The 144,179-nt window shown below is 36.2% G+C and overlaps 2 protein-coding genes and 1 pseudogene across 4 annotated transcripts; all 3 read right to left on the bottom strand.

Annotated features, from left to right (window-relative positions):
- Positions 1-13,893: 13,893 nt before the first annotated feature.
- Positions 13,894-16,031, bottom strand: LOC149784278 (L-xylulose reductase pseudogene; annotated as a pseudogene). The gene is made up of 2 exons (XR_016414124.1): positions 15,903-16,031; positions 13,894-14,832 (listed from the first exon to the last, which is right to left on the bottom strand). The product of XR_016414124.1 is annotated as an L-xylulose reductase pseudogene (transcript).
- Positions 16,032-17,094: 1,063 nt separating this feature from the next.
- LOC149784277 (uncharacterized) lies at positions 17,095-19,170 on the bottom strand. The gene is made up of 3 exons (XM_089933330.1): positions 19,085-19,170; positions 18,185-18,332; positions 17,095-17,744 (listed from the first exon to the last, which is right to left on the bottom strand). The coding sequence occupies exons 1-3, from the start codon at positions 19,115-19,117 to the stop codon at positions 17,599-17,601; spliced, it is 327 nt and encodes a 108-aa protein (XP_089789456.1). The 5' UTR covers positions 19,118-19,170; the 3' UTR covers positions 17,095-17,598.
- A 40,024-nt stretch (positions 19,171-59,194) lies between these two features.
- LOC149784276 (DNA repair protein Ku80-like) lies at positions 59,195-134,255 on the bottom strand. 2 transcript variants are annotated; one of them, XM_089932300.1, is made up of 21 exons: positions 134,156-134,255; positions 132,640-132,753; positions 129,501-129,684; positions 122,032-122,080; positions 119,096-119,221; positions 113,243-113,398; positions 109,844-109,955; positions 108,320-108,455; positions 101,683-101,792; positions 99,910-99,972; positions 97,282-97,419; positions 95,300-95,408; positions 93,253-93,313; positions 85,753-85,828; positions 81,875-82,068; positions 80,284-80,380; positions 79,747-79,819; positions 74,787-74,899; positions 68,732-68,828; positions 67,099-67,232; positions 59,195-62,405 (listed from the first exon to the last, which is right to left on the bottom strand). In XM_089932300.1, exons 1-21 carry the CDS (start codon positions 134,168-134,170, stop codon positions 62,391-62,393), a joined length of 2,172 nt encoding a protein of 723 aa, XP_089788426.1. In that variant the 5' UTR covers positions 134,171-134,255; the 3' UTR covers positions 59,195-62,390. The 2 variants fall into 2 exon arrangements, with proteins under 2 accessions (XP_089788426.1, XP_089788427.1); XM_089932301.1 differs by having other exon boundaries at positions 59,195-62,390.
- Positions 134,256-144,179: the final 9,924 nt, after the last annotated feature.

Below are 144,179 nucleotides of genomic sequence, written 5' to 3'. Positions count from 1 at the left end.
TGATTGTTTATCTACATGTTCTGAGTTTACAGCTATGGACCCAGATGCAGATATTGCCTTTGGAAGAGATCCACTTGTTTCATCTATGGCCACTGGGACTTGTTCTCCACTAGAAGTTGGTGAAATTCTCTCATACTTTACCCTAACTGACTTGTTTTGAACAAATATATATTTTCTCTTGGCTGGCTTTCGATCCCATGAGAACACCATTTTCCTTCATAAAAAAAGACACAAACATTTTTATCTACTGTTAAATGGATTCAATGACAAATATTTGCATTTAATGCAACGCCATGAAATAATGTTTCCACTATAAAAAAGCACAAACCATTCCAAAATTGTGGCACTAACAAATAAAATGGATTTATTAAAGTGATAAAAACGAAGAATAATTACGTCAAAAAAAACAGTTCTTTTTCAGGAGTTGTATTCACACCTGCTCACAACTGACTTAAACACAACGCTCTCGCTATTGCATCTTGTCTAAACCAATATTGAGCAACCTGCTACAACAAAATTCAGCTTTGCTAAACTGTTCCTATAAATAAGGCTTTGCACATTTACAATTCTCCAGATACAGGGTAATTTGTCAAAGCATTTATTTTTCATTGTACAAATCAACATCACGGAAAATGAATTATCAGGCAATCTCTATCAAAGATAATTACTTCTTCCATTTGATACAAATTACTTTTGTTATAATTACTTCAGTAACAGACAACACAATAAATCCAAGACCAAAATCTATCATAAGTTTGGGAATGAAGCCATACTCACGATCTACATAACAGGAACAAAGGAAAATTGAATGACCCACAGCTTCCGCAACCGGATGTTTTAGTTTTAAAAATCGCGCACATGCGCAACAGAGAAAATATTCCAACAACATTGTTAAGGCTTGGTAGCGACATAACGTATACTGCATCGTACGAAAATATACGTTGTTGAGGGTTGAAGGCCTTAACAATATCAACAATTCCAGGCTTGTAGGCTGTAATAATGGACGTATCGGGTGAATTAATGTAGCTGGCATTATCATACGTTGGTAATTTCGCCCCTCCACTCCACATTCATCAAGTGATTTGTGCTCTTATTACCAGTTTGAACAAAAATTAAAACAATTAGTCACGTTCAATGTCATTACGTTGGCAGTATAACTTTTATTAGCATATATTTAATTTAATGTCATAATACTCGTAATGAGCCAGATTTAGCAGACACCAGCAACACAAGCGGCAACGAACGCCTTGGTAATAATAACAAGAAAAGAAAAGAAGAGAACGAGGCAGTTTGCTCAGAAATAAAACTCGCGATTAGGTTGTAGGTTCATGTTCATTTTAAGCCAACGGAAAAAAAAATAACTAGGTTTTAGCTTTGAACAACCTTTTAGATCAGGAACACCTGCCTCATTATCATATCGTCTAGACATGGTAATATTCATACACTGAATCATAGAGTAAGGACGCAGTAGCAGTAAAGATAGAAACTATTATACTGAACCTGATATTTAAAGATACAAGGGTCGCCAAAACAAGTGCGTTGCTCGAAAAATATGATGAAAGCTTAACATTCCTCATATGGCTCTGTGGCACGGTGATTTCAAATTTTGCATTCCTGATATGACATTATGACACAGAGGTTTCAAATTTTACCGAGTCATGGTGATTCACGAAAGATCAAATTAACTGTATAACTCCTGACCAGTCGAATGCATTTTATGAATAATGTAAAGTACATAATGCCTTTGAGCTAAAACTTTAAGTCACCGTCACTTGAGTATTTAAGGGACCAACAAATGATTTTTGGGTCGGTACGGCTGAGATATTTTGAAAAAATCTTTACGGGGAACAAGAAGAAAGATTCCAACCCTGGGATAGCTCGAACAGTATTCTTGCTTCGATTTCAGTAAGAAATTAATTTAGTAATAAAGCTGATGCACACAAAATAGTGTAATGTTTAGAGGTCAATTACCATGCATCGTATTTTATCTGGAAGTGTTTTGGAATCTGATATGAAAGTGCAAGTACTAACCAGAGATTTTCTAAATGCATGCGCAAGAGTAGTATATATTCTCACTACGTAAGTATAATAAACGTTGGATCTCACTAGCGAACCAATAAACAACACTTCTGTTAGTCTGGCTTGATGTGAATGTTTCCTTTATTTCTATGGACGTCACGAAACCCGGTCGTTCTCGGCTTTATGATTCTTAAAAGCACAAGTGCATATCATTTCCTCCAATCAACCAACAGCCAAACACTGATGAGATCCTATTTTCAGACTGGCATAGTCTCTCTTGCCTTATAATTGCATGACCCATCAGCAAACCTTTCCAAGGCTCTAGAATATCATCGTGTGACTTACTAAACAAATTAATATGAAAATTAGTCAAATCAATCTATTGATCTGGTGGTTACTTCCAAGTAAGGATAGTGTCATGTGAACGTATGCTAGAGGTACATAACAAACAAGAGTTTAATGCAACCATATAACACATATTTTCAAGGACCTCAAGACATATGTCGATCTCATCTGAAGGATTCCTTTTTTGTGTCCTTCTGGATCAAGCTGCAGCTTGGACAGTGACATAATAAAGACTCCTGAATACAGTTGTCATAATTGCCATGAGCCGCACATAAAGTATTAGTGTGAATTTGTGTCTTTTGCTAATACGCAACGCAAACAAATTTACACAATTCACATTCTTCATTTTTCTATTTATTTTTATTTTGCTCGTCCTTTAATACTTTTAGTGTTCCTTTTTATGTCTTTGAAAGCAATCACTAAAGTCGACAACTTGGACACAAAGACACATTTTCTGGACAAAGGTGACTTTTAGCTATTTCTTGAAACCAGATGTCCACCGGTGATGCACATTATCAACAATTAACAAGCAATGTTCTGTTTTTGGAATGGAGATGTTGCTTATAGCAGGCTGGAATGAACAATGCTAGCTTGGAAGGAAATTAATGAGCTGATTATTTATTTCTGCAAAGCAAGGTCTGGAAGTTAAGCAACCATTACTCTTAGGAATCTTGTGATAATAGTAATAACGTCAAAATTTGTTTGATGATGATAATCGTTAATGTAGTTTCCAACCCGGAAATCTCATTGAAGCACGAGAATGTATGAAAGACTGGAGCATATATTCTCAATGTATAGCGAGGTTTAATCAAATACTGAAACTTTTTCCACTTAGAAGCAACACACACATACTCTTTGGAAATATCTGCTACCTGCAAAATTATTTCTTCTTTTTTCTATTATTTTAGTTGTCTCCCATAGTCTTTTCAATTGTACAGTAAAGTTCTGCGCTGACCAAGTTCCAGTCATTACGACAGCACAGGCTAAATACACATTATTTTGATGGTTGTTAATTTAAACGATACTTCATTTGATACTGCGAAATTGCTACACGATAAAACATTGCGCCGACCGCTACCTTTGTTGGTGAATGTGTAACAGGCCAAGACTGGCTTTTCCTATCGATCATATCAATATCTTTGTTGGATCTTTGGCGTGTTCAATTGGTTCTCAGAGTTTGGACTAATTTGATTGTGCAGGTGACGACTTCAATCAGTAGTGAAAATGAATAGTCCCAAACGCTAAAGATCTTGAGCTTGGCGTTGTAGCTTCAATTCCTTTATTACTGTGGATATTTTTTTTTTCTCTGCTGCAACGTGAGACGTGAACTCTTTTAATTCGATTGTGTAACTTTAAGCCGTCACTCTAAATTTTCTGCAACAGGCATATTGTGTTGCCCAGGTTCATGCACACATCCATGTATTATATACATGAAACATCACACACCCCATGAAACAAACACAGTGTTGCCAGGTCCATGCACACATCCATGCATTATATACTTAAAAATCACACATCCCATGAAGCAAACACAGTGTTGCCAGGTCCATGCACACATCCATGCATTATATACTTAAAAATCACACACCCCATGAAGCAAACACAGTGTTGCCAGGTTCATGCACACATCCATGCATTATATACATCAAAAATCACACATCCCATGAAGCAAACACAGTGTTGCCAGGTCCATGCACACATCCGTGCATTATATGCATCAAAATTCACACATCCCATGAAGCAAACACAGTGTTGCCAGGTCCATGCACACATCCGTGCATTATATACATCAAAAATCACACATCCCATGAAGCAAACACAGTGTTGCCAGGTCCATGCACACATCCATGCATTATAACATAAAACATCACACACCCCATGAAGTAAATACAGTGTTGCCAGGTCCATGAACACATCCATACATTGTATACATCAAAAATCACACATCCCATGAAGCAAACACAGTGTTGCAAAGTTCATGCACACATGCATGCATTTGCTGTTATCTACCATATGACTACTATAAGTCACAATGCTGAAATTGTGTAGTTTTAGATCTTTTGAGGAAACGTAGTGTACAGGTTAAGCCTTAATTTCTAATTTATTCTAACTCCAATGATTATAACTTTATTGAGTGTCATGCAATTTGATTGGATTGAAACTATTGTTGTAAGTTCTCCTCGATACACGGAAGGTACTTAAAGAAATTAGATTAAAAGGCCACAGGTCACGTTTTGTACACCGCTGTCGGAGATACAAACAGCTTTTGACAGAACTAGCGTTTCCATTAGAGTCTGTGCGTAGTGTACATATCCTTTCCATTAGAGATTAATCTACGTTACAGAGCATTTCCATTTGAGTTTGTTATATTGTACAATGCATTTCCATTAAAGTCTGTTATTCTGAACAATGCATTACTATTAGAGTTTGTTATATGTACATAGCATTTCCATTAGAGTTTGTTACACTGTACATAGTATTTCCATTAGAGATTGTTATACATAGCATATCCATTAAAGTTTGTTATGCAGTACAGAGAAGCTAAAGGAGAGGGGGTCCACCATTTAATATTGCATGGTCACAAATTTAATGATTGAACTATTTTGTATAGCAAAAACGTGTAATTAGGTCAATTATTGTTTTCCAAAAATACGATGCATCATATTTTGGTCTAAATGGTTACTATGGAGCGTTGGAAATGCATATTGATGAGATTATACCTAAGACAAAATAATAGGGGATTGCTATTTATTAATTTCTCTTAAATTATTTAATTTATGTATTGATTGAAAACATTTATGACTTTATTAATTAAAATGTTATCAACAATTACTGCTGCATATAAATAACTGGCAGGAAAATGTTTAAAAATCAAGTACAGTCTTATATTATATGGTAGCATACTATATGATGGAGAAGTCGACTATAATAATTCTTCGTTATCTAACGTATCATTACTAGTCACAATGCTAAAAGTTGGTATTTTTAGATCTTTGCAGTAGAGGTATTGTGCAGGTTACCATTAATTTATAATTTATTATTACTCCAATAATTATGAGTTGACCGAGTGTCCTGCAGGTTGATTTGATTTAAACGGTCAAGTGATGCTGATCTAAACGTTTGATACATCGGTAAATTGTTGCCACTTTCTTCGGTTCCCTATCAGTTTCAAGTGAACGTTAGGTGAAACACTGTCTATATCAACAACGTATACCATAAAAAAACAAGCTCTCCATTCCACTCAACACCACACTCCCCTACTGACCACAGGACAAAATTTACAGACCCAGCTACTAAATTAGAACCTCAAACAACATAAAACTGCTGTCATTCCTGCATTTCAAATTTCATCTTTGTATACACAAAGCATGACTGTACCAGCTATTCTACATTAGTAAAGTACTGCGTGTTTGCTTGAATATGTTTCACCAGCTGTTATTAAAAGCATAGTCTTATGGCGTGTGAGCATCTGACATGCTAAGTAATGTACCTCTACCTCCACTTGAGGAAAATGAGTATATATAAGTCTTAGTCTGACTGACAGACCCGTATTTTTTTAAATATAACTTATGAGATACGATATATTGTTATTTTTATTTTAGGACTATTAAGCAATGGTATGTAATCCATAGAAACACAAGGGCTAGCAACACTGAAGTGGGATACTATAGCGACAATGGGACTTCGGTGTTAAACTAGGTGAGTTGTACCCTGGCGACAAGTGGAATTTAACATGGGGTATTTTAACATGGATGGGACTATAGAGCGACAAAAAATTATTTGGACTGTCTGGCGAGAAAATAAAATGGAACAGGAGTGACGTCACGGTACTGGGCATTGGCAACAATGTGCCAAGGGGCTGACCTGAACGCGCGCTACCCTAGGTAGAGAAAAATACAGTAGAGACATAGACATATCAAACATACATAAACTGATGAATATCAATCTATCACACTTAAATTATAAAATCGACTACAATTCTTTTTAGGCAAGATAGCAAATCATTTCGAGGCAATGGAGTGGCCCTGAAATGGGTCGCTTTTCTTTTGTTAACACCATTCCGTTAACATAGAAAGCACCTCATAGGTCTCCTTCTCTTCCTCAAACGTCTCCTCACTTCTGGACCGTAGATGAAGACTCTCTGAAGACAGCCTTGTCTCTCTACATAGAGCCTTCGTTTCCAAACGCTCGTATCGGTGATCCGGATGATTGTCCATGATGATCTGACATACATGGGTAAGTCCGTACGGAACAGCATCGACGATACGAGGGTATGTGATCCAACGTTAGTCCACATCTTGTGCATATAACAACGGAAGGGAATGAAATAAACCGCGGTTATTTATAGTATAAGAGCGGATAAAAAAGGATTGAATTTTTTCACCAATCCCAATGGGCTTTACAAAATGCAGTCACAGTGCTGAGTCTGTCTTCCAATCCGAAGAGAGCTGCCTGTGACGTCACATTACCTATATAGATGTCCTAGCGTGGAGACAAAATGCGTTGGCATAGCAGTGGCTAAAAAAATCAGCACAGTCCTACTTGCAGAAAAGGTCGATTTTAACTGGGATTTAGTGGATTTTCTCTCTTCTTCGCAAGAATTTGTTCCGGTACCAGCACCTTAGCCACCTTGTCCTTCCTTACCACACTCTGAGGATTTTAAACAGAGACAGAAGAAGAATTGGATAAATGTTTTCAGCAGCAAAAAGAAGCAGAACAACCTTTTCTCCTTCAACAGCAACAGCGCGAAGAAGCAGAGGAAAAAAGAAAGAAACGACTGGAAGAAGAAGAAACAGCAGCAGAGACGTAACAAAGCCTAGGAGAGAAGGAGGACAGTGAAAGTCAAACTGTGACGTTAATCTTAGACATTTTGGCAGCGTTAAGGAGCCTGAAACAAATGTATCATATTTCTTTAATACGAACCAAGAGGAAACGACCTTCCCTAGCAAAACAGCCCAATGCTTTTACTACACATGAAATACCAGACCTAGTGATTTCTACCAAATCATCGACAGGAGCAAGTCTAAAAGTAGGCCCTGGCCGTGGCAAAGGCTTAAGGCAGTTAAAGCTGATTTCCCTCCGTTCCTTAGGTTGTATTTTTAAAAATCAAACATCTACCGGACCTTTTCAGGGCCACCCACTTCTCTAGAAGAAAGATAGTATTCATTTTGCCAAAATCGATTAAGACTCAAAATCACTTTTTTTGCCCCATGATGTACCTGTGTGAGTGCGTCAGTGTAGGTCATAATTCTAAAATATCGAAACAAAGAGACACACACGTTTTCTTTATTGTCTATTCTGGTACAAATTTTACAATCCAGTTCACAAGACAACACTTTAGGAACTTCATAGACTTCTTTATTGTTTTTGTTTACTCTCTGTGTTTTGAATTTCTTCACTTTCATAGGCTTTTCTGTTGGTTCGAGGCAAACATTTCAAAAAGGGAAAATACATTCACGTCTATTATCATGATGAACATTTCGACGTCATTACTAATATTACCAAATTCTTGGGATATGGTTATTATTGCCAGTAATGTGTCTATAGCTATAATAATCGAAAACAACACAATAATTGTGGATTGAAATGTGAGGGATGTTTGACCTGTCAAACCTGTCTCGACAAAGGACAAGAACGAGTTCATTGCCCAACTTGTCAGTGTCACGAAATTGTGTATGAGCTATATCAATTTGTATATGTTGTCAAAAATGTACTCGGGTTTCGTTGCCGCGTACAGCGTCACCCGAGGGTGGTATATTTTTTCGGCTCTAGTTACTTCGAAATGCTGAGCGAAACTCAGACCATGCTGCACGTGCAAATTGCCTGCAGCGGAAAACCTAAGTACCTTGCTGCGCATATCTCTCACAGCTAGTGTACATATAGAGCAAATTCTCTATAACCAAATTACATTACGATGAGTCTTGTCAGAAAGCTTACCCCTTTGCGGGAGCAAATCTCCAGCTGTAGAGGTAATGAAATTTAAGTATTCTTTATTACTATTCGGTTTATGACAGAATTGTTTCATACTTTAGATGTTTTAGAATTTATTCTAAATTCTACATAGTCAATACCTAAAGTTATACAACGCCATATTATAAATACTATAGTCTGGTTCTAGTTAGCTATTTGTTGTAACTGAACAGATAAATTCAATTTAATTATACGCTGCATGCATTGAACGATTAATGTAATGAGTAACGAATTCATGTGCGCGGATGCGCAACATATATCAATGCAGAAGTACTTAATCGTGTCATGTGTACTACACGGTTTAGTTGTTATAATTTTAGCTGCCTTATACATGCTGCCTATATGGTTTGATGTGGAGTCACGTAACTGTGTGGTTTCGTGTGACGTATACGCTGTGTGGTGACGTTGGTCCGCAAGGGTGTACCGGTTTTCTCAATGCGAGGGACGAGGGCTTGGCGACCATCGGGTCTGTGATTGATGTGAGGGCTCTCGAAGGATTCTTCAACAGACTGAGAGGAGCGGACCGTGCGTGGGCGCTTCTCTGGCCATTGACTAGAGCGAGTGGAACGGGAGTTACATCTTGGACGTCAAATGGGCGCCACGATAGTTATATGTATTATGTGTTCCAGGTTGTTATTTTCACTATTGCTCTCTGAGCAAATTTACTTGCATTTCAAGATCGTTATATGAACGATACATTCAAATTTACTGCATTTCAATAGCGTTATATGAACGATACATTCAAATTTACTTGTATTTCAATATCGTTATATGAACGATACATTCAAATGTACATGCTTTGCAATATCGTTTTATGAACGATACATTCAAGACTGTTTTTATTGGGGTGTAGATCATATACTTTTATTTTGTTGATCGGTGATAGGACTTAATTCACGTTTGTTTGAAATTCCATTTGTTAAATTCCTGTTTGAGTTTTTTTCGTTGAGTTACTTGTTGTTGGTAGTTCCATGTTAGGAACTTTATAATTTTCCTTATCTTTTTTGTTTATAATGGTGTCAGATTTGTTAATATTTAATTTGCGTTTATAAATAAACGTTTATAAACGGTGTTGCTTTTGGTGTCTTCCTTAATCCAGTCCCAACCCGGCTTCATCTTGTGATAGTCAGTGCACTTTTGTCGGTCCTACATGTTACCAACATCTGAAGACGCAAGGTTCACAGCGGAAATGTGCTTGCCAGCTCCTGAGATTGTGTCATACTTGTGGACAACGCATATGTACCAATAATGCAAGGCTCGGGTATATTCAGGAGAGAAGTGATATCGAATTTGTCGCAAAATCTACCATTACAAACATGAAGAGGAAGATGACCCGAAAAAAGGCAATTTCATCTTTTTCGATTTCGAACGCATGAAAGAGACTGGCATTCACATTCATAATTTCCTTGTGGCTCAAAGAGCGTGCGAGAAGTGCATCCAATAACCTATCTTTAGTCATTATCCTAATAGCAGCAAGATTCCTGGCGGACGTGAAAACGTATTTCGCTGACCGAACACGCTGACCAATTTCGTCCAACGGATCTTAGACCTCATCTACGAGAGGTGGAATAAAGAGGATGTCGAACATTATTGGGATTGGCATCGCTATGATACGGGGATGGCTCACAATTTCTCGGGATACGATGGACAGTTTCTTCTCACATAATATACTGAATACAGTGCAGAATGTCCTACAGTGACTTTAAACGCAGCCAAAATATTTCCATGCAAGTGGTACAAGTACAGTTTAAAGATTCGATGAGTTACTTACCCATGCCTTTGAGCCGAATGCCTACAACATTTGGAATGACAGAAATGACCAAAGACTTTTTCCGTACCTTTTCAACACCGAAGCCAATCAACACGCCGGGCTTGCGGATCACTACTACGACCCTGAAAACATGCGCACCGAACAACGAGAAGCTGTCTACGCTTTGTACCACACTCGTGTATCGGACTCCTTCGACTTTCATGAATATATGTTAAAGTAGTGTCGAACGGGTGTGGATATTTTAAGGCGTTGTTGTGGAAAATTTCGAGAATTATTCATGCAGCATGGGGGATCGATCCTTGAAAAGAAGCCTGCGCTATTGCCAAAGCGTATTCCTTAGTGTACCGCCAACGATTACTGCCCGAATACTCCCGGCCAGTCATAAATCCTCAAACGACCAGTTCTATCAATACTTGGTAAAAGCCCGATTATGGTTAAATTACTTGTATGACAATGGCGACAAATGGATCCAACACGCTCGCAACGGAGGAGGCGAAAAGACCATTGGAAGGTATTTGGTAGATAGATGAGACTTAGAATACCCCAAGATCGAGTTTAATGAATGCTTATTCCACGGATATTGTACCAGTTTACCCCACAAGCAATTTGGGTTCCTGTGCTACCCTCCATGTCGCACTAAAAATCAGTTTTTACAACGTACCATGGAAGGCTTGTACCAGGCCACTTGACAGCGACGCAGGAAGTTAGAACAGCAAGGATACCAAGTGGTGGAAATGTGGGAACACGAGTACGATCACCGTTTTAAAACCGATACCGAGTTTAAACGTATCGTGGAAAGTTTCAAGTTGGTAGACCCACTCAACTAGAGGGACAGTTTGTATGGAGGACGAATGAATGCCACCTGTTTGCTGTACCACGCCGACGAAAAATAAATGAGAAGAAATCAGATACTTGAACGTGTTTTCGCTGTATCCATACGTGTGCAAATATTCACTTTTCCGCAGGGCACCCGGAATTGCTGACGGTAAACGTCGACCTGGACAACATTCGACAATACGATGGATTGATTAAAGGTAAAATCGTGCATCCCACTGACATATACCATCCCGTTTTACCTCACCACTGCCAAAGAAAACTAATGTTTCTCTTGTGCCGTACTTGTGCCGGAACGTGCAATCAAGACCGCCCTTGTCATCAGACCCAGGAAGAATGCGGAATGATGGGAACGTGGGTCAGCGTGGAATTGTTTAAAGCTCTGGACCTTGGATGACAGTTGTTACACGTGTAAAAACTTTACCACTTTCCCAAGAAAGAAAAATACCCCAAGAGTGGCCAAACCCAGAAAGGCATTTTCGCAGACTACGCGGATGCTTGTTTGAAACTAGAACATGATGCCTGTGATTATCTTTCCTGGTGACACACTCCTGAAGACCAAAATAAATTCAAAGAGAAATACTGGGAACAGGAAAGTATCACTTTAGACCACGTGAAGAAGAAAGAAGGAAGGCGATCGTTTGCTAAAATGATGTAACATTGCTTGTGGGGTAAAATGGCACAACGACCGTGTTTACCCAAGACGAAATATTTATCCGATCCTTACCGCTACTTCCAGATGGTTCACGACAAAAAATCAAGTACATGTAACACGTACACGTCCTTCGTAAGGACTTGATCTTAATCAATTAGGACGAAGACCTGGTTTTTGTAGAAACCGACGAATTTGTAAATGGCATCATTGCGGCCTACGTGACAGCCCATGCTCGCTTAAAATTGTACGAAGTTTTAAAACTATTAGGAGATCGTGTGCTGTATTTTAACACGGACAATTGCATCTACATCAATCGCCTGGGTCAGTGTTTCCTTAAAATCGAAGGAGACCGTTTAGGAGCCTGGACGGACGAGCACCGCGACTACAAGATTCTAAGTTTTGCTGGTGGCGGTCCCAAACATTACGGCTACGAATACTGAGACAAACAAGAAGTGCACAACGAGTGTAAAGTGAAAGGATTGACTCAATTATCGCACCAGTCGAGTGTTTAACTTTGGTGTGCTGAAATTATTCTTTGCGCTTGGACAGGATGGAAATTTTAATGTGACCACTTACGAACCGGACAAGATTGTACCTTTACCCACACACCAAATCTTTAGTCGGCCTTTAGAAAAAGCGTATCAAAACGTGTACCAGAAGCGAATGCGACTTCCCAATCACTTCTTTTTACCTTACGGACAAACTAGTATAAATAAAATTGTTCCGAGACGATATCCACCAACAAGAAGATGACTTCAACACAAAGAATTGATCGAGTGGCACACTGAGAACTCTAAGTTCAAACCATACTAGTATCCTGTCTTCTTGCTTGACTCTTGTGATTGTGCCAGGCGATTGGACATGTTTCAAAATGGCCTACAAATAGGGACCGATTACTTACTGCGAATGTATTAGCTAGAACAGGATTTGTCTACGTGGAACATGAGACTGGATTGGGATACGAAGTATAGTATTTCAGTTGTGGTCTGAAGTTGCGAATGGGTCGATGTATCTATAAATATCCATCTATTCTGGAACATACTTGATGGTCTCGGCACTGTCCTTACCTTTATATGGCCGTTCCACCCATTACACTAAGGTAAATGTATGACGGTACATTAGAGAAGGTAGTACCGTTGTCCTCGAATAAAAAAGGAACACTTCCAAAACTAGACATAAAAAGGAGAGATTTACAAGCTGGAGTCTTCATTACGGCTAGTAGAAAAAGACCGATAGTTCACTGTAACTACCAACACCAAATGAGAAAGATGAATACTTTCAGAGAAGCACAAAACAAGTTCAGACAGGCACGACTCAAGTTCGGTGGTTCTCAAGTGGAGTGTGATGCTGTACCTTGCAATTGCAAGGATGCTGTACGCTGTGACCTCAGCGATTCAGTCTCACATCATGCGAACTTTGCTATTACTGCTACTACCATACCTACAATGGAAAGTGATGATGTGCGTGTCAAACGTGTAGGATGTGAAAGCGAAGCCCACTCTTTACTGGTTTTCATGGTGGATATCATATCCTCCACGTGAAACCATGCGTCTACCACCCACGGATGTCATCCAACCTTGAGCGAACTCATGTGGATTTCACCGTACCCTCATCGAAATGAGTCTGTCAAAGACAAATATTCATTCCTGTGCGTTTGGCCTGATTCCAAACATTCAAAGGGAAATGGCCTAAATATCAAGTGCTTCCTTTGCGGCGTGTCACTTCACGAGTGGGAGCAGAAATATTCGGCTTACCTGGAACATGCTCGATGGTCTCCGCATTGTGACTACCTGCCTTTAATGGGATGACCTCAGAGAGAGAGAGAGAGAGAGAGAGAGAGAGAGAGAGAGAGAGAGAGAGAGAGAGAGAGAGAATTAAGGTGTCTACAAAGTTAACAAGAAAACACGAGCTAAAGTAAAATAATTACTTTTTGTTACAAATATACCATATTTAATTGTGTACAGTTTTCGTTAACACGTGATGGGCTAGTAGGGTTGAGCCAAACTAATTTCCCAACGGCAGGTTCAATTTTCCAGTCGACTTATATTTACTTTGTAAATTCGTGTAACGAACAAACGGCACGGAAACAGGACAAAGGTGACAATGATGGATACAATCTGAATCTAAATAAGATCGTTTGAATCTGATGGTTCCTACAAAACATTGCACTGATGTAAATTAAAGATCCAGTAATTATATTAAGAAGAAGATATTGCAGTGATAATATTAACAACAGTAGTTGTAGTAGTTCCTGTAAAATGTAAGGATAAAAGTGGGTAGATAATGAAAAATGCATACACAAGTACTGCCCATTTATTTCTTCTAACAACGTTTAGATTTTGTTGACAAAACAATTAAACAACACCCACACACGATAAAAATCCAAAGAAAATGTATTAACAGGTATCAAATTAAGTCTTTCCAGATGATGTACAATGGTAGAATATGTGCCCACAGCTCATGCAAATAATATCGGTCTACTTCTTACAATGTCACCATTAATATTTCAGCAAGCCGCCGTCAACCACTAAAGAATGGCCATTCATATAAGAAGACTCCTCGCTCAAGAGGTACAAGATTCCATTCACAACGTCAGGAACTTCTCCTATTCGACGTAAGGGTGTCCGTTCAATCAGCATGCGTTTACCTACCTCACCGAACATATTACCCATGTCAGTATTTACTCCGCCGGGATTGATCCCATTTACTCGGATCCCCTGGGGTCCCAACTCGCAAGCTAGCACTTCCGTCAACATCTGTACTGCTGACTTTGATATACAATACGCACCTGATCTGCCAAATGGTTTGTTAGCCGCCACACTCGCCACGTTAACAAAAGCACCACCACGTTTCTCTGCAATCAACTTTTTCGCCACAACTTGTGCAACGTTTAGATATCCTTTCAGATTGACGTCCAAAAGTAAGCTGATATCTTCTTCACTTACGTCCAAAATGGAACCCATTCTCAACACCCCAGCATTATTCACAAGTAAATCTACAGTTGGAAGACCTTCAATGATTTCTTTCGTGGCTTTCCAATCCCTCAGATTCACTTGAACCGTTGCTATTTCAGGATATTCTTTTTCAAGATTTTGCAGGTTTTCCTCAATGATATCTAAGGCAATGACCTTCGCCCCATGTTTGTGCAGCGCTTCAGCAGTCCCACGTCCAATTCCTCTTCCGGCTCCAGTCACTAGCGCTATCTTGCCTGCAAATCTTGAACTGGATGCCATTTAACCTGCAACAATATAAATCTGAGCTGCACAACAAAAGATTGTAACTGAGGTAATGGTGATCCTCCAAATGCATTGTTATTGTGTGGATTGTGACGATTTAAGTGCTGGGAGAACAGGGCTCTATTGCACTGAGGTCATCCTGCATTTAAGAATGGCTTTGCGTTATATATATATATATATATATATATATATATATATATATATATATATATATATATATATATATATATATATATAATCCCAGTACAAACCGTACCGAAGATCAAAGCTACATGGCACTTGAGGCCATCTGGCACTTAAGACTTGCTTTGTACTATATAAATGGTATATATCCTATTTTAGACCAATATAATTGTTGCTACATAAAACAAAAATTTAACTGATCTGGTCACATCAGGGTTTATAATAACAACCAACGTGACATCTTATGGAAATTTCAGATATACATAAAACTAGTAGAAAATGGCGTTCAATATAATTAAATTACAAGCATAAATAGAACGGTAAAGTATAGTCAAGTAAAATATTCTCGTAACTTGTCACTGCTAAACCATTATTTCACACAAGCATTTGTTAACGGCGTTTTCTCATCTATTTTAGACCTAGTCCAAAAACAAGTTTTCATACACGGAGACGACTGATCCACGTTATAGATCACCATTCTGAAACCGGCGTGCACATCTGTGGAACATTCTTCTTGGAAAGGCTTCAGGTGTCTATCTTAAAGGTGCACGAGTTATCCAACATTGCGCACACACGGGCTGCATCATATGATCTCAATTTTGTCTTTGCAAACTTCGAGATGCTGGAGAACACTTAACTGTAGCAGATGAAACTTTATGTTGGTGATAAAAACAGAATTGTAAATAAGTAGAATTGTATTCCGGTTTAGCATAGGCCATCATTGATTGCATTATGTCTGACTGTTGAAGTAAATTGTTTTATTATTGTTAATAGTCAGCAAAATAACTCATGGAGCTAATGTTACTTATTATGGAATGCATTTCCGACTCGAAATTTTTATGGCTATTATACACCAGTGAAACTGACATTTATACACATACATACTTACAGAATGAAATCTTTTCGTACAGTTTATTTCGCATACGTTTATGTCGTGACTGGTGGAGTCTTTACATATCACACAAGAGATCGTTGCATCCACAAGCGAACTTTATACTCTATAGCGGCCCATTTTATCACTGATACCGATCTGCGTCGATAAGGGTATCTACCTCGTGTACTGTTGAACAGGACATTGTGTAAACGATACAGATTACGGCAAACAAAACCGTAATAACAAATGTTTCCGCAAATTTAGAACACAACTTATGAACAGATCGAAAATATAAATTAGGAATGTAAACATGACACGTAACGTTCATGGATTCCCTCTGCCTTTTCGCTCATTTTAACACCCGTCTCCTTCATCCCATATCTTTTCAGCTGTCTACTCCAGCAACGTAAACGCTGGGGGAGGGCGGGTGGCGAGAGAGAGGGACCTGAACTTAAGGAAGTAACAGGGAGATAGTCAATGACTAACGCACAAAAGAGAGAAGGAAAGAAAGGAGAAAAAAAATATGAGACAAATCTGAGACAGAGAGAGAGACAGAGAAAGTGACATCGGGGAAGACAAATCTGGAAAGATAAAAGGGGTTAGGAGGAAATCAGATAAAGGATATCTCTCTCACAGATATTTAATTGCCCTCTTTCTCTAATTATATATCGTTTATTTCTTTCTAGATAATCTCTGTAGCTCTGTGTTGGTCCGTCGGTCTGTCCTTTTTAATGGATTAGTCTTTATCTCTCTCTCTGTATCTCTCTCAAAAGTATATATACTTCTGAACCATTTACGGCCTATCCGTTTATTTATCTAAATACATATGCATGTATGCTTTTCCTCTTTAGTCTATATATGCATTCTAGCCTTTTCGCATCCACAAATCTTATCATTACACACACACACACACACAGACAGATATATATATATATATATATATATATATATATATATATATATATATATATATATATATATGTGTGTGTGTGTGTGTGTGTGTGTGTGTAGAGACAGACAGACAGACACACAGACACACAGACAGCGATATGCATGTGGTATTAAAGTGTCAACGAAAGATAATAAGAAAACAGGAGCTAAAGCAAAATATAATTATTTTTGGTTACAAATAACCCATATTTAATTTTGTACAATATTTTTATACTCATGATGGGTTAGTAGTGTTGACTCATTTCCCAACGGCAGGTTCAATTTTCCAGTCGACTTATATTTAGTTTTTAAATCCGTGGTTTTAATACAGATAGACTTTATAGGCTTTAACGAACAAATGACACGGAAACAGAAAAGTGTTAGATAAATCTGAAGCTAAATGACATCTTTTCAACCTAAGGGCTCCTACAAATCATTGCAATGATGTCAATTAAAGATCCAATAATAATAATAATAATATTAATAACAATAGCATATTGCCATGCTGATAGCAACAATAACAGTTGTAGTATGTTTTGCAAAATGTGAGGAGAGTAGTGGGTAGATAAAGAGAGAAAATGCATTATATAAGCACTTCCCATTTACTTCTCACAATGTTCAGCTTCTGTCGCAAGTAAAATTAAGCAACAACCATACACGATACAAATCTTTAAAAAGTCTTACATGTATGAAGAAAAGTCTTCATAAATGATATATGATGTTAGGAACTGTGCCCACAGCTCATGCAAATAATATCGGTCTACATCTTAAAATGGCACCATTAATATTTCAGCAAGCCGCCATCAACCACTAAAGAATGGCCGTTCATATAAGAAGACTCATCACTCAATAGGTACAAGATTCCATTCACAACATCTGGATCTTCTATTTGACGTAAGGGTGTCCATTCAGTTATTATGCGTTTACCTTACTCGCCGATCATATTACCAAGGTCGGTATTTATTACTCCGGGATATATCCCATTTACACGGATCCCATAGAGTCCCAGCTCGCACGCCAACACTTCCGTCAACATCTGCACTCCTGACTTCAATATACAATACGCACCTGATCTGTCAAATGGCTTATTAGCGCACGCACTCGCCACATTAACAAAAGTTCAGCTACGTTTCTCTGCAATCAACTTTCTCGCCACAACTTGCGCAACGTTTAATTATCCTTTCAGATTAACGTCCAAATGTAAGCTGATATCTTCCTAACTTACGTCCAAACCCATTCTATACAGACCAGCATTATTGACAAGCAAATCTACCGTTGGAAGGCTGTCATTGATTTTTTTCCGTGGCTTTCCAATCCCACATATTCACTTCAACCGTTTTTATTTCAGGATATTTATTTTTTAAGATTCTGCAGGTTTTCCTCGATGATGTATAAGACGATGACCTTTGCCCCATGTTCCCGAAGCGCTTCAGCAGTTCCACGACCAATTCCTCTTCCGGCTCCAGTCACTAGGACAATCTTGCATCCAAATCTTGCACTGGATGTCATTTCAACCTGTAACACATAAACTTGAGCTGCAAACAAAATATTCTAATTGAGATAATGGTGATACTCCAAATGCATTGCTATCTTGTTGCTTGTGAAGATTTAAGTGCTGGGATAACAGGGCTCTCTTGCACCTGAGATCATCTTGCACTTCAGAATGGCATTGCGTTGTGTGTATATATATATATATATATATATATATATATATATATATATATATATATATATATATATCAAAATCGTACGTAAATCAAGGATACAAGACACATAAGGTCATCTTCCAGTTAAGAATGGCTTTTCGCTATTTGTGTTATATGTCCTATTTTAGACCAGTACAATTCTTGCCACATAAAACAAAAATTTAACTAATCCGGTCACATCAGGGCTTATAATAACAACGCAATTGACATCTTGTGGGAATTTCAGATATTCTTAAAACCAGTAGAAAATGGTTGTTAAATATGTTTAAATTACAAGCATACATAGAACGGTAATCTATGGTATACTCAAGTAAAATATCCTCTCATCTTACCATTGCTAAATCAATATTTCACACATGACAGCGTTTTGTAAGCTGTTTTATACCCAGTTAAAAAAACAAGTGTTCTCATACCCAAACGACAGATCTACGATATATATCACAATTCTGAAACCGGTTTGCACAATGGAGCTAATGTGTCTTATTATGGAATGCATTTCTTGCTCTAAATTTATATGGCTATTATAGACCAATAAAGATGACATCCTATATACACACATACTTGCAGAAGGAAATCCTTTCTTACAGTATACATCGTATGCGTTGATGTCGTGACTGATGGAGTCTTTATTAATGACACAAGTGTTCGTTGTCTCCACAAGTAAACTTTATACATTATAACGATAAGTTTTAACACTGCTACTGTCCTTCGTAGATAAATGTATCTATTGAATATGGCACTGTGTAAACTATTTAGGTCACTGTAGATAAAACCGTAATAACAAATGTTACCGCACATATAGAACACAACTTATGAACAAATAAAGAATATATCTTATGACTGTAAACATGATACATAACTTTCATGGATAGTATGTGATGTGATGTGATTTGGATTTTTAACGTAGCTTTAACAATTTTTCAGTCACATAGCTACGATATCCGCATTGTGGCAGTTTATAGTGATGTCTAGCACCGGGGCATCATGCCGCAGACATGTATCATTGTGTCTCACCCAGTCACATTATCTTGACACCAGGTCGACCAGCCCTAACACTAACCTCTTAATGCTGAGCGCCAAGCGAGGCAGCTGTTAGTACCATTATTTTAAGTTTTTGGTATGACTCGGCCTGGGATCGGACCCACGACCTCCCGCATCCGAGGTGGACGCTCTAACCACTAGACCAAATTGTCCTCTTTTTCTTTTCTTTTATTTTTCGTTTCTCTCTCTCTCTCTCTCTCTCTCTCTGCTGTCTTTTTGCTTTTAGTCGGCAAGCCCTTTTTTAACTGAAAAGTTCACTCTCTGTCTCTTTCTGGATTTACAGTTGCGAAACTGACAACAAGACAATCAAGCAAAGATGGAGGGAGAGAGAGACAGACAGACAGAGACAGACACAGAGAGAGAGAGGGGCACAGAGAAAGGAATGAAAGGGACATTGGCGGTAAACCAAAACATCATGATAATTAATCAGTTTTAAAATAAATTAATATGTTTCAATTACCTACTGTTCCAATGTCCAGCAGCCGGGGGGAGGGTGAACAGACCACATTTTAGAAAGTCCTTTTTTGAAAATATAGCTTCGTACGAAAAATGAAAATACAATTTCAATAACGCTAAACCGAGACCTCTAAGGGGCCGTCCGTTTAGTACGTACGCATGGAAGGGGAGGTGGTTAACCCAAATGCATACGCTTTCGTATGGGGGTCTATTTATAATGTACTTACGCATAGGAAACGGACGGTGGTGGGGGTGAAACCTCGATAATAATTTCTGTAATACGTAACCTGTTCGACTGAACCTCAGTCGGCGTTTGTATTTTAGCGGACACTATACAAACTTGTTAAAGCTACGCAGCTTATTTCTTTGATAGACCCAGGCATTCAACGTCGGTGAACTGTTTTATTAAACACGTTAATAATATTAATCCTTGATCGTTTTTGCTTGCATTAAATACAGGCCCGTCTATAGAATTGGGGGAGGGGGTGCGTCAAAGCGTACGTACGCAGGTGGGGGTGTTTAAAAGTACGAATGTGTACAGGGAGGGGACTTGGTCAAGCTTTGCCAGATTTTTGTGTACGTACTAAATGAATGGCCCCTAACCGACCGAGGTCTCTCTAAACGTGTTAGCTTGACGCTTTATTTCAAATTTATTTACCGATCCCTGGTGTAAAACACCAGTTGGTCCTCACCCTTCCTGCTGCTCTGTAAAACCAAACTGTAAGTGAAATCAAATACATGTTTGCTCCGCGAGCGAAACGAAACGGTCCCTTACATGTCATACATATTTTCCCACGCAAAGTGCGTATATTGCCTGACACTGTGTGAATCAGGCCAAGTTTTAAGTTATGTCTCTCTGGACAGTTTATCTGGTGAATTTTAAAATGAAGATGCAAATAAAAACAAACCTATAATTTTTGTAGAAAGCATGCATGTGAGATTTTGACTGCGGTAATCAGGTTAATTCCTTATACAACTGGTGGCTTTTATACTGAACCAACACTGTCAACAACCCCTCTTTTTTACTTTCATTTTTGACAGCAAAAGAGCTATTTCGAACATTTTCCTGGGACAAAACAGCTAAAAGAATCAGTATGTGCCTCATTCATGAATAAGGTTCATTCACTAGTACTATTAGAAATTAGCATATTTTTCATCACCCCTCACATTTGCAGCCCAAGTTACGCATTTGATATCCAGTGCTAGTCTAACTGTGACAGGCAGTCACCAAACAAAACCCATTTTCAAGCCTAACTCAAAGTAAATATAAACCACATAACATATTTAGCTTCTGTGTGAATTTATAAATGCTAGGCTTATCATAATTAGGTTCATGCCTTCTACCTTAAAAGTCAGGGAGCTGTCAAAATAAGATACTATCCAGTGAGACCTTAAATGCGGTCGACGCTTTTATATGTGTGTCAATAGGGGCGACAACTTCTGCGGCCATAACGAGTGTGTGCCATTTATGTGATTATTTTGTTGTGTTTTTCAGCGTCATGATAAACTTAACAACAAGGTCAAAAACATGCTTACTTCTTCTGTCAGATCGCTAATAGCCAGCTAATTATTTCCTTACCATATCATCTTCATTGCTAGCAATGGTTTCCTGAGGCATCGTGCAGTCTTTGATAACTCATCCTTAGCTGAGACATTCTTTTGACTCTCGATACCGATAGATAAACTTAATTTGACCATTCAATTCGATCATCGGAAATCCAGATATTTGTATCGGAAATAGGTAATCCTTGTGATGAATGAATCGTTATAGCATATCCTAGATTTACCCATCGTTAACGCGCTCTAAACAGCACTCACAAGAACCTAAACAATATTATTTAATACAATTTTTTCTTACTCATTAATTCCAGGAATCTCTACATCAATATTTTGTTTGCGTGTATCTGCTAACAGATAACACAATGGCACAGGTAAATCTGAAAACTTTTCTTTATGTAACAGAAATAATTGATGTTGAAGTGCATCACGGACTATCGTCGCACTTGCAACTGTCAAATCAACAGGCCTCCTAAAATTCCAAACATCATTCATAACAGTCTCTGGGGGACCCGAGTGGCCGAGCGGTCTAAAACGCTCACCGTTCCGGATCACTGCCATCTCACCTCTGTCTGCGTGGGTTCGAGTCCAAGGCTTGGCTAGCGTGGGTACGTGGGAAAGCCTGCGTGTAGCTTCTCGTGGGTTAGTGGTTCTTTTCCTGGGTTTTCCAGGGTTCTTCCTCCACCAGTTATACTGGCCACCATGTATAGCCTATCTGTGCTAAAAAAATGGCGTTAAACCGAGAACAACAACAACAATAACAGTCTCCGGAATTACTTCACGCATTATCTCACAATGAATCATATATTGCTGCAGTCTGATTAACCTTTTAAACTCCTTCAGGGTTTAATCAATAGCTGTATGATCATCAGTTATTTTCTCATAATAATCTACGAACCTTTTCAGCCATTCATGCGGAGATGATACAACAAAGGGTGGTCAATAACCAATCAAGAAACATGTGCAATACCCCATGAATACCGTGCATATCGCGTCGCAGATAATAATCTTAGGAATATATTTCTCACCCATTCGCCCACGAGTCCATTCATCTCCTTTCGATCCAAAAAAAGCTGCGATATGTATGAGATTTAACGCCTCGTTCACTCATTTGAAACAACCACACGTTTACAGGGTCGCTCTAACTGATATTCTTGATAAAATCCAGTAAATCACCGTTATAAAATTTAACAGTTCAATTTCGTGGAAAAATTGTATATGTCCAACGTCCACGCATGAGCGTTATGATCAACGATCTCTATCGGAGCTCCTTTCGATTTATACTTCGTTTCGCACAAAACTTTCCCCTTTAACGTCTATATCGTTTTGGGAATTTTAATTTTTTCCAGCTTAGCTACGTCTTTACGTCTTTGATAGACGCTCCGTTATCTTTAACTGTTTCGACCCACTTATTTTTTGTTTTACGTCGTCAATCCGTAAAAACCATTTCCTCGTTTCACTTTTGTAAAATGCTCTATAACCCGTTCAGGTACACAACTGAAGCGAGAAATTTTCATCGGCAGGAGGTCATCAGTGCTAGGAATATCATTCAGAGGATATATTGCATAAACAACCGCCGACACATGGTATGCTCGCTCATAATATGATTTGTTTATACCCGTCAGTATTCCTGGTTTGGAATTTTTACCTGACTTTACAACATTGCCCGTGTGATGTAATCGAACAGGGTCACGTTTGTCACGAATTATCCAGATGTCGTCAACCGCGGCGGCATCTACCGCTACGATAAATTTATTCTAAAAATATATCTTTGTTCGTCGAGATAATTAATGCTTATCGTTGGTCGCTGATTGGTCATTCTAGCATTAACGTCTTGTCTAATTCTGAATGCTTACCACACATGAGCTTCATCATCGTTGCGAAATTCTCTCTTGGCTTCACTGATACGACCGATTAAAGTCGTATAGCAGCAGAGGGGGCGATCAGACCACTTAACGGAACGGTCACCTTGTGTTTGGACCAAAAAAAATAATGACCCTTCATAGAGGTCAATACCACGTCTACGATTATTGTTTGTCCCCAAAATAATTGTAGACGAACCCCCTCTGCTGCTATAATAATTAAATCATTATGTTATAATAAAATGGTACATCAGGAATCTCATACTGCAAGAATAGCTCGAGAACGATTAGAAGCAATCAAAAAATTTCTTCCTGTTAGAGATTCATTTAGAAAAAATCTACAAGCGCAGCAAGAAGCACAAATTGAGTACGAAGAAGACACTAAAAAACTGTTTAAGCCCGTTACTGCAGCTACTGAGAAAGTTACAACAGTCATTAAGGAAGATCTTCTTCCGGTATGAAAACAAACAGCAGAACAACCGAAAAAATAGCAGCGAGAACTAAAAAAACAAAGAAGATTTTACGAGATCTTCCACCTGACATAGCCAGGGAAATAGCTGCAGCTCAACCTCCACCTGTCGGTGAAGAAATACTTGAAGGTATTGGAAAACTTCGTACTGAAGTCGCCGACGTGAGAAAAAAACATGCATCTGAATCCAAACCAGCAGGAGAAAACTTAGAATTGATTGCAAGATTTAACGAAGGAATTGTTGAAGATATTAGAAATATTGAAAAAGAAAAATTACCTGAAATGATATTATCTGGTATATTTAATAAATCTAGTATTTTAAAAACTGGTCATGAAAAAGTAAATGATGATAATTTTATTAAATGGATATATCGCGTATATTACAACAAAAAACAAGCTAGAGGTCCAGAATACGAAAGTCTTCATGAAGAAGTAAAAAGACTTTATAAAGAGAGAATGAAACAACTAAAACAGGAACAACTCTCTCAGTATCAACTTCATCCACCTCTGCAACGGATGGAACAACAACAATCTTCTTCACCGCAGCAAAAACCTTCACCCATGCAGCGATTATACGCCCGACGAAGTACTATATTGAGTGAACCAATTGAGGAGTTTAAAAAAGAAAGAGAACAGACGTTGGCAGAAAAGGATGACGATGATCCTCCTGGCGCTGTAGGAAGTGGTTTTCTGACTGCATCAGGAGAAAATAATTTTGTTTGTCCTGATAATATCCTCAATGACGTGTCACGGTTAGAAGTTCTTATAGGGGGGAAACGTGCAGGAAATAATTCACCAGAAATAACCAATGAAGCAGCTGATATTTGTCGGCAATTATTTCAAGGTGGTGTCATGGATATTGGCGTTTACCGAGAGCTTATTGATGAGCTCGTTGATGATTAGTCACCGCGATTAGATAAATGGTAAAGAAAATAAGATGATCATACACAATAATCATCGTAAATCCGTATCGGTCAGAGCGGTAAACTCACGATTACCAATCTACATGGTTATTTACGGAGATGGATTTGGTGATGTTATTCAGGGATTATTTACAAGGTTAGCCCCAAAAGCAGCGCCTATTGCAAAACAATTATCGATGAAAGCTATTGATATTGTTCGTGAAAAAGCTCCTGGTGCAATTATCAATGTTGCTGGGAAGGCGTTCTCGGCGATCAAAGATAGACTAGCACGATTAATAAGACGAAAACAACAACCACCAGTAAAAGTGGCAAGTACTGAAATTATGCCCGCAAACGTAAGTAAAATAATAACTCAAGCTGCAAATCAAAAACTAGCAGCGTTAGCAGATCGGGGACTCGGTGAATCGGGAAATAATATTTCAAGTTTAATATCAGGAAGTGGAACTTCCCGAAGTGGAATTTTCCGAACGCGGTAATCAACGTGTTAGACGAAAATAATTATAATAAAATGTTCAAGCGCGTATCCGACACAGCATTTGACATGGAAGCACCTGTCCTTAAAGATGAATCGGTACGTGATTATCAGTTTTATTCTTATGACGCACGAACACCAGATCAACGTGGAAGAATTGAACTACAAGTTCATGACACAAGTAGATATTTTCTACCCGCTGAGGCTTTTATTGAGGTAGAAGGTACAATCATAAAAACGGATAATACTAATTACTTAGATCAAGTAAAAGTTGGTTTCGTCAACAACGGGATCATGGCATTATTTGATAGCGCCACGTATATGATTGATGGAAAAAATATTGAATCGATTGAGAAGGATGTAGACGTTGCTACAACAATAATAGGGCTGGCAAGATATTCTGATGATTATACAAGATCAGCAGGTCCCACAATGATGTTTGTGAAAGATAATTCTAATAACCCTGAAAGCGATCCGTATAATATAAGACGACCAAGAAATTTTGCCAATAACGCGGATGCCGATGTGTGGCCGGTGGTTCATGGTTCTAGTGAAAATTTCAACTTGGGATTTTCAGCGCGTAGAAATATGTTGCTAGGAGACAATAGAAGATTTTCATGTACAATTCCACTATCGCATATTTTTGGATTTTGTAGGAATGTTAAAAAGGTTATTTTTGGAGCTAGACACACGGTTGTTCTTGTAAGAAAGGGTGATGATAATGATGCTCTGCGGAGACCCGCTGGTGATGCTGGTAAAGTAGTATTATCGAAACTTTCACTGTGGATGCCGGTAATGACTCCAACGATCGCAGAAGAACAAAAATTGATTTCTTTCATGGACACAGGTGATAAATCCTTGTTGTCTTGGTTAACAACAAACACAGATAGTATGCAAACTAACGTTAACGGTCAGTTTACATGGCATATAGCATCACAACAAGGTGTTTCTGCACCACGGCATATTTTTATTGCGTTTCAAAACCATAATCGTTTAGGTAATCAAGTTCACTCTCATATGATATTTGATCAACTAGGTCTTACAAATATTTCCTTGCGGATAAACGGACAACAAGAACCAACAGAGAATATACAACTAAATTATGCACTAAATCACATAGGACGTGCATATCATCGTTTGATGTCATTCATGGGACATCAAAATGTAGATACTGGGTTGCAAATATCACAATATGATTTCAGGACGTTGTATCCGATTTATTATTTTTCACTGGAGCATCTTGATCTATCAAAACAATCTGTCGTTGATATACATCTTAAAGCAACATTAAATACAGGTGGTGTTGATTACAGAGCAATCGCGGTTATACTCAGCGATAAAGCCATGTTACTTGAAGGTGGTAGTGGTCGAATGAGAGTCGTTGATGCACCAGTGGAAAATCTTTAATCATTATTTGGAGTGTGGCAAGTATTTATCATACAATGCCATATCATCACGTTAGTGTCAGTCTGACTCCTGGTCAGATTAAAAACCTTCAATCAAATTCAGCAAAATACTGCGGAATGAAAATATCACTAAAGCGAGATCAGATCACGGGTGGTCAAAATAAACTATCATTATCAGAACGTCAACTTACACATTTCAACGGCGCTAAACAATCAAAAACAGGCGTCAAACTTAATCTCTCTGCGGGTGCGGTTAAAGACTCAATTAAAACAGGCGGTATTTTTCCACTTCTCGCGGCTATTCCAGCGTTAATAGCTGGTGCCGCTCCAGCCGTAGCAAAAGCAGCCGCGTTAGGTGCCGTTGGAACAGCTGCTGAAATGGCTCTAAATTCGTCCTAGAAACGTGTTGTGCTAGATGTGACTGCCCGTTATATTCTGTCTTAATTCCAATAGTCCACTGTTTATATTCCTTATAAACTGCATTAAAGCTATATTAGCTGCTCAATCAATTATTTCAGAATATTCTTTCCTGACTCTCTGAATTGATAATGTCTCGAACAGTCATTACAATAACTGCAAATTAATTAAAGGAGAACATGAAGCACATAAGACCACACAATTTTCAATATTCTAACACGCTCTTTGTGAAGATGTGTAATCTAAATGACAAGGTCAGTTAGGGCGGAACATTTAATACATTTTGGAAAGTACCTTTTGTTTCTTTTAAATAGAATGGTCAACTTTTCCAAAACGTTTTATTGTTTCACTTCTTATTCGTAGGTCAAGATTTACATATCAAAATATGTAAGGCGGTGCAGATATCGACTTGAAAGCAAACGAACAGACATATAAACATGACACAAAGAGGAAGCATTCATGCACTTGGTGTGTGTGATGAACATGATTTGACAAGTATTTTTGACGTTGGATGGTCCACCAGTAACGTTTGCGTATGTGACTACTTTCGGAAACATACGGTATCGATGTGGGGGATACGTTCAGAGCTTTATTCTGCCTTAGACACAATGGAATTTGAAATATTTATCATACTTTCGCAGAACATTTGCAACAAAATGACGGTCAGAGTAACTGAGTTAGTGCTAAATCATACCCGAGAACCTTCGATAACAATATCAATAATAACTCTAACATCAAAGTCAACTAATATTGTAAATAAACAAGACTCTACTAAGAAACAATTTGTATTTAGATGTTATATTTGCATACTAGAGCAGAGGCAATTCTAACTCATAACTATCTGACATGACATTTGTATATCATTTACAAAGGTTCATTCATCTAAATGTGTTGACAGAGTAAGATTGATAAAATAAATCAATTTACGGCAAGAACTAGAATACGTTACGGAGGAAAACCCTGATGTATCTCTCTCTCTCTCTCTCTCTCTCTCTCTCTCTCTCTCTCTATATATATATATATATATATATATATATATATATATATATATATATATATATACGTCAAATCAGTTGGTCCTGGACATTTGCATTTTGTCAGATACAACCACATTTTTCAACTATCATATTTTCGATACAAGTGGTTTTCATAACGATCCCTTCTGTACGATATTCGATTTGTAAACATGATAGTTTCGTTGGGACGCAGCAAGGCGGGGTGACATCGGTTTGTTTATGTTCGTAGGAATAACTCTGCATTATCGAATGGTTTGTATTATCTGTCCAATCCAGGGGGTAAGAGCACGTTCCGTTGCAATAATATATATTGACTGATCTCGGGGAATGAACTTTTCTCTGTAATGAATATAAATGTATATGCATAAGTGTATATAACAGTTTTTGCACACTTTGAAATTAATCTTGTCTCAAAGACATAATATACTGATACCAAAATATTATATATTTTCCCTCAAGGTAACTATATTTTGTCGCCACGAGATGTTGCTATCAATATGACATAACACCCTGTAGTATTTACGAATTATTTATATTCATTTCTTCCGTATTATATTTATTTTCAAGATTAAGTGTTACGATCATTTCGGAATTGTAAAGGAGTCTTAAGGCTTAAGAACAATGGTAGCACTATTTTAAACTCTTTTGAGTGCAACGTTGTTAAAGGATAATTATATTATTGTCGTGTGGCAACTTCCTGACCGAGGAGAAAGAACCCATCTTCCATAACGTGCAACGTTAATGTGTATGTTGTAAACGAGTCGATGCAGCGATGTTAAGTTTTATAATATTATCTTGAACTTATTCAGTGCAAATATGATATCAGCTTGATAAGTCGATATTGTTCAATAAATGTCGACCACCTAACATTACATAGCACAAGCTTCAAAACGTGTATCAATCAATTAGTATTTGATTAGTTGTAATAATTGTTATTACGGCATGTAGCTTCCTTTAATAGATGGTATGCACTATTTCGGAACTAGCGTCCAGTTTCTCGAAACTGCATAGCTCATGAACAAAATAACCTAGGCTGATGTAGTTTGTGTTGTTCTTATTCTTAAACTTAGATGTGACAAATATACACTCTGGGTCGTCAGCTCAACTGATAACTCGCCTATGACTCTTGTCAATTGACTGTATGAATTTTTCGATAAATAAAATTATATATTACAAAACTAATCGCAAACGAAAAGTATTGTCATATTGAGCATTTCCCAATTCTAATTCATTGAAAATGATGGTCCAATTGTGTCTACTGCAGTTCTGACTTTCAGGCACCTGTCGAGTTGGTCTTCTACCTAGGAAAGTACAAATTCACTACAATAGTGATGTCTTGTCTAAGAGAAACCAAAATTAATCTAATAAACACAATTATGAATTTAATTATTGATGCGTATTCCACTTCCTTGATGGAAGAAATCTTGCATAAACTCATCAGTCAGTGGATAGGATGGACATCTATTGAAAATTGAATTAATATAATCAGATGCCATACAATGTTTGTGAAGTCTTGAAAGCTCGGCCAATCAGATGCAAAGCAACGTTATTAATTTTCGTCAAATTGGAATTGATGTCATAGTCAACCGTAATCCCGATGAAATGTTTCTATACATCATGTTTGTTCAAATTGCTATCAGAACAACCCACTCCATAGTGAGAAATACCCTCACCCAAGTATCTGTAAGAACTGCTAATAAATAAAATACGTTTCACTTACAAAATAAAGATGTCAATAGGTGTATCGTGTTAACATTTTACCATTTTGATTAAAGTTGTGGCGGAAATGTTCCTAGAGGTATGTAGTTTTGCTGATTGTAAACAGGATCAAGTTCGCAATCTGGGTAAATATTAATTTTAGTTATTTTCAAGTTCCATATGGATGAGCAGCAGAGAGGGCGAACAGACCATATAATTCCGACAAAGAAATAAAACAAACAAAAAATAAAATCTCGTAGAAAGGTCCAGATTTTCACAAATAAACGTTTCCTTGAGATGATTTTATTTTTTGTTGAAACCAACCCCATCAATAAAACCCTAGCTTGAAATGGTAGCTGAAAAATAAAGTACTCTACGTGTTTGTTTATTTTTTTTTTGTTTAATTACTGGACGATCAACGTTGGTAGGCGCCCTCTCTGCTGCTATATTAATTAAAAAATTGTTATGTTAAAAATAATGGTACATCCAGAATCTCATACTGCAAGGATAGCACGAGAACGATTAGAAGCAATTAAAATATTTCTTCCCGTGCGAGATTCATTTAGAAAAAACCTACAAGCACGGCAAGAAGCACGAGTTGAGTACGAAGAGGACACTAAAAAACTGTTTAAGCCCATCACTGCAGCTACTGAGAAAGTTACAACAGTCATCAAAGAGGATCTTCTTCCGGTATCAAAACAAACAGCGGAACAAACCGCAAAAATAGCAATTAGAACTAAACAAACAGAGAAGATTTTACGAGATCTTCCACCTGGCATAGCCAGGGAAATAACTGCGGCTCAACCTCCACCTGTCGGCGAAGAAGTACTTGAAAGTATCGGAAAACTTTATACTGAAGTCGCCGACGTGCAAAAAGAGCATGCACGTAAACCCGAACCAGTAGAAGTAAACGTGGAATTGATTGCAAAATTTAGGGAAGGAGTTGTTGAAGAAATTAGAAATACTAAAGAAGAACAATTACCCGAGGTAATATTAAATAGTATGCTCAATAAATCTAGTATTTTAAACCCCCGTTATGAAAAAGTAACTGATGACAATCTTATTAAATATATATATATCGCGTATATTACAACAAAAAACAAGCTAGAGGTCAAAAATATGAAATTATTGATGAAGAAGTAAAAAGACTTTATGGAGAGAGGCTGAAACAACTAGAACAAGGACAACTCTCCCAGTATCAGCTTCCTCCACCTCTGCAACAAATAGAACAACAACAATATTCTCCACCTCTGCGACAGTCTTCTTTGTCGAAAATTAAAAAGTATATTAAAAAAGCAAGAAGATCCTTATCTAAGAAAGACACAGAAACAATAGACGAAGGAGCTACTGGCAGTGGTCTGGGAGATAATTTTATTTGTCCTAATAATATCATTAATGATGTGTCACGGTTAGAGGTTCTCATAGGAGGAAAACGTGCTGGAAATAATTCACCAGAAATAATTAATGAAGCATCTGATATTTGTCGGCGATTATTTCAAGGTGGTATCATGGATATCGGCGTTTACCGAGCACTTATCGATGAACTTGCTGATGACTAGTTGTTAAATAAATGGTAAATAAAAATAAGATGATCATACATAATAATCATCGCAAACCTGTACAGGTCAGAGCGGTAAACTCACGATTACCAATCTACAAAGCTACTTACGGAGATGAACTTGGTGATGTTATTCAGGGATTATTTACAAGGATAGCTCCAAAAGCAATACCTGTTGCAAAACAATTATCGATGAAAGCTATCGATATTGTTCGTGATAAAGCGCCTGGTGCAATTGCTAATGTTGCTGGTAAGGCGTTCTCGGCGATCAAAGAAAGACTAGCACGATTATTGCGACGAAAACAACAACCACCAGTAAAATTACCAAGTACTGAAATTATGCCAGCAGATGTCAGCAGAATAATAAATCAGGCTGCAAATCAAAAACTAGCGGCGATATCTAAAGAAGCAGAAAAAAATAAAACAGCAAATTTAATAGCAGGAAGCGGTCTTCGTCGACGATGATCATCATTTGAAAAATGGTAACTATAATAAAAATGTTCAAGCGCGAATCAGAAACCAGCATTTGATATCGAGGCATCTGTCCTTAAGTATGAATCTATACGTGATTATCAGTTTTATTCTTATGACGCAAGACAACCAAATCAGCGGGGGAGAATCGAATTACAGGTTCATGATACAAGTAGATATTTCTTGCCCGCTGAGGCGTTTATTGAAGTAGAAGGTAGACTTGTAACGAATGTTGTAGCTAATACGCCATATGCTGCTAATTTGCGTGTTGGTTTTGTCAACAACGGGATTATGGCGTTGTTTGATAGCGCCACATACATGATTGATGGAAAAAATATTGAATCAGTTCAGAAGGATGTTGATGTTGCCACAACAATAATTGGTCTAGCGAGATATTCTGACGACTTTACAAGATCGGCTGGTCCAACAATGATGTTTGCTAAGGATATTACCAACAACGCTGATCATGTTCAGTATACTAAAATACGGACACCAGCAGGTACTGCCGATGCACAACCAGTTGATTTTGAACACGCAGACAGACCAGGTGCTGCTTTTGATATTATAGGAAGCGTCAATACGACTTACAACCTAGGATTTGCAACACGCCGATTAGCGCTGTTAGGAAATGATAGAAATGTTTCGTGTGCAATTCCATTATCTTACATCTTTGGATTTTGCAGAAATGTTAGAAAGGTCATCTTTGGAGCTAAACACACAATTGTGCTCGTAAGAAAAGATGATGATAATGATGCAATCTGGCGAGGTGCTGGTGTTGCTGATGGTAAAGTGAATATATCAAAACTTTCATTGTGGATGCCAGTAATGACTCCATCAATCACTGAGGAACAAAAATTACTCTCTTTTATGGATCAAGGCGGTAAATCATTGCTATCATGGTTAACAGTAACCACAGATGCTATTCAAAGTTCTATTGTTGGTTTATTTACATGGCATATAGCATCACAGCAAGGTGTTTCTGCACCACGACATATTTTTATTGCTCTGCAAGATAATGCTCGGACGAATAATCAAGAACGTTCACATATGATATTTGACAATCTTGAAGTTAATGAAGTTTCCTTACGGATAAATGGACATCAGGAACCAGCTGAAGATATATTGTTAAATTTTGATCAAAATCACGTAGCGCGTGCATATCATCGTTTAATGTCATTCATGGGACGTGATCAAAATATAGATACTGGTTTGCAAATATCACAATTAGATTTTACAGGTTTATATCCGATTTATTATTTTTCGCTAGAACATCTTGATTTATCCAAACAATCTGTCGATGATATACACTTTCGAGCTCGTGTTAATGCCCTGCCACAAATCGCGGTTGGTCCACCGGTTGTTCATGGTCCTTATAGAGCAATCGCGGTCATACTTAGCGATAAAGCCATGTTACTTGAAGGCGGTAGTGGTCGAATGAGGGTCGTTGATGCACCAGCGGAAAATCTTTAATTATTATTTGGAGCGTGGTAAGTATTTATCATAAAATGCCATATCATCACGTTAGTGTCAGTCTGACTCCTGGTCAGATTAAAAACCTTCAATCAAATTCAGCAAAAAACTGTGGAATGAAAATATCACTAAAGCGAGATCAGGTTACGGGTGGTCAAAATAAACTATCATTATCAGAACGCCAACTTAAACATTTCAATGGCGCTAAACAATCAAAAACAGGCTTCAAACTCAATCTCTCTGCGGGTGCGATTAAGGACTCAGTTAAAACCGGTGGTATTTTTCCACTTCTCGCGGCTATACCAGCATTAATAGCTGCTGCCGCGCCAGCCGTAGCAAAAGCAGCCGCGTTAGGTGCTGTTGGAACAGCTGCTGGAATGGCTCTAAAGAAAGTAACAGGGCAAGGATACAAAAAAAAGGGACGCGGCTTAAGATTGCCAGGATCTCGTTGGGGAAAGGGTCTGAGGCTTCCACGTTAGACGCTCCATTATCAAATTTTGATTTACTTGATGCTGTTAAACGATTAAAAAAAAAAAACTTTAGAGGTGTTTTCATGCGAGATCAATTACCAAAACAACCAAACAAACTCGAAACAGGTATTATTAATCTCGATGAACGTTCTGGACCTGGTACTCATTGGGTATCATACGCGGTTGACCCACTTGGAATCGTTTATTTTGATTCATACGGGTTAGCTCCACCAGTTGAATTTATCAAGTATGTCGCACCACTCCACGCAACAACCAGAGTTTGGTATTCAACGTTACCCACACAAACAATGACAGATCCGCCAATATGCGGCCGTGAAGTAATTAATGTACTTAACGCTATATCAAAATCATCCAAACCACCACATAAAGTCGTGCATGATTATACAAGCAACCGATTCGTTGCGCGTAAAGCGTTTTAAACAACAGGTCTTATTATAATGGTTGATATTTATGGAAGATCTTCTTCACGCGTTAAGAGAAAATCCGGCGATGTTGATTTGTCAAAGTACGCGACTAAGGATGACCTCGCTGACGTTATGAACCTGGCTGGAGTTGACCCAGATGAGGTTGTTATTTTTCAAGATCGACATGGTAAACTAAAAACAAGCAATATCAAATGGAATGATATAATTCGACGAGTACTTGGTGCAGTTACGGATAATATTCCTGTGTTTACTGACAGCGGCAAAATCAGGGATTCAAGTATGTCACTTAAAACCATCAGAGATGAAATTGCAAAAAGTGTTGCTAATCGCGTAAAAAATACCGGTGACGTAATGACAGGTGAACTTAGCATGAACGGAAATAAAATAGTAGTTTTAAGAGATCCAACATCCGACGAAGACGCAGCAACAAAAAAATACGTCGACACCGTAGACGGTAAATTATCCACGTTACGGGCCGAGTATGATGTTCACGTAGGCGCTTTTGGAAGATTTCGAAGAAATTTTCAAAAAACCGACGAATCAATAGATAAATTCTTCGGCACTCTGCACGCCATTGACATGAAACTCGTTGATATCAAAACTAACCTAGACACGATTAAACAAACACAGCAAGACATCGTAACGGGGATTCCTGAGATCGTCAATAAAACCAGTCTGATTAAAATCCCAGCCGGAATAACTCCCGGACATATCACAAACATCGTATACACAGTATCATCGGGATTTGCAACATGGTCGCAGCAAAATAATACAATCAAATATACCGCAAGAGTCACTGGCGTGTACAGGTTGTCCGTGTTCAGTGCTGCGCGATTTGAGATCTTCACAAAGTATCCATGGCGTCATTCCACCGACAGGTTTTCCGGGGTTGCATCTGTTATATTAAAAAACGGAACTGAAGAAATATTTATTCTGGAAGCAGCTGATAAGAAATTAACCGCAACATCTTACTGGTGGTGTTTGGAATTTGTAGCTGAAACACCTCAATTGGTTACTGCATAAAAATATATGGACGGTGCACAATACAGGTACAATCAAGCGCGTGAATGGCAGGCGGCGCTAAAAGATCAAGTCGAACAATATACAGTAAAAGTAAAAAAATATCGACGACGATTAGTTATCGTCGACGTGATTGTTTATTCAGTATCCGCTGTTGTTGCTGGAGCTGGAATAATATTATCCACGGTAACAATGATGGCACCAGTAGCTGTGACTATTTCTGTTTGTGCAGCAACAACGATTGCAGGTGTGCTTAATATCATCGCAAAAATAATATGTACTTGCACGAACGAAAAATTATCCTATTACATAATAAAATTACACACAGCGACGGTAGCATACTCGAAATTATCCTCGTTGTTATCAGCAAGTCTCAGTGATGGAATTATATCTGATTTCGAGTTTTCAATGGTAACTAAAATATACGACGAAGGTATTGGTATTAAAGATACAAGTATTAATAATGACGGAATTACTCCAGCAGATCGTGACTAACACAACCCCGCACAAGACAACGATGATCTCGGTAAGCTCGATTAATCCTGAATTTAATATCAATTTTCCAACTGCAATTCACGCTAATGAAATTGCACTAGCGCAATTACGGGTATATTACAGCTGGCCAAATATCAAATCAAAATCATTTAATGGTACACCAGCAAATAATTCGCTCGTATTTGCTAATAAAAACAAACCCGATGGAACACCTGGCTGGGTTGTTGTTGGAATACCCACTGGTAGTTATGAGATCGAGGAGATCAATGATGAATTTCAACGTAGAATAAAATCAATAACAGGAAAGGAAGCAAAATTATCGATTAATATTCATGAGCCGACGCTGTCCTCGACGGTAGAGATATATTCTCCGGATTATGCCGTTGATATTCATCAATCTTCAATCAGATCCGTACTAGGTTGGCCTGATGTTTCCCCGGTACATGAAGGACCACCAGAACCGAAATTAATTGAATTTCTTACTGACGAAGCCAGTTTTATAACAACTCCAGAATACCGAGATTCGTATCCATGGACTGGTAGGGATACTTATTACACCCTGAAAGATGGTAAAAGACATCCTTTACCACCGTTTTCTATCTATGATGTTACAGAAACTTCAGTTGTTGTCGTTTATGAAGGATATCTCAGATTACATGCTAACGAAATTAGAATTGAATACACAACTACATTAACGACACTAGCACAGTTGCTTAAAAACTATATCCTGGAGTATCCTAATGACGATCTAAAACATCAGATCATTGCAACGATACAACATTTAAATCAAATTGTATTAGATCTTAAATATTTTAATCAGAGCATTATTGAGATAGTAAATGCTCATGATTTTATAGATACAGGAGAAAAAAATAGTATCAAACAAGCATATATTGATCATTATACAATAACTGAAGCAGAATTATTAAAATTTACACTACCAGTATTTGAAACCGGCGAATTAAGAAAAACGCTCAAGGATCTTATCACGAAAAGTTTTTCTGAAATACTCGATGCGTGGAGAAAACTAGCCCCATCTCCAACTGTTCTTAGATATAATAATGATCCACTCGGCGGTGGAAGACACGTATCTCCGGGAATCGTTAATATAACATCGACAATCGCGGTTAATCTAGTTTGTGACGTAATAGAAGGCAGTTATCAAATAGATCTTGGAAAATCAAATCAAGCTCAACAAGAATATATTTTATATACATTTACACCACAAGTTCCCCCTGGGGATTTGATCGTGCAAGTACCAACCAATCCTGTTTATTTACGCACGCATAATCAGTATTTGTCACGAATAAATTTCAAACTCACAGACCACCTTAATCGCTTAATTGACCTACGTGGAGAAGAGCTTGTGATAAATTTATATGTGAAGTCGTAGATCTTTGATCAAGAATCTTCGATTCTAAATTAATCCAATAAATATTATATAATGTACCAGCACGTGAGGGTTTTTATACATGACAAAGAAGTACTTGAAAACGCCATCAGAACATGGTTTTCACAAAACACAGAACAATTTAACGTTAATTTAGTTATTGATAAATACGGAAGCGAGGATTTCTTATTAACACAAGAACAGTTAGATGAACTCCGTCGAGAACATATTATCGAGATCATTTGTGACAGAGATCAGATTCTAAATTATTCACACTCCTGTATTAAAGTCGATCAACTTAAAAAAAAAAAAATAAATAAATAAAAATATTGGTGCAAAATATATCTGATGAGGTCACTGTGTTGAAAAATTCATCTTTTTTGAATATTTTATTTTTTTTCTGAAAATTTGATCATTTCACATAAATCTGAGTCATCAACTAACACATCAAATTCAGAATAAATAATAAATCTAAGTACCAACTAGCCCATCAGAGTTATAAATTTGATCATTTTACATAAATAAGAATCTTCGATTCTAAGTACCAACTAACCCATCAGAATTACAAATTTGATTGATTTGCATAACTCTAAGTACCAACTAACCCATCAGAATTACAAATTTGATTGATTTGCATAAATCTAAGTACCAACTAACCCATCAGAATTACAAATTTGATTGATTTGCATAACTCTAAGTACCAACTAACCCATCAGAATTACAAATTTGATTGATTTGCATAAATCTAAGTACCAACTAACCCATCAGAATTATAAATAAATAATAATAATTCAGAAATAAATAATAATTCAGAAATAAATAATAATAATTCAGAAATAAATAATAATAATTCAGAAATAAATCTAAGTACCAACTAGCCCATCAGAGTTATAAATTTGATCATTTTACATAAATAAGAATCTTCGATTCTAAGTACCAACTAGCCCATTCAGAGTTATAAATAAATAATAAATCTGAGTACCAACTAGTCCATCAATTTCAGAAATAAATAACAGTTCAAAATAAATAATAATAAATAATAAATCTGAGTCATCAACTAATACATCAAATTCAGAATAAATAATAAATCTGAGTACCAACTAACCCATCAAAATTACAAATTTGATTGATTTGCATAAATCTGAGTACCAACTAACCCATCAAAATTACAAATTTGATTCATTTGCATAAATCTGAGTACAACTAACCCATCAAAATTACAAATTTGATCGATTTGCATAAATCTGAGTATCAACTAACCCATCAAAATTACAAATTTGATTGATTTGCATAAATCTGAGTATCAACTAACCCATCAAAATTACAAATTTGATTGATTTGCATAAATCTGAGTACCAACTAACCCATCACAATTACAAATTTGATTGATTTGCATAAATCTGAGTACCAACTAACCTATCAGAGTTATAAATTCGATTGATTTGCATAAATCTGAGTACCAACTAACCTATCAGAGTTATAAATTTGATTGATTTGCATAAATCTGAGTACCAACTAACCTATCAGAGTTATAAATTTGATTGATTTGCATAAATCTGAGTACCAACTAACCTATCAGAGTTATAAATTTGATTGATTTGCATAAATCTGAGTCCCAACTAGCCCATCAGAGTTATACATTTGATCATTTTACGTAAATAAATAATAATTCAGAATAAATGAATAATAATTCAGAAATAAATAATAATTCAGAAATAAATAATAATTCAGAATAAATAAATAATAATTCAGAAATAAATAATAATTCAGAAATAAATAAATAATAATTCAGAAAAAATAATAAATCTAAGTACCAGCTAACCCATCAAAATTACAAATTTGATTGATTTGCATGAATCTAAGTACCAACTAACCCATCAAAATTACAAATTTGATTGATTTGCATGAATCTAAGTACCAACTAACCCATCAAAATTACAAATTTGATCATTTCACATAAATCTAAGTACCAACCAACCCATCAGAATTACAAATTTGATTGATTTGCATAAATCTAAGTACCAACTAACCCATCAAAATTACAAAATAAATATAATTTCAGAAAAAATATAATCTCAGAAATAAATATAACCTCAGAAATAAATATAATTTCAGAAATAAATATAATTTCAGAAATAAATATAATTTCAGAAATAAATATAATCTCAGAAATAAATATAATCTGCACGTGGTCAGAGCGAGTTATTTTCACCAGAATTATTACTTTGGATGGGGTTGCTCGCTAACATAATTTTTCTCAATAGTCTTATGCGAGTACTAATTGTTTTCTTTTCCTAATACTCGTGGGATAACAGCGATCTAATTCTTTCTACGGCGGCAGAGAGAGGAATGAATTCCTTCACCTGATTATCCTCTACGGTAGCCTGCGACTGAAACATTGCCGTCTGAATCCGTTTCATGAGCTTGTATTCAGATGATAGTGTGTGTATTCCTTGGCTTTTACGTTCTTGTAAAATCTCAAAATCAGAAACTATTTTTTCAGGATTTAGTTCATTAGATATATTAACTCCGTTTTCCTCCAGTATTTTGATAGCAACAATTTAATCATTGATATTTTCATGGTTCATTATTTAGTATATAAATCTTTAAAATAAAAAAAATTATCCCTAGAACCCCTATCGAGTCTTTAGCGAGTTCGTCGGGATGTTTCAAGGACAACAATGAATGAAGAGCCCCTATCGAGTGTATTAGCGAGCTCAGATTATGAATGAAGAGCCCCTATCGAGTGTATTAGCGAGCTCAGATTATGCATTGGACGGCACAAACATATAACTTAATTAAGGAACTGAATATATACAATGATGAATATATAATGAAATGGATCTATACAATGAATGAAGGACGGCACAAACATATACGCTCAGCAAAATCCCACCCACAATAATTAATCCAGTGGGTGATACGAAAATATGTATCAACCACCAGTCAATATGATGGTTGAATTTTGCTGAGCGGGGGGTTTTTGCCGTTCCCCCATTATTATAAAAATCGCAATTATGCGCACCACCGACAAATTGTCAGCCATGGGGATTCGATCCTGGACCGCGAGCATCACAGTCCAATACCATACTGATTGAGCTATCGAACCTTGTTACGAACATATGTTTCGGAAGTTAATATATAGCTAAGGAACCAATACAATTCTGAGTTCAAGAAATACGTTTTCACCAAACAAGTTAATTTATAAAAGCTGGATTATTTACTATACCACGCCATCTAACTGTTAGATGTTTTCATCCTTCCTATAATATAACTGTTAGATGTTTTCATCCTTCCTGTGACTATACGAGATTTTCAGTCCTCTCTGTAACTGTTCAATGGAGAAATATATTTACGAGATTTCCCACTCGTAAATCCGTGTCATAGTCAAGGGAGTATTTAGTTGCTAATATTACTCGAACCACACATACGCATAAATACACACGTACACAATCTCGCATTATATTTCTGCACTGAACAAGGAAAATGCTACTGATTTTTAATTCCAAATACTATATGCACATATTTCTGTAATCGAGTAAATGCACGCATGATCCCTGTGCTTTACTGTAGATCTAAAATTAACCCCACGATCGATACAGACTAGACGCTGGATTCTGCGCTCAGTAAGCTGGAATATACATGATGTATTCTACGTGCTGCGCTGTTCTAAATATTTCACGAAAAGAACAGAAAAGTACACGAACTGTATATTTTTGTAAGTTAGAAATCATAAACGGGTAGGCATCACAGACCTTGGATGTTGTATATGATTACCTCCCTTCATGAATCAAAAAATAAGTAGTATAATAATGATAATTTCTGACCCCCCCAAAAAAATAGATCTAATTCGAAGTAGATGATAATCATTGATACTGAAAGGTGATTTTCTGTTTATATTTTTTCGAGAAAGCAGATCTGGTTATATTTTCTGCTACTTTGTGTACTGAAGACGGATTAATATCAAAGTATTTCGCAGCAGAACACATCGAACGAAATATAATTTCTTCGCCAGTTTTTCTGTTCGCAGAATTTACCACCCTTCTAGAAACTGTCTTACATCTTCCAATATTACCACGTGCACAGTTTTCGCTATATGTAATAACCTGAAGGTTGGATAAATTATTGTTTTGAGGATCCCCGTCAGTATGATCGATCACAAGACCGTCTTTGATTACTCCAAAGAAACATTCGTAGATGAAACGATGACAATGATAATGTTTTCTCTTCCCAACAGTAAACATTAGATAACCAGCATTAGTAATATAACCAACCGGTTTTTTTAACTTACAGTGTCTAATGACACCGTTAATATTTGATTCATAGTTTGTTATGACAGGATGTGGGACAAATTTATTTTGCTCCATTATAATAATATTATTTGTTTAAATCATTGTTTGTCTGAAATCTTGATATATAATCCTCCACGGATTTTATAGCATTTTCACTATTATTATTTTTTTTTGTCATAATATCTTTTAAGCTCTCTGTATCGTTTACCACCGCACTTTCCACATAATTCTGTTTTTCCTCGCACTCCAGCACCACATCGCAGACATGGTATTGGTCCTAAGCTTCCACGGTTAACGCACTGCATGTGCTGTCCGCAAAATTCCTTTTTGCAAGATTTATTACAACGAGTTAGTGAACCCACCATGAGCCATTTGCATTGAGACATTGTATACATATATTCTTTATTTAAATATTTGTTTGAAATATATGAACGAATTCGATAGATTATCCCGAATAAAACCCTTAAGTGGAAATAGATTTAATCTTGACAGAATATCTCCTGGCCTACCGATGAAATATTTGGTTGATCCGAAAAACAGAGGTTTGATTAATAAAATTCACGACGCCAAGAAAGAATTTCACACAGATGGTGCATCTCATGTCTGGTCAACGTTCAAGATTATACGCAACAAAAATATCATTAACGCTATGATGAACGACAAACGAGCAGCAATTATCATTAACTATCTTGATAATCGCAAGTATCTTTTCAGAATAAAATTCGTCGTGTTGACAGAAACAGATTATTGGATTATCCGTGACAAATATGATCCTGTCCACCATAATAAAAAAAACTGTCGTACTAAGTAGAAATTCCAAACCAGGTCTATTGACTGGCATTGACAAACCGTATTATGAACGAGCATATCCTGTGACCGCGGTTATTTATGGAATCTATGTGATAAATGAAAAACCCAGCGTTGATAAACTATCACCGATGAAACTTTCAAAAATAAATTGTGTGGCTGAACGAGTAAGAGAACATTTTACAAACGCGGCCCGTGGAAACGGTCTAACGGATAAAAGACGTAAAATAATAAACACGTGGGGAGATATGGTTAAAGATACCGGTGCGTCTATCAAAGATGTAGCTGGGTTAGGAAAAATATTAAAATTTCCAATAACCGTAGCGACGATAACAGGGGAGATTTTGTATGAATCAAAATATAAATCAAAAGGATCCTCAATTACAATTATTGATCATAACACACACGCGTGGACTAACGCAGTAACAGTGTTTCCACGAAATCGAACTGTTAAATGTTATCCCGGAGGTATGTTTGATTTTATTAACGAAATAAGTAAAAACGATCCTGTGTCAGTATGGTTATTTCAGAGTTCTAACGACGAATCAGATATGAAATTTGATCAGTTTGTGAGACCAAATGGCGTTATTTATCGAACAAATCCTCTTCACGAAAAAATGAAAAATCTTGCACTGCAATATACTGATGACGCTGACGAATTATTGAGCAGCTGCTTTTCTGTTCCGTCAGTTGCGGCTCATTTTGCTAGAAAGAAAAATTCGTGGAAACCAACTCGGTTTGATTTTCTCAATGACATAATATCTAGTTGTGTCGAATATGGACACGGCGGATTGTGGAATACTAAATACGATCACAGAGATGTTATTTCAGTTGATATGGTTGCGTGTTATTCCGGAAGTTTTCTTGGATACGGAGATTGTTCTGTGTATTTTGAGCGATTCGGTCATCCGACACACGAAATGACGCGAGTATCGATAAATGGACCATTACCGGATTTTGACCTAACTGGATTTGCTCGTATCGAGTCATTCGAAATGTCTAAAGGACTTCGTCCAATTTGTTATGTTTGGTTTGGAAAACATTTTTCAGAAAAAATGTGGACACCAATAGTACTATTACTGTATATGCTTGATTATACGATATTAACACGGTTGATTGTAAGTGAAGCAATTATATCATATCGAAAACAAACCGAGGTTTGGTTACCACATTCTGACGAAACCGATTCGAAGGATCTTGGTAGAAAAATAATTGGCAAGTTTACACAAGGAGCAGCATATGATCACAGACGACATTGTGCAAGATTGATCATGGACGATACTGAGTTAGATTTTATAATCGTTGATACAACGAACAAGAACACGTTTATAAGTCGAGAAACAGTTTTCTTGTCAAATGGAAATAAACTAGGTACAATTGTGAGCTACATGGACGGTGAGTCACCTCAGTATACTCATTTAAGATCATCGATGCTCGCGTATGTTTCAATAAATCTATTATCGATGATAAATAAGGTTTCTACGCGTGCCGTCAGAGTTGCTACTGATTCGTTTTATATAAATAAAAAAACATTCAACACTGTTAGAAGGATCAAACATAGGCACTCATACATCGTGGGGTTCGTGGAGAATAAAATAATGAATATATGCTCGATTATTCCGAATCCGCTGATGTTGCGGTTAAAGATATTTACTGTAAAAGATGTCAAACGTTGACAACTTCGTTGTTACCATCGGTATACGATCCAATAACTAGACACAAAACGGTTTATCTAAATGGACCTGGCGGTTCTGGTAAAACCACTCGAGCTATCGAACTATTTCAGAATTCAGATATGATTGTACTAACACCTACACATAGACTAGCGAGAGAGATGAAACAACGCGGTGTTAATTCCTGTATTTATCACAGCTTTTTCCGATGGAAGGGTGATGCATGGATATCTTTAAGGATGGGAGAGAAATACATTCCAAGGATCATAATATGGGATGAGATATGCACTGTACCGCTAGAAACATTAAAAACATTTCTTGATTGGTTGTTAACAAGAAATACTGCCGTGATAATGTGCGGCGATCATGGTCAACCACCACCCGTAGCTGGACCATCTCCACATGATTGGCTGAAAAATTTCGTTGACCACGCTGAAGAAGTATCTGATGATCATAGAGCACTTGATGCAGCGTTGAAGGAATTTAAAAAATTAATCAGACTACAACCGAATAAAATTCAATGTGAAATAATGCGTGAAATAATTTCAGAAACACCCATGAAAGACTTTCTGCAAACGTGGCGACCAAACGATTTGATAGTTGCAAGCAGAAAGATAGTTCGTGATAAACTTCAACGGGAATTGTTTCAGTTACAACGAGAAAAGTTTCCAACGTTTCAGTTTCGTTATGTTATCGACCAGCAGATACGCGACGGCAAAATATCGACGTTGATATACCAGGAGAGTCAAAGAGGAAACAGAATCTTGTATTGAATGATATTGTTGCAGTTGATGTTGATGTTGTTGAAGATGCTCTACGTGCTGATAAATCCCCGTGAACGCTTGGATACGCGATGACGATTCATTCATCTCAGGGATTAACTATTACTGATACAGTTGTTTGGATCGTTGATGATCACATCGAATGGTCGAACTTGGTTTATCTCGCAGTGTCTCGAGTTAGAAAAATATCTCAATTGAGACGAATCGTCATGGACTCGTCAGTGATTAGTGATGATGTTGTTGACGATGATATAATAAGAAAAATATTATCTGGTTATGAACAGTGTGATAAAAAAAATAAACGCAATTTTGATCTTGATGTTGATTTTATTAATGCGCTGAAACAACAACATAATAATCATTGCGCAAGTTGTAATTGTATAATGCTATGGCGGTATCTTAAAAATGATCCAAGACAATTTACCGTAGATAGAAAAAATAACAATCTTGGTCATACACGAGAAAATATAATGTTGACCTGTCTTGAATGTAATCGACGTAGAGGCGCCAGCGCCTTGGGTGCTAGTTAAGTGATCGAAATCACCGAAGTGATTTTGGTGGTAATTATGTGTTACCGGGAATTATCTGTAATTGTTCACGCACAAATCCACGTTGAGGAGCAGCCGAATCCAGTCTGTAGATTGCGGGTCTACCTGAGGATCTTGTCACGGTGGATATCTTATGTGTGGTAACGCTCCAAATAGGATCAGTTGCTCTTTTTTTACCGCCTTCAAGTTCACCGGGCTCGTATAAATACCTAACAGTGATATTACCTAATAATGGTTGTGCTGAAAAATCACGTTGTTTTGTGGGTATGTGCGCGCTTGTAATTGCATTAATAGGTTTCATGTTGGTCGTTCGAGTAATCTCATTATTTAATGCAGCTATCACATTTGGTAATCTTGCCACCCATTCACGAGATCTTGTATCCTGAATAAATTCCTTTGCGTACTGATATCCAAATAACCGCTCAGCAAGTGTTCGATTAAATCGCTCAACAATTGCCTGATCACGATGAATTGCAGTATGTCCTCGTCGTATTTTGGTATTATGTTGTTTCATCAACGATGATACTGGACCAAGAAATTCCTTGCCAGGATCAACCTGTAGTAGCTGTGGCCATCGTAGACCACCTTGTGGTCCACCACCTCGTTGATAAATTCGTTTAAACGCGTCGGCTACCTCAGTTGCTGTTTTAGTCGTTAACGGTTCTGCATCTTTATATCTACTTGCAACATCAACAACAGTTAGCGCGTATTTGTACGTTTTTCTACGTACAGTATCATGTGGTAAAAACAGAATATCAGCTTGATGAACCTCATTAGGAACACTGACACTAAAATGAGCAAATCGAATTTGCTTAGGACGTGGTAGATAAATTTGCCATATTGCCTGTTTAGATAACCACGCTTTAGCAGTAGAATGTTTAACCGCTGCTGCATCAGCGAGTTTACTAATTGCTGCTTTACCCTTCCAGTATCAAACTGGTGAATAATAAATCGATTCCATTATTAATTACCAGCCCCAAGCGCTAATTTACCTTTCATCGCGGATTTTACTAACCAATTAGCTAATTTTTCTTTGATATTATTATTTTTTATAGCATTTAACGCATGAATTAATTTCACATCTGCAATATGCCTATTTTGTAGATTTTTACTCTTATAAGCTACATCATGAACATGACAAGCTCGATCAATAGCGTTTATTGGTTCCTCGCCTGGTTTTGGTTGATCCTGATTATCAAGCCTGATATCGAGTCGAGTACCAGGACCGCAATAATTATATCCTGGTAGATGTTTTTCTCCCGAGTATTTAGCCCATGGAGCACCTGGAAACTTTGACATCAAATTTGCAATATCACCACCGCGCCTATTAGGTAAAAACGAAAATTTCTTTCTACCGCATATAGAACATTTTCCACCATATGCTATTTTTTTATTTTTTGTTATAACCGTAGCTAAATCAGTGGTTGGAGTTTTAACTTTACAGCGTAAGCAATATAAATCCATAGATATTTTATACAACATGGATATAATTGATTTTTCAGCGACAAGAAAACAAGAACCTGTCAAGCACTATCCTGCGTTACCAAATTCCATCAGAATGATAATAATAGGACCATCTGGAAGTGGAAAGACACAGTTGTTACTTAATCTTATAATGAGATGGTTAAAATGGGATAAATTATATTTGGTAGCCCCGTCAGTTGATGATCAGCGATGTTATAATGTACTTAAGGATTTTAATGAAAACGCTAACGACGTTATCGAGTTTATAACCGATATTGATGAAGCACCATCAGTTGATTCCATAGACGGACTTATTAATAATTTAGTTGTATACGACGATGTGATGCTGGACAAACAATCAAACCCAGCCAGGATTTTTTCTCGAGGTAGACATAAAAATACCGACGTTATTTATGTTACTCAACGATACACACAGATACCAAAAGTGATCAGAGATAACTGTAATATTTTAGTTGTGTTTAATGGCGTAGACACACATACGTTGCGAAATATTCATCAAACCTGGTTCAGCGGTGACATGGATATAATTAAATTCAGAAATTTCTTTTTACGAGCGCAAGCTACTCCGCATGGGTTTATAACAATAAATTTACACGATCCTAGAACAAAATATCGTATTGGACTTGATAAAATATTTGGATAACAGGGGTGATGATAAAATTAAATTGAATTAAACAGATATCATTAATATAATGAACAATTGTGCGTGGCTGCGTCAAGGAACCACAAATAAATGTGATAAAAAATGTCGTGGAGAATATTGCAAAAAACATAATTATCTTATAAAGAAAAATCCTCATGCTGGTCCACGAAGTTGTGTTGGATGTAACAACGGCGTTAGAGGATTATATCAGATTTGCAAAAATTGCGGTGGAGATCGATACAGAAGTTTAATGATATATTACAGAAAAAGAAAAAACATAAATCCAAAAATAGAAAAACCACCATCAGAACTTGAATATTACTTGAAACATAGAACAAAATCCCAGGATTCAGATGAAGATTCCCAAGATTCAGATGAAGATTCCCAGGATTATTGAGCAGCAGAGGGGGTTCGTCTACAATTATTTTGGGGACAAACAATAATCGTAGATGTGGTATTGACCTCTATGAAGGGTCATTATTTTTTTTGGTCCAAACACAAGGTGACCGTTCCCTTAAGTGGTCTGATCGCCCCCTCTGCTGCTCGTATCGGTGATTAATAATTGTAAGTGGTTGATGATTGGCCTGCAACTCCTTGCAATCGGGCTTGTGTAAATGAATTATGTGGAAATCGCATGCAGAGTGTGCGACGAAAAAGTCTCGGACCGAATCTGTGTTTAAATTGTAACGTCGGAGTCAGGGGTAAAACGCAGCTGTGCGTAGAATGCAGTGGTAAAAAATACAGAGCTTTGAAACTGTATTACGATATAAAAAAAAACAACGCCAACGGAGTCGGTAATCAGTCTCCAATACAAAACGCTGAAGTCTATCTCGCTAGAATTTTGGGCTAGAGCATCCCACATATTTTGTTCTAGTAGTAAAATAATAATTTAGACAAATAATATTACTATATAAATGGAGCAAAATGAATTTGTAAAGCATTCCATCATCAAGGATTATGAGGCATCGCGTGATGCATCAGAAATTGTAGACAAAAAAAAAATACTGTCGGTTTTGTTAATAATGATGGTTATCTTATATTCAATCCCAGGGGGAAAAAAACATATCTTTAACACAGTTTTGTATAAACATGTTTTCAAGGAATAATGAAAGACGGCCATATTAATTCAGATCCAATGAATAATTCTTTGAGTAATTTGCAGGTTATTGTATAAAGCCAGAATTCTGCACGAGGAGATACTGGTCAGGACAATAAAAAAAATTGTAAGAGTTGTTATATCTGTGAACGTGAAGACGGGCAAAGAAAAATAATTTCAGTCGACATATGCAGCTGGCAAACATTTTGATATATGCCGAGCTTCAGTTCAACGTGTTGCAAATAATATAACCAATCGTCTTATTCAAAGAAGCATAACAAATAACAGTTCAATATCTCCTGACTCTATCAGTGGCAGTCACCGTCACTTCTGACAATTCAGTTGTATACTAGATGAAGGGAGATAACTCTACCTCCGGTAGATTGAATAAAGAGTAGCCTCGCTTGTAACTGAGTAATATTATATGACGGGCACATATTTATTTTGTGGTTCACACTATATTTACGAAAACGTTATTCTTGTCCCCCTTGACTCTCTCTCTTCTATGTTAAACCTATGTCGCTGATAATTCAGGAAAACAAGAGGAATAGATAAGCCAACCGCCCCCCCCCCCGCCCCCTTGATTTAATCCATGTACGTTATTTTTAGATTTCCAGATACAGATAATTATTGAATGAAATCATCAGCCGCATTATTTGTGGACAGCTAGGAGATTTACCGTAGACTTTATAAGGTGATTGGAAATTGAAATAATTTCATTGAATCTCAAGATACTTTTACGAAAATTACATACATAAACAGATCGCAATGACAGTATCTATTTTTGTGATTTTTAAGTTTACTTTTCCTCAGTATTTGTTAAACATGGTAAATTTTGTTCAACGCATATATGATAAATTGTCAGGTTGCCCGTCATCCAGATAAAATTTTCTACTTGTGAAGCATCTAAAACTAACTTCATAATCATTTCTGAAGCATATAATCGTAAGAATGATCCGTGGTCTAGCGCTAACGCTGCGGATTTTCCTAATCGACGTGTGGAGTTCGAATTCCATGACTGACAAATTTGTCGACGATTGGTGATAATCGCCTTTTCCTAATAATTGGGGGCTCCAACAGAAAAATAAAACAAGAAATTTGTGCACCTCCCATCATACTGAACAACCTGGTGGGTGCTGATTTTGCACTCCCCGTGGTCTGATTTGGTGGAGGTGTACACAAAATTTTAAAACCATGAGCCCCCAAAATAGACAGTAGGAGTGACGAAGAGTGCCCCATGAAGGGACATTCAGAAGAAATGTAGCTAGAAGAAAATAGCCTCATGAAGGGTGTCCAATATAAATAATGTCAACCAGATAATAAAAAACAGCCTCGTTGAAGGGTAAAATGGAGGGTACCCCATGAAGGCCCCCCATGGAACGGCATATACTGGCAAAATGAAGGGACCCCATGGATTGGCAAATACTGGCGAAATGAAGGGACTCCAATGAAGGGCGAATGCTCATCATTCCTACTGACTGTCTTTTTGGTCTATTTTTTTTTATAAAGTTTTATTATACAATGAATTCTGAAAATATATTATTGCATCACACACAAGATTGACTGCGATTGATGATGCAATATTGACAACACCTGGTAATATATGACGACCACCACCGTCTGGATCGTTGATGTACGTGATAATGCTCGAAGCGGAGACGTCTGCCACTGGGGTTATTTTTTCCATGCTTCAATGATTTGGGGATAGTATTCATCGATAATATCGTTGACGTTTTTCTTCAGTACGTCAGCGTTAAATCCTGGAAGTATAAATGCTAGCATGTCTGCCTCTGACAACGGATCTGTTGCGGTTGATTATTCGTTCAGGAATAATTGTTTATTATCATCGTCGCTGCTTTCAATTATCGCTGTTATAATTTTCTGATGACAATTCTTGAAATCAGATGCTACATTTATTCAGCTACTTTATTTGCTTGATGATTTCGCCACTCACATTATCGCTAACGTGGGGATACTCATTAATATAACGGGTGAATGACTGGCTTAGTTTATCACTCATTCATTTGTGCTCAGTACTAGTGACTTCGAAATAATTTTCGAGATTACATTTTTTAAATGAAGATCTTTCAAGATTCCATGTCACGATAGCGGTTTTCCCTTCCCCCTCCGGACAAAGTGCGGTTCGTAATCCAAGTTAGAATTCTGATATTAATGACCAATTTTCGTAATCTGCATTATTTTAGCAATACTCTTGCATGTCTGTGATCATTGAGAGCTTGGTGATACTGCATGTGCTGGTCGTTGTACATTCTACCATCCTAACACAGTTCGGATCGACGACTGATGCATATCTACGTCATAATCTGGTGTCCATATTTCCTGCGTTGGAATTCACTATTGATCTGTTCTATTTGATAACTGCCTGTATAAATACCTACAACTTCACAATAGGGGGTTCCATCAGGTTTATGTTTTATACCAAATCACTAATGAGTTATTTGCTTCGAATCCAACGAATTAAATTAATATAATATTCGTCCAGCTGTAATATCATCGCAATTGTGCTAACGCTATTTCTTTGGTTGGAATTGCCGTTGGAAAGCTAATGATAAACTCAGGATTGGTTGAGCTCACTGATCTCATCGAGGTTGTTGGTGGTGGTGTATTAGCGATGATTTGTTCTAGCAATTCTTCTGATAATATTATTTACTTCATGAATTCAATTAGGGATCTTAATACCTGGCCTGTGAAGGTTTGGTTTCCAGCTGCTTCATAATAAACCTTAATCACTTCTGCGAATTTCTTCATCTGGTATTATTCCATCGTTGTACCCTGCTGATATCAGCGATGATATAATGGCGTGTGCGTGGGTTGGCAATGATAATAACGTTGTATATTCGTTTAATTTATCAGCTACACACATGAATATTAATGGGTCGTCTTGCCACACGAGTTCGAAAGTGTATATCAACAACAGAATGTCTAACGAAATACAGGTGTTCCAGCAAAGAGTAACGAATAGGATACAGCGTTGTAAAATCTAGTTGTTATCTGTAGACCAGAATCAATATTTTGATCACGTACCACAAATCTTATCAAATGATGCTATGCACGTGCAACTTTATTGTTATCAAAATATAATATATCTTCAGATGGTTCTTGATGTCCATTTATTCTCAGTGAAACTTCAGTAATACCAACTTTGTCAAATATCATTATAATGTGTTCTTGTGAGTTCACTCGTTCACTATTTTGGAAAGCAACATATATATGTCGCGGTGCAGAGATACCTTCCTGTGATGCTATCTGCCATGTGAATAAATCATGAATGTTACTTTGAATACTATCTGTGGTCATCATCAAACATGATAATGCTTATTTTACCATCTGAGTTCATAAAAGAGAGCAGCCGTTGTTCTTCAGTCAGTGATGGTATAATTGTTGGCATCCAAAATGAAAGTTTTGTTGTTATTACTTTACCAGCATCACCAGCCGATCGCCAGATAGCATCATCGTCGGTAGACTTTCTTACAAGTACAACTGTATGCTTGGCTCCGAAAATGACCTTTCTGACATTTCTGCGAAATCCAAAGATGTGGGACAGTGGAATAGCACATTAAAATCTTCTACTTCCATCTTTCAGCATTGCTGCTAATCCTAAGTTGAATTCTGCATTGGGTCTAATAACAACTGTGTCTACATCTGCGTTGTCAACAGCTGCTGTAATTTTTATGGTCGTCTTATATCATATTATCTATTGTCAGAGTGGTTAGAAGTATCCTTGACAAACATCATTGACGGACCAGATGATCTTGAGTTATCGTCCCTGTATCTTGCATGCCTAAGTATCGTCGTGGCAATGTCTACATTTTGCAGGCATGATTCGATGTTTCTTCCGTCGATGCCATACGTAGTGCTATTGAACAACGCCATTATTAACAAAACCAGCCCTAACATCAACTCCATTTTCAGTATCATCTAGAATTTCACCTTCTACTGCAATAAATACTTCAGCGGGTAAAAATATTTGCTTGTATCCTGAACCTGCAGCTCAATTCTCCCACGTTGATTTACTCTCGTGGATGCGAAATATCCATTTCTACCATCTTTTACTACCTACATTAATATCAGCGAATTCGGGTTTCAAAACTTTTTCTCAGAAATCAAAAGTATTCAAGGCAAACCCAGCTAATGTATCCACACTGTTGATTATTTAATGTGGACAATACTCTCTTCGGTAAATTTATCTTTCAGATCAGTTCTCTCTCTTGCCTGTTCTGATTCTGATTAAGGTCCTGGTTATGGTATAAGAGCCTTTATTTCAGTACGAGCTTGGTCAATACTTTCAAGTATTTTTTTCATTGGTTGAGCAGCAACTATTTCAGCTGTAAGTTCTCATATAATCTTTTTGAGGGTTCTTTTTAGTTCTTTCTGCTATTGTTCCAGTTGCGTTAGCGGTTTCCTCTAACGTGGGAAGAAGACCTTTGATAGCCTTTGTAATCGGTTCAAATAACTGTTCTGCACCTTCTGTACATTCCACCTGAGACTCCTGACGCTCGTGTAATTTTTTTGTTCGACATAATCACGGACGGTGAGATATTTCTTAATTGTCTCTAGTCGATGTCGAACTACTTTAGCAGTGTGAGATTCCATGGTTAGCGTATTTATTTATATAATGATGATTTAATTACGCAAATACCTACAGTGATCAGAGATACCTGCAATATTCTGGTTGTCTGTAATGGTGTTGATACACTTACTCTGCGAAACATCCATCAGACTTGGTGTTCAGGGGACATGGATATGATTAAGTTTAAAAACTTCGCGCTCGCGCAAGCGATTCCTCATCGATTTATGACAATAAATTTACATGATCCTAGCTCACGATATCGCAGTGGTCTCGATAATTTTTTTAGTTGAGACACCATACAATATAACAATTTAACCAAATATATAAACAGATAACACTGAACGTGACATTTGAATAATACACTTTTTTTGCTCGTAGACCTAGGATTATAAATGCATGTGCAATGCAAATAGCAGTTTTGTTACACCGAAAAAACAAACGTCATCATGGGATCAAGTGAATGAGTGTCAATATAATGCGTTAAATTCATACAATACATGATTTCTATTACATACAAACCACTATGTCCGAACAGCCATACCAATGAAATATTGTAGGACATTCTTACATTGCAGGTTACGAATTTGAGAGGATCTTATAGTATTGTGAATTAAATCCCAAAAAATCCTAAATGTTCTATCACAAATCTCGAAAATATAGAATTTGTTCCACTGAATTCATATAGTCCTTAATGTCTCATTGTACCACAATGATGCAATCCAGAATGTTTTTGTAAGAGTTCTCAATAATTCGAAACTAATTTGTTATTAAAGAGTTAATAGACACCTATTAATTCCAATCGCTAATTAAAACAATTCCTACTGAATTATATCTGAACATCACTGTAAATTCTGATGGATGCAAGAGACTGATGTAAAATATGAATTATTTGTTTATCAATTCACTATTTATACACATTTTTACTTGACATAGATGTGAGACGTTTCAATGGCAAACTTCAAACAAATTATAAACAAGTCTTTTTCTAGAATGTTGTGAACTCAAACAGCTAAAATGTATCTCAAACATGTTATTTACAACTTACAATTGTATATAAATTTTAGCTATATAAACGTATTGTTTACATTATCAACAACTTGAAATCAAAAAGCACACAAATATCATAAAACCTCCCATCATAACAAATGATATATATATATATGTATTACAATCTTACTATAATAATTTTAAACATGCCTATACATAGAGGACAGTATAACGGGGATTTTACAACTACACAATTCCTTATATATTACCTATATGCATTTGTCCAGCTGAACTCAAATCTACAACAATGATTCCTATGGGTGACAGTGCTATTATAGCACACTAGCAACCACTGCAAATAATCAGGTGTTACCATGCAAATTGTTTAATTACAGTGGAAAAAGAAGCTTACTTCCATCAAACTTCCATTGCCTGCTCAATGAACACATAATTATTGACCATAGTTCATACCTACTTTACCTGTGCACTTCCGCCACACGTGGGTTGGTGGATCTTTCCGGGGTTTTCCCCAGGTTCTTCCTCCACCATTTATACTGGCCGATATGTATATCCCATCTTGTGCTGAAAAATGGCATTAAACCTTAGAACAACAGCAACAACAACCATTCCTTCCAAAGGTGTGAATTGGAACAATGCTGAATAGTTGAACATTTCCTTGGTCGCTTTCTGAGGTCATTCATGGATCACACGTTCTTCATGCTGTTTCATGCTATTCACGTGACTTAATAAGTAGAAAGCTATGTACAAATTTACACTATGATATGTCCAGTGTACATGCATTGTTTTCCATGTTTTCCCCTTCAGAACAACGCATGTGTAGGACAAACGTTTTTTGGTGCATATATCCCACCCACCCAACCTTAGTATTTGTATCTTTATTTTTGTTGTTTTTGTTCTCATATTTAACTACATCAACTGTACCTTGTGTAGAGATAATTCTCTTTTAATCTGCTTCAAAACTTCATCCAAAGGCACAACTGCTCACATATACAATTTTGTAGATATTATATGATTAGGTAATTATACATTTCCTTTTTTTAATAATTTGTTATTCAAATAGCATCATGTGTAAAGTTACCAATCTCTCATTTTATATTCACCAAGATATCAATTTCGAATTCAGTTTCATTTGTATTTTCTGACAATTCCATTCTTCTTCTTGGTTTTATGAATTAGATTCTGTTTCGACTATATGAGAGTTTAATGTCACATCTATATCGACATATCGATAAAATGAACATAAAAGTTTGTGATGTCAGTATCAAAGAATAAATTTTAGAATTATATTTTGAAGTTTACATATATAAATGTACACATACACGTTTCTTTGTGTGTGGTGCTTCAGACAATTTTAACAAAATACATGTTTCCCTCTTTAATCATTTAGGGAATTTGAAATAAATCGACTGTAATAACAGGTCTTGGATTGGGTATTATTCCACCAAGCCCTATGTTTTCATTCTATAAAAAGAATTTTATCTTTTTTGATAACTTTTATCGTTTGTTTTTGCCAAGCCTTTATTACTAAATCATAATGAGACCGACTTTCTTACTTTAATTTTATAGGAAAAGACATACAAACTAAAATGAATTTCCAAATTTAGATTTAAAAACTCCAGTTACTTTTTAATTTGGATTTTGCAGCCTGTCAAAACCTGGTAAACAACTGGTAAATTACTTGTCCTCATAGTATAATCTATCTATTAACACACGCATGGGAAGATATCCTGTATATTTGTTTCTAAGCTGACTTTAACTGCAAACAACACAACCAACCACATCATGTGCTGGCAGATCAGAGTCAATATTGATAGGTATACTCATGGGTGTTGTTTTGGGTTTAACACTAGTTCTCAGTGCAGGATAGGTTATGCATGGCTTCCAGTAAAAAAAAAAGTGGTGGAGTAAGAATCCAGGGAAAACTCCAATTAGAACCACCAATCAACGAGAAGATAACGCATCTTTCTCACAGATTCTCATTGGCCGAGACTGAGATTCAAGCCCATGCTGACGGATATGAGATGGTAGTGATCAATAAAGGCAAGTGCTTAGGACCACTCTGGCCCCAGGGGAAACTGATAAATAGTAGTTATTAGGTACAAAAAATATTCTTTAGGGACAAGGGGAATTAGAAAAAATGCAGCTAGTTTGAAAATATGCCTGCCCCATGCCAAGTTAATTTAATGTTAAAATTGACAATGGTTTAACAGTTGGTACTATGGGTATAAGGGGATTTTAGCATGATGTTTGATACTGACCATGACTCACACCATCACCACCCTGATCTACTCAACAACAGATAGCCCTACTAACCAACACCTACAACAAAAAATGCTAGGTGTTACTGACCAGCACCCATTTTTTACTAACCAATAATATTAGCCAGCACCCACACCTATTCATCAGCACCTATACCTACTTACCAGCACTTAAACCTACTATCCAATGTCCACACATACTGACCTACACAGTTAAACTTAAGAGCACCCACAATTATTCATCAGTATCACATCCACTAGCCAACACCCTCATCCACTGACCAACATGTCTACCATACACTAGTGTGTAAGGGTATGATGTAAAAGGTTGAAGTAATGGTGACTATTTTCTGTAGCTATGTCAGAACATCCAGATATCAGCAAATAAAGACATCATCATTGACATCTATAATGGGATCAACAAGGCAGTAAGTAAAATTTTAAAAAGACAGCTCATCCCAAATCAGTTACAGGGGATATCAATAATGCTTTAATGTTTGTTCCAAGTAAATGGATGATGGATAAAACACAACTAGGAGTCATACTCTCGGGAAAACATTGTAAATGTTAAATCTATCAATGTTATTGAATGCTTTCCTATGATGAAAACAATCAATGCTTGACCAACTGTTAATGAAGTCAGGAAAGCCTAAGACAGCCTAGCAAATGGAAAGTATCCCGGTAAATACATCAATGTGTAAAACCTGTTCCATCCAAATACCCCACGAGCTCCTTCATCTGTGCTGGAAATAGTCTGAAGTACACTGAGATATGAACGATGTTAACGTCCGGACTCTACAAACACAAGGTTGAAAGGAGTGACTGCAACAACTGATGCAACATCTCCCTGTAGAGCAACAAAAACAAGACGCTTCTTCAAAATGTCCTCATCAGACTTCAGACCAGTATGAATCTATTCTACCTGAATCACAGTGCGGCTAGCTTCTGGACAGAACATCAACATGATTTTCTCATTTAAACAAATGCAAGAGAAGTGCAGGGAATAGAGGTCACTCTGCCTAATCTTCATTTACCTCACAAAGGCTGTCGACTCTTTCAGCAGAAGTTAATTATTCAAATGGCTTGAAAAGATTGGATGTTCCCCAAAGCTTCTCAGTGCACAGATTTGTTTGAAGGCTCAGTGTCAAGAGATTTTCGAGATATGCTGTGGATTCAAGCAGAGATGTGTTCTGGCCCCTACCCTGTTAGGGATATTCTTCTCTCTTCTGCTTAAGTATCAATCCTATGCATGGTCAGCCCTGCTAAAACGGTAATGTCTATAATGGTTTGGACATGCACACTGAATGAATGATCTATACATGCCAAAGGACATCCTCAATGGAGGGTTGGCCTATAGCAAAATGCCACTAGGTCACCCACACCTGTGCTTCACAGAAGTTTATAAGAGAGACACCAAGGCTTTGTACATTAATGTGGACAGCTGGAAAGCACTTGGTCAAGACCGAGGCAGACGGAAAGTACGAGTTCAACCAAAGTCATCAGAGAAGCAAGGGAAAAAAACTGACAAAAAGGCCAAGCTGCAACATCATGTGACAATTCAACACACCACCTTCAAGTGCAGCAGATGCAACAGAGATTGTCATTGCCAATTGTGTATTTTCAGCCACAACAGATGCTGCTCCTCAATTAACAGACTACATCAGAACAAAACTCCATAGTTTATGAGACGGAAGGATGTTGATGAGATCAATAACTAATGATTAATGTTAGACTTGCACTTACAGTTACCATCCAACACTCACCTTTCTACAAACCAATGAGAGGAAAAGGAAGTCTTAAGGATAGAATGCTGCTTAGTGGCAAGACACACACACACACACACACACACACACATATATATATATATATATATTTTTATATCAATTTAAATATGGCTCAGATTGTGTTGGTGGTATCAGTAAATTTGTATATATTGTACATATAAATAGCTGCAATCATGAATTTATAATAATACTAACATTTGGAAAATGACACTGAATTTGGTGGAGACTAAACAGATGCTCTCCTCAATTAACAGACTACCTCGGAACACAACTCCATAGTTTAGGTGACTGAAGGATGCTGATTTGATAGATAACTAATGATTAATGTTAGACAGTGTTTCCTTTCACTCACCTTTCAACAAACTAATGAGAGGAAAAGGAAATCATGGGAAAAATGATGATTAGTGACAACACACACACACACACACACACACACACACACACATATATACATATATGGCTAAGGTTATGTTGGTGGTATCAGGAAATTTATATATATTGTACTAATGTTACAAAAAAAAGCAATCATGAACTTATAATGATACCAACATTTGGAAAATGACACTGAATTTAGTGGAGCCACAACAGATGCTGCTCCTCAATTAACAGACTACATCAGAACATAACTCCATAGTTTATGAGACGGAAGGATGTTGATGAGATCAATAACTAATGATTAATGTTAGACTTGCACTTACAGTTACCATCCAACACTCACCTTTCTACAAACCAATGAGTTGAAAAGAAAGTCTTAAGGATAGAATGCTGCTTAGTAGCAACACACACACACACACACACACACACACACACATATATATATATATATATATATATATATATATATATATATATATATATATATATATATACACAGTGGAGCCTCGTTAATCCGGACACATTCGTTCCCAGCGAATATGTCCGGATTAACGAGTTTTCTGGATAATTGAATCATGCACATTTTTTATTTTACGATATCATCACACCGTATATATGTACATGTATATGCTAGCTTTAACTGTAATGTACTGTATATTCAATAATGGTTGAAATAAATTAATGAATACATCTATTAATTTGTATTTATTTCACATTATTATAACGTGCTTGTACGTACATATACAGTAAATAGAAGTTTAGACAATTAACACATCGAACACATCACACTATGTTCATGTACATGTATGTACTGTACATACATTTATTATGTCAATTTCCTGAAGAAGTCTGTAACCTTTGTTTGCCTGGATTCTTTGGCGGATCTATCTGATCCCAGTGTGTTTATTTAATTATTAACACCCCCGTTGACGACTAGCTAAAACAGACATTGTTTATACAATCGCTGGTTACAATATGGTCACGCTACTTAGTTATTGATAGTGGCCATAGATTCTCAAGGGCTTCACTACTGTGTTTTATGTATTATTCTTCTGATTGTATTTTCACATACGATTTTTCGAATTTTCTTATTTTTGGACAGATTATTTCCGGATTATCGAGAAAAGTTTTAATGTAATTTTACACTTTGGGTCCCCGATTTTGATTTCCGGATCCGGAACGCAGATTTCTTGATTAACGGAGCAAATTAATGTTTAGGAATTCCGTTCCCGTTGAATTATGTCCCGATAGCGAAGTTTCCGGATAAATGGAGTCCGGATTAACGAGGCTCCACTGTATATATATATATTCTTTTCATATCAATTTAAATGTGGTTCAGATTCTGTTGGTGGTATCAGTAAATCTGTATATATTGTACAAATGTTATAAATAGCTGCAATCATGAATTCATAATAATACTAACATTTGGAAAATGACACTGAATTTAGTGGAGACAAACTATATCCAAAATATATTAAATCAAATATGATGGCTTAGACTAAAAAGTACCAAAAGTCCAATAATGGTTATCATTCAACAGTAGAAACAATCTGTGCAGGCTGGTCTACATAACATATAAAGATCTATACGAGCAAGAAGCAAACTCAAAACCTTTACTGTAGTTAGTAAAACCTAAACTGTAGGATGCAGTGACCTTTTTTTGATGTAAGTATGTAGTAATCAAATAGTCATGTAATAATGAAGTAGATTGATTGTAGCATAAGCAACACTGCATCAACTAGTGTTATTATAACATAAATGCCCCCCCCCCCCCAAAATGACCTAAACGTTCAGAATTTCAACAACAATTTTAAGACAGTAAATGTTGAAATATAGGAAACTGAACTCGTTTTATTGTAATGGTGTTCAATCTCACAATTAACAGTGCCTGAAAAATGAACATAAAAAAAAATAATTTAGCACACATCTTTGAAAGAAGCATTACAGGTCATTATTACCTACTTCTGCAATGAGAGTAGTGCTCATCAAGATGCATCCCATCACCAGTGTTATTGGTTCTAGAAAGGATAGCATGTCAACAGCATGCAAAAAAAATGATGTGGTCAAAAGCTAAATGCAAACACTAGTAATAGGCAAAATGTAAGTCAGGTTCTTCATTTGTATGGATGTTCTACTAACAGCGAGGAGTCAAATTCTCATCTCTGTAGAATCTAGCATGAACTGTTAAGACATTATCTGAACCAAAGATGGAGAAATGTAAAATAATGGCCACAGTAAACATATCCTTTGATGATGATGTAGTACTAATCCAGATGTGTCCAATTTCAACACTTGAGATCAGAAATGTGAAAGCTATAGCCACGATCTGGTTTGTGCACATATTTACATCATAGAGTGTGGCTTTAAAAACTGATTATCCATCCGGCTCCCTGAAGTAAGTTATACATGCCTGTTCTATGTATAATAGTAAGAATACTAGATAACAAATTATGTGGTCATCAGCTCGATGCAAAAGCTTTACTCATGTCCGCAATGTAGGTCACAGTGATCTTCATTTATTGTGAAATTGTGGAAATAATAGAGATGCATACAATTATTTACTTTGATTATTCAAACATGAAAGAGTTTGAGAAATAAGCACAAAACTCAACATTAAAACCAAGTCAGTGTAGTATAAAAAAAATGGGTCATAGTGACATAAATTGTAATAAGGGTGTGATCAATATGCATCCACTCAACAAGTTTCATTATTCCAGGTATAACAATATAATAACCTGAGCTAAATGTGCAAACTTCACCAAGAATGTACAGCAAATGTGCATTTATACAGTTAATCCCACTACGAAATCAAATCCACATTGTTGCCTTGGACTGAGAAAGAGATAATGTTATGAGAGGTTGTGAGGCTGTAAAAATGTTTGTTATTATAAATGTAAACACAAATGCTTGGATTATACTAGAGCTCACCTTTACTTCAATGTAGATAGCTAAAAAATCATTCATGCAACAAAATAACGATCACATTTAAACTTAACACTACTCAAGTCTTAAACATGTCTACTAAAATCCAAATTATGTTTAATTAAGACCTAAACATGTCTACTTAAATCCTCAACATGTCTATTAAAGCACAAGACATATATACTAAAGTCCTAAATATGTTATTAAACTCAAAAATATGTTTAAGACCTAAACACGTCTATTTAAATCCTCAACATATCTATTCAAGTCCTCAACATATCTATTCAAGTCCAAAACATGTCTATTCAAGTCCTCAATGTGTCTATTAAAGTCCTCAGCATGTCTATTTAAATCCTCAACATGTATATTCAAGTCCTCAATGTGTCTATTTAAATCCTCAACATGTCTATTCAAGTCCTAAACATATATAATCAAATCCTAAATATGTCTACTAAAAAAGGATGGCAGATGACAAGCAAGCCAAGAGTTAAAGAAACATCGACATGAAGCAGGTGAAACAATCTTAACAGAAATGATATACAGTGATTTTGAGAAAACAACAAAATTAACATTGATTTACACTTGCAAAATACAGGAAGTACAAAATCATTTTTCTTGTGTAATAACTAAATTTATTTATATGTATTTTGTAAATGCTATTTTCAAGGCTTTAAAAATGTCATATTTTGTTTACTCGTGACTATCACGTATAGGCATTAGTAAGATTGCCAAATCATTTCTTTCTAACTTCTGTGAAGAGACATTCAAACTGGTACCTACATAAAGTCAAGAAAATATTTCAAATGAAAACAAGTACTTCATAGGTGTCACTATTTCTTATGCTGCATTCTTTATTAAAAAACAGCGTTCCTTTGAAAATCTTCTTTCCAGGAAGAAACCAATTACATCTGACTGTCTCAAATGTATTTCCATCATCAATATCAACTTGATTCATAACTCATCCAGCTATAACTCATCCAGCTGCAAAGAAAGACAGGTACATGAAGGTAACAAATACATATAATGACTAACAAGCAGTAGATTTCATATGAATATATTTTACTGATTACAAGGACTGTATAATAATGAAGAACTCCAGAATGCTGTATTTGATAAGATCAATGTATATTGATTACATGAGTTATGTAATACATAATGGCTTTTGAGTGTTGTATTTTATAAGATTTAAATTTACTGTGTGTACGAACTGTGTAATATTGAAGGAGCCTGGAATGATGTAGTTGATAAGATGATATTGATTACAGGAGCTAAGTTCCAATAAAGGGCATTCTAGTGTGGGCATGCTGTATTTGATAACGGCAGTTCCATTTAAATATACATAGAACACAGGGAAGGAAGTTTTTTTAAAAGTATATGTCAGGGTACTTTGATTGCAGAGTTCAAATTAATCTGAAAAGAGAATTCTAAATTTCACCTATGGATGAGTACCCCACATTAGGATTGCCTTTTCTGGGTCCCATGTATGGTTTACAGAAAAAACCCTAAGATAAAAGTATATGAATTACTTTCATGATGGATTTATACACTATCTTATTCAATAGTTGTTTTCATCTTAAATATACTGTGTTATGCAAATAGTATTACATAACTATCACTTTATTAGCAGAAGAAGCAGTGGTGGTGATCAATATAAGACTTTTCAACATTTCTGTTAGTCAGACATTAATGTATACCACTTGACATTTGAAAGGCAGATAAGTTTCCATATATCACACATTTTATGATTATTTATTAGAATTAATAAATTATTATAAATTTACTTCTTATTATATTCAATATTTTTCCTTTGTATTTTCCCAATAATTAATCAAGAGCCTTGGAGTGCTGTATTTAAATAGGATTATGGTAGGAGTAATTTCACAATCTGAACTGAACAAAAGTACAGATTTTATTCCTGTAACAAATATCAGCTCAATATCGTTTGTGTATGTTTTCAGATTTTTAACATAGCTTTAACAATTTTTTGGTTATATCTCTACGATGTATGTAGCGTGGAAGTCTATAGTGATGTCTAGCACTGGGGCACCATGCTGCAGACATAACATCATATCCCAACCAGTCACGTTATCCTGGCACCAGGCCGACCAGTCCTAACACTAACTTCTTCATGATGAGCACCTAGCAAGGCAGCTGTTAGTACCATTTTTATAAGTCTTTGGTATGACTTGGCCAGGATTAGGACCTGCAACCTACCACATCATAGGCGGACGCTCTAACCAACAGGCCCCCGGCCCCCAGAGCAGTCAGCTCATATAGAAATACATATAAATTCATCAAAATAACAATGTGAATCAACAATTCATTCTATTACTATAAATTATAATATGTTGTTGTTGTTGTGTTTAACGCCATTTTTCAGCACACAATAGGCTATACATGGTGGCCTGTATTAATGGTGGAAGAAGAACCTGGGAAAACCCTGGAAAGAATCACTGACTCACGAGAAACTACTGGCAAGCTTTCTCACATACCTACATTGGCCGAATCTGAGACTCAAACCCATGCAGACAGAGGTGAGATGGCAATGATCTGTAACGGACAGCGCTTTAGACCATTTGGCCACTCGGAGGCCCATATAATATGTTAATGTCATTCATCTTTAGTATATCGTCAATTCTTACCATGGAACCAACATTAAAAATTGGCAAGTAACTGATGCCTAATCTTTCATTCCATAACTGGGAAAAATTATTTTCTTCAATATAGCATACTTGCTAAATTTCACTAAAATGTTTTGTCTTATAGTATCTATTAAGGCTGTGTATATTTGAGATGAAGGAATTGTCACATGTGTGCATGTTGCATGTTCAAGTACAGACCATCTCCTGCCTGTACAAATAGCATAAACACCAACTCAGCTGTTGCTGATGTGGGCAAGGTCGTAATGAATATTTTTTATGTAAGATCCATCAGACAGGTCACTCTTGTCTATCAGTACATGCAGGAACAGAAATTCCACTGATAACCCATAAAATGTGAATGACCGACAAAGACAACATGAGAGATACTGATATAAAGAAAGACACACAGACAAGTAATCATATGGTCCAACATGATGGCAAGTTGACAAAAATGAAGACAAAGAAGAACCCAAAGTGGATCTGAGATCATTCACCTAGCTTACATTTATCTAATAGCTAAATGCAAGAGCTTTTGGCCATGAAATTTGGGTCAGGAGGAACTGTTCTGTAAATGTTTCTTCCAATTATATTGACTGCATACATCATGAAAACAACCGCATAGTATCTTCATCCATGTCTTATCGTAAGTCATCAACACTTGTTTAATATTGACAATTCTATTCTATTCTGGAATGCAATTTGTCAATGTTGGTCATATCCTGTTCAGCAGCTGTTTTAAAAGCTGTGTAAAACTTTCTCTATTTCCTGAGGACTGGCACCATATGTATAAATCTAAAAGACCTTCAAGCAAGGACACTTCCTGTCACATTTCATGAGGACTGGCATCATATAAATACATCTGAAAGACCTTCAAGCTATGACACTTCCTGTCACATTTCATGAGGACTGGCATCATATGTATAAATCTGAAAGATCTTCAAGCTAGGACACCTCCTGTTCAATTTGGTCAATGATTGCTTTCAACAGTAGCTGGTCAAGTTTTTCTCTCACTAACAACATCAGTGATATTTGGTAGCATAATGGCAAAATTTATAAAAGCTAAGAAACCTTTTATGACTGTTTGCATTCTAATTTAATCCAATTCTATTTATTGGATTCTAGGTATAGATAATTTAAATGATTTTCCACTCAGAGTAAATGTTGGCCATATTTAACCGTAAACTGGTGTCATTTTGTACAGATCTGCAAGCCTTTTATACCAGATTCATTTTGGTGGCTCAGCATGAATGCTTTCTGTCTAAAACGGTCAAATTCTGTTTCAAAGGAGACTTTTACAGTTTTAACAGTCACAATATTTAATGCACACCTGACGGGCTGTCAATATTTTTTCCATAATTTAGACCAATTTTCAGTAAAGTGTAATGAAATATATTATGCTGCTATTGCATATGTGGAAAACATACCACTGAAAAGTTCAGAAGTGCCATCTGATGAAGTTAAGGGCAAAAATTAGGATGATCTAAAAAAAAGTCTGTATTGTACACTGCAATATTAAAGAACATCAAGTAAAGTTTCATAAACTGCAGTTACACACACTATAATAATGGTAGAAATATATTAAAATAATAATATAAAGATAAAGCAAAATTAAGATGATGTACTTTGCTCATTATTAAAGTCATCCAGGCATTATTGATAATAAACCCAATATATAAAATATATGACTTTGAGGTTGGGAAGAATGTCAGCCAATCAAATGTGTGTGTGTATGTGTGTGTGTGTGTGTGTGTGTGATTTTAATTTTTTAACGTAGCTTTAAAAACTTTTCAGTTATATTGATACAATGTCTGTAGTGTGTCCACTTATAGTGTTAAACACTGGGGCATCATGTCATAGACATATACATGATGTCCCACCAGTCACATTATACTGACACCAGTCCTAACACTAACCTCTTTATCCTGAGCGCCAAGCTAGTACCATCTTTCGTATGACTCAACTGGGGTTTGAACCCATGACATCCTGCATCCGAATTGGATGCTCTGACCACTAGACCATTGGAGTGGTCCAATCCAATGAAATATTGCTTTTAAAATGACCAAATTCTTCATGATATAAGATGATATTCAAATTGTGATGATAAAAACCCTCATTTCAAGTTTCATCACAGTCAGATCAGAAATATGGCTTCCAAAGGCATAGCAAGCTCAGCCAATCAGACAAAAAATCATCTACATAGTATGTGTGGATCTCCCAAATAATCAAAGTCATCAGTGATTTTAGTGATACATGCATATACCTAAAATTTCATAAAAATTCGATGAGAAATAAATGTGGCCTCCAGATTTGTATTATTATCTCATTAATATGCATGTATCTCATTAATATGAATGTATCTCATTAATATGTTAGCCAGATGGAAGGTAATTTTATTAATATGCTTGGGTCTCTCGCATTATTAAACTCGTCAGAGCTTTTGATGATATAAATCCATTTTTCACAACCTTAATGCACATTAGACATATGGACTCCAGAATCGTAACAAATACCTGTTCATAGAGGGATGTATGATCCAAGATTTCACCGCACATGATTAAAGATGCATGACCATATCATGAGCTGACTTTGGCCTTATGGCCAGTTGAGCTAACAACTGAAAGCCTTCTATGTCCATAAATATTCTGTCCAATTAGCAGCTGCTAAATTGAATAATGGATCAGAATAATTTGAAAAAACATTTAAGACCTTTATGCCAGGATGCTTTATATTAAAATTTCATCAAAATCTGTCAAGAGGTTTTGAGGAAGAAGCAGTCTGAAGATGTTTCTAATTTTAGCAGCGGCAACCATACTGGATGATGGATTGATACCCATTCTACAAATGTGAACGGCCTTGATGGTCGAACGCTTCCTGTAGAATCAAATTGCAAATTGATCAAGTAATTTTTGAGAAGTTTGCGTTGACAACTGTAAATGGATGATGCATGACAGACAATGGAAGAAGAACATCAAAAGATAATACCATAAACTCACTTAACCATATGGTCAGGTGAACTAATGAAAGTCACTTACAAGATCCTCATCCTCATCTTCATCTGATGGCATTTCCTCATCTTCTTTTTCCTCCTCCTTCACAAACTTCTGTGCTTCGTCTTTAGTTACATTACTCTCCTCACACTCAATCTTAGAAATCAATCCCTGCTTGTCTGCAATAAGATTTTGAGGTGAAGGCATGGTTATAGTATGCTGTGTGCTGTCTATAAATGATAGATAATTAGAAAAGGTTTAATTGAAATATCTTTAAAAGTTATATTCCATGGAAACGTAATTCACAAATTATGTTTTTGGTGCCTTGATCTTGAGGCAAGGGACCTGGCTATGCTACCATGATGACCATAGGAGCTGGGACACAAAAAAATAGTTTTTGTGTCCGAAAACCAGCTCTTGTTCAACGACCACATCATTAAACTGTCATAAACTACAATTATATGTATGTTATGATTTTGCATGTACATAGTTTCTGATTTCTCCATCATGCAAGAAAATAATGGCAAATAACTCATGGTCCACTAAGAGTTTACCTTTAGACCTGTACTACAGGTTTACATCACTTATAATAAATATTCTAATAAATACAATTTGCAAGCTGTCCTTTATTCATAATTTTTATCAAATGGCCTTCTTCCGGTTCACACTTTAGCTAGATGTACATTGCTCTTTTATTTACTTGGATCCACAGTTACAGTTTATCAGTGATATAAGCATGCCTACAAAGTGATGCATCTTATATGGAGACACACATTTATAGAAGGTACACAACTAGTGTATTCACTTAACCCAACCAGTATATACTAAGACAACACAACCAGTATGTATTCTGATAACACAACTAGCATAAATTCAAATAACACAACCAGTATATATTCACATAACACAACCAGTATATATCCACATAACACAACCAGTATATATCCACATAACACAACCAATATATATTCACATAATAAAACTAGTATATATTCACATAACTGTCATGTATACATTAAAGAATGATCAGATACTGAATATAAACTAACATCGTTATCAATCCAGCAAAAAGTTGTGTTTCAGTTTAACACAAAATCATAATTTTCCACATTATTCATTCCACGTCTAATTCTGACATTTCCATTTAATTATAAATGGCAGACAACTTTTGTTTTCTAAAACAACCCAGGCCAGTTAACTGTTTAAAATCTGAAACAAGCTTGGGTACAGTGTGAATTTTACTTTTCTTTCCAAAGTAAAAATTCAATAATTGCAAGACCAATGGGAATTTGCATAAATTTAGTAACTTGTGTCAACTTCAAAATAAATTAAATCAACTCGCCACAGGGGTGACTGTAAACTCAAAAATACGTTGCACTAACACTTTAGATTGCAACTGTCAGATATCACAAACTTTGAATGTTTTCAATGCCTGATGCTTTAGTTTCAAAAGTAATTATTAATTATCATCTTACAGTTCTATCATATCTTGCAACTTTGAATATAGCTAACACCATCTCAGAGATGGGTGGACATGGGGACAACAGTGGTATAAACAGTATTAACAATGTAATAACTCTGTGCTAATGGTCTACAGGATATATATTACTGCTGTTCCAGAAAGAAGAAAAAAATTGTGCAATATAAATAATGAATAGGACAATATGACAGTACTAACTGGACACAATCTTCTCCCAAAAGTCTCTCCTAGCTTTAGCAATGAGCATCTCCTTGAACTGCTTTACAAATGTGTTATACTGTTTTGGCTCTGATTTCTGGAAGGAAAGATTACATATGCAGCAATATAAACATTACATGTGACCATTCAAAGCTATATCTTCCGTAATTTGCATCTATTCAGACTTAAAATAAAATACAAAACAAAAGCAAACAGAATTAAATGTGGTATTTAATACCCTGTGCAATCTGTTTGCGACTATCACAGAAATCAAGGTCTAGTGTGATGTGAGGTGCAGGCCGATATCATGCAGAGATGAACGATTCACAACCAATACAATGTTAATTAATCCATTTAACATATCACAGAAGTCTGAATTACACCACTTTTCATATATAATAATACAATGTGCATCCGTATTCTGTCATGATGTTGTTATGACTTTAACGCCAATTTACAGCACATGATACCCTATATATGGTGACCAGTATAACTGATATAGGAAAAACTTGGTGGAAAATCCTAATAATAACCAATGAACCACAAGAAGTTACTGGCAGGCTTTCACGCATACCCACATTGGACAAGCTTGAGATTTGAACCCACATGCCAGAGGTGAGATAATTCTGCCATGCCTTGATGCCTTTATTGTCATGACTGATACTGAATGGAGCATTAAAATCATGCACTCTCTACATGGAAAAAGAAACTGCAAAATTTATATCCAAACCATAAAAGATATTCTGTGCAAACTGGAAATATGTTTATATACCAATAAAATAAACAGTCTATACCTTTCCTAAATTAAATCCAAAGATGTGGAAGGGGAAATATAGAGAACTGGGTGCAGCAAGCAAACACCTATATCTTAAAGACTTGTTCAAAAACCCTTATATAGATTTTTATATAATAATACAACCACTTAAATTCTGGAGCCCACTTCCTGTGTTGGCTGCTTAAGACAGACTCGACTCTGGCATAACATAATTTATACAACCATCATGCTATGCCAATCTGGTCATATAGAACTGCTGAACAAATACAACTGTGAATTCTTGCTGTCAATGTACAATAGCTTAAAAGTTTGTCCGAAGAAAAATAACTTAAAAAAAATGAATTTGCACATAGCACTGCACTTCTTGGCTGTAATAAGGACAGGGCCAACAGTCGCTCAATATTCAATGTAATGTTTCTTAAAAAAATTAGTAACCAATGTGAGTCAGTCTCTACTAAACAAGCTTATACTGTCAATAGCCAATATTGCATCGAACTATACATACTGTCAATAGCCACTATCTCATCCAACTATAAATGCTGTCAATAGCCACTATATATCCAACTATATATACTGTAACAACCACTATTTCATCCAACTGTACCTACTGTCAATAACCATATTTCATCCAACTGTACACACTGTTAATAGCAACCATATCATCCAACTCCACAAACCGTCAATAGCCATCATGTCATCCAACACTAAATACTGTCAATAGCCACACTTTCACCCAACTATGCAGTCAATAGCCACACTTTCATCCAACTACACATAATGTCAGTAGCCACCATATCATCCAACACTAAATACTGTCAATAGCCACACTTTCACCCAACTATGCAGTCAATAGCCACACTTTCATCCAACTACACATAATGTCAATAGCCATCATATCATCCAACACTAAATACTGTCATTAGCCAATATTTCATCCAACTATGCAGTCAATAGCCACACTTTCATCCAACTACACATAATGTCAATAGCCATCATATCATCCAACACTAAATACTGTCATTAGCCACTATTTCACCCAACTATGCAGTCAATAGCCACACTTTCATTCAACTACACATGTCAATAGCCATCATATCATCCAACACTAAATACTGTCATTAGCCACTATTTCACCCAACTATGCAGTCAATAGCCACACTTTCATCCAACTACACATAATGTCAATAGCCATCATATCATCCAACACTAAATACTGTCATTAGCCAATATTTCATCCAACTATGCAGTCAATAGCCACACTTTCATCCAACTACACAAACCGTCAATAGCCATCATATCATCCAACACTAAATACTGTCATTAGCCAATATTTCATCCAACTATGCAGTCAATAGCCACACTTTCATCCAACTCCACATACTGTCAATAGCCACCATATCATTCAACACTAAATACTGTCATTAGCCACTATTTCACCCAACTATGCAGTCAATAGCCACACTTTCATCCAACTACACATAATGTCAATAGCCATCATATCATCCAACACTAAATACTGTCATTAGCCACTATTTCATCCAACTATGCACTGTCAATAGCCACACTTTCATCCAACTCCACATACTGTCAATAGCCACCATATCATCCAACACTAAATACTGTCAATAGCCACACTTTCACCCAACTATGCAGTCAATAGCCACACTTTCATCCAACTCCACATACTGTCAATAGCCACCATATCATCCAACACAAAATACTGTCATTAGCTACTATTTCATCCAACTATGCAGTCAATAGCCACACTTTCATCCAGCTACACATAATGTCAGTAGCCACTATTTAATCCAACTGTACATACTGTCAATAAATACTAAATCATCCAACTGTACCTAATCTCAATCACCACTACATCAACCAAGTATACATGCTGTCAATAGCAACTATATCATCCAACTGCACATACTGTCAATAGCCACTATTTTATCCAACTATGCACTGTCAATAGCCACACTTTCATCCAACTACACATAATGTCAGTAGCCACTATTTAATCCAACTGTACATACTGTCAATAAACACTAAATCATCCAACTGTACCTAATCTCAGTCGCCACTATATCAACCAACTATACATATTGTCAATAGTAACTATATCATCCAACTGCACATACTTTTAATAGCCACTATTTCATCCACCTATACATATTGTCAATAGCCACTATTTCATCCAACTGCACATACAGTGGAACCCCGCTATAACGTGCCCCGATTGAACGCGAATTTGGATTCAACACGGTCGTGGCGTGGCTCCAAAATTTTGTATATTGGCACATGAAAAAAATATTTTTTTTCTTCAAAGTACATGAAATAGTGTATAAATAAATTAGTATCATTATGGGGAGGAGATCGCGTATGGATTCCAATTTAATATGATCGTGGCGTGGTTCCTGAAATAGGGTGTAAAATGTTTATTATCATTTTGGGGGAAGAGTTTGCGCATAAACTTTACTATAATACGATCATGGCGTAGTTTCTGAAATTTAACAATATCACCAGGTTCTTAAAGTGTTATGCCAAAAATAAACATTATCGGAAATGTTACTTATTACTGATCCAGTAAAAAAAGCCGCCAGCATGTTTGCTGGGCTTGGTGGTGTTATTAGACACAATCAGTTGACCAGTAAATAATGTCCGCTTTATTAGCTGGAAATTGAAAGGGTATGAAACTGTACATATGTTCAGCTTTAAAAAAGATATATAAAAGTAACTTGTGACGTTTGCAGGCCTACTGCACTTGGTTCTCGGGTTTTACATGTGCATGGGGTTGGCTTATGAACTTATGGAAAAGCAAGTTCACAAATGCAATTCGTTCTCTGCACTTTGCACAAAAAAGTTGATTATCATTTTTGGGAAGAGATCGTGTATGAAATTGAATACAATACGATATATAATACAATTGTGGTGTGGTTCCTGAAATTTTAAATACATGAACGTGTATTCTTCTCGTACCTGGAAAAATACTTTACATAAAGTAAGAGAAATAGTGTGTAAAACGTTTATTATCATTTTGTGGAAGAATTCACTTATGAATTTGAATATAATACAATCGTGGCTTGGCTTCTGAAATGTAACAATTTCATCAGGTTCTTGAAGTGTTATGCCAAAATAAACATTATCTGAAATGTTACTTATTACTGGTCCATGAGTAAAGCCAGTAAGTTGTCCTTGTGATTGTCTTCAATTAATCCTGTATACAATCGTTGCTCAAACAATAGCCGACATGTGTTTCTTATTTAACTGCATACAAAACCAATCAGCAGACAATGTGGTGGTTGATAAAAGTTTCTCACAATTTAATAAACATAAAAACACGAAAGCCGCCAACATGTTTTCTGGGCTTGGCGGTGATATTAGACGCAATTAGTTGACCAGTAAATAATTTCCGCTTTATTAGCTGGAAATTGAAAGGGCATGAAATTGTACATGCGTTCAGCTTTACATTTTCCTTTAAAAAGTGACTCATGACCAATGCAGGTCTACTGCACTTAGTTCTCGAGTTTTACACAGGTATGGTGTTTATGAACTCGTTATCAATTTAATAATTTTGTATAAAAATATTTTATCGTTATGGAAAAAAAAGTTCACAATTGCAAACTGTTCTCTGCACTTTGCACCATGATTAGTATATTAGTTTTCACACGTTTCTTTCGATAGTCACAAAATCTAAAGTAAAAGTTACATGTACACTGAAAGCATGTGTTGATTTGCAATTATTCTCTTGTAGTCGTTCAAACGAAAAGGCGTACAAGCATTAATTATTGGAAATTTGCAATGGATAAATGTACACGGAAATGCATGTGAGAAAATTTTAGCAGTATGAAATTTGTACAGACACCGTTCATATATCCTGTAACGTAATGAACCGTACACGTGCTTCATCTTTCTTATCCTAATTCTGCTGTTAATTTTTTCCACTGAATTCAGACAAATAATGATGTGTGAAAAATTACTGAATAGTTTAAATATGTATGCAATTTTTGCAATGGAATTACATATTTTATGGATTAATTTCAAGCCCCGATGGTACAATATCAGACAGCAAGTAAACGGTGTTGATACTATGTTTATGCTGTATGTTAGACGTTGAATTCAGATACAATGATTAGGGGAAAAAATACTGAATATTATAAATCTGTGTGCAATTTTTCAGTGGAATTACATGCATTATAGATGAACTGAATGCCACGACGGCACAACAGTAAACGGTGTTGATACCCTATTCATCACATACCGTGGACATGAATACATGTATATGTGCCAATGAGTTGTTCTCTCAAAAAAGTAAAATACTGCAAAACCCCGCATTAATGCGACCTTGATATTAACGCAATCCAATTATGTGGACCCCAATTATCGCTTTATAGCAGGGTTCCACTGTACTGTCAATAGCCACTATTTCACCCAACTATACATATTGTCAAAAGCTACAACTACACATAATGCTATACTGGGTTTTAAACATAAAGTGTCCTGATGGCAAAATGATTTGTATTTTGATGATTACATGTGACAGCAGCAGATCTTAGTTGATCCTTTGCTGTGGCAATGCTTATGTGATTATTTACCACTGATCTTAGTTAATCCTTTACTGTGGCAAAAGCTTGGGTGATTATTTACCAAAGATCTAAGTTGATCCTTTACTGTGGCAAAGTGTATTTGATTATTTACCACAGATCTAAGTTGATCATTTAATGTGGCAAAGCTTAGGTGATTATTTACCACAGATCTTATTTGATCCTTTAATGTGGCAAAGCTTAGGTGATTATTTACCACAGATCTAAGTTGATCCTTTACTGTGGCAAAGCTTAGGTGATTATTTACCACAGATCTTAGTTGATCCTTTACTGTGGCAAAGCTTAGGTGATTATTTACCACAGATCTCAGCTGATCCTTTACTTTGGCAAAGCTTAGGTGATTATTTACCAAAGATCTAAGTTGATCCTTTACTGTGGCAAAGCTTAGGTGATTATTTACCACAGATCTAAGTTGATCCTTTACTGTGGCAAAGCTTAGGTGATTATTTAACACAGATCTTACTTGATCCTTTGCCATTGCAAAGCTTAGCTGATTATTTACTGCAGATCTTAGTTGATCCTTTGCTGTGGCAAAGCTTAGATGATTATTTACCACAGATCTAAGCAAAGTTCCATCTAAAAAATCAGTAATATTGGTGATTAATGATTACTGCTGGTAACCCCTGCTAATTTGCCAACAAGAATTGCTAGTTGGATCCTTTCTGCAAGCTAACTTCCTTACCTTCACACATTCTTTGCGCAGAGTCTTAAGACAGTCCATGGCCTTCTCATAAAATTGGTCTCCAAATGAATCAACAACCAGCTGTCTGATTCTCTTCTGCATTTGCTCACAAGCTGTAAAAGTTAACAACAGATTCAGTTCTGTTTCCATTACTATAATTTTATTTACTAGTCATATTTTACCAAATAATATAAATGTTTTAATGGACTGATGTTTCTGGCTTATGAACAAAGTCATAAAGACTATACAGCGTTGGGTGATGGCAGAAAAATAAAAGCAGATTTGACCTGTGTTTTAAGTCAGTCTTACTAGAATATCAGACACTCATTTCTAAATGCTTCCTTACAAGCATTTCTGTGACTCTGAAGTCTGAATCTTTGAGCTGTTGAATTGAGTCGAGTTTTCTCCTATACAGACTATAACAATATCTATAAAATGTCTTATTTAGCATTTCTTGCCAAACCTTCAAAAGATAAGGTGTGATGAAAAGATAATCATGAAAGGCTGAAGACAAAATTTTGAAAATGAAGAACGGGAAATATAGAAGTCTTGATATCTGTTGGCATGATCTTTGCTTCAGCAAACAACAAAAGACAATTGAATATAATCACACTGTTCCAATACAATATACCCTGAAGACAAATGAATATAATCACATGTCCAAATGCAATTTACACTGAAGGCAACTGAATATAATAACACTGTTTCAATACAATTTACACTGAAGATAACTGAATATAATCAAATGTTCCAATGCAATTTACATTCAAGACAACTTAATATAATCAAATTGTTCCAATGCAATTTACACTCAAGACAACTGAATACAATCAACTTGTTCCAATGCAACATACACTGAAGACAACTGAATATAATCAAATTGTTCCAATGCAATTTACACTGAAGACAACTGAATATAATCAAATTGTTCCAATGCAACATACACTGAAGACAACTGAATATAATCAAATTGTTCCAATGCAACATACACTGAAGACAACTGAATATAATCAAATTGTTCCAATGCAACATACACTGAAGACAACTGAATATAATCAAATTGTTCCAATGCAACATACACTGAAGACAATTGAATATAATCAAATTGTTCCAATGCAATTTACACTGAAGACAACTGAATATAATCAAATTGTTCCAATGCAACATACACTGAAGACAATTGAATATAATCAAATTGTTCCAATGCAACATACACTGAAGACAATTGAATATAATCAAATTGTTCCAATGCAATTTACACTGAAGACAACTGAATATAATCAAATTGTTCCAATGCAACATACACTGAAGACAATTGAATATAATCAAATTGTTCCAATGCAACATACACTGAAGACAATTGAATATAATCAAATTGTTCCAATGCAATTTACACTGAAGACAACTGAATATAATCAAATTGTTCCAATGCAACATACACTGAAGACAACTGAATATAATCAAATTGTTCCAATGCAATTTACACTGAAGACAATTGAATATAATCAAATTGTTCCAATGCAATTTACACTGAAGACAACTGAATATAATCAAATTGTTCCAATGCAACATACACTGAAGACAACTGAATATAATCAAATTGTTCCAATGCAATTTACACTGAAGACAACTGAATATAATCAAATTGTTCCAATGCAACATACACTGAAGACAACTGAATATAATCAAATTGTTCCAATGCAACATACACTGAAGACAATTGAATATAATCAAATTGTTCCAATGCAACATACACTGAAGACAACTGAATATAATCAAATTGTTCCAATGCAACATACACTGAAGACAATTGAATATAATCAAATTGTTCCAATGCAATTTACACTGAAGACAACTGAATATAATCAAATTGTTCCAATGCAACATACACTGAAGACAATTGAATATAATCAAATTGTTCCAATGCAACATACACTGAAGACAATTGAATATAATCAAATTGTTCCAATGCAACATACACTGAAGACAACTGAATACAATCAAATTGTTCCAATGCAACATACACTGAAGACAACTGAATATAATCAAATTGTTCCAATGCAATTTACACTGAAGACAACTGAATATAATCAAATTGTTCCAATGCAACATACACTGAAGACAACTGAATATAATCAAATTGTTCCAATGCAACATACACTGAAGACAACTGAATATAATCACTCTGTTCCAGTACAATTACACCGAAGGAAAGTCAAATTGCTACAGCAACAAAAAGATGGTATAATTTATAGGACAGCAGCATTTTACATATATCTCTTGAACAACTAAACCTTCATATAATGACATTTGTCCAAAATGCTGACTTTTTTATACGAAAAATGAAATGGTCACTTAAGTAATCTATTTATTGTATATATTGCCAGGATAGATGTAGCATCACACTGTAATCCAACATCTTACAGCTTACTGCATGAAACCTTACAGATGAAAATAATTGCAAGTTTACCAGATGAGGTTTGTACTGAGCGGATTCTTCTGTCTGAAGGGAAAAAAATTCACTGTAAAGGCCATTTACTGCACAAACCATTTTTGAAGAAAAACAAAGTTTTTGAAAACTTTATTTAAAAAGAACTGAATTTTATGTGCTTTATCTACACATTACAGAAAAAGTGGGAACCAGACCACTGGGGACCAGAACTGTTACACTGGCACAATAATGAATGAATGAATATTTTGCTTAGAAGGCTAGCACATGATTACTGACAATTTATTATCCTACTGGTGTAATCAAGACAGTTTAAGGGCAAATGCGGATTAATGAAGTGATATAGTCATAAAGGAAGTGCTTCCCCTAAGAATGAAATACATTGTCAGAACTGGGGTCAAAATAATAATTTGAGGATCTCTGATTTACAATTCAGGTTGGAGGTAAACTCTGAATATGGTCCAAGTTGGTCTCAGATGACTTTCAAGTCTGTGTATAAACATGGCTGATCCTTCGCGAATACTAGAAAAAATCAGAGATCAACCAAACAAGAATTTGGTAAAAACACTGAAGTAAGTATTTTGATTTTCTGTATTGTTTAAATGTTAATTGCATTGTTCAAGATATTTTTAGAGGAATATTTAAGTGTGGCTCATATATTTCTTTTGTTCATGTAAAAATGCAGAAACATGTTTTTTATTCCAGTGCTTAAAAAAGGGCTAAAATATAAGAGATTCAGGAATACTTCTTACATCCAACTCGAAATTCCTCCTCAATGTGATCAGAGCTTGGACAGATTGGAAAAGCAAATGTTTAGTAAATTATGCTTTCTCCTAGAATACATGCCTGATCACATTAACATTAGGAAACTTCACCTTTTCTGTCTATAATATATAGACAAAGAGCAATAACTCTTGTCCTTTACCTCACCTAGCTAGTTTGCACTAGTTTAAGCTAAGCAAAACATAGTTTAACATGATGCTCATATTGTAGGGAGGATGGGAGGGTAATTTCTACATTCAATTTCTACACGCCTGATTTCTTCTTTGTTTCAAATGTAGACACAATTAAAATCTGCAAAGCAAGCAAGTTTAATTAATATATTTAGTAAGATATTTTCTGTAAAACTAATTTTTTTCACTTTAAAATATGTGTATCAGGCATCAGAAGAGAGTCTAACTATATGTGGCTCTGAATACTGAATAAAAATTCATTTTAATTTCAGTAAATGAAAATTTGCCGTATTCATATGGAGCTATCAAACTCCAGGAACTAATGTTCAAAGCTACTCAATGGCAGCAAGGGTGTGTAGTTTTGTTGAGAAAAGGTTTGGGTGACAATGGTAGAAAGGAAATGAGTTATGATTCACAAGTAAAGGATGATAATACCGATTATATACAGTGCCAAGAATGGAACCTGGGTGTGATCTCTTATGTATAAAGCTGCATTCAAATCGTTGTTCCAACATTGGCAGACAATTCCACTAGATGATTATCAAATTCTGCAGATTCAGCTAAACACCTACACTAAACAATGGTGCTGATAATTATACTCTGCTGATTCATCAAGCATAACTACACTCAACAATGATACAGAAAGCTGATAATCAAAATTCTGCTGAATTAGCATATGTAATTCCATTAAATGATGTTACAAGAAGCTGATGATCAAATTCTGCTGATTCAAAAGACAGAACAACACTAAACAATGATACTGGGAGCTGATAATCAAATTCCACTGAAGTTATATCAATATAGAGCTGAATATAAAACTTTCTTTAAATCCAACACCAATAATTATGGGAATTAATGTTTTTTGTTGTTGTTTTTAGGTTTAACACCATTCCTTAGCACAAGATAGGCAATACATAGGCTTTGTATGGCGGCCATTATAACTCGTAGAGAAGGAACTGTGGAAAATTCCAGAAAAAAAAAAAAACCTTTTGACAAACCAACATTGACTGAACTTGAGACTCGAACCCACGCTGACAGAGGTGAGATGGCAGTGATTGGTAAAGGCAACCATTCGGCCACCTGGAATAATTGTGTGGAAACAAATGTGGATTGGCTCAACCATCAGGGGTCATAACTCTGGTAAAAGATGACAAGTGCATTCAACAATACAACCATTATGTGCCAAAAGTTCCCCAACACAGAAATAAGGCAGTTTTCAGTCAAACTACTATTCTTTAAATGCAAAATTAAATACTTCAAGATTTATGCAGTATACTTTGATTTATTTTGTTAGTATTTTCAAGTCTATGCTTAACATTAAATTTCCATATGTAGTTAAATTCATTGATTGTGGTGTGGGTAAAGGACACTGGTTTCTGCAGACAGATTATTGTTCATCAGGTAACTGATTTTGCACCATGCAGCAGCCATGAAACCCATGAAAACTGGTAACAGAAGAGAAATCACGAATTGTCATTATATCTTCCTACACTACAAAAAAGAGTGAATACAGCAAAATCAATAATTTGCTGCAAAGCATAGCTGCGTTTTGATGTACCTTGTTCAAATTTGTCTTCATCCCTGGAACTGATCAAGGTGAGGAAATCCTCCACAGGACTTGTTGTTCCAACCTAAAAAGAATATTTAACATAAGGATATTAGGGTTTGATTGAAACTTTTATTTATATGTATATAACACGCTCCAACTAGTACCATATATACTCATTTCTCAGTCAAGTCCAACTGCAAACTGAACTACCCCAGATCTGTCATCATAGAAATATATGCAACTAAAATAAAATCAACCAAAACCTTAAACACAAATTTTCTTTTCTTGTGACCCTGTCACAAAGGACAAAGAGTCAAGCAAGGATGAACAGAATCAATTGTGTTTGAGTCATAATAATCCATGAATACATGGTACAAATCCATTAAGGGGTTTAGGAGAAAGTGAAAATCAAAAATGGAAACCAAAACCTTATCAAACTGTTAATGGCAAACTCTGACAATGCCATCACAACTGTAAAAATGACTTCTACAATTGTGTTTTCTGGAGGTTACGGTAGCAGTTACCCAACTTCTGAACCCTACTTACTTCAGTCACTTTGGCCCTGGCAATATCTTTCATGCCACCCTCCAGACTAGCATCAATACGACGACGTTTAACTGCAGGACCTGCATCTCCACCCTCACTGAAATGCAAAGGGAAACCTCAACATTAAATAATTGTATATCACACTGTGAGTTAATGTAAAAATTACTGACCACCTCAGGACTTAACTCTCCAACATCAAAGAAATTCAAAAGGGAAATTGCAATGTTAAATAGCAGTATAAGATAACACAAAAATCAATGGGTGACCAAGTGGTCAAAAATGCTTGCCGTTACTGATAGCTATCATCTCACCTCTCTCCACGTGGTTTCGAGTCTCAAGTTCGGCCAATGTATGTGAGAAAGCTGCCAGTAGCTTCCTGTGGGTCGGTGGTTCTTCCGGTGTATTTCTGGCTTCTTTATCTGCCAATTACACAGACTGTGATGTATCTCACGCTGAGAAATGGCATTAAACCCAAAACAATATTAACAACAGCAAAAAATTCACTGAGTACCCAAGGTCTAGCCTTTCCACCTCAATGAAATGCTAATTGGAAATCAAAGTTTTAATAACTGTACATCTCACTGTGAAATAACACAAAAATCATGGAGCACCTTAAGACTTGCTTCTCTGATGAGTGTCAGGGAAAAACAAAGGCACATGTAATTCCAAAGTTTGTGACATCATTTGCAAACAACAATCTCAAATATGTGTTGCAACTAAAATGTATAAAATGTTAAGTCCTAGAATAAACAGTTATTGCCAATTACAATGAGCAAGTCCATTTCCAGATGTTTTAATGTAGTATTGGATGTGTCATTATAAAGACAGAAGATGCTGCCCTCAGGCTATCATTGTCTAGCCAGCATGTATACATGCTGCCCTCAGGCTATCATTGTCTAGCCAGCATGTATACATGCTGCCCTCAGGCTGTCATTGTCTAGCCAGGATGTATACATGCTGCCCTCAGGGTGTCATTGTCTAGCCAGTATGTATACATGCAGCCCTCAGGCTGTCATTGTCTAGCCAGCATGTATACATGCTGCCCTCAGGCTGTCATTGTCTAGCCAGCATGTATACATGCAAAGACTGCATTGGACATGTAAATCTTTACTTTAAATCTAATTTCATGTTAAATATTTTATTAATCATACACATTTCCCTACATTAAATCGCATTAAGAAAATATCTGATATACAAAAATAACAATGACGTACTGTCAATTCATGATTTGTTTCCGTATACCAATTTTCTGTGAGCAGCAGTTTTCATGGATTTTGTGGTTTCCTACAATCAATGAATTTAAAACCATTGCAAGCAAGATTCCTTTTGTCTTAGCATGTCATTTCACTTGTAATTAGTATTCATTTTTGCTTTTTCTAAATGTAATATCTATAAAGAAACAATATGAAGCATTACAATAACTAAAGAATTCTCTATTTATGATATTATGAGCATTGCACTGGGATTTCAAAACTTATAAAGCAACAATATGTTTTAGAATATGACAATAAATCCAGGACTACTGAAGTGTTAAACTGGGATGTTGCCTGCTTGTTGTACTATCTCCCATCAGTGAAATAATGTAACTTACTCTTCTTTAAATATATCTTCTCCAGTTTTCTGATCCTTCTTTTTCACAACCTCCAGTTTGAAGAGCTTTGGTAATTTTTTGATACTTTGTTCACAAGCTGCAATAATCTCTTGTGGTGGTTTTAGAGAATTAGCAACTAGGGGAGACAATTCTGGTAGCGGCTCATCTGGATTTAAAGCTCGGTGTTGCATACACTGAAAGTAATAAAGCAATGAACTTAGACAACTGCTTTAATTTACAGTCATATGTATGATGAACACCTTTTACTGTAGAACAAGAAACATCAAAAATTTTCCAGACTGAATCTGTTGAAGGGATCATGGTACTAAGCTACCTACCGCTTTCACTCCTTGTGTAATGTTAAATCAACTGTAATGTTTGCCAGCCTGATTTAGGAACAAAATCATGCCTGAAAACATCAACCGTTTTTTGATTGCTTATTTAAATAAAATTATTTCATTCTGCATCACTGTTCTTTTTTCTGTTACTCAACCAGATCTAGCAATGAAAGCATGGTAACTTGTTCATCTCACACTGTCATCTTAACTTTCAAACTGTCAAATAATGCACACCAGTGGAACAAATGATTGCCATACCCAAAAATATTCAATACGTAATAACTATTAATCTGATAAATATTTCTTCGCTATTTCTTTATTCTCACATACAAAACATTAATACTAAAGAATAGTTTGAATCACTCCAAAGAATTTTTACTTGATATGTTTATTGGATGTTATTGTGTGCATTTGATAAGCGTCAGTGAAAGCATGATCAATGCATTATCCAAAATGGCAGACAACAACAAATATAATGTGAAATCATCCAGGCTTTGACTTGTAGAATAACACATGCTAGTCATATGAAGAAAGGTTTTCTGGGTAGAAAAACATGGGTGCAAGTCATACATTAGCATGTATAATACATCAAGAAATACAGTTGTGTGCCCATATGTTAGCAGCTTTTGTCAATTTACATCTAAGATAGTAAGATCATTGAAAAGGGAACATGATAATGCCAGTTTTCAGGTGTTTCCATACCAATGACCATGAAAAGGATTTTGTTATTGCTGCTGTTGTAGGGTTTAATGCCATTTTCCAGCACAAGATAGGCTATACATAGCAGCCAGTATAAATGGTAGAGAAAGAACCAGGGGAAAAACCTCGAAAGAACCAATGACCTATGAGAAGCTAATGCCAAGCTTTCTCACATACCCACATTGGCCAAACCCCGAGAGTCAACCGACGCAGACAGAGGTGAGATGGCAGTGATCTGTAATGGTGAGCACTTTAGACCACTTGGCCACTTGGGGCCCACGATGACAAGGAAACTGGTTAGGTAAATGAACGTGGCTAAGAACCTATGTGCATGACCCTGACTAGAAACCTGACAATGTACAAGACTTTGACAAGAAACTTGTCAATGTACACAACTTTCTCTTTATAGAGTGTTGGCAACTTCATAATACCCTCCACCTCGTACAACTAATCAAGACTATAAAGTTGAAGCATTGGTGTGTGTGTGTGTGTGTGTGTGTGTGTGTGTGTGTGATATGGATTTTTAATGTAGTTTCAACAATTTTTCAGTCATATCGCTACAATGTCTGCATACATATAACATGATGTCCCACCCAGTCACATTATCCTGACACCAGGCAGACCAGGCCTAACACTAACTTCTTAATGCTGAGGACCTAGTGAGGCAGCTGTTAGTACCATTTTTTTTAATAAGTCTTTGGTATGGCTCAGTCGGCGATCGAACCTATGATCTCAAGCATCCGAGGCAGACACTTTGAAGCATTGGTAGATTTCAACATGATGGGAGAGATGCTGTCCTTTTGGAGCCTTCCCCGATCAGTTCAAACTAAGAAGATAAATGACTGTCAGGTACAACTGGTGACCCAGGGAATTATTCTTTTCAGAAAGCCAAGTACCAGCAACGTCCTCATCTTACTGGTAAAATAAATTCAGACACCTTCAGTACTGTTCCCCCAGCCCTTGACAAAAGCTTTTCACATGTCTGCTCCACTGTTTTATAAAGTGGACAAAAATGTGTTTCATGCTATAGCTTGTCCGGGTTGTTGTGACTCTCTGTATGAAAAACTGAAGAAGTTCAGAGGCTGGCATCTCAGGACTGCCCCTCCAACTTGCCACTCAACCCACATAGGTGTTTCAAAACAATCAGCATTAGCAACTGCTGAGGGAAGATAGAAGGACTTGAGAAAGAAGGCTCTCCACCCTGAAGGTCTTTGAGGGAAAGTGGCATGTTTTCAGGGACTGGTACCATATCAAAAACATTGTCTCTCTGAGTGCCTCATTCCCTCAACTGGCTGAATTTTTCCTCTGCCTCTTTGAGGTGAACCAGTTGGCCTCAGCTACTATCAGAAGCTACCACTCCATGATATCAGAAACATTCTGGCAGTATGGCAAACGTGATATCAGGCATGATAAAAAATCTGTCATTTCTTTAAGCAAAACCCTTCATCATGTTTCCAAAATATAATCTGTCATGAGTTTTAACATGGCTCAAATGAAATATTTTAAATCCTTTAGAACACACTTCACCAAAGTTACTAACACATACGTTTCCTGATAGCTTTAGCTTCAGTATGCGAGGTGAATGACATATTTTCTGACAACCCAAACTATCTTCAGTTCATATTGGATGGTTCGATGGTCTTCTTGACACAACCAGGAATTGTATCCAAAACTTGGTTACTATCTGTCGGCAATCAAAGCGTTGTCAGTTGTCATTCGCTTGCTCCCTTCTATAGATTGGTCAAGAGTCACAGGAATGCAAGATCCTGTTCACATACTCAAGCACTACTTGAAACATATAGTGAAGTCAAATCACATGCCAATGCCTCTGACTTTTGGTGAACACCGGGAAACTGGATATCACCACACAAGTCCTTTCTTTGTGGCTTGAATGTGTTATACGCTTAGCATACTCAGAGGTCCTACACACTAGATCAGAGTCACCTCATGAAGATTACCATGTGAGAGATTTGTGATCACAGAGCCTCACGATCGAACATATCATTTAAATCTGAGATATAGTAGGAGCTTATAGTAGGAGCTGTTGGCCGGCATGAAGAGTGACCCTTATTGAGCCTTTATCTCCAAGATTTAGCTTTGCAGAGACAATCCTTGAATCTGGGAGGTCCGGTGGCAGCAGCCCAGATGACACTAGACCCAATTAAAACAATCTGCACAACCAATCAGCTTTGCTGGATTCACCAGTGAAATTTTGAGGATTAAAGATTTCACTAATTATCTTCTTAGCAATATGTAGGGGTCACAGGTCAAGTGACTATAGGCTGTACTGCTAATGTAATTAGGAGAATGAGTTATATATGGCTTGAGGAACGAAGCCATCATTCCCTAGAAGGATACCCAGGTTAAAGGTTGGATGCTCAGCATTCCCTCTTCCTATTATTATTCTAACATAAATGTTTTTGGGGAATGTATCTGAAGGAGAAAGCAAATTTTTAAATAAAATGTATTTCTCTTAGAATGCTTATCCAATCACATTACTTAAAAACCCTACTGACAGACCCTGCCATGCGAGTATACTAATTAGTATAATGCTCAGCTTAAAAACTTGTGTCACCTGGCAGTGGCATGGGGAGGTAATGGGCAAGAGTTATTGCACTTTGTATGAGATGGACAGGAAAACATGCTTTTCATCTTTTAGTAGTGCTGGATTTCTTGAGGAAGCAGGCTTATATCCCTAACATTGATGAAGTTCGAGAATGTATATGAGAAAAACCTTGGCTGTCCTACATCTGTTTAACTGCAGCAAAACTATTTCCAACTAAACTTTTTAATTTAAATTATAAAAACTAATTAGTTTGGTAAGATCTGGCAACAGTTTACCTGGTATAATCTCTGGAAGTAGGGATTAAAGGTCAGCTTTGGCTTCATTGCCTCTGTTGTCTCACCATCCTCATCCCTGAAAAAAAGATTTTGTGATAGACAAAGCTGAAGCACCACCTTCACTACTAACTACTTAATCAAACAATGGATACACTATGCCCTATTACATACATTATTTAGAGTTCATTTTGGGGGGACATAAGTAAATACTTAATTGGTTGCTAAATCAGAAACATCCGAGGGATACCTCCAGTTGCCAGAAGGGCCCTAGACTTACCCCCTACCTATGGTATAACAAACTTAATATAGTATGGTGCAACACCGGGATGTATGACTGACTTTGAATACTAATGCTGGAGTGGCAACTTCCCTTACTGATGTGCCTTCTGACTGTTTCCTTAACAACTGTATCTAGAGCCTATGGCATAATGTGTAATGTTACCAAGGGTAGTATATTAACCCTGAATAAAACATACTGCAATAGGATGCAATGTTGCCAAGGAAACTAATGCAAATGCAATAAGGTGTGATGTTACCAAAGACAGTACAGTAACTGTTCATACAGCCAAATGCAATAAGGTGATGTTACCAGGGACAGTACAGTAACTGTACATACAGCCAAATGCAATAAGGTGTGATGCTGCCAAGGAAAGTATAGTAAATGTACATACAGCCAAATGCAATAAGTTGTGATGTTATGTTACCAAGGAAAGTACAGTAACTGTACATACAGCCAACTGCAATAAGGTGTGATGATGCCAAGGACAGTACAGTAACCATGAATAGAACCTATTGCAAGAAGGTGTGATGTTGACAAGGGCAGTACAGTAAATTCCACCTGTATTACACTGGCCAGAATATGATTCGCAATCAGTCAATTGGCATGTAAAGTTTTTGTCTCTCCTATGAAAGATTTGACATAGACATCTAAATAGCTTTTTCCTCTCTTAAGAATGGTGAGAAACTGAATCTAAATAAATTTTTCTCTTATAAATTGTTAAAATTTTGGGATCAATAAGATTTCCTGTGAATGACGTGACACAGACACCTAAATAGCTTCTTCCTCTAATGTTAATGGTGAGTAAGGGGTATCTCAATAGCTTTTGTCTCTCCAATGAATGGTTAAAACCTGCATCTAAATAGCATTTGTCTCCTATGAATGGTGTGACATAAGTATCAAAATAGCTGTTGTCTCTCCTATGAACAGAAAAAAATAAGTGAACTTTCCTGATTGTGATAGCAGCTACAATGGTGATTCATCAAGAGACACATTTATGTTACGGTTAAGTTACATGTCTTTCACAGAATTTGCCTCACTTCATCGATCTTACAAGCTAGTGATTCCAGATTGTGCGTTTAGGGAGGGCACCTGCCTCTTTCCATCAGTCTTACAAGGTAGGGATTCAAGGTTGTGCATTTAGGCAGGGCACCTACCTCTTTCCATCAGTCTTACAAGTTAGTGATTCCAGATTGTGCATTTAGGCAGGGCACCTGCCTCTTTCCATCAGCCTTACAAGGTAGTGATTCCAGAGTGTGCAATTAGGCAGGGCACCTGCCTCTTTCCATCAGTCTTACAAGGTAGGGATTCAAGGTTGTGCATTTAGGTAGGGCACCTGCCTCTTTCCATCAGTCTTACAATGTAGTGATTCAAGGTTGTGCATTTAGGCAGGGCACCTGTCTCTTTCCAACAGTCTTACGAGGTAGTGATTCAAGGTTGTGCATTTAGGTAGGGCACCTGCCTCTTTCCATCAGTCTTACAAGGTAGTGATTCAAGGTTGTGCATTTAGGCAGGGCACCTGTCTCTTTCCATCAGTCTTACGAGGTAGTGATTCAAGGTTGTGCATTTAGGCAGGGCACCTGCCTCTTTCCATCGGTCTTACAAGTCGTGAATCAAGGTTGTGCATTTAGGCAGGGCACCTGCCTCTTTCTATCAGAGCACTTTAATTTATATGAATTCTTATGATATAATTTTTCTGTTGCATTAAATTCCACAGAAGAAAAAATTTCTCTCATGTCAGTTAGACTCAGTGTAATTAAGATATTTTTATATGCCTGTAAATAAAAAAGATATTTCTTTCATTCTTATCCAATTCTGGTTGATAAGTACTGAATTCATTTTGATCACATCAGTCATTCTTTTTCTAGAAACAGCCAACAAAGATACTATAATATTTTGGTCCTGATCATCCTATGTGCAAGCCATACACAAAAATGTTTGGTCATAGAACTTATTCAGAAACAAAAATTATCTTTGCAAAACTCATTTTTCTTTAAACTACAATGATTTTCACCTCAGGGGCCCCAAGTGGCCAAGTGGTCTAAAGCGCTCTCCATTATGGATTACTTCCATCTCACCTCTGTCTGTGTGGGTTCGAGTCTCGGATTCGGCTAATATGGGTATGTGAGAAAGCTTGCCAGTAGCTTCTCATGGGTCAGTGGTTCTTTCCGGGGGTTTTGCCCAGTTCTTCCTCCACCATTAATACTGGCTGCCATGTATAGCCTATCATGTGCTGAAAGATGGCGTTAAACCCTACAACAACAACAACTTTCACCTCAGAACTCTTGCCTACAAAATGAACAGTCCTCTTCCATAGATAAGTGCAAACCCTCCAAATGTTGGTCCAGGTATTTGGTCCAGATATAAAGTTTTTATGTAAAACCATTTTGCTTCATTCAGACTCAAAACTCCAAATGCTTCTTCTTATCCTATATGGTAGTCATTGCAATTTTTGGTGGAAGTAAATGGATGATAGCTACAAGTTTTGTGCAGAAATCATTTTTCTTCTTTCAGGAAAAGGCTTTGACCTTTGGACCCTGCGGTAAATAGGCTTCTTCCTTACCCAAATACAAGCAATGTGTAAAGTCTCGTCAAGGTCTGTGAAATAGTACTAATACAATAGAATGTTTCCACTTCATTCCTAAAATATTTCTGTACATGTAATCATGAAACCTAGATATCCTCTACATAATCAGCTGACAATATGGCAACTCTGCTATTCCTCTACATAATCAGCTGACAATAAGGCAATTCTGCTTTCCTCTACATAATCAGCTGACAATATGGCAATTCTGCTATTCCTCTACATAATCAGCTGACAATATGGCAATTCTGCTATTCCTCTACATAATCAGCTGACAATATGGCAACTATGCTATTCCTCTGCATAATAAGCTGACATGGGCCATATCATGATATGGCATTTGTTTTTGTTATACCACACATTATGAGATGGATTTTGGTTTTGTTATATCACACATTAGGATTCTGGCTTTGTTTCATTATAGCACATGTAGAAATGTTCTGATAAATCAGTTTCCCTTTCATGTTAAGTCCATATCCTTTAGTCAATATCAAAAGACATATTTTGACAGTGATTACAACCCTGCAGCCATATAATTGGTTGTGATGTCTCAAGGCACAGTGAACGTATAGTCAAAGGGAATAAACTCTTACACATTACCTCCCCTACACTATGGCTGGACAGGAGAACAAAATAACAGTTCTCTGATGCATTTTAGTCTGTCTGATGCCATACCTGCAGTCATATAGGTAGCAGGGTCCAGTTTCCTAAATTGGCCCCTGGCAAATTTCTTAACTTAAGGCTATGGTGTGACTTTTTCAGTTATTATTGTTTACTATTTATGGATATGGCTATATTTGTGAACTAGGTGTTTCAGGCTTGTGTTGTTCTTGATATTGATGTCAGGCATGTACACCTTCCAAAGCCATTCTGCATTATGTTGACAGCGAAATACCAATAGTCGGCTAGGAAGAAGAGCTAGCCTCCCATAGCACTAGACACTTGGGTCCAAGGTAGGTAGAATATCTCCAAAACGGCTTGGATGACAACTATTCTAAATTGCATCAAACTATTTAGGAGACAATGTTTTTCAAAATTTTCATCCAGGGAAAGGGCTTGCATTTGCACTGTGAGCACCACATGCTGTCAAAAATGGCCTTTGGATGTGAAAAATACATGTATAAAATAGGGGTTGGGGTGCATAAACTTCTTCTGCTATGAACTGCCATTGACTTCTCTGGTCAAGTGAATAGTATTCTTATGCTTTGTTTTAATATAGGTATCTCAAAATATGGACCTTTTTGAGCTCACTTGTGTATTTGATTTTTTAAGATTTTTTATACTAGGTCGCTGATTGCGGCATTAAATTTGTACATAAAAACTGGCCCCTGCCCCCTGTAAGTAGTTGTGATGTCCTGATTCCAAGACTGTATAGACAAAGGGAAGAAGCTCTTAAACATTACATCCTCTTCACCATGGCTAGGTGGGTATAACAAAATACCAGTTTGCTCATAAGTTTTAACCTGTCTGATGCAATAAATGTTGTTTTCACTTTTAAATGACTTTGACCTTCTCAGTGGCAAACTCTGAATCAAAACTAAAAGCCAAAAGATTTGAAAATTTGGGAATTATGACCACACATAAACCTATTATTGAGAATACTGATGGACTGAAGGGTTCAGACAGAACAGCACATACAAAAAATGACCAAATGAGATGGTCATACATAGCAGAACATACATAACTACGTAAGTCTTTTCTTCCTTTTATCTCTGAACTCATTCAGCCACAATATTGTTGACAGTATCATTGCTGTTAGGCAACTTGCTGTGTCTAGCTGCCTGTGTCAAAGAATTTTTATCTAACTGGTAAATTATGTAAACATCATGCACATGTATTCTTTCTTACTGTAATTTATCTGCATATGTCCCATAAAAATCCATGAAATTTTCACCATTTGTGATAAATAAATTTATCTACACAGTCATATATCTTTCTGTGTTGCGTGTCCAAATTTATGCACAATTTATAAAATTATCTGAATTATTTTTACACTCTCATTATTCTCTTCTTGCAATAATTCTATAGTGGGTAACCGATCCAGTGGCCTCAATGGTTAGAGCATCTGCCTTAGATGAGTAAGGTCGCAGGTTTGATATTCTATGCTGGAGTCAAATATCATTAACTAAGAAAATGCCAAGCATATATTTCCTCTGTTTCATCAATATTTTCAGATCAAATCCAAGAAACCCTTTGTTTTCACTCTCATAATCATCAAAACATCACTCTGAAATCGACCATTTCTTAAAATTTTTCATGAACCTGTATATCAAAGCCATTCTCAAACAGTAATCATAGTTTATGAGGATTTAATATTTCAACAAAGGAAAGTCATCATTTTTTAAATTAGTTTTATATTATCAGATTCTTGCAAAAACACATTTGCGACCAATCAGAGATGGTTTTTTTTTACTCCTGACCCATTCAACACGATTATAGATAGAATTTGCCATTAAATGAAGATAAAAAAAATAGACCTTACGTAAATGTGGGATCAGGGCTGGATAAGAAAGATAAAATTTTACAATATTCATCAAATATTTCCAAAGAAAACATTTAAGCAATTACCTTTGGTGAGCATTTTTTTTCATTAAAAGTATGGCTTGTTTATTTACCACAAAATAAAAGCTCACACAATATCAAGGGAGTTAACAAGTCTCAGTCTGATCATTTCCTTTGGAATTTAAATCTGAGTTATGCCCCTAAACACAATTTGACTGGCATAGCATAAAAGAACAATTTAACTAAATACAGAAATGTGCCTATTATAAGGAAGTAAATTCTTTTGGAAAATTATGTTTCTCCAAGAATACTTTCCTGATTAAATTATATAAGGAAAATAAACTCTGCTACCTCCTGAATCCAGCCCTCCAAAAAATAAAACTCTTGTGTTTTGTCCCAATACCAAATCAATAAAGGTAAGAAACTCTTACACATTACATATCCCTGATCACTACTAAATGATGCCAGTTTTAAGCTGCACAATACAACAGCTAGGATGCTCACATTTGCCAGGAAGTTGGGAGGGATTTATCATAAGGTAATCGAGTGAGATTTCTCTGAGAAACAATTTGCTCAAAAATTTGCTTTCTCCTTTTGAATACACTACCTGATGAAACTAATTTTAAAGGAATAAGTAAAAGTAATGAGCAACCGATGTCTGCCACAAGAACCCTTCAAATGAAAAATGGTTTGATTCTCCATGAATGATAGCCTGTCCTCATAACCTGATAGCATCACATCCAATGATCACATCAATCATGGCAACAACATCTACATAAAAAAGAATAAAGTTCAATACATCTTCTGAGTAAATCCAATGAAAGTGCTAAACTACAGCCCATACGCAAGTTGTGCTGACATCAAATGGGCTTGGTGGTTGTATGATCAGCAGCCACTGTAACAAGAAAATTCAAATCCTGTCTTTCCAAAGCTATATTCTGGAGATAAAAAGTTTAGAAAGTTACTGTGCATGGCTTTTCTCTGTCTGATACTGAACAAATTTTAAAAAGCCAGGCACACCAAGACTGGTCTAATTTCATGAGCTGAAATCTTCATAAGGCAACTCTGACCTTATGAGACTTTTGAGTATGCCAAACATATAATCCACGTCAGCAATGACAGTAGGGCTTATGGGGTGATTTCCTTTTTCTCTGCCTTCACTGGCAGAAATAGATGCTTTCATGCTAGACAGCTTTTCTCTATGCCTGAAGTAATAACTGCAGGCATGGAGACTGTCTTGCATGGCTGTATGTCTTTAAGGATCTGTTGAAGTGAGGGAGTTTATGATGATTCTGATGCCTACCAATGGCAGATTTAGCAGCATTAATAGTGCAACGGAACTATCCGATTTAAACTTGAGATAATTCGGGTCCACTGAAATGGTATGCAAATCAACCTGAATGCCGAAGATAAAGTACATCATATACGATAGAACCTTCAGTGAGGTTCTAGACAAAGGCCTGAAATGTTATGAATTGAGCCATTTAAAAATCCAGGAGAACCAATATGGAAAGAGGGTGAGTGATTTTGACTTAGTCAAGCCAAATTCGATTAGTAGGTTTATAAATCTTTACATGACCAAACTCTCCTATTCCAAATTTCCAATGACTTTTACTCAGACTCCAAGGTCAAAGGTCAGAAAATATGACTGCTCATTGTGGGCTTGAAAAAAATATTAAAGTAATAAAACAATTGTAATAACAATTACTCTGATGCTGCATGCTGGTGATATGTGTGTGTGTGTGTGTGTGTGTTAATGTGTGTGTGTGTTAATGTGTGTGTGTGTTAACTGGAATTTTAGCTTCAAAACATTTTCACTCATATTGCTTCGATGTCTGCAGTGTGTCAGTTTTACAGCGAAGTCTAGCACTGGAGCATCATGCCGCAGACATGTAGCATAATGTCCCAGCCAGACACATTGTTCTGACACAAGGCCGACCTGTCTTAACACTAAACTCTAAAGTGCTGAGGGCAAATCGAGACAGCTGTAAGTACCATTTTTTAAAAGTCTTTGGTACGACTTGTCTGGGCTTCAAACCCATGACCTCCCACATCCAAGGTGACTGCCCTAACAAATAGGCCACCAGAGCTTACCAGTAATACTGGCTTGAGCTCTTTTCAACTTAACTGTACTTACTCCGCCGCTTGACCAAGATCCATGCTGTCTATCAAGTTATCCACGGCTGCCAATTGGTCACCTGCAACAAAATTAAAGTAACCAGTCATTATGCTGTATACTGGTTTGGTTACCTTCTATAAAAATGTAGCAAGTATGTGTAGAAAACAAAATTACTTGCAGTTTGAGGGGAATTATAATGCTGATAGATTGAGCGAACTTGGTTTAAAGAATATAATAATTATTAGGAATGAACAGTACCTCAACTTTAAGTCTCAGGTCATCCCATATTACCACGTGTTTCATTTGGGATGATTAGATGTATGTACATCCACTGTGTGGTCCAGAACAGCAAAAATGTTCATATATAGCAAAATCCTAGTGATGGTCTTTGTTTTTTTATAATCCAAGGGTCACAGAACTTGCCATCCCTGAGGTGTAAACATCTAATTAAATTCATTCAAGACAAGTTGTAATCAATAATCCATGAACTCACTGTTGTTCATACCTTATTGGTTAGTTATCTACGACACCCTTTCGTACACATAATAACCACAGTGTATACATAACTATTAGATAGAAGAGCTTCTCACTGTTGCTTAAATAATGGTTCAAATCTTTTAACTGGACATGGTATTAGTTATATGAATTGGTCTTCCATCTTGTTCCCTAAAGATGGCCATAATGGCAATGATTTTGTGCAAATAGATTCATTTTCTTATTAGATAAAGTATTATCATATGATATGTTTCAGTGGGCACTCCATGTTAGTACAAGCACATAATTTAGCAAGGTCACAATACAATCAAGGTCGTCTCAATTGTGCCCATTTTGTGAGGAACAGATCAAACAAATTTTTAAAAAAGAGATCAACTACATAACAATTTCATTGAAAATCCAATTCTGATATTACCAACAAGAAATGCCATAATAACAAGATTTTCATGATGGCTACAATGGAAGCCATGTTGTAGCTAAATTCAGCATCAACATCCTATTTTTATTAAGAATCAATCAGACAATATTAAGAAGTCTTTCACTGACAACCCAGTAGTGATATGATCATCTGTCTGGGCAAAGTAGTAATAAGATTTTTAACATGGTCCCTGTTGTGGCTAAATTTGGATGTCATTGGGGCGCCATTTTCATTCTTCACAAACTGCACCTCAGAATAAAACTGTGTTTAATTTTTATAACTTTCCTCCAAGTAGTTTAGCAATAAGAAACAACTTTCAATGGATGCTGCATAACAGATGATGGACAAAGAACCAAACTAAATTAAGCTTGAGATTAAAGATATGATTATGCAACAAAAAAATCTGCTCTTTTTTTTGTTCATTTATGTGGCAAGCATATTAATATTAGGTTTAATTTGATAATATATATCAAAGGTAATAACATAATATCATAATGACAACTCTGATGTCCTAGTAGTTATAGCATCCGTCTCAGATGCAGGAGGTCACAGGTTCAAACCCCGGCCAAGTCACACCAAAGACTTATAAAAATGATGCCAACAGCTGACTCACTTGGCACTCAGCATTAAGAAGTTAAAGTCAGGACTGGTCAGTCTGGTGTCAAGATAATGTTACTCAATCAACCTGAATGCCGAAGATAAAGTACATCATATATGACAGAACCTTCAGCGAGGTTCTATACAAAGGCCTGTCTGTAGCATGATGTCCCAGTGCTTGACATCACTATAAACTGCCACTTTGCAGACTCCGTAGTAACATACATTTTTTGAAAAGCTTTCACTATCCATAGAATAAAGCTAACAAACTGGTTCATCTAATTTAAAACCATATGTTACAACGCCTTTTACCCAAAACAGAAAGTGCCAAACTGATTTCACTGACATATTTCTTATTCATTTCCCATAAGCTGACATACATACATACATATATATATATACATACATACATACTGCTGTATCTCATTATAACACTCACCATTATAATGATATTCTCACTATACCACAGTTCTGTATATAGCACAGTTGACACTTATGGACCCCTATTAACATGTTATAACAAATGAGAGCAGTATGAGCTCTTTACATTCTTACCTGTAGGAGCAAACTTTTTGTTAGCCGGAGTCTCTTCTTTGACAGGCAAGGAACCAAACGTATACTGTCTGATATCTTCCATGAATGGCAGATCAAACCAATACAAACACTATAAAAAATTAACATAAGCCATGAAAATTGTTCCTGGAAAATAAATAAATGACTAAAATAAAGTGAACCTAAAGCTATACGTTCTGCAAATAACTACTAAAATTATAAAGTAGAGGTTGGTGGACACTTTATATGGTGCCTTCATACATTCTGCATCCCCTTCCCTATGACGGTATGCAAGAAAGCTTGCCAGTAGCTTCCCATGAGTTCTTCCCAGTCTTCAAGCAACAAATATTCTGGTTACTATGTATAATCTATCAAGTGGAGAAAATGGTGTTAAACCCCACAAAACCAATTCAATCATGTACCCTGTCTATATAAAAGGGTGTGCATGCTGCATCCCTTCAGATGACAAGATTTTCATCATAACTCATTGCAGCCATTTTGAGTGGTGATAACTGGCAGTATTGTTCCTTTCAAAAGACAAATCATAAAAACATTATCATCCAATTAGGAATACTGGTAATATGAATTTCAAGATGGCCATGTTAAATGTCAAATCAGCACCATTTTCATTTAGAACCATCAAAATGTCTAAGAGTCTAGTGAAAACCCCATGTCAATATGACCAAACATTGAAGAGGTGTAGCAATAACAAGATTTTTAATATGGCCTCCAATGCAACCACACTTAGAGAAATATCAACATATTCTTACGAGTGGTTTGACGTCCACATCGATCTGCATTTAGGACCATCTACATGTCAGTCAAAACCCCATGTCCATATGATAATCATCAGAACAGTAAGATCATTGATATGGCCACCAGGATGGCCAAACTGGACATTCAAGTGGCAACATTTTAATTTTGATCCAACCAGACAATAGAATTAAACTGGCTGCCCTGTTTCATGATTTTCCTTCAAGCATTAACAGACAATGCCAATGGATAGCAGACAATGAACAGACGTAGATCAACTGCAGAAGTCCTTCTGTTCTTTAGGATAAAGCTAAAGGGGTAACACGTGTTTGGCAAACTTTGCCGTTAACACAAAGCTTATCCTTTTATGCTCAGTTTGATATCACTCGACACTAACATGTGTATAATTTTGTAACCCATATCAAACCTGCCAACCCTGATGAGTCCGTCTCAGTAAGGCAGTTGATTTTTTCCCAAAAGATTGACCTGTTTTCAGTAAAGTGCAACAAAATATCAATAACTGCTACTGTAAAGATGGAAAAAGTAATTAAAAGTTTGAAACATTGACGATAAACATTATGTTCAACTGAAAAGGTTGTAAAGTACGTGTAGACTTTATTGACCTCTATTACAGTTGCACAAACTCTAGTTCCAAATCCTATGCAGCTCACTGGCTTATTGCTATCTCTCAACTTGACATAATTCTTGGAAATTCTTTTCCATTTCACATGACGACGACAATCATATCTCCTGCCATGAGACATACTCATATTGGCATGTGTCCATTAAACATAACTGTGTCCTTTCCAGCTTTTATTCACAAGAATCTGAATACTCCTTTTTATTCTTCTGTGTTGATTAATAACACTTTTCTAGAAGCTTATTTTCCCTTTGCATCACTTTCTGGATGACATTTTAAAAAATTCTACAATCAACAGTTTGAACATGCAGATGCTTCGCATGAACAATTAAGTGCAATGTGAATGTGAATGTGGTGCTGCTGTAAAGTGAGTCTAGTTCCCTAACTTCACTAATTCTAAGATGAAAGCCAGATCCAAATAAATCACGGATGAACCAATTATCCAAATATTTTGGCAACGATCATTTTTCCGTAGTTTTTGCTAGTATGCCATAGGTCTGTACTTTAAGGATATTTTTTGTAAAACTTACGGCAAAATCGTAAGAGTTGGCAGATCTGCCATATGCATTTCTTGCTTTTCGACATTTCTTACCTCGTAATCTGCTTTGATGTGTGGAATCAGACATCCTATTCGAGGACTGGAAGCAGCATTATAGACTCTCCGTGCAATGGCCACAGTGTTGGTCTCGTACAGGGCATTGATGATAGCTGACAATGCCACTCCTGCAGACTGGAGAAATAGTTTTATTTATATCCATAGTTCCCATACTTTTCTAAATACAAATTTCCAGGTTTTTTCCAGGATGAAATTATTTTTTTCAAGGTTAACGTATGATCATTACTGAATGGAATTAAAATACATTTTGGATTATAAAACATGCATTTTCCAAATCTGCAGATGTTTCTCTTTCAAGACTCTCCAAAATATATATGTCAGAAAAGATGATCATGTACAAAACCACAAAATGAGTTACACAAAACTAATCTGATTATATTCCTATCAATTGGCATTTAAAGCCATTTCAATGTACAGAATACAAATTCTAACTTTATTTTGCTGACCTGCATTCTGTTGCTACATGGAAACAACATAATGAGCATAAATTATTTTGTTTCCTTTCAAGCCTTTATTTCTAAAAATTCTACAGCAATATATGTGCATGTTACACAAAATAAACATTTCCTATCACAGTAAGAAAAAAAAAAACAATAAATGCAAAGTATTAGAATCTTATCTTGTAAAGAAAAGAGATTAACCCTGAAGTTACGTGTGCCAATAAAATCTCAAACAAGATTTTTCCACCAACCTAAACTTCTTAAGATGATTTGGTTAAAAATTCCATCATTTAAAGACATTTATAAAAGGGATGATTTAAATTTTGATAAATGACCTTCAAAATTATATACTGTTGCATAAACAAGGACTAAATTTTCTGTAAAATCAACTTGTCTTCTTGTAGTTCAATACACCATTGCCCAATCCTGTATTGATACATGGTCTTTTAATGTTTCTTAATATATAACAAAAGGGATGACAATTTCCCATTTCTCCTGCATTCCATTTAAGATCTGAAACCAATGCTTCAAGCTACATGTCACTGTGTAGTAGTTTCACAGCAAAGTTCAGCTCAGAGATTCAAAATTTTTCTAATCTGGGTTTCCTCCGAATATTCGAACCCCATTTTTCACATTTGGACATTTGGGATGTAGTGTGGGTTCTGAGCAATTACATATAAAATATTTGGAATCTTGCCGCCACCTTAAGATAGTTTTCCAGTGGGCCTAGCAAATTTAAACTATGTTATATAGACTCTATAGGAAAATTATTTATTTTCTCAAAAATGGCAAGTATTACAATCATTATATCTTTAATCCGCTGACAGGCTAGATGAAACTCAGCATAGAAGAAACCTGACCCGGTACTTGCCATTTGCATTAATAATCACATGACTTCACAAATCTCAAACAACAACATCGGAAGTCCAATAGTCCAGTGATATCAACAACAAACTCCTTTTCAATGTTGTTATATAAAATTTAAAGTATATTAAATGAAAGTCTGATACCTTTTGTAAAAACTAGAAAGAACATATAATTCATATTTTTTTTGAGAACAACTACAAGAAACTTGGCCAGTCTGATTCATCAAGCAGAGTAGTCTGGTTCCCTGCTTTGTATGCTCCCTGCGTGAGAGAGCACATGTCAATGTGGTAGTCATGTGATACAACAAAACTACAGATATTGGTCTAGGAATAAATACAGAAAATTTTGTGCTCTTTCATTTTTGTGTTTTTATTACAACCAGTATATGACGTTCGTTTAACATTTTTTCTACAACATTTGAAAATGACGGTTGTGAGATTATATGTGCTCGTGCAATTAGCAATCAAAATCGCTAGTACCAGCTCAAATTTCATAAATGCATTAATTTTATCATCTTTCAGCAGATTAAAGACATAACGATTTTAATAATCGCAATTTCTGAGAAAATAAATAATTTTCATATTCATTTCATGCAGGTATAACTTCACTTAACGTTTAAGTCCGCTAGCCCATCTGCGAAGTGGCTATGCTTTAATGCCAACATGTTGATGCTAGACTGGTTTTCATACCTTCCAGATAAAAAAGATTAGGATATCGAGCCGTCTGTGAAACAAAAAGTCTACTAGACAAATCTAATTCACTTAGCATTTGGACTGTCGCAACAAATATATTTATGGCAAGCACCCAAATGATCCATACTGTAACCTCCTAATATTGTGGTTAGAACTCGATAAATTTAACTCATGATCAGTTCAGTTATGACTCAATTACATAAGTGTTTCGGGCGTCATGTTATGGAGGAAAATTCCCTCAAAGAGATATATTCATAAAGGAGAATCCCATTTCCCAATTGAAACACTTCATAAACGAGGACCCAATTTTCCCAATAGAAAAAATTATTTATAAAGGAATACCCCCCCCAATTGAGATATATTCATAAAGGAGTATCCCCTCCCCAACTGAGATATATTCATAAAGGAGGACCATATTCCATCATAGAGATATATTCCTAAAAAAAGACCCCATTGCCCCACTGGAAATGTTTCATACAGGAGAAATCCAGTTCCCTGAATGAGATCTATTTATAAGTGCAAGTTCCAACAGAAATGTAACTGTCATCAAAAACATAACAACCAATCACCACAAGATCTCAGTATTTATTGCTGGAGTTTCTTACTTCATCTCCTTTTTCAGCTACTACAGCCATTACCCCATCTCCCTGGAAATGTTGCCGTTTGATCTGAAAGAGCACATAAATAGTAAATAATCCTTGTTAATTGGGACAAACTTACAATTTGGTACACTTGATGCATGACCACATAAATAGTAAATAATCCTTGTTAATTGGGACAAACTTACAATTTGGTACACTTGATACATGACCACATAAATAGTAAATAATCCTTGTTAATTGGGACAAACTTACAATTTGGTATACTTGATACATGACCACATAAATAGTAAATAATCCTTGTTAATTGGGACAAACTTACAATTTGGTACCCTTGATACATGACCACATAAATAGTAAATAATCCTTGTTAATTGGAACAAACTTACAATTTGGTACACTTGATACATGACCACATAAATAGTAAATAATCCTTGTTAATTGGGACAAACTTACAATTTGGTACACTTGATACATGACCAATATTTAACTATGTTACTTTTCTCATGAGAAACATTTATCCTGTATCAAAACAAAATCAATGGCTTGATACAACAAATAGAAGATTTACCTTAAATAATAGATACAACAAGGAAACAAACAAATAATTAGATTCTGACCCCTGTATTTCTATAGCTGTTATGATACTTGTGGCATGAGGATAACCAATAAAATGTTATGTAAGCGGTATTTATAATAATGATTTGTCTAGAGATATTTGCTTTGAAGAACATAATACTGACATTTTTCCCTGTAGCATAGGACAGCATAAGATTTTAAAAACACAAAATTGCCATTTTTACCTGTAGCATTGGACAACATGAGATTTGAAAACCATAAGATTGCCAATTCTACATACAGCATAGGACATCATGAGATTTTAATTTTAAAAAATGCCTTTTTTACCTGTAGAATATAATATCATAAAACAAGATCACAAGGCTGCCATTTTACATATATCATAGCACATCATGAGATATGAAGACCATAATATTGCAATTTTTAACTGTATCATAGGACATGAGATTTTAAGAACATAAAACTGCCATTTTTACCTGTAGATTAGGACAACATAAAACTGATGATCACAAGGCTGCCATTTTTACCTAAAGCATAGCACATGAGATTTGAAGACCATAAGATTCCCATTTTTATGTGTTTAATAGGGCATCATGAGATTTTAAGAACATAAAATTCATATGTTAACCTTTAGAACAGGACATCAAAAAATTTGAAATCCACAAGACTGCCAATTTTACCTTAAGCATAGAACATAATGAGATCTGAAGACCAAAACGACTGACATTTTTACCTGTAGCACAAGACAGCATAAGATCTTAAGAACACAAAATTTTCATTTCTACCTGAAGAATAGGACATCATAAAATTTGAAGAGCCAGTGTTATTTGTTAGTATTGTGATAAGCACTCCTATTTTAAAACTTTAACAGCATAAAAAGAAACTCCTTGCCCTGCATGTTGGGGCATGTTATAGAATTTTGAACACAGATAATTTTGCATACTTACAATTAACTAAAATGATATAAATTTCTGCAAAATGACATAATAGCATTGCAAACAAGAATGCAGTATATTTTCATATAACCATTTTCAGCTAAGGCTGTCTATCAGAAGACTCAACATTTCAAGTAATATATGTCACTCTGAGAAAGAAATCTTACTAAAATTGCAAAAAATATAACTTTGTGATTGTTCAGAAAATTTTCAAGAATTTTTTTTAATCATGTAGTTTAATGATGGGTTTGTCAATTTTACTCACATTCTCTGATTTAGTGAAACCTAAAACTTTGAAACATTTCTCTGCCTTGTACTTCATGTTCTCTTTGTCATCCTCACTCATTGGAACCAGGGTGTTGCCATAGCGATGACCTGAAATGACCAAATGGGGCAAGATGATATACCGTGAATTCATTAAATCTTGTGTAGAGAAAAGTTTCACAGGGTACCAATTTTCACAAGGTAACATAGTTTCTAGAAACATCAAACCAAAAGACCTATCAAACATTCTTCTTTGGAAACAATTGAGGCCGATCTCCATGCCACAAGACAAATGTATTATTTTTTGCAAAACCATGAAAATTTATATTCACAACAAAAAATATATCACTATACATTTTATAACAATGTACAATTCATGGAAAAGATAACAAAAGGTGCTATGTTGCTCTGTAATTCCAATCAATTACAAACATTAAAACACCAACATTATGACAGGAAATGCTTTGCAATTTTAGGTAAAGAACATTTTTAAGAACATTTTAATTCTTGGAGAATACCAACTCAATCATATTAAGATTAGAAAAGTATGCTACCTCTAAATTCATTTCTCACAGAAAGAATAAAAAATGTCATTCCAACTATATATATTAATAGACAAAAGGGAAATTAAATTGTACATATTAACTCCCCTCGTTCTCATGCTGTGACTACCCATGCACCAGATGTTTACTAATTTGAGCTTGAGAGAAAGCTATAACAGAATGCTCGTATTTGTGGTGAAGGGTGTTAAAGATTGATAGTATTGTAATCAGGTAAAAATATTTTTCTCAGGATTCTTAAATACACTACCCAATCACATTAGCATCAGAAGAATAGGTATGCTGAAGAAATGATCGAACCTCTACCCACATTGTATGAGCATGATGACAGCTCTATTAAAAGGATGAACTTCTCCAAATGTAAAGGAAGCACAACCTAAAATTATGTTCATACAAATATGAGGGTGATCCCTGTGGTGTCCTGGACTGGGGTGTTGCCTTGCATGCAAATATTTCCTGGGTGAATCAAGCCAAAATTGCAAGGTCCCAGGGCAGTGGTCATTCTGTCCCGAACAAAGTGCAGTAACCGACTGGGCCACTACCAGTGGCCACCTAGCAGAAACAAGGTGGTTAATTTTCAAATGTTTATTCCTTCATCCATGTGCTATATAGAAGTAAATGTGATGGGAGTGGTGGACATGAAGTTAGCAGAGAGTAATTTCCTAATGTTCATGTGATCGGGTAATGTAACATGAATGTGAACACCAGGACGCTGTACCAAAGTATGACTATAGCAGTGGAGGGACATGAATGTGATCACTTGGCCACTGTGCCAAAGTATGACTATAGCAGTGGAAGGACATGACTGTGAACACTAGGCCACTGTGCCAAAGTATGACTATAGCAGTGGAGTGACATGAATGTGATCACTTGGCCACTGTGCCAAAGTATGACTATAGCAGTGGAAGGACATGACTGTGAACACTAGGCCACTGTGCCAAAGTATGACTATTATCAGCAGAGGGACATGAATGTGAACATCCAACCACTGTGTCAAAGGATGACTATAGCAGCAAAGGGACATGAATGTGAACACCCAACCACTGTGTCAAAGGATGACTATAGCAGCAGAGGGACATGAATGTGAACATCCAACCACTGTGTCAAAGGATGACTATAGCAGCAAAGGGACATGAATGTGAACATCCATCCACTGTGTCAAAGGATAACTATAGCAGCAAAGGGACATGAATGTGAACACCAGGCCACTGTGCCAAAGTATGACTATAGCAGTGGAGGGACATGAATGTGATCACTTGGCCACTGTGCCAAAGTATGACTATAGCACTGGAAGGACATGACTGTGAACACTAGGCCACTGTGCCAAAGCATGACTATTATCAGCAGAGGGACATGAATGTGAACATCCAACCATTGTGTCAAAGGATGACTATAGCAGCAAAGGGACATGAATGTGAACACCCAACCACTGTGTCAAAGGATGACTATAGCAGCAGAGGGACATGAATGTGAACATCCAACCACTGTGTCAAAGGATGACTATAGCAGCAAAGGGACATGAATGTGAACACCCAACCACTGTGTCAAAGGATGACTATAGCAGCAAAGGGACATGAATGTGAACATCCAACCACTGTGTCAAAGGATGACTATAGCAGCAAAGGGGCATGAATGTGAACACCAGGCCACTGTGCCAAAGTATGACTATATCAGTGGAGAGACAAGACTGTGAAGACTAGACCACTGTGCCAAAGTATGACTATAGCAGTGGAGTGACATGAATGTGATCACTTGGCCACTGTGCCAAAGTATGACTATAGCAGTGGAAGGACATGACTGTGAACACTAGGCCACTGTGCCAAAGTATGACTATAGCAGTGGAGTGACATGAATGTGATCACTTGGCCACTGTGCCAAAGTATGACTATAGCAGTGGAAGGACATGACTGTGAACACTAGGCCACTGTGCCAAAGTATGACTATTATCAGCAGAGGGACATGAATGTGAACATCCAACCACTGTGTCAAAGGATGACTATAGCAGCAAAGGGACATGAATGTGAACACGCAACCACTGTTTCAAAGGATGACTATAGCAGCAGAGGGACATGAATGTGAACATCCAACCACTGTGTCAAAGGATGACTATAGCAGCAAAGGGACATGAATGTGAACATCCAACCACTGTGTCAAAGGATGACTATAGCAGCAAAGGGACATGAATGTGAACACCAGGCCACTGTGCCAAAGTATGACTATAGCAGTGGAGGGACATGAATGTGATCACTTGGCCACTGTGCCAAAGTATGACTATAGCACTGGAAGGACATGACTATGAACACTAGGCCACTGTGCCAAAGTATGACTATTATCAGCAGAGGGACATGAATGTGAACATCCAACCACTGTGTCAAAGGATGACTATAGCAGCAAAGGGACATGAATGTGAACATCCAACCACTGTGTCAAAGGATGACTATAGCAGCAGAGGGACATGAATGTGAACATCCAACCACAGTGTCAAAGGATGACTATAGCAGCAAAGGGACATGAATGTGAACACCCAACCACTGTGTCAAAGGATGACTATAGCAGCAGAGGGACATGAATGTGAACATCCAACCACTGTGTCAAAGGATGACTATAGCAGCAAAGGGACATGAATGTGAACACCAGGCCACTGTGCCAAAGTATGACTATATCAGTAGAGAGACAAGACTGTGAACACTAGGCCACTGTGTCAAAGTATGACTATAGCAGTGGAGGGACATGAATGTGAACACCAGGCCACTGTACCAAATTATGACTATAGCAGCAGAGGGACGTGAACATCCGACCACTGTGTCAAAGGATGACTATAGCAGCAAAGGGACATGAATGTGAACACCAGGCCACTGTGCCAAAGTATGACTATATCAGTGGAGAGACAAGACTGTGAACACTAGGCCACTGTGCCAAAGTATGACTATAGCAGCGGAGGGACATGCATGTGAACACCAGGCCACTGTGCCAAAGTATGACTATAGCAGCAGAGGGACATGAATGTGAACACTAGGTCACTGTACCAAAGTATGACTATAGCAGCAGAGGGACATGAATGTGAACATCCGACCACTGTGTCAAAGGATGACTATAGCAGCGGAGGGACATGCATGTGAACACCAGGCCACTGTGCCAAAGTATGACTATAGCAGTGGAGGGACATGAATGTGAACACCAAGCCACTGTACCAAATTATGACTATAGCAGCAGAGGGACATGAATGTGAACATCCGACCACTGTGTCAAAGGATGACTATAGCAGCAAAGGGACATGAATGTGAACACCAGGCCACTGTGCCAAAGTATGAATATATCAGTGGAGAGACAAGACTGTGAACACTAGGCCACTGTGCCAAAGTATGACTATAGCAGCGGAGGGACATGCATGTGAACACCAGGCCACTGTGCCAAAGTATGACTATAGCAGCAGAGGGACATGAATGTGAACACTAGGTCACTGTACCAAAGTATGACTATAGCAGCAGAGGGACATGAATGTGAACATCCGACCACTGTGTCAAAGGATGACTATAGCAGCAAAGGGACATGAATGTGAACACGCAACCACTGTGTCAAAGGATGACTATAGCAGCAGAGGGACATGAATGTGAACATCCAACCACTGTGTCAAAGGATGACTATAGCAGCAAAGGGACATGAATGTGAACATCCAACCACTGTGTCAAAGGATGACTATAGCAGCAAAGGGACATGAATGTGAACACCAGGCCACTGTGCCAAAGTATGACTATAGCAGTGGAGGGACATGAATGTGATCACTTGGCCACTGTGCCAAAGTATGACTATAGCACTGGAAGGACATGACTATGAACACTAGGCCACTGTGCCAAAGTATGACTATTATCAGCAGAGGGACATGAATGTGAACATCCAACCACTGTGTCAAAGGATGACTATAGCAGCAAAGGGACATGAATGTGAACATCCAACCACTGTGTCAAAGGATGACTATAGCAGCAGAGGGACATGAATGTGAACATCCAACCAGTGTCAAAGGATGACTATAGCAGCAAAGGGACATGAATGTGAACACCCAACCACTGTGTCAAAGGATGACTATAGCAGCAGAGGGACATGAATGTGAACATCCAACCACTGTGTCAAAGGATGACTATAGCAGCAAAGGGACATGAATGTGAACACCAGGCCACTGTGCCAAAGTATGACTATATCAGTAGAGAGACAAGACTGTGAACACTAGGCCACTGTGTCAAAGTATGACTATAGCAGTGGAGGGACATGAATGTGAACACCAGGCCACTGTACCAAATTATGACTATAGCAGCAGAGGGACATGAATGTGAACATCCGACCACTGTGTCAAAGGATGACTATAGCAGCAAAGGGACATGAATGTGAACACCAGGCCACTGTGCCAAAGTATGACTATATCAGTGGAGAGACAAGACTGTGAACACTAGGCCACTGTGCCAAAGTATGACTATAGCAGCGGAGGGACATGCATGTGAACACCAGGCCACTGTGCCAAAGTATGACTATAGCAGCAGAGGGACATGAATGTGAACACTAGGTCACTGTACCAAAGTATGACTATAGCAGCAGAGGGACATGAATGTGAACATCCGACCACTGTGTCAAAGGATGACTATAGCAGCGGAGGGACATGCATGTGAACACCAGGCCACTGTGCCAAAGTATGACTATAGCAGTGGAGGGACATGAATGTGAACACCAAGCCACTGTACCAAATTATGACTATAGCAGCAGAGGGACATGAATGTGAACATCCGACCACTGTGTCAAAGGATGACTATAGCAGCAAAGGGACATGAATGTGAACACCAGGCCACTGTGCCAAAGTATGACTATATCAGTGGAGAGACAAGACTGTGAACACTAGGCCACTGTGCCAAAGTATGACTATAGCAGCGGAGGGACATGCATGTGAACACCAGGCCACTGTGCCATAACATAATTAGAGCATCAGAGGACCACATGTGTAAACACCAGAAACATGTACCGAAGTAAGATAACAGCATCAGATGGTTACAAAATGTGCACATTAGGCAAAAATATACCTACCATATTTACCATTTGTTTTTGGACACCGTTTTTTGTGTGTGGGGAAATATAATATTTAAATGTCTTTTAAGGTTTGGATGTTGCTTTGCTATAATTGTTTCTACAATTTATGTTTTCGGACACAATCTAGGAAGATCTGCTGCAACGTTTTAATGTAAAATTCACATATTAATCACAACGACTCGTATATTGCAGATTGCTTGTTACTTTTACCCTTCCTTGGCGTGCATACAACACTCACCCCATACGGAGCCTCTCACCCTTGGTACTCTAAGATTAACCATCATACATGTACCGGTATTTCTAATCTAGATACTAAAATGTTTCTGTCATAAATATCTTAAGAATTATAATTCCAAAATCTTTTTATTTAGTTTGTTGTTGTTGTTGTAGGGTTTAACACCATTTTTCAGCACAAGATAGGCTATACATGGCAGCCAATATTAATGGTGGTATTTAGTTTGTATTAATATCTTAATTACACAGACATAAAGCTTGCGTGCATTTGTATTGTAGGTTTTAATGATCACTGATTAGCAGAGGGTTAAACTGTGGATTGCAAGATTGCTAATATGGCAGTTCTTTTGGAAAATATGCACACAATCGTGGCTTTAATACATGTATGGCTGTGTTTTCTGGTGGATGGACATGTATCAAATAGACAAAATAGGCAAGTAATACCTGTTTTTCATTCATTATCCTTTTCATGGTGTTAAGACAAAATACTTGTTTTACTTCCTGGCAGCACATCATCATGTGAGCTAACGGTAACATTGTTACGGATGTTTGGGGGGGGGGGATAAATATATCTTCACCTGTATGTTTTCTTACAACTAATTAAAGAATTTAATATGTATTCGGACGACAAATAAAGTAATTATTTGTTGCAGTCCGAAAACATACGGTAAATATGATTACTAAAAGCTGGACGCACATACATTTTCTCTAACCATTATATTTACTCATCAAATTACAAACATCATGTCCTATGACGAAGAGTATGTAACTGACCTTCCACCATGTCTTCTTTCTCGACTTCTGTTTCTTCCTCATCATTTTTGTGGTGTGTTCTCAGTGTTCCAACCTCCTGGTCAGGGTCCCGGGCATAAACTCGCTTCCAGCCTTGCTTCAGCTTGAATTCCTTGACCTTATGCAGAAAACATGTATGATCTGAACATAAGATCACTATGAACAATATAAAATGAAAATGATTACTATAATCAACATAAGATCAATATTTGATTACTATAAGCACCACAAGATGAACATATGATTTCTACAACAATATATGATTACTAAAACCAATCCCAGATGAACATATGATTGTTATAACTAACACAAGATCAACATGATTACTATAAGCAATACAAGTGGAATATATGAGTACTACAACAATACAAGATGAACATATGATTACTACAACCAATATAAGATGAATATACGATTACTATAACTAACGCAAGATGAATACATGATTACTATAACACAAGATGTACAAATGATTACTATAACCAATACAAGATGAAAACATGATTACTATACCAACACAATATTTACAAATGATTACTATAACCAATACAAGATGAAAACATGATTACTATAACCAACACAAGATGTACAAATGATTACTATAACCAATACAAGATGAAAACATGATTACTATAACCAATACAAGATGAAAACATGATTACTATAACCAATACAAGATGAAAACATGATTACTATAACCAACACAAGATGTACAAATGATTACTATAACCAACACAAGATGAAAACATGATTACTATAACCAATACAAGATGAAAACATGATTACTATAACCAATACAAGATGAATAGATGATTACTATAACCAATACAATATGATTTTAGGAGCATTAACTGATAGTCAGTAATTCTTTTATAACAGTCCCAAGAAAGTCTATCAGTAATGGGTATATCATCAGAAATGGATTTTGTGTGTGTGTGTGATTTGGATTTTTAATGTAGCTTTAAACAAATTTCAGTCATATTGCTACAATGTCTGTAGTGTGACAGTTTATAGTGATGTCTAGCAATGAGGCATCATGCCGCAGACATGTAACATGATGTCCCACCCAGTCACATTATCCTGACACCAGGCCGACCAGTCCTAACACTAACCTCTTATAGCTGAGCACCAAGCAAGGCAGTTATTAGTACCATTTTTGTAAGTCTTTGGTATGACTTGGCCGGGGATCAAACCCACGACCTCCCGCATCCGAGGCAGACACTCAAATCACTAGGCTACCGGAGTGGTAAGTCATGGTTTTTGTAATTAAAATGTTGGTCAAAGTCTGTAAAAGAGGGAGATGGGCTTTTCTAATATTTTTCAAATGTGTTTGATCTTGTACAACAGCACAGAACACCAGTGGAGAATATCTCTTTCTTTAATTGTGTGACCACTTTTGTTTATCACATGATCTTCAATTACAAGCATAGTGCACACAAGCTGCCAAAAACTCTCCAGCTTCAATCACCTCTTTAGCATTCTTTCACAATAATCAAAATGTCTCACCTTTGTGTAACCACAAATAGGAATCTGCATGTTGCCAATCTCAAGCTGGCATTTCCAGGCTGTTTGTCGAATTTGCCGAGTTTGAAAATAACTCAATGCAGGCAGGGCTTCACTGAAAATTGAATTTCTCATCATTTTCGTTGTTAAGCTTTTGAATACTCAAATCACAATTCACTGCAAATGACTATATTTCTCACCACTGGATCAGAAAATATGTCTTCCCAACCAAATGTAATGTGATACGACATTACACTATAAATTTATTAATGAAACATGGATGACACACCATAACAATGTGTGTCCTTTCACTGTCATGGAGTCCTTGTATTGTACACAAAGCAGCCCTTTTATTGTACACATGGGGGTACTTTTATTCTTGAAAAAACCAAGGTCTGATTACCTCAAATTATAGGAAATCCTTTGTTCCTAATATTTATGGAAAACTCAGGCTATCTGACTGTATTATGTGAAAAGAAAGTTTAGAAATAAATACAAGAAAAGATATGAGGGCATCTTACTATAAATAAAAGTGAAAATTACATGAAAACTGAGCAAGAATTTCTTGAGATAATTCAGAGGAGGTAACTCTGGTATATCTCTATCTCATTACTATTCTGAAGATCTGATAATGTCATAGAAAAGGTAAAATACATATTTTTAAAATCTAATCTCTTATAATACAAGTAAGCTTTGTTCTAGTTTTAAGGAGAAAGATGTAAAGTATGGTGCTAAACACTTAGATTGCTATATAGACTTAAATGATTTTTTTCATTTCTTCAAACCACGGCATGATCTGACAGATATTATTAATTTCTTTTAACGCATCTGAAACATTGCGACAAGAATATAATGAAATTGGAGATTTCCCTTCTTCATTTCTCCATAAATGTCAATTTTACATTTTTTGAAAAGTAAAATTAAACTTCCATTTGTGTCCATAATTTTATTTTTTAAATTCTTCTAATTTCAGTATTACTGAACTGAAAATGAATATTAATTACATTTAAATGCTATTTACAAAAATATTAGAGAAAGAATGGGTGTAAATAATGTTTATAAATCATTATTTCTCACCAGCAACATCATTAAAAAAATCTGGCAAAAGTGTCAAGTTTGTGATAAGTTATCTCCCCTGACAACTTATTATCTGCTTCTAAATTTAATAACATCATTGACAAACTATGTTTCTTGAGACATCTTTCTTTTTATAACTTTAATGCTGAATGAAAAACTCCTAACTGCAAAACAAGCAGTAAGAAAGATATTATACAATCTCAATATGAGAAAGAAAATTTTAGAAATTTTGTGAAACCTGAGCCAAAACAACCAAAGTTTGCCAAGACAAGCAATTCATCTCTTTTACTGATAAACTTTGAATTTCTTTCATGGTTATTAACAATTTTGCTAATGAACCAATGGTCAAATTGTTCATACATTTTTTAAAGTTTTCATTACAGACATGATATTGGTAATTGCCCCCAAAAAACTGAAAATCAGAAAGGGGGGTTTAGGGTTCCTCCCCCAACAGGGTTTCGAGGGGCAGCACCCATAAAAAACTGCTCCTGGTGAAACATATGATCATAATATATAACACAATAATCATTTGAAAAACTAACAAACTTACCAAAAAAATTCAACTTGACTTGAATAATTTCACAATATTTATTGTCACATGAATTTATTCTCCAATCCTATTGGTGCTTAAGTTATTTCATGTGTATGTCAGTGTTCACATCATAATTAGGCCACACAAATTTCTCAATTTCTGCAGCAAAGATTATACTCCTCTCTTTTCATAACAAATCTGTAAAATAAAAATCCAAGTACATCAACTATATACAAAAAAATCCCATACATTCACTTGTCTTTTTCTCAAATGGAAACAGCCTGTTGATATTCCAGTAGAGCTCTTTGTATGGATTTGGCAAAGATTTGTTTAGCCTTCCTTTTTTGGCTTAATGTGCAATCGTTTCTTTTCCTTCTTAATGAGAGCCTTTTTCCTTTCAAGCTGGTGTTTGTATAGGCAACATGCAGTGCACATATGCTGACTGAGAGCTACAACTGTTCTCTGATGCAAGAAATCTTTCTTCTTATAGTAATTAACTGCACTTTTTCCAGATGCCTTCTGAGCTTCAATTTTTCTGTATGCAGCTTCTTTTGTTGGTGCCACTTCTAACTCTTCCAACCGCAATTAACGTAGAGCAGAGGTCACAAAATGCCAGTCCTTAGCATTCAGTTTTCTTATAAACCGACCAACTAAATTTCCGTTGACTTTTTGCTCCAGCCATTCCCATTTCCATACATTTTTTAAACCTTTATCTAAACTTCTTGTTTCATGGTCTCTCTCAACAACTTGTGACATGATTTTTTGCAAACACACTTCTTCTTTCCATTGCCATCAGTTTCCACTACATGAAGATTCATTGGATGGATTTAAACTTTTGATTAATCAAAATACTCTTTACGAGAGTTGTTGGCTAACTAACATATGGAATTAATATGTTAAAAGGGTCGTTGCGGAATGGGACCTAACAGGCAGTTAAAAAAAAAAAACAGAAAAAAAACGGATCTGAGATGATAAAAAAACCTGGACTATATCAAGACAAATTGGATTCAAGTCAGGAGAAAAGTGGAATTACACTTTAAAACGGAGAAAAATCATGTCTGTCATTAACGTAAACTGTACAGCCGATATAAAAAGTACAGGAAGGCAGTAATGGTTCTTGTTATAATTCTCTTCATTATTAAGTATTTCTATTTCCTCATCCTCTTTATGCATCACCAGTATGATGACAGTCATTGTCAGTATCATTAAGATAAATATCTCACACCAATAGAAGTATTTACTACAATTAAAAGGCATAGGAACAATGCATCAACAAGCTCACCTACACCACATATATTACCTTTATTAGTCAAGTCCAACTGCAAACAACATATGCTCTGACATGCCACTGCATAATGCAGCAGCAGATGAGGATTTATATTGTTTCTTCTACTGATTACTGAGATCAAGATCTGCCACTGCATTATACAATGACAGATCTGGGTCTGTGCAGTTCACAGTTGACATGGCTTATAAACGAATACATATGGTAAACAGACAATCTTCATAAGAATAGTATAAATGTTACATAATTTATTAAAAAGATCTAACTAATATATCCTAACTACAACCACCAAAAATCTGATAATTTGGGGGCAAAAATGATGAACTAATATTATTGTTAATTAAAAAACTATAAATTGATAAAATTAAAAATCTGGCCCAATTTCAATATGAAATGTTAGTGACCCCAAAAAGGGATAGGCTCTTGAAAATGAAGACCTATGAAGAAGAAATATCCATGTAAATCTGAATCTGTCATTGTTTTTGTTTTCTGTCTTATCCGAGTATACCTAAAGGAGTAGCACTCTCCCTCCACCTGCTGTAGAATGTGTCGCAGCATGGCCTGTCCTGCACGCTGTTGCGGTGTCTTGACCTTCTGATGACCATTGGGCATGGCACTGGTCCCTGCACCTCCTTCCTCATCGTCATCATCTAGGCTTGGTCCACTATATACATGGAAAAAGGATTTAAGAAAATATATAGATCTTTGATATATAGCATGGGTTGTATGCCGACTAAATAATATCCCCTCTTTGAAAACATTATATTGATAAAATTGTGTGTAGGAAAAGAAATGCAAACAGCACCATTATTTTCATCCAAATTTGTCAGGATATAATACAATGATGTGAATACTACCAATTGTTCCGATTCCAAAATTTTGGACACAAATTTTTTTTCTTACAGTACATTACTATTAGTTGGCACAAACCTATGGAAAAGCCTCTGAAGCAGATGGACAAAGTCAATGAGAAAATGTTACTTATTTTTTTTTTAATGTGCCTTGCAAATTTGTATGGAAATTAGAGGCAGGATTCATGAATGGATGAAATTTGGTTGATCTGTTCAAATGTAAACCATTTTCCATGCATGAAGATATGGACTGTACAGTTCAGTGCATTTAAAGGAATGATAGGAAATCCAAGCATGTTAGCATACTTACTTGATGCATTCATGCATATTAAACATTTGACCTCACTATAAAGCCCCTCACTATACCAATGCCCCTCTTATAAGATAAGTATGGTCATGAATCCCATTATATTATTTAAATTTTATCTAACTATTACTACCTGTAGTACCATATTTTAATTTAAATTCCTGGCTAATGAGACCCAATTTTATTATATAATTCAGTGTGAAATAAAGAGACTTATTGGCAAAAGAATTTTCAAATTATTTTTTCATTCTATATTTTCATGTGTGAAAAATATATTTGTATATCTTCACATGTGAAAACTATATCCTTTTATTTTCATGTGAAAACAAAAGTTCACATAATGCCATGCGACACTTGAATGTGTGTACATACAAAAGTCATATCTGCAACAACAAAAATGAGTACTTTGTGAGCTAGAACAAATAAAAAGAAACTGCCTTACATTTCAGACATGGAAATTAATCTTTAATACAGTGATCTGATTAGATACAGTTCCTGGTTTCTCTGAAGTTAAATCTCCTTACTTCCTTGACAACAACGACAAACACAATCTGATGCAATGATGAATCAAACTGGCATTGCATTCAGATAGGGTTAAATAGTTAACAAAATGACAAAAATGTAATTTACTGAAACAGCTTAGGTCAACCCAGTCCTACTGCTTTTTTAAGTCACTTATTCTTACATCATCAGGCTGTGAAAGTGAGGTGAATTTATGCAAGGGGGTATAAATCAATGCAGAGTATAAGTCAAATAAGTCTAATTCACAAATTTTGTAAATTTTCCACCCTTCATCCATATATAAGTCGATTCAACGTATAAGATAAGACCTGGTTAATATCATGGATTGATTTTTTTACAACACAGCAACTTCTGGTTTCATGATTATTAATTGGGTCACCGTATGATATTCCATATTACCGGCAATCGTGAAATTGCATCACCAATGCTAACATACTTTTTTCAGTTTTGATTTGGAGAGAGAGCGTGGGTGTGTGAGTTCAGGACAATTGTAATCTGTATAGTAGTTACCTGACAATTGTGATTTTACTCCTGTACATTCCGTTATCAATTGATAGCTGAATAAATAGCCCATCCTTGTTTTAATTATGATATCCATTGCAACAAGAGCCACATGGCTGTGCATGCTTTGTACATGTTAATTAAAGGTCCAAAGCTTAACCAGATGATTCCAGTTGAAACCAGTCTTGAGTGCAAGATTCAACAGTTGAGGTCAAATTAGTGAGGCTAACAATAGGGAAATGAGGTTATCCATAGGGAAATCAGAAATCTGAAGACAATAAAGAGACAGAAAACAGAAAAGTTACAAAAAAAGATAAATAAAACACTTTTTATTATACTTTAACATATCTATGAAATGCTATACCAAATTTACATGAATGAACAGTTTTATAATACATATTATTTAGCATGTCAATTATAACTGAAAGCACATCCATGTTGTAATTCATTTTATTACCTGTAGTAGAATTGTTCCACACTCTAATTAAGAAAATAATGATTAACACATTAACACCTGGAGGTTTTTGTCATTTTCGCCTGAAATTCAAGTAGGAAACACATTTTGAAAGCTATTTCTGAATACATCCAAAAACACCCAATTCCAGGTGATCTTACCATAACATACTGCCTAGTTATGTTAGAAACATCGTTTTTCATTGGCTATTTGGCTCGTGCATGAGCAGAAAGGTAAAAGTTGGAGTTCTTTTTTCTGTTTTTTTGTTTTTGCTAAACAGACCCATCATTTTTGTATTGAGACCACTCTTTAACCAAATGCCCATCTTATCCTACTTTTTGCAAAGGTTCATCTGTCTATTTGCAGTTCATACCAGTTTGCCTTAGATCTGAGACCAAAAAGTCTAAAATCCAACACAGAATTGGATTCCGACCACAGGCAAAGTTTGGGTAGAAACAAAATGGGTCAGAAAAACAAGGTTTTTCCCTCTGTATTTTGTAGTGCAACTAGAAATTCCACATTTGGTATCATTGTAGAACTTCATCTGTCTATCTTTCTATAATACCACCCACTTTAGTGTATCATGCATGACCATGATGCTACAGAGTTCGGCAGTAGGCTACTACGTCCTGCCACATTAACTCGTTGCCAGGGGTTAATGTGTTAAGAGTTCACTTAATCATCTCCAATATCAGAAAATCCCTCAAAGTCTTTGATTTCCATATCGGAATGAAAAATGGAGGCTATCTCAGGGCTCAGATCATTGGAATTGTTCTCATTATTGCCTGTCTCCATCTCATCATTCTCATCTGGCTTCTCTATCCCACTGACAATTTCTGCTTTAGCAAAACCATTCACAATAGCCTGTCCAATGCATCCCTAACCCAATGTGCAACCTGGGAATATGTAGCGCACCACAGATACCCAGCATATGAAGCTGTGCTCTCCTGTCGTCATCCAATTTTACCACAACTTCTGAAGCTCAGCACTGAAATAGCGATTAACGGAAAAGTCTAATGGTTATAATAATTTTGACATACCACCTGGAATGATGCCTAATGATGCCTTCTTGGTTTCTGACTTCACCTTTATCTCAGCACTGATGTGTGCATGCATAGAATCCATAATGAGAGACTTCTTAGTGAGGAAAAATCCACCAACTCGATGTGCGAAACATCTAACCAAATCCCCATCATGTTACTGACCATCCATCCTTTTTGGATTTACTTCAATCAATACTCCATTGGGGAATTTCTCCTTTGGCATTGTTTTTTCTTTTAAAAATAAACATTGGTGGCTACTTACCACCATCAGCAGAACATGAGAACTACGGTGAAGTTTGATTTCTCATGACCTGTTGTCCTAATAGTAACACTGATAGATCATCTAAGCTCAACTGTTCTGTTCAATGGAATGTCAAATGTTAATGGCATTTCATCCATGTTCATCTCCAAATTGTCAGTCTTAATCTTGTCTTGGACATACTCATGGAAATTGTTCAATTTTTCCATAAAGTCCACTAGTAGTTTTTGTGCCAACATAGTGAATTGTCTTATGGTAAGGCCCCTTCTTTGCATGAACCTAAAACACAATGACATACTGCCACTGAAAATTTCAATTCCTAATTCAGTTGTGATTTCCTTTGCCATGAGTCTGAGTTCAACAAAGTTAATTCCATGACAAGCAGCTCATTGTGTCAAGACATTTTTTTCTAAATTATTTTCAATATTAATCCATCCTGATTTGCAGCCAAGATTTGCATTCTTTGTTGTTTTTTTGCAGTGCATAATTCATGCATAGCTTTATGCCAATCCCAGACACATTTTTCACTTACACCATATTTCCTGTGAGCAGCCATACTCCCACCTTTCTTTCCAATGAACTTTACAACTTCCAGCTTAAAAGCTGCTGTAAAAGACTTGCATGATTTGATGGAAGGCATTGGGAGATAAGTTGTATGATTTGTGCGGGGATATTTATACAAATGAGTATGACTGAAAAGATTGATCAAAACATGCATAACTCATTAAAATGTACCAGTACCATAGCAATGAAATCAATGCCCATAGCTAAATTCTATTTATTATAAATTTATTATTTATATCCAGAGATTTGTTGTTGTTGTGGGGTTTAATGCCATTTTCAGCACACAATAGGCTATGCATGGCGGCCAGTATTAATGGTGGAAAAAGAACCCGGGAAAACCCCGGGAAGAACCACTGACCCACGAGAAGCTACTGCCAAGCTTTCTCACATACCCACATTGGCCGAATCCTAGACTCGAACCCATGCAGACAGAGGTGAGTTGGCAGTGATCCGTAACGGAAAGCACTTTAGACCACTCGGCCACTCTGGGCCCTATATCCAGAGATGGGAGTGGGCATCATTTTCTGTGGTTCTTAATACACTTGATATTAAAAGTCGGTACCGTAACTGATGTGGATTAATGATAAAGAACAATGGCATACCGGCAATACAATAACTAGTATTGGTAGCCAAAGCTATTATCAGGGTTTAAATAATCACAATAATTGGTACTGACTGTTGCTGGAAACCAAAGACCAATTTATCAACTACCGACATAATCAAAAAGAGACAATGAAACAAAACGACATCAGGTTAAGAATGAATATAGGTGATGTGTTGACATTACACTTTGCTTTAAACTGAAATGCAACCACAAAAACATCATCTGGTTAAGAATGAATATAGGTGATGTGTTGCTTGAAACTGAAATGCAAAACCAAAAAAGAATAATTGATGATCTATGTGAAGTCCATCTATATATCTGAATTTTAGTTTAGTTTAGTTTAAACAATATTTATTTGAGAAACTTTGTCAAATACAAACACATGATTTGGTGGATTCAGTTGAAAGTATAAGCTTATAAGTACTGTCTCCCCAACTGTAAAAAAAAAGAAAATATAACATCAAGGTTCACCATACCGGTACCAATGGTTTTATAGAAAATATGAATACACTTACATACAAAAGCATAACAATGAAAAGGAACTGATTCAAATTGTTCTAAGTTCAGTCAATGCAGTAAATCTCTTAGTCGTTATAATGTTGCACAGCTAAAAATAATTGTGTATTGTGTTAATACAAGATCAATTTCATCTCAAGGCTTCGCCATTCAATAAAATATCATGTTTTTGGTACCATGCAACAAAATATATCTGATATTAAATGTAGAAAAAGAATATCCTCTATATAATATGATTTCACACATGATAAAAATAATCTGTATGTTCAAACTTCGTATTCATTATTTTGCTGCCATGAGGATCCTGAACTTTATAACTCATAAACACAATGTTAAGGAGGAAGCAGAAAGTGGAATACAGCAATTGGTATAAATATAAAATAAAGTGGGATGAGCTATTATGCCTTTGATGACTATTAGTTCCTATTTTTGTGCACAGTTCCAAGTTTATCTGAGGTACCACAACTTGCCAAACATTCCAGTAATTTAACCCAGCACAATAAATCCTTGATCACTTAATGTGGCTTCTGTAAAATCTACATTTTGTCTTAACTTCAACCATTTCTTTTGAAATCATTTAGATTTCTGTAGTCAGGTACAAAACTTTTCTTATTTCCAACTTGTTCCCATTGTCATGGCAGCATGGGAACCCTAATTACAATCGAATAGCAGTGTACTAAAAGACTTCAAAGTGATGGATCATTGAATATCTTCTATAAAAATACAATTTGGTGACTTACATAACATTTAGTTCAGTCTCTGAGTTTATTATTCCAGCTATAATTGTGTCAATCTTGTCATCACCAAATTCCCCTCCAAGATCCGTTAGCAAAATCAATCTCTTGGATGCAAACCCTTTTTTCCCTCTGGAAAAGAAAGTTTCAGTATTATAAACTAGAACTGACTTTGCAAATCAGTCGAAAAAAAACAATACTTGTAACTGCTTTGATTAGGCAAAACAAATATCCATGGTAACTTATGACATAAAAAAATTGATTAGAAATAGTAATAATAATAATAAGATTTTTTTTTATAGAGATCACTGAGCATCAAAATGACTTCCAAATAATACAATGTCTTGGAAGAGTAAAGGCCATAATAACAAGACTTCTAAGTGGGAAGGTCCTAGTAACAAAAGTTCCAAGTAGGAAGGTCATAATAACAAAAGCTACAAGTGGAAAGGTCCTAATAAAAGCTCCAACTGGAAAGGCCATAATAACAAAAGCCATTTTTGGGAATGAACTATACCACTCCCTTGATAACTCATGCACATAACTCTCAAAACTGGTTATAGCGCGGGGGGCCAGATGTGGATCCCATTTTTTAAACCAGAAGATACCAAAAATGTATTCCTTTTTGTTGAACTTGAAGAAAACCAAAATCAAAATAAATGAAACTGATTTATCATCAAAGATGGTAGATATGACCTGGAAATGTTAATCAATATTATGAAATATCAATGTTATAAAGAAGTCATAAAATTTGTTACATTTTCTTTCCAAACATCATTCTTAGTACACCGTAATTAACGATACTCAAGGAAATGTTTATAAATGAAAATGTCACTTACTCCCAGTGGAGGCAATACATTGATAAATAAATACCATTTAAATAACTTTTTGTATCAATTGAAATTTGTGTTGTAATTCCATCTTTTAGTTCCTTTTCAGTGTAATCATCATAAATACAATGTGTCCGTCCTGTTGTAATTAAAAGTAAAATGTGTCAATCTACCGAAACACATTATGTCAGGGAGCTTTTCTCTGAGAAGCTAATTAAGTGCCGACCATGTTATGATATCAAACTAGCGGAAATGTCTGCTGTTGCACTAAATAAAAAGCAGGACTCCTTTTATATTATCACATTAATTACATCTTTTGAATCTAATAAAGGAGGTGGAATAATATAAAATAATTAAAAGGCATACAAATCCTACATGCTTAAGAAACAGTGCCTCCGGTCGTATTTTGGGTAACTCATTTCAGTTGCTCAACTGAACACTGTTATAAATGTTATTGTGCATGTAATCTAGCTGAACTACCTTAAATTAGCCTACTCAATCATAACTGTGATTAAAGATAGCACGGCAACCAAGCAAAATGAGTACTTCGTAAAATATAGTGCATTGTTTCACGGATACGGACTAATGTGGGGAAAACGAGTTTCAGAGAATTCGTGAATTCACACATAGATAAGAAGTTTCACTGTTTCTAACAATGAAATCATGGCATCAATATTTTACTAACTGAACAATTCAAAAATTCAGTTTTGATGCTGATGATTATCTCACGAAATGTTGCGTTTTGTTTATAAAAAAGAATCTTGTGTGGTAGTAAATCAACAGTTAGTCTGGTTCCCAGCTTCAAAGACTCCTTATTTCGAAAAACTTATTATACACCACTCTTGGAACCCGACTAATCAACAAAAACAAAAAGACATAACGTAATACACTAATGTTTTCACGTACCGTGTTGGTTGTTGAAACATGTTATCATTTTTTGGATGTAGGACATTTTGAAAATAAATGTAATTTACACAAAATAACAAAGAACTTCATCAGAAAAAGTGCTTTATTGACAATTATTCTCAACGCGATTATAAAATGAGGATTCAGTGAGTAAACAGCCCATGCCCCCCAACACAAAGGTTCACTGGATGTCTTTTGTCTAGATGATTTTTGGGAGGTCCCTCAGAAACGTTTGCCCTCGCTTATAGTTTGGTCTATGTTTTTGGAACCTGATGTGATTGAGTTAACAAGGGAGAGGTGTTAATAACAAAAGCCCTAAGTGGAAAGGTCCTAAAAACAAAAGTTCCAATTGGGCAGGTCCTAATAGCAAAAGCCCTAAGTGAGAAACGCATATTTCAAGTCACATGATAATAAGAATCAGGCCAATGTATAAAGATCAACAAACTGAGTAAACTATTTTCTGGACATTCCTTTAATTAATCATTAAATCTCTTCTATATTCTGAAAATTCCATCATTTTTATAAAAAATGGAGAACACATACACATTCACACATTTCAATTCTATACTAGATACTTAGTGGGCCTGGAATTACTCACCTGGTATACTTTGCTCAGCTGTTTAATGGTTTTCCACCTGGCTGTAAAGAAGCCACAACACTGCAAGCGGAACCTTCCAGCAACAATTTTGAGACTACATATCTTAAGAAACTTTCTTATTGACTTTGATCAGATGGGTTCAGTCATTTTGGAGAAGTTAAAAATAGCTTTAACATATCGTTGCTATGGAAGACACCAAAGCTAGGGAGCCGCTCATGAAAAACATTGATAAATCATATACTAAGATATGTTCATACCAAATTTGGTGAAACTTGGTTCAGTCATGTTGAAAAAAAAGTTATAAAAGGTTTTTCATAAGGATGCTATAAAAGCTACACCATTTCTAAGGGAGTCACCTTGAACAGAATTCTGGTAAAGTATGTATTAAGTAACTTTCCTGCATAGTTTCATCTAACTGACCCAGCAGTTCTTTTTAAAAAGTGGAAAGTTGCAAATGCGTAATATACAAATGACAGATGTGGGTCCATGCCACATATGGACTTCAGCCCCTCCTGGTTTCTATAACATTTTGCAACTACATAATGAAAAGATCTATAATATTAGGATCCAATACACATAAAAAAAACGAGCAAATGATTTTAAAGACTTACTGGATTGCATTGACTATGTGATCCATGGCTACCACAATAGCATCAATAACTTCAAATACTGTCAAGGAAAATCTTTTCAACAGAGTATGACATCAATTTCCATTTAAACAGGTAATCACATGCTTATTTTGGCTAAATATACACAATGAAGCATATTGGACCAGGAAGATCAATCAATATTTATTGAAAACAAGGCTTTAAAAATGCCACGAACACCTCCCGATTTTTGGTCCCAAACTCTATTTTTCTATTCAGTCTACCTACTTGGCTTTTGAAAAGTTCATAGGTGTGCCTTACACCTTGTTTTACAAAACTACGGTAATCATGCTAACATTATGGAATATAATGCAATTACACATCAATGTACTGGTATAGTTGCCGGTCAAAATTCCCTCTTAACACAAGCCAGTTTCAGGGTTTTAATGATTAACTGGCCTGTACTGCTATCGCAAAACGAAAGATGAATTTGCTGACTATCAACATAGGAGAAAACGAAAAAGCACGCTTTACATGTGTGGAAAGTTATGATGTTTGTTCAGCCAAAACATAAAACTAAAATTGATTAATGTTGATGTTAGTTGATCTTAATGAGAATTTTAGCCTTTATTATTACCACTCTTCGTGAACATGTAAATTATGCTGGTTATGTGCCTTATACAATGAAACCTGCATACCTCCATTTGTATGATCGCTTATATCACTGAAAATGAGTAACTCGTGAGTGTGTGATTCAACGAAACTGCTATTAAGGACTAGCTGAAATGTTATCGGGAAGAATGCAATTTGGTCAAAACAATGAATAAAGCAAAATCTGCATCTAATATGTTTGGGAATAAGTAAGGACTTAAGTGACGCTATGCACGCTTTGTACTGTGCAAGTATGGGGGCCGCGAGTGGCCGAGTGGTCTAAAGCGCTCTCCGTTACGGATCACTGACATCTCACCTCTGTCTGCGTGGGTTCAAGTCTCGGATTTGGACAATGTGGGCATGTGAGAAAGCTTGCCAGTAGCTTCTTGAGGGTTGGTGGTTCTTTCAGAGGATTTACCGGGTTCTTCCTCCACCATTAATACTAGCCACCATGTATAGCATATCATGTGCTGAAAAATGGCGTTAAACCCTACAACAACCACAACAACAACTACTGTGCAAGTACTGTACATTATAGTTCAGCCTGGTCTCCCAGTTAAACTCAGCTGGCCCGTGAATTATGAAATCCGTATTCACCTTTATTTAATTTCATGTTGGAGAAATCAGAAAATATGCACATGCAAAATAATAACAAAATCAATCGAAGTACTTTATAACAAATTAATAATTGTTGGGTCACCAAATTTTTTTTTTTACATGCCTGTCTTAGGACATGGAAAAAAATTATTGTTTCATGTCCAAATATTTACAGCCATTACAGCAGTCAACAAAAAGACCTAAGAACTCAAATTTAGACACTAGCCCACTGCTAAGCCGACCCCACCCCCCCTTCCAGGCCTTTACATTTTCCTAAATTATCTGGATTATATGCGATTATATACGGTAGTGTCCATTTCATTTGCTCATCATAAATCAATGTAATTTTGGACGTGTTCACTATTACCACCACATCCTTTTACTGGTTAATTGTACTTCTTGCTTAAAATTGGTGAGGATGTCTTTCAAATCATGCATAGTACCAGCACTGATCGAATACTTGTTTTTCTGATCTCATGTCCAGGGCAAGTGGCTTCAGACAATTCACTTTGTCCAACCCACATTTTTACCTGTCCCAAATTTCAATGTCTTGCCTTGGTTCGATGAAATGTATGTGTTTTAATTCATGTTAAAAACAAAAGAAACAATGTATGACTTATTTATTTTTCAAGTGGGCTAATCTTTATGGTTTTATTCTCAAGGTATTTGGCTTTCTGAGGTCCAAAACTGTCTCAAGACCTCCTTGATTAAATCCTTAATTTGTCAGTTCAATGACAAATACACAGATAGAACTTCCTTCATGTACTAGTTACTGCAAAACTTTTTTCCTTCTGAGGCAATGAGTTCAAGCCATGCATTATGTTAAACCCAATGCAGGTGAATATTTCTATCTCTTAGTTCAAGCAATGGGTTATGTTCAACCCAATGCAGGTGAATATTTCTATCTCTTAGTTCAAGCCAATGGATTATGTTCAACCCAATGCAGGTGAATATTTCTATCTCTTAGTTCAAGCCAATGGATTATGTTCAACCCAATGCAGGTGAATATTTCTATCTCTTAGTTCAAGCCAATGAGTTATGTTCAACCCAATGTAGGTGAATATTTATATCTCTTAGTTCAAGCCATGGGTTATGTTCAACCCAATGCAGGTGAATATTTCTATCTCTTAGTTCAAGCCAATGGATTATGTTCAACCCAATGCAGGTGAATATTTCTATCTCTTAGTTCAAGCCATGGGTTATGTTCAACCCAATGTAGGTGAATATTTCTATCTCTTAGTTCAAGCAATGGGTTATGTTCAACCCAATGAAGGTGAATATTTCTATCTCTTAGTTCAAGCCAATGGATTATGTTCAACCCAATGCAGGTGAATATTTCTATCTCTTAGTTCAAGCCAATGGGTTATGTTCAACCCAATGTAGGTGAATATTTCTATCTCTCAGTTGAAGCAATGGGTTATGTTCAACCCAATGTAGGTGAATATTTATATATCTTAGTTCAAGCCAATGGGTTATGTTCAACCCAATGTAGCTGAATATTTCTATCTCTTAGTTCAAGCAATGGGTTATGTTCAACCCAATGTAGGTGAATATTTATATCTCTTAGTTCAAGCCATGGATTATGTTCAACCCAATGTAGGTGAATATTTCTATCCCTTAGTCCAAGCAATGGGTTATGTTCAACCCAATGTAGGTGAATATTTCTATCTCTTAGTTCAAGCAATGGGCTATGTTCAACCCAATGTAGGTGAATATTTCTATATCTTACTTCAAGCAATGGGCTATTTTCAACCCAATGTAGGTGAATAATTCTATCTCTTAGTTCAATCCAATGGGTTACGTTCAACCCAAGGCAGGTGAATATTTATATCTCTTAGTTCAAGCCATGGGTTATGTTCAACCCAATGCAGGTGAATATTTCTATCTCTTAGTTCAAGCAATGGGTTATGTTCAACCCAATGCAGGCGAATATTTCTATCTCTTAGTTCAAGCAATGGGTTATGTTCAGCCCAATGCAGGTGAATATTTCTATCTCTTAGTTCAAGCCAATGGATTATGTTCAACCCAATGTAGGTGAATATTTCTATCTCTTAGTTCAAGCCAATGGGTTATGTTCAACCCAATGCAGGTGAATAGTTCTATCTCTTAGTTCAAGCACAATGGGTTATGTTCAACCCAATGTAGGTCAATATTTCTATCTCTTAGTTCAAGCAATGAGTTATGTTCAACCCAATGTAGGTGAATATTTCTATCTCTTAGTTCAAGCCAATGGGTTATGTTCAACCCAATGCAGGTGAATAGTTCTATCTCTTAGTTCAAGCATTGGGTTATGTTCAACCCAATGTAGGTGAATATTTCTATCTCTTAGTTCAAGCAATGAGTTATGTTCAACCCAATGCAGGTGAATATTTATATCTCTCAGTTCAAGCAATGGGTTATGTTCAACCCAATGCAGGTGAATATTTCTATCTCTTAGTTCAAGCCATGGGTTATGTTCAACCCAATGTAGGTGAATATTTCTATGTCTTAGTTCAAACCATGGGTTATGTTCAACCCAATGTAGGTGAATATTTCTATCTCTTAGTTCAAGCCATGGATTATGTTCAACCCAATGTAGGTGAATATTTCTATCTCTTAGTTCAAGCCATGGGTGATGTTCAACCCATTGTAGGAGAATATTTCTATCTCTTAATTCAAGCCATGGATTATGTTCAACCCAATGAAGGTGAATATTTCTATCCCTTAGTTCAAGCCATGGGTTATGTTCAACTCAATGTAGGTGAATATTTCTATCTCTTAGTTCAAGCCAATGGATTATGTTCAACCCAATGCAGGTGAATATTTCTATCTCTTAGTTCAAGCCAATGGATTATGTTCAACCCAATGCAGGTGAGTATTTCTATCTCTTAGTTGAAGCCAATGGATTATGTTCAACCCAATGTAGGTGAATATTTATATCTCTTAGTTCAAGCCAATGGATTATGTTCAACCCAATGCAGGTGAATATTTCTATCTCTTAGTTCAAGCCAATGGGTTATGTTCAACCCAATGTAGGTGAATATTTATATCTCTTAGTTCAAGCCATGGATTATGTTCAACCCAATGTAGGTGAATATTTCTATCTCTTAGTCCAAGCAATGGGTTATGTTCAATCCAATGTAGGTGAATATTTCTATTTCTTAGTTCAAGCAATGGGCTATGTTCAACCCAATGTAGGTGAATATTTCTATATCTTACTTCAAGCAATGGGTTATTTTCAACCCAATGTAGGTGAATATTTCTATCTCTTAGTTCAAGCCAATGGGTTATGTTCAACCCAAGGCAGGTGAATATTTCTATCTCTTAGTTTAAGCCATGGGTTATGTTCAACCCGATGCAGGTGAATATTTATATCTCTTAGTTCAAGCAATGGGTTATGTTCAACCCAATGCAGGCGAATATTTCTATCTCTTAGTTCAAGCAATGGGTTATGTTCAACCCAATGCAGGTGAATATTTCTATCTCTTAGTTCAAGCCAATGGATTATGTTCAACCCAATGTAGGTGAATATTTCTATCTCTTAGTTCAAGCCAATGGGTTATGTTCAACCCAATGCAGGTGAATAGTTCTATCTCTTAGTTCAAGCACAATGGGTTATGTTCAACCCAATGTAGGTGAATATTTATATCTCTTAGTTCAAGCAATGAGTTATGTTCAACCCAATGTAGGTGAATATTTATATCTCTTAGTTCAAGCAATGGGTTATGTTCAACCCAATGCAGGTGAATATTTCTATCTCTTAGTTCAAGCCAATGGATTATGTTCAACCCAATGCAGGTGAATATTTCTATCTCTCAGTTCAAGCCAATGGGTTATGTTCAACCCAATGCAGGTGAATAGTTCTATCTCTTAGTTCAAGCATTGGGTTATGTTCAATCCAATGTAGGTGAATATTTCTATCTCTTAGTTCAAGCAATGAGTTATGTTCACCCAATGTAGGTGAATATTTCTATCTCTCAGTTCAAGCCAATGGATTATGTTCAACCCAATGCAGGTGAATATTTCTATCTCTTAGTTCAAGCCATGGGCTATGTTCAACCCAATGCAGGTGAATATTTCTATCTCTTAGTTCAAGCCATGGGTTATGTTCAACCCAATGCAGGTGAATATTTCTATCTCTTAGTTCAAGCCAATGAGTTATGTTCAACCCAATGCAGGTGAATATTTCTATCTCTTAGTTCAAGCAATGGGTTATGTTCAACCCAATGCAGGTGAATATTTCTATCTCTCAGTTCAAGCCAATGGATTATGTTCAACCCAATGTAGGTGAATATTTCTATCTCTTAGTTCAAGCCATGGGTTATGTTCAACCCAATGCAGGTGAATATTTCTATCTCTTAGTTCAAGCAATGGGTTATGTTCAACCCAATGCAGGTGAATATTTCTATCTCTTAGTTTAAGCCAATGGATTATGTTCAACCCAATGTAGGTGAATATTTTTATCTCTTAGTTCAATCCAATGGGTTATGTTCAACCCAATGCAGGTGAATATTTCTATCTCTTAGTTCAAGCAATGGGTTATGTTCAACCCAATTCAGGTGAATATTTCTATCCCTTAGTTCAAGCCAATGGATTATGTTCAACCCAATGTAGGTGAATATTTCTATCTCTTAGTTCAATCCAATGGGTTATGTTCAACCCAATGCAGGTGAATATTTCTATCTCTTAGTTCAAGCCATGGGTTATATTCAACCCAATGCAGGTGAATATTTCTATCTCTTAGTTCAAGCCATGGGTTATGTTCAACCCAATTCAGGTGAATATTTCTATCTCTTAGTTATGTCATATTGGACATATCTGATGGTTGAAAGTTTGACCTGAATTTATTATTCAGAAGTATAAGTAAAAGAAGGGAAAGTCTCCAGCCAATCCAATGGCAGAACTCTGGACATTCTGGAGAAGAAACTGGGTGGATAACATGCTGGAATGTCTGTTTACACAAACTCTGACGTTACAATATTTAAGCTAAGAAAGCACAACTTAAATTTTGTAAAATTTCAAATAAGGGGTGGTGTGTATAAAGGGTATTCTAAAATATTGATTATTTAGATTCCATGCATAAACAGCAAAAATGTATCATCCAAATCAATTATGATAAGAATATAACTGCAGGTCTAGAGGACCTGATCCATGAGTGATTCTTCAATGATCCATGAGTTATATTTCACTGATCTATGAGTGATTTTTCACTGATCCATGAGTGATATTTCACTGATCTATGAGTGATTTTTCACTGATCCAAAAGTGATATTTCACTGATCCATGAGTTATATTTCACTAATCTATGAGTGATTTCTCACTGATCCATGAGTGATATTTCACTGATCTATGAGTGATTTTTCACTGATCCAAAAGTGATTTTTCACTGATCCATGAGTTATATTTCACTGATCTATGAGTGATTTTTCACTGATCCATGAGTGATATTTCACTGATCTATGAGTGATTTTTCCCTGATCCAAAAGTGATATTTCACTGATCCATGGGTGAATAACATGGATCATTAAACACACAAAATCAATGTGCATTTTACACAACAGTTGCATATACGTTTTGTTCTAAGTCAATAGAAAGAAAGAGTCTGATATGGCATAGATGCTGTTGCCATCAGGCAGAGACGTATTCACACGCCATATAAAACAATCTCTTCTCACCAACTCAGAATAAAACACATGGTTAGGCATTTATTATGTATCACCATTTTACCAAATGTGTTTAGCTCAATAGTGCAAAACGACTTCAAAATTAACTGGGATATATAAAAAGGTTTGATTCAGAATATGGATATCTGGACATCAGCAAAAGTAACTAAACAATTTTAATCTGATTATGCAATATAGAAATATGGCTTTTAATGTCAGATTAACCATTTAGTATTAAATTGGTACAAAACAAAGCATTAATTTACACTACATAAACCTGCTGCTATGAATTTCAGTCAAGACAGGTACTAAAGACCACAAATATCTTCATGGAAATTATGCTAACACATGCCTTTTGTGCATAAATGAAATAGGTTTTAAATTTATTTCACTTAAAATATAGAAAACTTCAGTGCTACCTCTCATCACCAGACTTCAAAAACAATCAATGAAATGAATATAGCTGTACAATGGGTAAAGACTTATTTAAATGAGGCGTAATGAATAGATTTAATGATGGAAAAATCTTACATAGTAAGTAGTTGTTTAAGAAAGGTGACCATTAGAGAGGGTTAAACTGCATTGACAAAATGATAAGGATACAGTCTCCTGATACATTGGATGCCTGAATATCATTCTGAACAAATTGCAGAAAGTCAAAATCTGGAATTCCCAGTGGCCGAGCAATCGTGATATTCTCATAGGACCCTCCATCGGCCAGGGGGTTGTCAGTGTCTGGTGTACCAAATAACACGAGGCAAATTTCATCCTTGGATTCTGCAAACATCTAAAGAAAACAAGAACATTAGCACTGATTTCAAAAGTAACATCCACATTTGTTGCTACAGCCAACTCCAAGATAGAGCACTACCATTGCTATAAAGCCCTTCATTATAACACTGTGTTATAAGGCATCTGCACTATATGGCCCTTCATTATAACACTGTGTTATAAGGCATCTGCACTATATGGCCCTTCATTATAACACTGTGTTATAAGGCATCTGCACTATATGGCCCTTCATTATAACACTGTGTTACAAGGCATCTGCACTATATGGCCCTTCATTATAACACTGTGTTATGAGGCATCTGCACTATATGGCCCTTCATTATAACACTGTGTCATATGGCATTCACACTGTAAGTCATTTCATTATAACACTTTTCCTGTTTTAACTTTCATTATAACACTGCTCCTGTTATAAGGCATTCTTACACTAAGGTCTTTCATTGTAACACTTTTTCTGTTATAAGGCAAGGTCTTTCATTATAACACTGTTATAAGGTATTCTTACTATGACCAAAGGGATTCTTAGTACATATGAAGAAAGGGATTTTAGTGTGGGAAAAAGTAAAATATATAGCAGTACCAATATCAGGTTTCCAAACTAGTAATATGTTGGGTGTATGGCTTTAGTAAACATAGGAATTTCAGAGACAGATGTAGGTGAAGCAATGATAAATCTGAGTAACTATGTCAGCATCATTGAAACTAATGTTAAGTTGTGTGTGAGGACGAATGAAGTGAAGTTTTTTTGGTTTCAGGAAGGCTTTGACAAATCTGGCTAAACAGGTCAGCATCATGACATATCTGGATAAACTAGTCATATTCCAGCTGTTTCTGCACCATTAAGTTATGAACTGATCTGGGGGAAGGGAGCTGTCATTCATCTAGTAATGGTTAGCCAATCATATTCTGTATGTGGGGAAAGGGTGTGTGATTACGATACGTGTATATAGATAGATAAAAGATATAGCGTGGGATAGAAAGCAGAAGGACAGAAAGCAGACAAAGAAAAAGGGACAACAGAGATAAGATGTAGTTGGGAATAAGAATCAGACAGAGATATACAAGACAAGGAGTTAAGAGAAAGGATACCTAATAGACATAATGGAGTGATAGATAAAGATTCTAAGTGGACAAATATAGCAAGAAACAATGTAGATAAAATTAGTGTAGAATGTGGAGAGGTGGACAAAACTAGTGTGTATACTGGATATAAACAGAAGATTACAGTATGGCTAAGTGTTTTAATTAGTATACCACTGGTCCCAGCCTCACCCCAAAAGTCAACAGAAAGACCCACACCTGATGGGTGAGACTTACTATAAGGTTTTTCATTATAACACTGTTGCTGTTATAAGGTATTCTTTTTATAAGATCGTTCAATATAATACTGTTCCTGTTATAACGCATCCTGATCATTCTTAACTATATTGATTCAATAATAAATTTAAAAATTTAAAGCAAAACTGCTCAACTTATCACAAAATGGTAATGTTAAAGAAATACAATGAATATATAAAACATCTGTTTTCAGAATGAATAAAACAAAAATCACATAAAAGAAACTAAACAAAACTATATTTGTTAGTTTTGCATATGTCAGCACAAACAATGAAGCAGTTGGCGTGTTCCTATGTCTTTGGTACATGGATCATTACGGTGTAAAATGAATTAGGTTAGGCAAACAATACAACAATCTACACATAATGTATGTATGTGTTATGGTTAATGATGACATTGGCACAAAAATGGCCATATATTGTTGTTTATAGGCAAAGTTCTAAAACATTAATATAAAGAATTGCACACACAAATTTTAGGAAGATAAACACATCCAAAAAAGTGGAAACATTATGAGCTACAAGATAAAGGAAAACAAATCTAATGATGTTAAAATAAGGTAAAATGTATATAAAAAAGACAAGGGCAAAACTAACAATAAACCCAATATAACAAAGCAGACCTTTTTTTTAAATTCTTTGAAACCATGAGTAGTGTCTGCTGATTGTTTCATATAAAAAAGTAAAAGAAATGGGAGGAAAAGTTGTGTCTCGTTACGTTTGATTTGTATGCTATAGGCCATAAACCAGACATAAGGAAAATACACAAACTATCAATGAAGTACCAAATTCACCTAAATCACTATTATAATCAACCAACACATCATTAAAAGAAGCTATCATCAATGACATGCTGTGTACTTGATATGAAAACCCACACAACATAAATAGTGCATGAGAGATCTTACCCAGCTGTCATTGCTGCATGTCAGGTGGTGCAAATTTACTGTTTATCTCTGGAGTTGTAACACATATTGAAGAGTTACATTTTCCAGGAGAGTCATTTCAATAATCATTATAAAATTTCATACACTTTGATGTTTAATTTGTGTTACTGTCATGGAAACCCATAAACTATGCCACAAATGACATGCTCATAAACTAATCCAAAAGTGTTCACACTGCTTTTGTTTATCAAGTTGATCCATTATTATGTATGTTGTTTGGCTTTTGGCCAAAAATTACTGAACAAGTATAACCAAGCTAAGTTTATGATTAACATATGGTCAGGATAAGCAAGTGTTACCTTAGTTAAATTGGTATTTCATATGGTAAGAAAACTTGTTATAAAAAAAAAATTTGAGATGAATGCCTGTACTATTTTAAAATAAAAAAAGGGATATAATTATGGGTATTTTGTCTTCTTAAATCCAGCTGAATTTTGATCTTTAGAACCGGCTTCCTGTATAGACCTTTGATGTTAGAATACCTGTCTTGTGAGACAAAATTTTGCTGGCAAAATGAGTTGTCTCCTCTTAATGTTGCTGTCAGAAGGGGTTGTCTCCTCTTAAGGCAGCTTTAACTGTACTACAGTAGCAATGGATTATATAAACAATGGTCTTATACTGGTGGGGAGGAGGTGTTATCAGGACAAGATCAAGTATATCATATACCTTTCTTTGCAAGATCATGGTGATGCCATCCAGTGCAGTTTGTAATGCGGTTGCCTCCCCTGGAGGGGCTTGATTCATGGATGGCCCAACATCAAGCACAATCGCTATGGCTTCCTGTTATAAAAGAACAGCTGTATACTTAACAAAACAAACTATAAGAGACTGATTAAAAAGATGTTTCACTTTCTTTCCAGGGCTTAAAATTAACATAATTTAGTAAGAACAGTGCCACTTAAGCAATATTTCTTTATATGTTTATTACAATAAGAAGAGAAGCAATTTTTATTTGTAAATAGAGGCAAACCTGTCACTAGTGGCCACTCATGGGAAAGGCTTGTCCTACAATGTAATACATCAACCCTGATATTTATATTTTAGGGTTTTGGGGTTCATGGTCTTACTGTCTAACAATAAGCGCATTCTGATTTCAACTACCATTGAAATGAAAAGTTAAATTTTCAGATTGTTTAAAATTAATAAAAAGTATCTTAAATGAAATGAAGCTTTCTGAACACTTGAATAACTTTTTATATTCTTTGCATTTAAGAAGCATACTATAACTTAATCCGATTTTGGCTCCCATTGCATTCCAACCATCAATGTAGGCCAACAGAACTTGAAAAACAAGTACATTTGCTCGTTTGAGAATCTGAATTTATTAGATAAAAGAAATCAGAGTAAATAAATTCTGAATAAAACATTATGACTTTGTAGAAAAGCATCAATATGGTCCGCCAAGTGTGTGAGATATTCCTGAAAATGTTATTTCTTGTTCCAATGTAAGTCTACATAAGAACATACTACAAAGCAGAATTATTTATACAGTAAGTCCTTGATATCATAATCAGTATCTTATATTGTAGGATTAGGGAAAGGCAAAACTGACAGTACCAAATTCAATATGCTAAGTGAAGTGTACCACAAAATATCAGTGTTGATTCTTAAGAAGATAGCGCGAGAAGAGAGAGAATTGTCCTCTCTTGTCGTAAATGTACGATTTGTATGTAAATTTTAAGAATCGATATGTGCCTCTCTGGAATAAGACTTGCCATATACAAAGGTCAGTTAAAAATAAAAAGCATAAAAATTACAGGTTGCTAGAAGAAAGATCGAAATATAAAGATCACAATATAATACACATGTGAACTACAACGACTGAGGGTCTCAAGCTTTCATTTCGATACAGTATCGTATAGAACAATTCACTGCTTGAATATTTGGAAAGCTGGATTTAAGACCATTTTTAGGTTCTGTACTTTAATCAGCGATGAAGAGATTTTGAATAATTTGAAAAATGCCAGTACACAAACCACCATGGGAATGACGAAATTTGGGAGAAGCTAGGTGCTTGGTTGGACTTCTCGTTTATCTAGAATTAACTGACACGTGTCATTAACTGAAATTGTTCATATATATATGAAAATAATATTATCTACTTAAACAGACATATAATGTATGATATTTATTTTCCCGATCAACATAAAATCAATATAAGCTGAGTAAGCAAATAGCGAACCTTATTTGCCGCCATTGTGTATGGTCTGTTTCCTGTTTGGGCCAGCTAATTACCGAATAAATGCAGGACCTGGCAAGGAAAGTTAAATGACGAAAACCAATCATTTTCACTGTAAGATAAAAAGTGTTTATATCTTAGAGACAAAGTCCCGTCATGAACTTGGAAACAACCAATCATTTTAAAATAAAATAGAACTTGTTTACGAAGGTCAGAATTTAGATCAACATCTGGTGTTTATAAACTAAGTCAATGTCAAATTATTTTCTAACAATTTTTTTATCATCTCTAGTGAATAAATTTACATTACAATATTATGTAATGAAAAAAATGAAAACTGACAAACAATTAAATTGTGATAAAAATATATTAAATCAGATATATTTAAATCAAATATACCTAACACCGAGACTAACCTTGTGCTTCCTCCGAGATTCGCTCCTTCATTTTAAGACAGATCTCTCCCATGTTTTGTCCCTCACTTTCTGACATACACGATAAATCACTTATTTTCCGGAGTCAAGACTTCTCCATCTCCAGAAAAAACTCAGACGGCTTAATTCCATGAGGGGAACTATTCTAAAACCTCAGAACTCCGTCTGGGGACATGCATGCCCTCGTTTACTTTATCGAATCAGGAATACTACTTTACCTACCAAATCCATATCTGTACTATACAGTATAAGTTATAAAAAATTTTCTAGCCCATCTTTATTAACAACCATTCTGGAAAATTTAATTTTATGACACCCGTTTCAAAAGGACCAGAACTTCTTTAAACAAAAATCATCTTCTCTAGTTTATATCAATCTGGACAGTTTCTCCCTATGACCTCGTCCTAACATTACAAAATTTTCTGTTTCGAACCGTTAATCAAGCGAGCCCTCATTAAAATTCATTTTAAGCCCCAAACAGATTATATTAATTGTTACAAGTTGCCAGACTATGACGATCCTAGCCAAATACATCAAACATAATGTCCATGTGACACGATGACCTCAACAAATTGTACTGCAAAATCTCTGCTACAGACAAATCAGTGTAAAAAAGACATTCCAAATGCGTTCCACGTGCACTTTACTTTTCCTTTAATAAACACTTTTATGCAAAGTTTTTATGTTCATTTATGTCTGGTCTTTACTGGTGGAATTTGAAAGCTACACAACGTTTGATATATTTGTTACAATACATTTAATTGGCACACTGAGCCCTGGGAAAAGCATTATGTTGCAGTGTGAATTTGCATCAAGGATGTTTTACAAATGCGTGTTTCAAGAATGGACTACCTATAAAACCCAGTCTGTCTGATTCTCGGCATGGTTCGTCTTCAGACGACGATTTCATTCGGCAAATATTGGCTGATGGTAGTTACGATGACAGTAAGTGTTAAAGCTTTGATGTATAGCAGATTATTGGAGATGGGGAAAGTGTTAATGGAGATACCAGTAGGTGATTTTGAGTCTGACATTGGTGTTAAAGACGAGTCTGTTGTTCATGCTAGACAAACAAAAATAGACTGCATGCCGGTCAAACACCATTTCAGTAGATGTAGAAAAATCAGAATACTATGACCAGTTCAAATACAGAAAAATTAAATGTATAATTCAATTTTCATTTCTTTTTGAAAATAATGTAGCCCTGCGCGTTCGTGTGCTACAGAACTATATTTCCCTATCATGGTTAAGATAAACTCAAAAAGAATGAAACAATTTTTAATTTCTGCAGGAGATTGCTTGATAACAGTAGGCAGAATTAATATTTTAATACAAATAATATTATCATACAGGTTAGAGAATTTTTAATTTGTAATCTGCCAACTATTATCAATATGGAGTAATCCTTGTATTAAAATAGATGGGAACATGCGCATTAGAAGACGATTTCAGAAAGGCGTTTGATTTGTGCACGATTGTACAATGTAGATGTTTCCTGGATAGTTTGTACGGTTTTAAAAATATATGTTATATAAGCTTTAATTTCATATATTTTCGAAGCAAACTTGTAGCTATAGAGTCACAGCAAAGCAGCACCGCCACCACTAGTAATAGGACTACTAATACTATGAATAAGTCTATATAAGCACGTATGACTTCACTTTTATCACGTAGTTTCCTGCAGAATCCAGGTACAGCACTTTTCGTTCAGTCTGGTGTATATTTATAATTTTCTATACTTAATTATATAAGCTTTGATTTCTTTCGTAGGAATTCAGAATGACCGTGTAGATAGATGAGAATAATTACTAGGTCGCCATGCGAGTTTGTCTGCTACACACGAGTGCATATAACACTGACTCAGCTGCGTCACTGTTGGGTGGTGTATGCTTAGTCTTGTAGGAATATGGACTGGTGTGTGCAGCCAAGGCGATCGGTGCCGTTTATCTGCGGGCCTGGGTTCGAATTTCCGTAGAGTACGAATTCAATATTTTCTAACCTGAATGATAGTATTATTTGTATCAAATATATAAAACCCGTTTCCTATGTCTGTAAGCAGATTTATCCAGGATTGTAATCTGTTCAATCACTAGTCTAAACTATATTCAGTGTATATCTTTTAGACTGTTTTCTTGACATTGTGGACACTTACTTGAGAAAGAAGTGAAGACACCGCAACTCAGAAAGTAAATCTGCTGTTTATTATATAGATTTAGTTCGTTTTAAAACCATTTACAATTTCCAGATGAATTTCCTTTTTAAATTAAGGATACATTTCATTGTGAATAACTGAGTATGGACTTTATGTAACAGTTGTATGTTTTGAACTCGAGGACCATGATATCATACCCAGTCACGACGGTCACGACAATGGAAATTATCACAAATCCGTGTAGGAAGATTACAAGTGCTTTAAAGCATACTCAAAGAAAGTGAAAAGATGCAAGGCAAATACAGCAGCATCCTATCTCTTATAGAAAAGTGTTGCCTACTTCGAACCTTCTGATGATGATTTTACCAAAGTATCAGCATTTGTCTATTTTACGAGGACAACATTTTTGTTCCCCCTCAATCGCTTGTTGAGGTGATATCTTTAAAACAATTTAAATTTCTTGCCTTATTGCATTGTGCAATCTTCATAACAATATTATCTAAGATAATGTTTAAAGCGGTGGGGAGGTTAAACGACGGAAATCTAGCGAAGTTTTACACAATTATCATCAGCACATTTCACTGAAGGTAACCTGTGAAACCTTAGCATTAACATCAGGAGGAAATATTTTAATTTAAACCATATTTATTTTAGAAACTTTGGCAAATGCAATTACAAACATACGATTATGGGGATTCAGTAGAAAACATACGCTTATTAGCTCCGTCTCTCCAATAAAAAAAAAGAAAATATAACATTAAAGATCTCTATGCCGGTACCAATGTTTTCAACGAAATATGCATACGCTATATACAAAACATAACGAATAAAAACTAATTAAATGCGTTAAAATGGTCGTGAGTCCAGTCAATTAATTAAACCACTTTGTCATCCTAATATAACTTTGCACATATATAAATATTTTTGTGTTTTTTGCAGTAAGCAATGTTTCAGTCATAAGAACGAAAGGTTGTGTGTATATGATTTGATCTCGAACAATTGAATATTTGTTATAGTCGAGAAATAAGTGTTTTGCATTTTCAATTTCACCGCAGGGAGCAATACTTATTATTCTATACATGACTCATACATAAATCATACTTTATATTACTGCAATTTGTTATTAGCATAGCATGCATGATCTGTGTCATTCTATCACAAGCATAGTAGTAACAGGGAGTGGTTTCGTTTCTGCGAATCAAGTAGGCTTTAAAATTATGTATTGAAGGGTTGTTTCTCACTTCAACAGGTAACAATTTCCATATTCGAATTGTACAAGGTAGAAATCAATTGTAGAACAAGGTCGTTCTGCACACTGGTGGTCGAAGAACGTTCGAGGATCGAATGGAATAGGTCTGTAGGTCTCCTGTTCTGTAAATAACGATCGAATCAAGTCTTGAAGATATGCGGGAGCTAGTCCATGGTAAATTTAAATAAATGAAGCAGTTTATGATTATAACGGCGAGTGTTTAGGTTTTCTAAGTTAGTTTCATGATTGTGAAGAAGATGCACTTTTGGTTGCACCCGTTATTAATTATTCTCATCGCCTCAACTTTTCTTTTTTACATGAGTTTTTTATCATGCATTTTACAATTGTCCCAAATGTAGCCATCGTATTAAAAAATTGGAATAATATAAGATTTGTACTTTTTTTTCTTCCATGGATAATCGATCTAGTTTGAATCTAAGACTTTTTAAACAATTTAATTTCTCACAGGCTTTATCGTAAATGTATTGTAATGTACCTTTTTTTTTAAGTTTAAATCACCATCCTAACATCATCCAACACAGTCTTGATACCAATTAAAATGTTAACTAGGACAGGCCCCTTTTGCACATGTAAATGTGTGCGTCATGGTCTTATTGTCTAACGGCGCTGTGTAGCTTGTTTTGATCTCGACTACATCATAACGAAAGTAATATTTTCAGAAATATCTCACACAACTGACAACTAAAATAACGACGCTTTCCTACAAAGTAAAGTCATAATGATTTAGTCAGACTTTACTTACTCTGTCTTTTCTCTAACAAATTCAAATTCTCACAAAAGAAATGGACCTGTTTTCAAGTTTCATTGGCCTACATTTCAGTTGGTTGGAAGGCGATGAAACCCGGAAATGCCGAAATCGGGTTAAGTTGAAATATTAGTCTTTAACGAATGTAAAAATATATTATGCCTATGGGAACTGTAAGCAACGTTTCGTTTTGTTCAAGAAACATATCCCCCACATGAACCTACTTCGGCATACCTGGGCTACCGTCGCATTTCAACAAATTGAAATGTGTCGATGGAACATGAAAATGCGCCCATTTGCTAGTGTCAGATTTTGATTCCACCGGGACAAAAACAGCACATTAAGTATATTAATTACATATCAATTTGTGGAAGAGTGTTGATATGGGCTGCCAAATGTGAGAGATATTCCTGAAACTTTGACTACTCGTTCCGATGCCAAGCGACATGCTACACAAGCCCATTTTTTTAGTATTTAGACATAACACTAAAACAAAAATAGCATGAGCTATGTCTTACATTGTAGGACTATGTTGTGTAGTAGCCAGTCATCGAAATACCGGATTAATTGAATCTCCAAGTATTCCAAGTACACAACTATTACTATCATGACTCTGGTAAATATACCAGGCACTGAAGCGAGACCAAACAGTATGGTTCGGATTAACAAGCTTCTGTCTGATCGAGAACAAGAAATAATTATAAAAAAATTGTGCGAAGGAAACTTCAGGATATGGAAGAACGCATCCTGAAGATCGATGGAAACTTCCCAGCTGGCCAGTTCGATAGCGTTCCGAACTGAAGTTACGGTTTCCGTATAGAGAGTTTCCACTTGCACAAATGTGTGGGATTTGGGGGAGGGGGGGGGGGGGGCAAGTAATGCTCGATAATGAGCCTCAGAACCAAGTCCATTCTGGGACCAGACATATCCAGGAACATAATGCTGGTGACTGGATGTTTTGAATCATCTCCACTGTGCCCTTCTAAAGGATGTGTACTTCTTCCTTTAAGAAAGTGTCTGTTCGCACGACCGCCGTGTGGCTACTTTTGAAAAGACATCGTACGGCCGCCTTCCGAACAGAGCAGAAAAGGCTATTGGTACAGCAATACGTAAATGCACCATGGACAAGTCCAAAATATTCCGATTCAAATCGGATTGCTAGCCTGGTTCCCAGTCCCCATATATATATATATACCGCTCAGTTTAATCAGGCAATACACAATCGTCCGAATGAAATTGGATTGCCCACCAGAAGCTAAGATGACAGACATAAGAGAAAAGAAGAAAAAAATCTACGTACCTCCCCTCCAAACTTGAAAGAATTATTCCTGTTTTGATTAATGAAAAAAATCATATCGATTGTATTGGTTGCCCATTATATTTGTTGAAGCAAAACATTCTTGTTAAAAAGGGAATCCCATGGTCAGTTCCTTTTCAAAAATAGATTGGAAGCCATTTGTGATGGACTTTTATTATGTACGGCTGATGGCCTGGACCATTTGCCACGAGATTAGTACTTACTCTTTATTGTGTGCATTATTTTGTGAAATGATTACAGCTTAAGTCATTATAAATAAAGATAATGCATATTTTATAAAGTAATGACTGCACGTTAACTGGCTCAGATGCATACACAACGGTTAACACGCAAACAGAATCGAGCAATTTCCGGCAAGTCATTGAGGGTAATTTTCTACATGAGATTGTGGATCTGAATGGTAACAGATATGTTTGTGCAACCACAGAAGATGAATCAGCGTGAGTGCACCTGTGTACATTTTACCTACAATCACTTGAAAAGAAAAACGGAAGATCAGGTACATGACAGACATATGAACGGCCATGGGGATAGTCTTTCCGAGTTCAGGCATATTGCGGCCATGCGAATAGTCGTTTCACATGTGGCCACACGGCGAACGTGCAAATAGTCTCAACCTTCCTTTAACCTGAAAACATTGGATCGAAGAAAAAACATGGGTGTCCTCGAGTGAGGAGGGAGTTGTATATGAAGCATAGAAACCCTCCTTCACAAAAAACCCTACTGATTATCTGTGATGTTTGACCAGACCCCCAAAAAGATGACCAATCAAACACCTTTTGTACTAGGGGAAGTTGTATGCACTGCAGGAGAGGTGAAGTGCCCTAATCGAAGATCTCTTTCCCCAAAAAGCTTTTCCCTTACCTGTGCCTCTCCACTTATTTCGTCATATTTGTGAAGCGGACTTACAGGAGGGTTGTCTACTTTGTTGTTGTGGTTGCATACATTTTTGTACGAATTGTGGATGACCGATAGCTCGATCAGGATGTGTGTGTGTGTGTGTGTGTGTGCATTCTAGGGACTTAGGTTGTCGATATTTAACATCCTGAGAGGCGATAGTGGAACTGAGACCGCCAAATAAGGTATCTGAACCCAGGGGTGCGGCCCTAAGAAGACATTTGCTATGTTCAAGCAAAGACAATCCAAGTCCAATGCTATATCTCTACGTAGATGAAGCTTTGCCGATAACGCCATCGCCGTAGATAATACATGTTGCTAAGTCTTCACCAGTCTCAAACTGTCGTTGCAAGGCAACGGGTTGAAATGCTTTTTCCTTCAGTAAAATGAAGGAAATTGCTGAAAACAGGTCAGCATGTAAAACTTATGTCGCTAATGACCTGGCCTCGACTCTTAAAGCCTCCATGGATTTAACCAAGAGGCGAGCTAAAGAACTCGCTAAAATGCCCAACTGTTAAGCTTCGGCATCCAAGTGAGGGAGTTTCAATGGCCAGGAATGAACCTTATAACTCGAGGATTATATTAAGGGTTTCAGTGTAGCAAAGGGAACAGATCTCTCTTTATTCTGTCTTGCCATTTACTGACCTTTACTCTGCTGTTTCGCAACTTTACTGACCAACCGAGTGAGGAAGCAGCAGTAAGTTCAGTCCGGGCATATTCTGACAGTTTCTCTAAACAAAAGACAATCTTAGTGTCACTTGAACACTTTGGTTTTAGAAACATGTCAGGGGAAGAAGGTAGTAAATGTCGTTAACATCTATTTCGAATGAGTAAGTCTCCTCCTCCCCGATCACTCGTGACGATGATGGCAAGAGATTTGGAGAACTTCGAAGGTGACAAGTAGCTGGTCAACAACGATCACTTATAGTCAACGTCAATATAAATATGAGAATCTACCCCCATAACTACGAGAGTAAGAAGATGGCTAAACCATCTTGACTTTGCATGATTTACTCTTCACCTGACCTCGGATACTGTGGAGGTCTTGTCCCTCCCCTAAAGCTAAAGGGGAGGCGCAAATGTTCTCCATATTTGGGCTCATTGCAACCCCAATACAGAGGTATTACCGAGGTTTGGTTGTGGGACGGTGGTACTTCACCCTCTCAAATTGGGGGAGTACACTCGGACACGAGGGTGACAGCCCTTAGCGATATAGGCTGCCTTATTATAAAAGATGCACCATCATAGCTAGGGTATGAGCTGCTCTGAACTCCTTTATACAGGGGCGCGCATTTAAACCCTCAAGAAATATGTTACTATCTCACATGCAGTAATACTATTTCCTCCCAAGAAGATGCCATCTCCCCCACCCCATTTATTAAAGGAGATGCAGCCAGTTCCATTGTCTAGGGAAGTTGCTGCTCCTCCCTCGTTTGCTCAGTGAAGCGCACTCAATCCCATTAGAGTTATCTGTTACTACCTCACACATAGCACCAGTAATTTTTTGGGGTGAGATTTAATTGATCTTCAATGTGAAAAATGTGCATCCTTCCTCTTAAGATACGAGTGACGGCATTCAGTAAAGTCCCCAAGTGCTGTCTGACCAGAGACATCACATTGGAATCCGTCCATTTGTGTAAAATGTGTGCACAATAAACAAGATATGTGTGTGCCCCACAGGCCTTTCCTATGCCCAGTTTTACCACCAGTCTGAAACAGAAAAATTTAAGTTCTGAAACAAGACACTTTAATCTGATAATAACAGAGGAATGATGATATAATGACAAGTGTTGCATCAGCCAAATACATCTCTTTACTATTTTGTATTGTAAACAAGGATGTGTATTGGTCTATTCTGTTTATGAATATAAACACCTGAACATCATTGTTGTGATAGATTAATTTTATAAACAAAATATCAAAACAATTAAGAGGCCTAGAATCTATTAAAAAAGATCCTTACGCAATTCTGTTTTGTGACCACATTACTGCATTAATAAACAATAATCACAACAATTTCTGGACCTCCATATTGTTTAAAACTGTTGTAATTGGACAATCTTCTAGAACCCATATTTGTGAGTACTTATTACTGCCACAATGTCACACACCTTTATGCTAACTGGGGAAAGGGTAGGTGGACATTATGTGAAGAAATTTATCAATGTTAATTTTATCTACCCTTTTCTCAAGTTAGAAAAAACATGGACTAGAGGTTTGAGTTCCCTATAAAGAACTATTAATGACAAGCCCTGATTATTAGCATGCAACCACTGCACTTGTAGACATTTTCTTTTCATAGTGTTGAAATGTAATAACTCAATGACTGTCTGGAAAAGAATGAAGATGCTCTGTACAGTATAGGCTTTAGATGTAGATCAGACTGGATTGATGCAAATATTCTAAGAAATCTCAAGAATAGGAAATTGGTGCATCTAGCATGGACGAGTTCTTTCCATGTGAAAAGGTAAAGCTTAATAATAGTGAAAGGTAAGCTATTAGTTATTAGATTTGCTATTATATCTCTCTTAATGTAGTCTTTAGTGCCATTATTTTTGCACATTTACTTCACATCCCTAACATGTCAGATGATAATTTCTTTTAAATGTTATCATAGCATTCCAATATTGTGGGCATGCCTGCATGACCAAATTATTACAAGCAAATCTCATTAATCACCAAAATTCTAGCATTTGTATCTTAATACATATGCATCTGGATCAAACGTTGTCCTTATGTTGGTGTGTAACATGAGGTTTTCCTCCTTATGTTGGTGTGAAACACGAGGTTTTCATCCTAATGCTGGTGTGTAACATGGGGTTTTCCTCCTAATGTTGGTAAACATCACACACATACACTTAAGGATTCAGTAAGAAAAATATTCACAAATACAAATAACAAATGTTGATGATAGGTTGGCTTTTTCCTGCTGTGGTGCACATACTGGATGTCCGGTTCGCACCATTTTCATTAAGGACAAACTAGAGATCATTGTTACATGTCTTCTGGCAAATTCCCGTGTTATAATGATCCATTTAGAGGCAGTGTTTTACCTACCCATGCATCATGCGTCAAATACGCAAACTTTTCCAATTTGACGCACAAAAATTGTCGCTGGTACGTAAATTGATGCACCTCAAAGTTATTTCTCTGATTAACACAAAACAAACATTTGGTCTAATTACTTTAATGGCTAGGTCATAACTCTCCC

The sequence above is a fragment of the Sinohyriopsis cumingii genome, chromosome 14, assembly GCF_028554795.1.
Source record: "Sinohyriopsis cumingii isolate HCF-2022 chromosome 14, ASM2855479v2, whole genome shotgun sequence".
Classification (NCBI taxonomy): Eukaryota; Metazoa; Mollusca; class Bivalvia; order Unionida; family Unionidae; genus Sinohyriopsis; species Sinohyriopsis cumingii.
The sequence above is the reverse complement of the archived record's forward strand: the minus strand, read 5'-3'. Positions and strand labels throughout refer to the sequence as shown.

Excerpts from the sequence above, each read along its gene's own strand:
- LOC149784277 (XM_089933330.1), bottom strand. The coding sequence starts at position 19,117 with ATGTATACTGTAAGAAAGGATTTCCTTCTGCAA. Across the intron at positions 18,333-19,084 it reads GAAAGGATTTCCTTCTGCAA|GTTGAAATGACATCCAGTGC; the intron begins GTATGTGTGTAT and ends TATGTGTTACAG. Across the intron at positions 17,745-18,184 it reads CATCGAGGAAAACCTGCAGA|GTAAACGCATAATAACTGAA; the intron begins ATCTTAAAAAAT and ends TCGGCGAGTAAG.
- LOC149784276 (XM_089932300.1), bottom strand. Across the intron at positions 119,222-122,031 it reads CACATAGTCAATGCAATCCA|AGGGAAAAAAGGGTTTGCAT; the intron begins GTAAGTCTTTAA and ends TTTCTTTTCCAG. Across the intron at positions 79,820-80,283 it reads CCAGGGCCAAAGTGACTGAA|GTTGGAACAACAAGTCCTGT; the intron begins GTAAGTAGGGTT and ends TATTCTTTTTAG.